We start from the raw sequence: 144,179 nt of genomic DNA, 5'->3' as shown, positions 1-144,179 counted from the left end.
CATCGTTACTTCGAACATCGCGATATGCTTACAAAATCCCGTTGTGAAAATGAAGACAAAGAATTTGGTGGTCATATGTATGAAATACCTGGTTCTTTGAGATGCCCAGTTGCTTCATTGCTCAAGTATCTATCTTCCATGAACCCCAAGACAACCACCTTTTGGCAGCGAACCTAAATCTTCAACTCCATCGGAAGGACCTTGGTATGACAATGTGCCATTGGGAATGAATACTTTGGGAAATAAGATGAGGAAGATCTGTGAGACTGCTGGATGTGTCAATTAACCACTACACTAATCACAGCTTGAGAGCAATGACAGTAACGACGCTAGATTGTGCAGGCTTCGCTAGTAGCGATATAATGGCAGTGGCAGGGAACAAATCCGAATCATCTCTAAAAAGCTATGCGAGAACTAGTGATGAGAAAAAGAAGAAGATGAGAGCCAATATCTCAAGGAAACTACAAGGGACAAAGTCAACTCAAAACGTTGCTTTAAACCATGGAATAAATCTACTCAATGGTTTTCCTCCATAGATACATATTATAGATCTATCTAATTGACATATCACAGACAGCTTGCACCCCATTACATAACAGTGCAATTAGCATGATTCATTCCAAAAGTGGCAAATTTCCTCTCACATGATCAGAAACAAAAATCAATTCAGGTACATTAATTTTGTTTATCTATTCAGCACCGGTAGTGCAATACGCAAATACACTATTCCCTTCTTGTATGAAGTGGTACGTGTGCGTTATGCTACAACAACACAGTCAAGATCTACTTTAGATTAGCCATTTAAAATCTGTCGAAACTTATGTTTTTTCATTATCATTCTTTTTGGAGTTTTAGTGGTTGTTTTTGAGTCATGGACATGGAAGCAGCTATGGCTAATGTCTTGTGCATGATAAAGGGCAAGGCATTATTCCCCCCGAAATATACATTTACACTAGAAAAATGTATATTTTTCCCAAATGTTAAAGGGATGAAGTCCTGAGGGTTTTTACTGTACTGATAATCAAGAAGAGTAGATAACAAAATCTTTCAATAATTTTTATGCAAGGAAATTCACCGTCTCCATCTGTAAGTTTTGACAAATAATTAATGCAAGTGATTGTGCAAGAGCATGCAATAAGCTACTACATAGGTGATGCACAACTTGTGGGTTGAAGGTAGCGCTTTAGAAAACCAATTTAAGTATTTCAAAATGGTCACTTATGATTCATCATAAAATGCAACAATATGTAGTTTAATCATTTTAAAATTAGTTGTTTTAAGCTTTTTTGTATGTGGTAAATATAAAAAATGTTTTAAAAATTAATATGATTTTTTAAAAGCTAAAAAGTACGCATTTGACATCAAATCGCCATGGTCTTTTACAAGCTACCACCTGCGTTGCATTCTACTTTGCATACAAACCACAAATGCATATTACTAAGATAGCTGATCAATTTTACTTTTTATTTTTTTTTTTTTTGGTGGGGGGGGGTAATATTTTGGCATTCAACTGTTCAATTTGTTCAGCTGAGGAGACTCCAGTTCATTGAAAAAAAGTTGTTGTATTGTGTGTTATTCACTCCTCAATATTTTCAAGTACATTTTTAACGACGAGTACAAGTATGACTTCTGCAGGGCTGGGCAGAAATGGGGGTCTGCAGAGATATGACTTTGATTCACTTCGCCTTGCAGGTCCAGTTGGCACTGGCAGTGGTACTGACGTCAAACCCCGCCTCCAGCCCCAGGGCCAAGAGCAAGCTGGCCAGCGGACTCGGGAGGAGAGGCAGGATCAACTTACCCAGCCGATAGGACAGTGGTGTAGCTGCACCTGTTGCAGCATTATGCCAGTGTCAAGGGAATGTAAATGTTGCAACGAGTGCCAGTCAGCAAATATGAGAGACATCGTTTGGGATTTAGTGTATCACGGAACTACAAGACTTTGAGAACATTTGCCTATCCCCCAGTATACTTGAAGTCATGATAATTATGCAGCAGCATATTCAGGGTTTCCAAGGCTCGGGAGATCTCGCAAACAAGTAGGCCTAAACACAATATTGAGAATGTTGGTAAGTTTTTATGTTCAGCTTTGTTGCATCGAGATTTCTCGACCATACAGCACTCCTTCAAAATCCTTTTTTGGGTATCGGATAGAAAAAAAAAGTCCTTGGCAATTTTCCCTACAACTTGTGCAGAATACTGCCTGTGCAGAATACTGCTTGACACAGTGGCATGTTGAAAGATTGGAAAGGTGAAAGCTAACCAGGGCCGTGTAATTGTATAAAATGTACAATGGTATCTCTACTTTTTATACTGACATACAAATATACAATGTACACACTTGTGTACAGACAGCATGAAAACAATGTCAAGTTTCCATCACTCTTTTAACGTATCCTGGGTAACTGGTGAGCGTACCGTAATGAGCAGAACACAGTTGTGCATTAGTGACATCGGAGCTTCCGCCAACACACATTGCCTCTTCAATTTACTCTAAGTCATCTCCTGTCAAGTCCTAGTCGGCTTTGCTTGCAGCTAGTGCACCAGCCACAGTAAGAAGGAATTTAGGTTTTTAGTTCCATCACTTTTACAAAATTTTATTCTATCTACAGTGTATTGACATGATATTCCAGTCTAACATCAACTGAAACATTGACTTCAATCTGTTTGTTTTTTTGTCTTTCTTCTCAGCAATTGGGTAGGAAAGAAGTGTGTTCCTGAATGCACTTGGTGCAGAACTCATACCTGCCTCACATACTGGTGTGCAAGCCAATGAGTGACCTATATTGGCAATGCCAGCAAAACAAGAATCTCCTGCACATGAGTGCCAATCTGGCAGAGGCTGAGAAACAGAGATGTGTCAGCTGTAGCAGCTTATCCATCGGAGAAAATCAAATGCAAAGAGACAGAGAGAGGTCCTGCAGAAAAGGGCATCAAGATGTAAGAGAGCCTTGCATGATGAAAAAACTGGGGGTCAAAACAGCCCGCTCTAGGGACACCACTATTCACCAGTTTTGATCACGCTCAACAAATCCACTATTGTACATACCCGCAGCAGCCTGGACCAATCTATTTCCTCACACCCTAAAAGTGTGGTATCTTTGGAGTCAACTGTAAAGGGTCATCACAACCGGTAATTCTTGCCACTATTTTCACTTACACTTTTGTCCTTCAACATGAATTCGCAGCATAATCAAAAGCAAATTGTTTGCTTGTTTTGTTTTGTTTTTATCTGGAGATGTGCTTTTACCTGCAGCCACTGAAAAAAAAGGTTAAGCTTAAATCAGTCTTAATCATTTTTTTTTTCTTCAGAAAATACTTTATACTTTGCATTGTTTACGCTTACACTATTACAGTTTTGTCTTATGTGTACTCATAATGAAGCCACAGGCATGCAGTTCATTTCTGCTTTCATTAAGGTCAAGAACAATTTACCTTCTGTCTAGGACAGAGCACATATCAACCAAAGTACATAATGATTAGTATCATCACCAACTATATATTTTACATAGCTACCCTTGCCTTATGTATACTAAAAGGAGAAATCATGAAAAATCTTTAGTTTCAAGATTGCAGCTACAGTAAGTCTCACAGGCATTCTTCTGTTTTTTATTCATTTATTTATTTACTTTTGCAAGAAAGCATTGACAAAACTACAAATCAAAGAGAGGAAGATTTATTTCAACACATTTTTCAAATGCTGCTAGACTGTGTTTTTCTTTCATAAGCCTTACAGAAATAATTCACACCTACCAAAAAACGGACGAATATTCAAACTTTGATATTTAATTTCGGTTTTCATGTCATATTTCATACAGGTCAACTTCCTGGTAAATGAAGGAATGTGAGTCTCACAAGGATCTACCTCCATCATCTCTTTTCTACATTACTTTTTTTTTTTTTTGCTCGTATTGTTTGGGGGAGGAGAATGCACAACTCCACTGCGTAAACTGCCGAGGTCAAAACAATGAATTGCTATCTGCCATGGCAGCTTTGGATGGAAGACCACAGAGGGGCTACCATCACATCACAAGCCTCGACTTCCTCCTTGCCAGTCATACAAAGCTTTCTCCCGACTTCTGCTTCAGCTTGTTGCAGAGGTAAATCAAGAAGCCATCAATCTCAACACTTGCCTAATCCCTGCAAACTACATGAACATTGCTTTTACACAGTGATACATAGTGTGTTCCAACCTACAAATGGCAGCTTTTCTTTTCCGCATTCTTCTTGACCTCTTTCAAACAACAAATACCATCACTTCTTGTATGCATATTACAATAGTCATCATGGATGACTCAACCCATACAAAGTTGAGAATTCTCTCTAAACAATTATAAGACTGTCATTTTAAAAAGCATCATCTGTATGTTTATTGTGCCAATTTACTTTATGCGATTTTATCTTTGCTTTCAAAATGAGTAGCGAGAGGAATGACATCAATGACCAGTTTAACTTTTAGGGAGATTAAAGACAAGAAAGGTATGTGAAACTTCAATCTGTGCAGTCGTCATGACAGTAACCATCAAATGCTAGTACTGACATCTTCCACTGTCAAGCACTTCTGAACTCTTCAATACACACTAACAGAAGAGATAGGTTGTGTCTTCTGATTTCACATTGTCTTGTTCTATCTAACATCAAAACAATTTCTGTCAGCAATTCCGTCAGAGAAAAAAATGCAATGACAGAGGAGGCATACATCATGACAGAGTTTCTTTATGCTGCTGAAAGAGAATTAGCAAATCAAAAGTTTGAATTTGGAGAAGACTGAAGATAATGGCTGAGGACTTATTACGTGGTTCAAATTTGATGACAGAAATGTAACGTGCCCATGTATACAATGCCCAAGGTACAAGATAGTACTAGGAATTTGAAAACCTTAACTTTATGAATAAGAATGATAGATGCATAATAAGTTAATATGTGAAATGAAAAAAACAAAGAAGTTCAGAAATTTCTGAACTACAAATGTCAAACCGCATCAGTGAAGGTACTATTAACTTCATAGAATATTTCACCCCAACAAAAAGCCCCAATAGCTGCTTACAGAAAGAAACTGAACAGTTCAAAGAAAACTTTTCAAAGACTGCATAAGGACAAGGAACATGATAGATTAAACAAGTTGCTGAACTATCAGAGTGTAATTTCATATACCCTGCAAAAGCTTCTCCCACTGCTCCTATACCACCACCTACAACACCCAGAATACCACCAGGAATACCTGCAGCCCCACCAGACAAGGTCCAGAGCATCACCTAAAACATGGTCCCCTCCCCTTCTTGAAACAAAAGAATCCCTTTTTAAAAGACGAATTACAAACCAATAACACTAAACTGAAAAGGAACAGATCACATCTTCCTTATTTTCAATGGAAATCATCTATGTTGTACGCTTCGCAGAGGCTCATGGAATGCAGAAAGGCAAAGAGAGATATAGAAAGATAAAGTGACAAAGGCAAGGGAAAAAGTGTCTGAAATGGACAGTGAAAAGAAAGATCTGATCCCAGAGATCATAGGACAGTAGTGGTCACTTTTCCCCAGAATTTTGATAAGGAATGTGTATTTGCACTTCTGAATCTCCATGTGTCATTTGGCCAAGTTAGTGGCCCAGTAATTACTTCAGTGCTAAAGTTAGCTAGATTAAAACCAGATGGAATGCCAAGTAAGAGTACTCTGCATGACTGAAATCTGATGATTGAGGCTTGGAGAATAGCACAACAACAGAAGAGCTACCGTACCTGGGGAGAAGAACCGTGGTCTTCGGTGTGTTGAAACTTTTAAGCATGAACGACAGTATGAGGGATATCACATCGGTGATGGTAAAGGATGAATGAGGGTCCTTGTAGAGTTAGGGGCATTGCCTCCATGGCAGGACATGATGTACTGAATACACTGAAGGACACTGAAAACATGCAAGAAGTTTCTCAGGGTGCAGATGACACAGCTCTGAAAGTACTGCTAAATATTTCATCCACCATACTAGACCAGGCAATAAGTACCCAGATGAATTCAATGAGCTGCTTGAAGAAAACTTGGGAGAAATATCTACCACAGACTGTTAAGCATTATCGAGCAATTTACGATGTAAAAACTTTGCTTCTTAGATTGCTCTTTTCCATTGTTTCAATTTTTCTTTCATTTCTATTGCAAAGTGTGCATTGTTTTCCTGATGTATAACTACCTGTATGAAATTGCTTCATATCTCATGATCTGTATCTTTTTTTTTTTCGAGTTGCTCAATAACATGAACCGACAAATGCATACTTTTCTGATTTACTTTTGTTGATGATGGAAATAAACTGAATTGAATTGAACTGAATAAAATCATGACTTACTTTTCAAAATAAGAATAAGAAGGAAAGTTGTGAAATTGTGTGACTTCCTGCTTCTACATTTGGCTGACCCATCAGCAGTATCGTTTCTTGAACTCAGAAAGATTTTTTTTTTTCAAAGCCCTATAAAAGCATTCTTTGATAAGTCTCTCAGGAAGTCAAACTACAGAAACAAGATCAATGAGGTTGGTCAATATGGAATTTAAAGGTAATGGATCGGGGAGGTGGTGAGAAGCAGGATGCCATATAGCAGATTCTTACAGGATTTCAGAAACTTTTCTCTCTTCAGCAGTTTTGTGAAAACAGTTTAACTTTTTTTCAGCAATGCTGCTGGAGTATGCTTTCTGTGGGAGAACTGATCTCTTTCCTTGAGGAGAGAGCAGATGAAAAGTAGCTCAAAGCATGACTTCAAAGTGGAAGAGTGTGTACTTATAATGTAAGCAGTATGTAAGGCACTGTGGGCTGGTATCATACCTACATTATTGTCACTCAACCACTACACATGTATGGAGCACCAATGATTATAGACAGCAGGTGGCACAAGGGACAGTTACAACCGTTTACATTTTTACCACCTACAAGGAAATGCATCAGTCCAACTAGAGCCGTCATCAAAAAATGAGATGGAATGTGGAATATATTTGATTGTTTCTGCTCCCAAACATAACAGTTATGTTGTTCATAAGGTTGTTACATATCTAACTAATATCTCACTGTACAAAAGTATCTGGATAATAGATTGAAATGATATTTGGCTAAAAAGCTTGAAATTACAGGAATTCATACTGTTGCTGATGGCAGACAGTGAAGGTAAATGACTCAAATTTTCGTTGGTAGTCTCATCACGTGATAGTTCTGCTGTATAGATTGTACATGTTACCTATGGCAGCAATTGTGACTGGGTAGTCTAACTTTACAGCAAAAGTGTGTCAGGACTGCTCAACCAATGAACAAGATTCTTATATCACAAAAATAGGCAGAATCTCTACTTTCTGAAACCGTCCACCCCTAGTTCGTGCCACCTTCTGTTCCCGAGATATCCCATGTGGAAGAATTGCAAGACAGCAAAATATGCTAAAATTCGCAAAATTTGGACTGTTCGCCATAGACAAATCTACTCATAAGGTACTTTTCTGATCAAAAGTGCATCACTGCTACAAATGTTACAACAATCATGTACACATAAACAATTCCTGAAGTGTACACTTTCAGGATCCGAGCACCACAAGTTTGCCACTTTAATAGTTCAAAAGTTATGGCAGATTTTGTGGAAAGATGCTTTGATTTTTACCCGTTTTACGCGTTGCAGCGTTCGTGCGGAAGCGCGGCTTTTGCAGATGACGGAAAGTTTTCAATATGTCCCAATTGCTGAACAACACTCACTTGACAATGACGGAATCTTTACAGCACTAATTATAGTGACAGTGTTTGATGATTTAGACTGAAGTTGTGTGCTTTCTATTAGGCTCTACTTATGCCTCAACATTTGAAGAGAAATTTCTCAGATCACCTTGAAAGTGGAAGATGGCATGATTCCAGCCCAGAGGAACAAAAACTGCCCAAGCAAAACAACTCTCTGTGCTCCAGTATCTCAGCAGACTACTCAGGGAAAATCCCAACATATTGACAATTGCAATAGAAGCCTACATAATGTCCTCCAACAGCAAGACATGCCTGTAATTACAGGGAGAAACTGACACTGAAAAGGCTCAATTCTTCTTGGTCACATAGAGCGGTTGGGAAGCCTCACAAAGCTTTCAAGGAAAGACAACAGCTGACAGTGTGCATGGGAACATTCAGAAGAAATTGAACAGCATGGCAACAATCGGAGACCTTGAAGACTATGTGAAGGCAATCTCAGAATCCAGGAACTCCATGACCTGTGTGCCCTTGGACCACACATCGATGAAAAAATTTGGCCAGGAACACAGGAAAGTGCCCTTTGTCTTGAGAGACATCAAGCTTCCAAGGTTGCACAGTTTAGGTCAAATATTTAGATATGATCTACGATGTTAGAACAGAATCAAATAGGGACATGCAATGACAGGGGTGTACGACTTTGACTCGTGCGATACAAACCTGTCAATGGCACCTCTCAACCCAGCTCAGCAACTCTCAGTCTGAAATTCATGATATCTTGCACAACTTGTATTAGGGATGGCCTAATTTAATATTACGACTGTTTGCGCCTGCCTTAATAGCTGGAACATTACAATTTATCTGTAAGGTCCATCGCGCATTAAGTAGGCCTAGATCTATTGTTAGATTTAATAACGCAGTGTTGATCAGACATAAGAACATAGAAGAAAGCGAAAAGGTTGCTCATAGAAATCTAACATAGTCATACCATGTCATCATGATACATTATACTTGTGCTAACTAGTAACAGTATAAACTGCACATCTACTAAACAGCAAACATCCTTGTAAGGATCTTTGATAGTTCATGTGCAGTGGAAAGTTGCAGATAGCGCCAAAAGAACCAAAACTATCGCACATTGCAGTTTAGGATCTTTCATTGCAGTATTCCCAAGGGCCTGCAATGAGTGTACGTATCTATAACTAAGCGCAAGCCGTGATGGTGATCTGACTGTTCATAGCACGAAGGAGGTTTAAGAGATGGAGTTCCAACTGCTTATACTTATTAAAACAGTTGTCACTTTTCTATTGATGTATACAGGGCCTATACAAAAGAATTCTAAAGGACTGGTGCATCTGTGCCTTTGATGACGGGGTTTGATGCCACCATCTTGCTGGGCAATCTGAAGATTTATTTTCAATGTTAACTTAATGTTGGCTATATTTTGCTTCCTTATTGAAACAAAATCTGACTTAATGACAAAGCACATTAAAAAAATGTCAATCCCTTCCAGAAATATGTGCAAAACTAGTGTACATCAGAGCTGTATCATGTGAGAGTGTTTAAAACTGTTCTGTATGCTCCTGGAAAGCCAGTTTTATCATTTTCCCACTTAATTCAGACAAATAAAACTGATAATTGGAATAATCTTCAAGTATAATTATTCATAAATAGATATATCAGAATAGTGTGTCCAGGCATGGCCAGTGGCAGTGACTGTGTAGAGTAATTTTCACTTTCATTTCATAATTTTTTGCGCAATTTCTCTTTGCGCATCCCCATGTCTCCACCATTAGACCTCTATAATTCTATCACCTACAACACATGAGGGAGAAGCGGGCAGACGTGCCTTCAACATTGCAAGCACTTATCTTGACTTTGCCAGATGAAATTGTGATGCAGATTTGATTACCTTCTTTTGTGACAATTGTATGTCTCAAAACAAATGCTGGCTTCTGTTCTGTGCAATGACAAGAATCATGAACGACCCACAGATTTCCACCCAGTGCATCACATTTTGCTACTTTGAGCCAGGTCATTCGTTCATGTCGGCTGATAGAGAAGGTGAGAGCTGCCGAGGAAGCAAAGCCAAAACTTGTCAAAAAATTGAAACAACAACAGAACTGTCCACTGGGGCCTATATGGCAATCAGAACAATGTGCAGATGATACTAAAGTGTGCTCAAGACTAAAGTAAACAAGATGAAAGCCTTGAAGGCTAAATTGAACTTCTGACAAGAGGTACTGCAACAGAAACCATTGGCTAGTGCACTCGTAAACATATACACATTTGCCCCCAAAAGATGTAAGGCAACAATGGCACTGGTTCGACGGTCCCAGACTAGTAAAAATTACTTTAAGGAATTGGCAAATTTACCGGTCCAACATGACAAAAAGAAGAGAAATTCCATCACAACATATTTCTCAAAGTGTAAGTATTGCATGCAATCTAAATTAGCTAGTGATGGCAAGGTATGTGAAGGCAGCTTTGACATTCTTTCGGCAAATTATCATAAATTCATGCAACAGTCAATATTTTCTTAACCCGTTGAAGACGGGCTGATTTTGCTACAACACACATTTCCCATAGACACTTGCCCGTGTATACTCGGGACTCGTCCTTGACGGGTTAAATACCATTTTATTGAGGTTGTGAAACTGGAATATTTGACTAGCATATGTAATATGGGATTAATAGCTACTTAAGTAACGTACAGTAATACAAAAGCTGGGTAAACGTGTTTTGCAGTATGCATAGTGATGTATAAATGGCCTCTGAGATCGAGTCAAATTAGGAAATGAATCATTGAATAAGAACAATACATTCATATCTACTAAAGATGCCAACAGAAAAATGTCATCCACAACATTGTCGGTTTTTTTTCTTCTGTGGATTTCTTTTTTTTTTATTGCACAACTTCATTTGGATCCTACTTTTACTTGGGAGTCGGGAACATTAATTTCTTTTTTTTTTTCTTGGTAGAAGAAAAGATGGATGACATTCACATTGCCATATATCGGATTTCATCTCAGCTGTAGACAGTGAGCTATAAATTCTGGAAGGAAAAAAATTATATGGGTCATTCTATTAACAGGGGTGCACTGTAATTGGTTGTGGATTAATCAAGTTTTACAATGACGATCAGCATACAAGCTGTTTAAAAGAATTGTGTACATGTTCCTAAAAAAAGGTAACCAAAGTTCAAACATCAGCCATTTGCAAACTTTGAAATTTTCATGCCAGTTAAGTCAACTCATAGCAGAGAGTAACTCGAGGCTTTTGACACCTTGCGTGCATCATCACTACCATGTATCACTGCATTAGATGTTATTGAGGGTGATAGGTACAATATCCATTTTTCCAAGTTTTTGGAAAATCAGACATTGGGATAGTCAAAGTAAAAACAAAAAAAAAATTGCTTACTTCCTGTTTAAGATGTGGAGGATTAGGGATATCATCCTGCTCATACCTTTTTATGTATGTACGTACAACTTTGAAGTGTCCACCTTGCCTGTCACCATGGTCACTGGTTATGTTACATCACATTAACTTACAAAAAGTCATGAGAGAGGATAGCATTTGAGATGATGTGTGTGTTTAATCAAGCCATGGCTAATTTTCAGTTCCATGCATAAAGTACATGTAAAGTTCCCTAGATAATCAGCACCCAATACTAAATTGAATGCAAAAATAATGTCTCTAAGTACAATGTTAAGATACTCTATCAAGTATGCACCAGATCACACATCTTCACATCCCGAAACAAAAAATCTCCATGGTCTCAGAGGGTGGACACCCCCCCCCCCCCCTCCCAGATCCTCCCCCACTCACTCACAAGGGCTCGTTCACTTCGCTCCCTCACAGGTTACATTTAGTGTCAAAACACCCCCCCCCCCCCCCCCCCCGATACAAGCTGGTGACGGCCCTGAAATAGCATTTTGTAAGGCATTCTGGCGATCTCCAGTTTATTTTTTAGCTGCTTTATAATCTCAACTCTACCCTAAAAATTGTTGAGTTCATCTATTCATGTATGTTTGTTCATTTTTTCCTTTTGGTATAATGAGCATCACAGCTGAAAGCTCAGTTTTAATGCTACATTCATCACATGTTCTGTGCTACTCTACTGAGATGTTTTTGCCTATCTTGTTCTTCTTTTTTCAATCAATATGTTACATTTCGTTCTATCAATCAGATGTTCTTTGCAATAATCAACATATTCAAATTATCTCTTACTTTAAACTTCACTGGATTAACCAGCAACTGTCCGGTGCTGTTGTGTTCAGTTTTGTTTTATTTCTGTGCTTTTTTTTTATTTACCAGCACCAGTTCTGTGTTATAGTGTTCAGATTTTTTATTCCCCATTTTTTTTTCCTACATAGAGAGATTCTGCCTTGTGATGGATCAAACAGAGCTGCCATCTGGTCTACCTGAGATCAAACCTGTTCCAAGACTCAAAGAGCGCCAAGAGTAGCTTTTTGACAAGTCTGGGAGATAATTCTATGGACGTGACGCTCAAAAGTTCACACGTAACAATCTTTGCTGAATCATGGACTTTCATTTTCAACCATTGCCTGCTGACTGAAACCTCATCAGTTGGTTGAATTAATGACATTTATCTTAGATGGCTGCTGTCAGATATGACTACGGATTTAAATTCCTCAATTGATGTGTAGCATGTTCTCATTTTGGCATTATGTTTCTTAGCCACAGTCGATGTATTTTTAATGTATTAATTATGCATTATACTAATGTTCCTGTATACAACGTATACATATGCGTATTCTATTGTTCTGTAATAATGCGGTAGGAGCACTGCGCTATTTGAGGCGCGCCTCTTGTTTAGTGCAGGTGCATTTTCTGAGCGCGTCGCGCTCATTTTTGCAGTATTGTTGTCTTGTTGCTAAGGCATGGTATTCTGCTAACGCATTGGTTTGGAGACATTTTTAGTGATATGCTTACTTACGTTTAGAGAGGAGATAACCATTGCCCAATCAACTTGCACGAAGAGAACTGTGGGAATATATTCAACTGTTTGCCGAACCTTTTGCTAAATGCACGCTGTATCAAAACAAGGTTCTTCTGGAGTCTACTTAGACTCCTTTTTCCCCGTCATCGTTCAGTGACTCGGTTTTTCTTCAGAGACCATTTTTACACCTCCTCAGTTTCATCACTACCAGAACTTCATCATCTCCACGAACTCTCTCGACTGTTCATCGCTACCAGAACTTCAACATCCTCGGTTTCCGGCTACCAGGACATCCCTTTCTACCTCCTCATCAAAGACTTCACAGATAATCGCAACATCTCCCTGAACTCTCCTGACTGTTCGTATATATATTTAATAATCATCTCAATTGTTACGGCAACATGTAACTCTAATTCAATTGCCTTATTTTGGTTATAATACATACAGTTCAAAGTAATCTAACTTGATGAGTGTATATTGAAGTTGTTTATAATCAAAGAGAGTGTATTAGAATAATTTCTGATCCCAATATAATTATCAAATGCTCATTTTCTTGTCATTGATTTCAAACAAATATAATATCAAGTTCCCGATAAAAAATTCACTGAAGAGTTTAATATTTCATTCTTTTCAAATAACATAAAAAAACATAACTGATTATTTAATTAATTCCTTTTGTTTACATTTGTCTTTGTGTTGTCTCAACCGATCTCTTATATAAAGTGAGTTTTTGGAGGTAATACACACAAGAATATATTATATTAATATATTGGTAGTTAAAATCCTCCACAGATGCACTGTTTATCAGCAGTACACCATATGATTTCAACCATGCAAAGTAGCACTGAAGACTTGAGTTATGCTTCAAGACTATGCAACCTCTTTGATTAATGTGCTAGATATCAACATCTTTTGTACTTTTTGGTCTTTCGCAACTTGATGTTCATATGATGTGTATTTATAATTGCCTTTGCTTTGATGGCCATGTGATGAATTTTTCACCGAAATCTGCTATTCTACAATACCAAACTATTTTGAGTTTCAAATAGCTTACGCTAAGATGTACAACTGAAATGGTGTTATGTGCTCAAAAAAAAAAAAAATGTAGATTGCTTCTGATCACGATTCCATGAAGGTTTCCTTGTTTCAAAAATTGCATGAAGTGTTTTGACCCAGAAACAGGAAAATATGTTTGTTCTAACAAATAATTCTGACAGGATAGGTCAACAATATAAAAGATATCCGGTTCCTGCCTGACAAGCTGATTTGAATGTTATCCTACAGTTTGAATTCAACATTTGAAAGTTCTTAGAAATCATATTAAGAGGAATATGATTTTGTCAGTCTATCATGGTAAATCTTGCAGGATCATTCAGAAATATCCTCTTTTTGCTCAAATAATTTGAAAGTTTGTTTTTCATGCAGATAATTTACAAAGACTATTATGACTGACTCGTCATTTTGAGTCCTTTTCAATGCAAAGACATTATGTGCATTACATGTAACGGAACTTTTTTCTAAAAGCAGTTCATTCCTGCTGCGTGAAATGATTCTTGGTAAATCGCCTCAAATGAGGTAAAGACTGCATTTGAGAGTTGGAATATGTATATGCTAGAAATATCCATTGAAAAAAAAACCAAACAAACAAACACAAAAAAAAACCCTTAGGATGAGAGACAGGGAACAAAACAGAGAAATGGCCTTGACATGCAATACTTTGTAGCAGAAGTTACCAACCAATACTTTACAAAAAGAATACATGACTAGAAGAGTATAGATCACACAATTGTGTGGTAGTAAGCAATCTACAGAGAATCATATGTGATGAATAATATGATATAAAGATGAAAAGGCAGGTACTGGGATGGAATGTAGACAATTAAAACGTATTTGTTGAATGATAATGCAAGAGAAATGTAACGGTAAACATCTTTTTACTAACATGCCTAGATGCATGCTGTTTGAGAGGTCATTCTGCCTCTTCTGTTCTTGGGCTAAATTCTTATTTAATCATATCCAACATTTATGATAATGCAACACTTCCCCCCTCCCCCCCCCCAAAAAAAAAAAAAAAAAATGCAAGGGCACAAAGCCTACAATGGCAAGGCCTACAAGGCCAGGAGATGAGAAGTCTAGTGCTTGCAAAGAATGAAACTGTCATATCATGACCCGTAACTTTTGCTGCGAGATTTGCTTTCTCATTTCTGGCTCCCTTTATTTGGTGCCAAATTCTGTAGACATTTTACTTAATGCTTCAGGAATTTATGACATCAACTACTACAACTGTCCTAAGTATCTGTTATATCAATCAGTTGATATACTTAGGACAGTTATAGCAGTGATTTTTTAATGCCTTTGATGCAAACTTCTAATAATTCTATTTTAATTTTTTCACTTCATTGAATGTTAAGAAATTTATCAGAGAGAAACACATCTTGCTCTCTCTACACCATGCAAATTTCATCTTTATGCTCTTATTTTGCATCATGTACTGCCAGGCATGAGTATATACTGCTACAAAGCCTTAAAATAGCTTCATAAAATAACTTTGCATGAAACAGTATATGTTTCTTTTTTGCATTCAGTTGTCCTGTAGTTAATGGTGTCATATTTTATGGACATTGTATCTTTTTACCTCTGAGGATTCTGTGCAGTAATGAGCTCATCTATTGCATACAACAAATCAGTGGAGAACTGTCCAAATTACACAGGTATGCTTTATTGTCGTTTGTTTTGTTAGGTCTTTTGGCTATGCGACCTTTGGGCTCTGAGAATGATATTTAAGAAATTACAATCTGGAGAAAAAATCAAATTCAGTTAGAGTAAATCAAACTAGATTTGTATTTTGTCCTTAAACTGCCATGCAGGTTTAAAGCTATTCTTTTACTGAATTTGTATGATGCATGATAGCATTGTGGGGGTAAGAGTAGCTATGTACAGACTTTGCATCATTGGTAGGTACTAAGGTGCATATTGGAAGCTAAAACTTGATTGACTGATTGATTGATTGATTGATTGATTGATTGATTGATTGATTGATTTGCACATTGTCTGAATGATTTAATGTGTTGTTCTCAAACTATTAGTGATGTATGTCAATCTACTGTGAATAGTGAAAGTATTGTGCATGGGTTGAAAAAAAAAATCATAACAATGTAGTGTTCTTTGTGCAGAGGTAAAATTTTTCCTACATCACTGCCTCATTGAACATGATTTTCCATGTCTGCCTTCTTTGTGTTTTCTTATAAAATATTGAGTAACATCTCGGAAGAATGCTACTGAAGATCCACTGTAAGTTGTATTCAGTTTCCCTTATGGTTGAATGGCAGTTAAGATTTTCATTTTTGTTTCGTGCAGCCTACGTGCATTGTTAAGAAACAAGTGTAATGAAACGTTGATAGGTGGGACAGACTCACACCATGAGAAGCATAATACAGCATGCTCTCAATTTCAGCATATTTGCTGGATGAACTTGTGTAAATTCACCTGTATAATTCTCTCAGGATTATTAGGTATGTTTTTATGCTGGCAATGTGTACCCTTCCACCTGCACACTTAACTCCATCTTTTATTTACTTATAAACATTATAACGCCAGTGCTAATTTAGAAACCTACAAAAAGATATTTCTGACTTAGATCAAAATATTTTGCATACATCTGCTGTCTGACCAGACTTCTGTCAGACTAGCCTCTGACCACACCTGATAAGGTATCACATGCATCAGAGTGCATGTGACTGCCAATTGTCCAAGGGGTACATCGCCATACATGCCACAGGTGGATCTGGTCGGAATCCAGAACAGAGCACGAATCCCAGAAGTTAGCTCTTTACCTGTTCACACTTTACAAACTTGGAAAAAACACAAGCCCTCAACAGAATTTATATGTCAATGCTATGCATCATCCTGAAACAAAGACTCAGGAAGGGGTACACATTGAAAAATTTGCTTTTCAGAGTTTTGACTCATTTTGACAGAGCGCATCATAAATGCTATCACTAATCAGAACCATTTCTTCAATCCATTTTAACATGTCAGTGGGCGATTGTTCACTTCATACTTTTGCTCTTAGAACTGAGTTGTGGAATTATCAAATCTTCAGGTTTAGTCATTAATGCAAATATACTTCACAGATTTAGGCACTCATAAAGACACTATCTGTTTCAGTAACTGCAACTATGTTTCCTGCTTGTTTGTTTGATTGTCTGTTGTTTTTGGTGCATGATTACTGTCCTGGTATTCTGGTGTTCAATTTATGTACTTTACATACAAGATATGTCAGAAAGCAAATTGTAAGTGATGAACAATGAAAATATCTTGTATGTGCAAGTCTTCCACCATGCTGGCATTATATAATGTGTAAAAAGGTGCATCTTGCTCTCATTTTCAAGGAGCTTTCACACCTCTGCAGTGTATGTTGATTAGACAGTAAGACAAATTACAAAGTGACTCAAGCATGATTCAAGCACCACATGAACAAACACATCACACAAATGGAAATGACTTGACCTTTTCTTGCTTGGTTTAGCAGACTCTTCCTCCTGGTTGTCATCCAAGGTTTCCAGCAAATCTTCGGCATCACACCCAAGGGACAAGGCATCATCATTATCATCTTCTTCCTGGCACTGGGCCTCCTCGGTTTCTTTGCCATCCTTTTCTCCAGAAGACGCATCAGCAATGCCCACATCCTCCTCAGTCTCCATCTCTTCTTGAGAGGCTGTGCGAGGATTATCCTCTACATCATCAGATACACTGGCATTGCCAGGTGTGTCAGCTGCAGGCTGTTTTGCTACTGGCACTTTAGCACTGCCACTCTCTGGAAGTGAACCAGGCAACTTCCCTTGGGTCTCCTTTAGTTGCTCTGGTGCTTTTTGGACAGTACCCTCATCATCTCTTTGAACTGTTTCTGGCTGGTCTCTATCAGTGGTAGCAGCGTCCATGGGTGCTCCTGGTTCTTCAAGAAGAACCTTCCTTGCCAACGGACTCCCAATACTTCCAGCACTCTGCAAAGTAGACTTTGGTACTTTGGGTGACATCATCTCATCAGACAGACTAGAAGTTGATGGCATGCAGCCTTCCACCATAACATTCTGAGAATCCTTCCTGGCTGTGGAGAGCAGAGGGAGAGGCAGCTGAACATCTTGTTGACTTGTCAGGACTTCAGCTGACATTGAAGAACTGTCCTTTTTCCTGCATGCAGCAAGGTCAGAAGATCTAAGGGTGGTACTACTATCTTCCAGCTCCATAGTGGTTCCTGGTTCTGAAGAATTAGTGGCATCACTATGGTTCTCCATCTTGCCACTGTGGAAGGATTTTTTAGCTTCATTACCAAACACTGGCAGGCCAAGCTTTCTCTTTGAACCTAAGACTGCCAAGCCAGAAGAACCTTGGGGGGTACCTGTCTCTTTCTTTCCTTCTTTGTCCATACCTTTGGGGAATCCTCTTTGGTCCTCAGGCACTTGATGGCTTCTCGTCTTTTGAAACCTTGATATCAGTGATGGGTCAGAAGGAGGACCATCTGAGAGCTTGTTGTTCGACTGCTGGTTGCGACCCTGAGACACTCCAACAGAATCTTCAGTTGTGATGGGCACCAATAGCCATGGTCTTGGAGCTGTTAGAAAGCAAAGTATAACTTCAAAGATAATTGACTGCTGTACAAACTTATCAGATGCGTGAACTCTGGACCTGGAGTTTGATGGTGGGGTTCTGCTACATGGAATGAATTTCATAATTCATGAAGAGTTTCCTTGTGTGTCAACGGGAAAAAGCTCCCCAAATCATCCAAAATTAGGGTAATGAAGTACTGCATGCAAATGCTTGCAACTAAAAACAGATTCTTTTGTTGTATTGCATCACATACCACCTTGATATGCTTGATGCATTTCAAGCTTTGTTGTAGCTAAAGACATGCTTCATCAACCAGTTCACCTCTGCAGTCAAATTTATGCATACTTTTCTCTCTGAGAACTTAGTATCATACCAGACCATTCAGCTGTACATACTCACGCAGACATCTTAGAATCCAGTTGGCATTCATGGGGGGTGGGGGGGGGGGGGAGCTCTCTGGTAACTAACAGAGACCCAACAATCTTGTAACTGCATACACATTCATGTAGTTGATACATTTCCACTGGCAGCAAAAAACACTGTAACATGCAAACAAAAATTGGTGTGATAGACCCAAGGGAAATACATAGAAGGGGATAGGCAGGTGATGAAACTGATTCTCACCTGTTTGTGCTTTAATGCAGTCCTGTTGAACAGATCCTGGCTCCTTATTTGCTGACTTGTTTGCTGGACACTTTGAGGTAGAACTACCTGCAACAGCAGTCTTAATAGGACTACTTCTGAGAGCACTGCTTTGCTTGGTTGACTTCTGCTGGTCATGAACCTCCTGGTATACCCTCTCTGGATCAATTCCAGGTTTCTGTTGGATTTGGTGACCACGCTTGACCTCTTCCTCTTGTTGCATTTGCTGATTAACACTCAGCTTTGTCTCTCCTTGGCCTGATGACTGTTTCGGAAGCGCTTGGACTCTACAAGAATTCAATGTCTGTCCACTCTTAGAGTCTTTCAGGGTTGACTTCAACTTTTCAACAGAGACAGGGTTCATCTGCAGAGTGCTGTCACTCTTCTCACCCTCGGAGCATCTGATTTTGTTGCCAGAAAGAGAGTGCTCACTTCTCACTGGCTCTTTGGCAGTGATCCCTGGCAACTGCGACTGGAGATCTGCTTTGTTTCTCTGAATGACCTCCTGCTTGCTGGAGATGAACGTGGCCTTCTCAACTCCGCTCTGTGCCAATGGATGTGGCTCTCTACTTTGTTTCTTGGGCAGTATGGGTAAAGAGTTGCCAGTTGTTGCCTTCTGAAGATTACTCTTGCCAGGAACACTGGCAGTCTGGTCACTGCCTACACAAGTGAAACAATACATCCAAAAAAGAAATTATTGTTAAAGGTATTGAATGTTATGTGTGCATGCAAATGAGTTCTGAAAACCAAAGCAGGGTGGTGGAAAACCACATAAAACATAGAAATTAAATGCAAGCCTAAGCTACACAAGATCTAATGTAAGACCTTCAGGGCTCTTTCAGACACCATGAAAAGTGAAATAGTCTTGAAATTTACGTGTTGAAATATAACTTTTGACCAATGACTTAAGATTTTAAGGTAATAAAAGTGGCTCCAAATATCATACAAATTTGACAAAGTTTAAAACCTAAAGGAATTACTGAAAAAGAAGTCCATCACAATTCTGTCAAGCACAGCACAAAGTGGTTCAAGAGTGGTAAGACTTGCACAATATATCCAACCCAGATTTTGTTGGTGTTGTTGATTTTGACATTCAAAATACTGTATAGAGTAAGCATACCTGTGTATAATGTAGCACATGTTTGTTGTAACCATGACAGCAACGGAACTTGCCACAAAGAATCTTTTAATGTCGACTATGATGCAAACAAACCTAATCAATCTTTGAATGGATATTTGATGTAAATCATATGTGAAACAAAAGGCTAATGACCATTACACACACACACAAAAAAAAAAAACCTTTCTTGTCAGCAAACTGCCAAGCATGGTGTCCTGTGACTATGAGAATCTCCAACTTATCATCTAAGTCAAATGATTTTTGGTAAAAACAAATACTGAAAATAATAAAATTTAATAATAAAGTACCAGGTAAAGAAAAAAAAAGTCAGGGAAGTCCCTGATCTCAACTTTTAGGGAAAGCCAAAGGCAGTTGTATGATGTAATGCTTAAATAACTCTATTCAAGTCTAGATAGTGACTCCACACACACAATGTTCTGACAAAAGTACATCATTTACAAGTGTACATCACCTTAAGACAGATGATTTGAAAGAAGTCTCTCTACTATAACGTATTAAGCAATTAGCCAAATTTTAGAGTGCAGGGGGTATCATACTATATACTGCCATTGAAACCCTTATACTGTGGAAGCAAAGTAACACCGAATCTCCAAAACTGGTGGAATATCAAACATATTTCTCTGTTGCACAGTATTTGTACACACATACATGGTCAAATATTAAAGTAAAAACAAACTTCAAATCTACATTGAAAGGCATGATTACTATCTTATTCTCAGTGTATACTAGTCAGAACTTAGTAAAATTGTTGTCTCAATAATCAATATCAATACCCACATTCAAAATGTCCTGTTAGTTGACAAACATTCAAAGTCACATTTCTATTGATCTTTTGCTTGTATGAGTTGTTGCATTCCTTGAACACTGTATCAACATTCTACTGTCAGGCAAATTTTACATCTCATTTAGTTCAAGCATTTACTTGAAATACCACTTCAAATTTTAAGCCAGTTTTGGGTTCCACTTTGCACATGACCAAATGAATGTCATTTGTACCAAGAGGGCAAGTCAGTTTTTAAAAGGACTATTAAAGATAAGCATCTGCGATGTAATGATTACTTAGGTAATCCTTATAAATGGTGCTTGTCAGCATATCCAGTTGACAGCAAGAGGTATTTGGCAATACCAATAGAAAAAGATCATTATTAATAGGGTTAACACGATAGTAAGCCATTGTTTGCACTGGTCAACTTTTACAAGCAATCATCATCATCATCATCATCATCAATCATATCAACATCATGGAAGCATGAAACAAAGTGATTTAAGACCTACTAGTACTACTCAAGACTATGAAAAGAATGAAAATGCCCCTACAATTTTTGTTTTCTAATTTATGAGTTCTAATTCTACACCTTTGAAATCAATAGATCTACGGTTAGTGGACAATACAATTGAAGAAAAAAAAAATGAAGGATTCCGCCAGACCAGCTGAGTGTTAAAACTCAACAAGAGGCTAAAATAAGATCACACTTTAATCATCATGATTATGATAAATTTCCTCAAATCCATCTTCTCATCATTATCATTATATTATCAACATTGACAAAAATCTCTCCAATCACAGAGAAATTCATCATCACCCGGCATGCCGTCCGCTGCACTGAGGAGTTAGGAGTGTCGAAGAAGAAAACCTTGAGACCTCCGAATGATTTTAGATTTTTACATTTGAACTATAAATTATTTAAACTGAGGACAGAGTTTTAGAATCTATGATAATTGGGATGAAAAATAAGAATATTTTTGAAATTTATAACAAATTGCAAGGAACAAGGATGACATGGCAGGGTCACCATAAGAATGCACGAGTTGGGGCTCAAGGAAGCAGAACAAAAGAAGTCATCATGCATAGTACTTATTTATACACAGGTGAACTCGCAAGCAAGCGGTATTGTAATGGAAACGTCAGTCTTCGAGACTTTACACTGCTAATGTTTCATTTCTAAATAAAAATAATGTGAGCTTACAATGTCATCATCCTTGTTCAGTGTAATTTGTTTAAGGTTTTTTAAAGTCTTGTTCCTTTGCTCAAGAACCGCAATAAATTCCACAATATAGATAGGAGCTGTTGATTTAAATTAGGGCCAGATGTGAAATTATGAAAATCGTCTGGAATGCCCCTTTAACTAGACTTGTTAGAATATAGACGCTATTGAGACCCATTTCTCAAAAATATCAAACAAACAAACAAACAAACAAACAAAACAAACATGTCTGTATCAGATTCTGATGCAACTAGATTCAACATTAATGAGTAAGGGTAAACCCATGTGGTACCTGTCACAGGTCCTGGACCCAAGTCGGTATCCGGACAGACACTGTCCACACTGTCATCGTCCTCATATGACGAACTATCAGTATCACTCGCATCTCCATACGTCACCTGCAGCTGAGCGAGTGCCGATGTCATAGCCCCAGCGGGTCTGGGAGCTGACATCAGGCGTGGCGCCGTGTTTTCAGACATGCTGTCCACTCCTGCTAGGTCTCTTGCTAGCTCTATCTTATTGGGACACGAATATGTCGGGTCTCTAACACTAACAGTCAGAGCTCATAGATGGTTGTTCTTCGAGTCTGCAGCCTCACCCTTACACCTTGTGATGTCGTTGACAAATTTAATAAAGTGTCGATAAAAACTTCGATGAAGTTTTTCTCACTTACAAGTCCACTGTCTTCACAGACAGGTTTAGCAAGCTGCACTGTGATCCACGTCCACAGTAAATACCACACGTGTGTATGTACTGACTTGTACGTACAATATGTGTGTGGAAATTGTACTTGTGTGTGATCGAATCCCGTATCGTATCATCGCATGCAATGCATACAATCGTCGTAATCATCATGTGGCATCACGGTACTTCTCATCACATCGGCGGTGGCGGCGGAGCAAACACGTGCACCCCACGCACGCGCGAGCGCCACGACAACCCCAAAAGATGCGTGCTGCCTCTCCGTAAAGTGGGAGTTGTGCGTAGTCATGGTAGTGTACAGCACTCATCTGCAGAGCAAGGGGGGCATCATTTTCATGAAGGAACTTGTCGGATAAAATGTCCGACAAGTCAATTATATCCGACAAGATCAGAGAAATCAGCCAATTAGACTCAAGAATTTCTCAAAACTTGTCGGATAAAATTGACTTGTCAGATATTTTATCCTACAAGTTCCTTCATGAAATGCCCCCCCCCCCCCGGGGACCGTTTCATGAAACTTTTTGTCAGTGATTTACACTGACAACTGTTAAAAGCTACTGAAATCCTTGCGTCTGATTGGCTGATAGCAAATTCGTCGGTGAAAACCTCCGACGAACTCGTTGATGAAACGCCCCCCTGACAAGTCAATTATATCCGACAAGTTTTAAGAAATTCTTGAGTCTGATTGGCTGATTTCTCTGAACTTGTCGGATATAGTTGACTTGTCGGACATTTTATCCGACAAGTTCCTTCATGAAATGCCCCAAGGCCTAACGTGTTACTAGTATACTGTATGCACGTGAAGCAACTTCCTTTTTAACTTTTTTTTTTAGAATTATAATTAATTTTTAAAGTAGCATTATAAGCCTTATAGTTCCAATATTTCAGTCAAAGTGTGCACCAGCTCGTTGAATTTCAATTCTGAAATATTGTAACATCATGCACTCTTGTTTGGGATGGGGAGACCTCCTCCCACACCCTCCCCCTCTGTGCCCCTTTCACTATGCGTTATTAGCACACTTTTCAGCTTGACCAAAAAAACAACAAAAAAATCTGAATAATTCTGAATGCACAAGACTTATTGTTCCAATAACTGAAAAGTTCCCTCATGTATAAAAGGGTAATATTCCCTTTTAATCAAACCTTTCGTCGCCCAGTTTCCCCGTATCAGATTATTTGTCAATATTTCCCAAATATTTCATCACATATGCGTATACACGAGATATCTCAATTTCAATTTCAAGATAAGCTCCCTATAATATAAGCCAGTTCGGAGATAGCTAATGTGCACATGGGTACAAATGACCTTTCATTTTTCTCAGTTGGTAGGCACTTCACTCAATTCAAAGCGACGTAATGCAGCGGCTTGCCCAACATAGCAATCTATAGAACTCGTATTTTAACAAAGAATGAACTTAGATGAAGTGACCAGAATGGTTCGTCAATAAACGCTTTGGGAAGCATTTTTTTTTTTCATTGTGCTGTTTTGAATACATTAACAAACTTTTTCTGTTAATGGGCATTGCCAAATACCAGGCTTGCTGTCAGGTGGATGTACTGGCAAGCACCGTTTATAAGGATTCCATGAATAATCATAGCATTACAGATGCTTATCTCAGTGAAATTAAAAACCAACCTGTCTCTCGGTACAATAACCTTTTTCTGCTCGTTCTCAAACTGGAACCCCGAACTGGCTTATAGCATGGAAAGGGTGGGAATAACACTCTCCCACGCCTTCTACCTGCCCCCCCCCCCCCCATGCATATTAAAGTAGACTATAGGGCTATACACTCTGAACATAGAAAGTTTTCCAAATAATGTTTGTCACAATGTGTGCGCCAGATCGTTTAACTCCAATCATACAAATATCAAATCACGCTCTTGTAGGAGGGGGGATATAAATAGGGCTATCCCCTCCCACATCCTCCTGCTTTGTCTCATTCCAAAGACTTTTATCTGATTGACAAATTTCCAGATATTCCACCAGAAGTGTGCGCCAGATCGTTGAATTTCAGTTCTAAAATGAAAAAGCTCCCTCGAATATGGGAGGGGTAACTTCCCAACCGAGTCCCATCGCGTGGTCCCCTCTATAGACTAAGTATACACTTGGGAATGACAATTTCCGAATTTTCCAAAAAAAAGTGTGTTTCAGATCGCTTTATTTCAATTCTGAAAATCAAAAGCTCCGTAAGTGGGAGAGGGTATCTTACTCCCACACTCTCCCCCTCTACCTCATGAGACTTTGCACAAAGTGATGATGCACACGAGGAATACAGAGCTGAGATTCGTGATTTAGACTCCCCTGAAATAAAAAAGCCCTGTTTCCTTTGTTTATTATTATTATTATTATTATTATTATTATTATTATTATTATTATTATCATTAGTATTATTATCATTATTATTATTATCATTATTATTATTATCATTATTATTATTATTATCATTATTATAATTATTATCATCATCATTATTGTTATCATTATTGTTGTTGCTGTTGTTGTTGTTGTCATTGTCTCTATCTTCACAAGATATCTCTTGGAGATCAATATCACGTCAAGTTCCATTCAAGAACCTTAGACTTCTAGTACTTTTCTCAGGATTCGCGCCGTCCCCAGCAATTCCCAGTGCTGCTTTTTGGAGCGTTTGCACTCGATCGGGCACACCCACACCGTCCAAATGCCGTCGCAGCTGCTTTGGCGTTGTTCCGAGTGCTCCAGCGACAACAGGGATCACCTTCGTTTTCATATTCCACAGGCGGCGAAGTTCTCTGGCAAGGTCCTGATACTTTTTTATCTTTTCCTTCTCCTTCTCGGCTACTCTGCTGTCTCCCGGTATACCGCGAGATCGACGATCGTGCACAACTGTCGAGCCCTAGACGATGATATCCGGACGCCTATGCTGGATGATATTGTCAGTTTGAACATCGAAATCCCACAGGATTTTGACTTTGGTTATTTTCAGAAACTTTCTGTGGTTCGTGCATATTGCTCTCACATGGTATCTTATGTTTTCTGCAAAGCTCCCAGTGAACGACTTGTGCCAGTTTGTCATGTCGTCTTTTGTACTCTTTTTGCTCCAGTATACTACAGCCACATACGATATCATGTTGCACTGTCTCGTCTCTTTCTCGACATAATCATGCATGCGCGGCATCCATGCATCTCTCTTCTGTATACCTTAGTTTTTAGAGCATTCGTTTACAGCGCCTGCTCTTGGGCAGCGATTATTATTACTATTATCATTATTATTATCATTATTATTAGTAGTAGTAGTAGTAGTATCATTATTATTATTATTATTAAGCCTATCATTATTACCATTGTTATTATTATCATTATTATTATCATTATTATTATTATTATTATTATTATTATTATTATTATAATCATTACTATTACTATTAGTTGTAGTAGGCCCTAGTCGTAGTAGTCGTAGTATACATACAGTAATAGCGTTAGTAGTAGCATTTTTGCTGGGAAAATTGTAAATATGTCACCAATAGTTTGCACCAGATCGCTGAATTTCATGTCTGAAAATGCAAAATCACCCTCGTGTCGGAGGAGAAATACCCCTCTCCTACACCCTCGTTCTCATGCTCTTTCTGACATGCATCCAGTGTAAAAATTGATACAAGAAATGTATTTAAATGATAACACTTGTGTAGGCAAATTGTCCGATAGTAATCTACATAAAAATACTGCTACCTTGTAAACAAGTGAGGCTGTTTCAAATAGATAAAATACGCAAAAACATGCATCAAATTGCACCAATTACAACATCAAAATGCAAAAAGCTCTTACTGCGGGAAGGGGACCCCCCCCCCAAAAAAAAGATCAAATCCTGGCTATAATATCAAAACTATACCTTCCGCTGCCACTCAAACGATGAGTTAAAATACACGCACAAAAACCAGGGAGGTGTTAGAAAAGGAGAGACAACTCCTGCTCTCCTTTGAAGTCATGCGCGGCACCGCCGAGAAGTTATGCGCTTAACTACAGGTGGAAATCAGGTACTTTGACAAAAGAGAGCATCAATAATCGGGACTAGTGCTCTCACATCTAGAAATACTTGCCCCTACTGCATTTCGCTCGCTCTCTCTTTCAATGTGATGGCAACAATGAATTTGTGTACCTTGAATTGGAGCAGCGAATCAAAATGCAGTGTAAAACTGACAATTTTAAGAGCAAATAGTTTAAGAAAGCACGCTGGCGCATGCTTTAGCGGAGTACTTTATTTGAAAGATCAAAATATCCCAGATTAAAGGATAGAAAACTAACACGCGGAGATGTGCGCATTATAGAAAAATATTAGGTTTTTAAGATGGCCTAATTTTCATTTCATTTCAATTTGCGCATTACGAAGAAACTAGAAATTAATACATGTTTATAATATTGAATTCTTTCCTAAACTACTCTTAATCAATTCGAGTATTTCATTTAAAATTTTACGGGGAAATAAAGCTTGTAATTCAACGAAAGGTGAAATGCGTTCTTCGTTTCCGAACTTCGCGGTTCAACCTCAAAGCGCGAAAAGCGCGAAAATAAAACCACCGCGAAAGAAATCACTTTTACAGTAATCTGTTTTGCACTTCATCAATCAGTTGCTAATTTCACATCTACTGCTGACACACAGACACACACAGAGTGGATTGTTGCATACAAAGTGTAAAGGGAGTACCCTGCATTAATTTGTGTATGAGAATGCACTACATGCATGTGTGTGTGTATGTGTGTGTGTGTGTGTGTGTGTGTCCAGTGCAAACACCCACACACACACTCTGCCTCTGAAACCACTGGTCCGTTACAGATCATGTCTATACCCTACCATCAATACCAGTTTCTCGCATTCTACAGCATATCCAGGGAGGTGCTAGAGAAATTTCTCTTATTAACTTGGAGGAGATACAGGATGAGGTCGGGAGAGTATCTTTCACAAAATTAAGAGAAACGCAAACAAAAGTTGTAGGTTAACCAGTCTCTGCCAAATCAGCGGCGAGAAAAAAATAAGAATATAATAATATGTGACTTTGAAGTAATTGACAACATAATTTTATTATCAATGATAGTATTTTAGATAATGTTGCTAAATTATTTATTTTTATATCTTCTAAAACTATAATTCAAATCACTTTAAATGAATGACGAGTTGCCAAAACTCTTCATTTAGGTTTTTTTTTTTCCTGTAACTATCGTTATATACTATGTAAAGATAACACCTGAAATTCCATCGGAATTTCTGCGCTAAACTAACGCTCGAATTCACAGTGTATTTCTGCGCTCAACTATATAGGTTTTTCACGTGAACCTATTTTTGATATCAAGAATTCGAATTTCTGATATCACAAATTCATTCAGTGATATCACAAATTGAATTTTGGATATCACGAATTCGAATTTGTGATATCAAGAATGGATTTTGTGATATCACAAATTCGATTTTTTTTTTTTATATCACAAATTAAGTTTATGTGCTACACCTACGGGAATTTGTGATATCACAAATTTAATTCTTGATGTCACAAATCGAATTCTTGATATCAGAAATTTGATTTTTTTGATATCACAAAATGGAATTCGTGATATCAGAAATTAACTTTAAATGTAAGAAAGGCTTGCCATACGTACGGAGACGTTTAGCCGATTAACAAGCAGCTTCTTCTGGCGTCCTTCCCGTGGAAGAATGGCCCTTACTTCCACTGGACCTATAATTAGGGATAAGGTTTGTGTATACTTTTCAACTCGTGAAACGTATTTTTGATATATTACATTATATCGTGAATAAATGACATTGAACTGATTTATACTGAACTATAGTATAATGGGGGATTTGTAAGGTAATGAGATCGTCATTTTTCATACAATTACAGATTGTCTTGGTCAATATCACAGCCTTATCTCGAGGTACTCGTTACCTAATACAGTAGTTATTGGTGCGACGGAACATCCGGACACAATCATGTGTCATGTACATGCGGAATGTATCAGAGATAATCGAGAAAACTATATTAATATCGGATATTTAAAGTTACTTTGCCAAGAGATGATCGAGCAAACGAGAAAAATTAGACAAGGAATATACGCACCAATATTCTCTTTCCAGCAGTATAATATGCACACTGTTGCGGCTTGAAGATGATAGCACATCTCGTGAAAGTTATTATTATCATCTTTTTAGTCACAGCGAAATGCCGAAATAATCATGTAGAAATACGCAAAACCTCACTGGTCGTTTGAGTGAAGGTTATGAAAGCGCGTTTTGATCACTTGGGCGTCTATCATTATTGATACAATTCCTCTTTTCGAAGAAGAGTTGAATTGAGCTCCATAATTATAATAAAAAGCTCGTTACAAGTTTTATCATCTTTTCCCCGCCACGACTGCACTTTTTTGAACGGTTAATGCGAACATAGTGAAGACATATCCGCTTCGCTGTTGTGTGTGTGTGTGTGTGTGTGTGTGTGTGTGTGTGTGTGTGTTTGTGTGTGTGTGTGTGTGTGTGTGTGTGTGTGTGTGTGTGTGTGTGTGTGTGTGTGTTTAAGGCTGGGTTCACATAGGAGCATACCAGGGAGCTCCCTGAGTATACAATTCGGGTATACGGTGCACGTTTTCGAGGGCACGCGAATAGCTTGAATCGAACGATAGGATTTCCTAATACCGGGTCACATTAAGGGCACTATTCGAAAATGCCGTATAGCTGCGTATAGTACAGTATAGTGGGAATCGTGCTTGTTCGATTTTTGTGCAGCGTATACCATCTCTCGTTTATGAAATGATGAAAATTTTGGTCTGGATTTGCCCTTTAGCAAATATAAGCATGCATGTAGACTGATATTCTGATGCAGTGTTGTGTATCAATGTTATTAAACAAATTAGAAATAATCAGTTTTAACTGATTTACCGGTATCCAAAATGACCCCAGTGGAGTTAGGTCAGTTTTTTTTATTCATATACTCAATATTTATAGCTTTCTTGTAACAAAAATACGTTCCAATGAAATCTCAGTTTAGAAACTGTTAACTTAGATTGCTGGGATGGTTGTGTAGGAGGAAGAAATCCTCACTGCATGGGATAGGGAGTGGATGGTGCGGGTGATGGTGTACTGGGTCGACTTGACGGCGCCACAAGAATATTAAAGTAGGACAGGCGTGCTTACCTTAGTGACCCGCCATGCCCGAATAGCGTATAGCGAATAGCGAATAACGAATAGCGAATACCGTATTCCGAATACCGTATACTTCTATGTGAACCCAGCCTTAAACATTTTTTCCTTGTTAGAGTCTGTGGATCTCGAACCGCAAAGATGATGGCGTAGTCTGATGCAGCTGGCATTGCGAAACCCATATAGGTGAGTCACACTCGTGTATGTAACTGGTCCAGGTAAGCCCGACTGCCATTTCACAATTATTACTGTAGAGTCTTCTTATAGCGCCAACAGCGGCAACTGTGGAACAGAAATGCAACAAGTTGCGACTTTGTCATCTTTGTTATAAAAAAAAAAAACAAACAAACAAACACTCGAGTTGCGCTCTCTTTTGACGAGGACCTGCACTGTTAAAATTCTTGTATTTCTTGGACTTTACTGATGTTCCCGTGTATTCGGCTACTAATAAATACTAACAGCCTATGGCCAAAGGGAGAAGATGAAGAAAAAACAGAGCGAAAATCGTGCAAGCAACAATAAAACGCAAGAGGTATGATGCCATACGTGATGCGACAAAAAGCAATAATGTCCAAGTGGCACGACTGTTGTACCCCTAAAGAAATTATTCTGATTTTGGAAGAAAATGAAGCGGAGTCAGAGCGATAAATGCAGTCCGCTGCCATAATGACATATTATATAGTAAAATGCCATGGGGAAAGTGAGTGATGAAAAACTTATTTTTTTTAGGAGGGGGGGGGGGGGGTGGGGGCGGCGTTGGGACATATCCACAAAGACATCATGAGACATAAACACTCGAAAGAGTTTGTGGCAGTGATACTGAAGTTTCATCTTCATTAAGAGTGGATTTCCTTTCACCTTAGTGGTTGTCTTACCTGGCATAATCCTATGGTGAATGAAACGAGGCTACGAAGGTACATGCAGTTTAGCCATAATAACACGCAGGCCGATGGGATAGTGGCACAAAGGTTGTTAGAGTTATATGCCAGAGCAGATAAAAAACAAAAAGAAACAATCTCGTTAAAGATGCTTGATACGTGTATCATCATTCGTTTCCATTTGCAGCGCTTGGGCTGGTGATGAAACCAGACTATGTCTAAATATAATGTGCAAATATATACGCGTATTACACTGCTCTAATTGGCTCTCATTGCCATGTTTTGCACAGGTAGTATACACAACCTGTACAGGTGTCTTTTTTACAGTGAATTTTCACCTATGACCTATTTCATCAAAGTTTTGACATACGGTATTATTGTAACGAACTATAAATGTGAGCATACACGCATGCTTTTATGCAACTAGGTCCCTCTTTATGATTCGAATTTGTTTGACTGTTTTCCACTGAAGATTTAAAATGCCAAACGGTTGGCATGTCGAGTTGCACCCATGTCTGTAATTTATAACATATCCATATCTCTAGAGATTTTGATGTAAAAACGTATTGTGAAATATAATCATTTGTAGTTAATGTAATGATGGTCGAGGCCCATACAGTTTTTGTTTGTTTGTTTATTGTGGAAAATTATTGTATTGTGCTGTTTATTGTGCATTAGGACAGATATAGCACGTGATTCAGCCTTAGGGCTGCTATGTATCATTTTTGTTTTAATGAAATAAACCAATGTCTGTCTATCTATCTATCTATTCATTTGTCTATCTATCTATCTATCTGTCTATCTATCTATCTATCTATCTATCTATCTATCAACCTATATACCAATCTATCTATCTATCTATCTATCTATCTATCTATCTATCTATCTATCTATCTATCTATCTATCTATCTATCTATCTACTGGAGTATCTATATATCTGCATCTGTCTGTAGTTGCACCTGCCCATTGGATGCCACATATTACAGTCATGTACTATACTCAGTACACACAATCGACCAGAGCAAAATGAAATGCATGATATGCCGTGTGGAGAAGCGCCATCAACGACCACTACGGAGCACTGTCCACTGATACATTTCCCTGTCGTGCAATCAACGTCGACACCGACGCCGATATTATTGCCTCGAATATCGTCTAAAAACAACCTTCCACCATGGCCGATGCCACGGCCAGATCCTTGCAGTATGAGTACAAAGCTGTAAGTTATCATCTGTTGTATTAATGTGCCATTATTTTAGACGTAGGTACATGCAGGTGTAGTCTAGTGCAGTGATCAAACTTTTAAGAAGCACGCGTTGTGTAAGCAGGGTGAATGTGGCCCCACATGTGCAAAATGGCGTCCTGTTTTGAGTTGCGATTGTCGATGTTCTATTCGTGAAATTTGAAACACAACGAGTATAAAAGCGTTTATTAATTTGTATCCTGCGACATGCTGAAAAGACAAATGTTGTTGGTGTGTGTTTTTCGAGAAAAAAGAGGTAATCATATAGAAATGCATGTCTAACTAGAGTAAAAGCCCCAATTTTCGGACACTTAAGCTTTTTTGCAATATTTATTGAACTCAAATAATTTTCCACAAAACGAAATCTATAATAATGTTTGTTACATATATCAAACTAATTTTTCTTAATATTGATTTTCTCAAACCGATCATAAAATTTCACAAAATCCTCAAATATTATCACCTTGTCAATTCCCCAAAATTCGGACAGCGTCTCCAAAATCCGGACACGCGTGCAATGTCAGTACGCATACAAGGCCGCTGAAAAATCCGCGCGCGCCATATACCTTCTTGACACAAGGTTGCATTGGGGATGTTGCGGCACCCGTTCGTGTCCGAATTTTGGGGACTCTGCACTTGCATTCAGCCCCTGTACATTTATTCACTGCATCGGCACGTACTGAGATTTTGTTTTTCTTTTGTGTTTTCGAGGATACCATCACACTCTGAGCTTGCGATAAGCGAAAAATCTCGCAACAGAACGGCGTAATTTTTCAATTTTTAGCGCTTTTTCGGCGACCCCGATTCTTTACACAGGCCCTAATTTGCGCGTGCTTTGGAAAAGTCGCGGCGATTCCGCGATTTTGAAGGCAAAATTTGGGATTTTTGATGGATTTTTTGAGGTGACTCAGGCATTTTCGCGTAGTGAACGAGTGTGCTAGTGTGTGAAACGATGTGATATGCTTGTGCTGTGACAATCGACTTTGCTGCCTTGTGATAAGTGGTAAGTGTCCGGATATTGGAGGCCGGCTGAAAATTGGGGTTCTTACTCTAGTACTACCATTCCTTTCTGATGTTTGTCAATAAAAATGTTATCACAATGACAATGTCAATGACAATGTTTAGACGCTGTCTGTCTAACCGTTAGGTATTAAAGTTAGGTAGTATCTGTGAGGATGAGTGTGAATGAGTCGAGTGTGCACTGTGATGGTTTCATGAAACTTCAAAATGTATACACTGGCATCTTCATTTTGTGAATGCAGAACTCTAATCTTGTGCTGCAAGTTGACCGCTCTCTGGTTGAGCGGAGAGGCAGAGATGAGGCCACCGGGGAGGTGATGAGTCTGGTGGGCAAGCTGGGCAGCAGTAAGATGGGAGACAGGGCCCAGCGCACAAGACCGCCCCAGCAGAAAGAGAAAGAAGCCAAGTGAGTGCTGGAACTTGTGGTTAATAATGATGATAATGATACCTACTTGTGATAATGGTGGTGGCTGCTTCTATGTTCTAATGCACACAAGTTGCCTTTCGACGCCACGGTGCTTTGTTATTGACAAGTAGCCACATGTTTATATGGTATGATACTGCAGGGACAGAGAAGCAATTAACAATTACAAATCCAAATCAGGTTTTGATGATTAAAAGTTAAATAAGTACATTTTAAGTGTGGATTGAAATTTATCTGCTGTGGAAATTTGGCATAGAATCTTGGGAATGTTGTTTCAAAGTTTTGGACCTACATAAAAAAAAAGAAATGCATTGACTTTTGGTAAATGAAATTTAAGTGCAGTTTGTGGAACATGGATTTTGGATGCGTTTTACAATGTGATAAATGTATTCGTTTGTGATCTGTGAACGATTAGGAAAAGGTATTGTGCAAAATGGATTGTCTAAGCCCTTGACCTCTGTTAAGCAGCATAACGTGCATATGATGAGTGTAGTATTTTTGGGTTTATGATGATGTACAGGTTGTATCCGATGGCTGTGCTACAACTTTGTTCTTTTGTTTTGTATTGAGACAGTAACCTGTTCTCGTCAATTCATTTTCACAAAGGCGGCGGAAGCGTGACGATGCGCGGTACGACATGAACAAGTTCAAAGGTCAGACTCTGCTGTCTGAAGGTATTGAGGATCTGGTGGGGATTTACTACAGGCCCAAGACCCAGGAGACAAGGACCACATATGAAGCCCTGCTTAGCTTTATTCAAGCTGCCATTGGGGACCAAGTGAGTATTTATTGACAGTACCATGTTTGAATGATTGTAAATGGGCTATTCCTCCCCTCATATGTGACCTTAACTTTTTCATTGCTAATGAGGAACAATTTGCATACAGAATCAGTGACATAATGAGGTGGAAATCTTCACAGGGTATTAGACTTTAAATGGTTAATGCTCTAAGGAAGTAGACAGAAGCCATAATCCCTGAAGGTGTTTTTTTTTTTGTTCAGTGAAAATAAGCATTCTGTATTCAGGCAAATTCTTAGGTTAATCCTTTGTCCAGTTAAAAGTGGTGAAAACATTTACAGTAGTAAAGTACAGGATAAATTGGATGGTTGGTTATGAAAGATCAAGTGGAGCTTAAATGATTGTAATGTGTATTAATATAATTAGTCAGTGTAATTTCCATTATGTAGTCATGATTTGAATCCAGATTTTTTTTTTCTCTCTTTTTTTTTTTTTTTTAAAGCTAACACTGTAGTGTAAGTGAGCTCTTTGTGGCCAATACATCCTTGTTTTCAATGCCCATATTTGATTAAAAGATCTGGTTTCTCTTTCCACTTCATCCAATCCATGCATCATTGCCATATCAAATTAAAGACTTGTTTTGTCCAAGCTCCTACAATATGTTCAGAGTCTGAGAGAAAATCCAAAGTTTGTACAATTTTTATTAAACCTGTATTACCCTTAGAATGCGAACAGACTTGTGTACTATTTTCACTAAGAGTTTAACTTAGCATGAGACTGAAGAGATCTTATCAGAATTGTTTGGTGTTGTAGCCCAGGGACATCCTCTGTGGTGCTGCGGATGAGGTGCTTGCAACCTTGAAGAGCGAGCACACCAAGAACAAGGACAAGAAGAAGGAACTGGAGGCCCTGTTAGGAACTCTGGCTGAGGAGCGCTTTGCTCTACTAGTCAACCTGGGCAAGAAGATTACAGACTATGGTGTGGAGAAAGAAAAGAAGAATATTGGTGAGATAGTTCTTTCAGTGGAATAGTCAACAACTCTTCTCAACTCCCCCCCCCCCCCCCCCCCAAAGGAAAAAAAAATTATGCATGGAAGCTCTGTGTGCATTTTCTGAAAGCACCTTGCATTGTTAAGGGCACTTAATCTGTGGAAGGATATCTGCATATGACATTCTTCTGGGACTCGATATCCAGCATTTATTTATCTTTTTTCTTGAAAAAAAAAAATTTAATGGCTTGATTATTGCCGAGCATGAGTGATTGTTGCACCAGTGTATATCATAAGATAACAATTAGTAGTTTGTATTCTACTCAAAAGCAAAAATATTGTGTATGCTTTCAAATTCAGTGGTAGGATATGCATTTAATAGCTCTACATAGAAGAAATGCTACTAGCAATATGGAGCCCAGCTTACAGTAGCTGTGAGGCTGCGTGAAGTGGTGTCATTGGCATCGGTAAAAACATCTGCCCAAGGTTGTCACATTTGTCTCCAATGAAAACATGGACTTCCTATCTGGTTTCATAGATGATGACATCGATGAGACGCTGGGTGTCAACGTTCAGTTCGAGGAGTCAGACGAGGAAGTGGGCGACGATGAGGATGTTGGTGAGATCAAGGACGAGGAATCGGACGAGGAAGAAGGAATGGAGGATGCCGATGTGAAGTCCACCCTCAAGACCAGTGTGAGTTGTCTCGGTTATTCATGGATGTCCAGAAATTGATTCACACAAGAGATCAGAACTGATCTTCCAACTTTAGTGATAACTTTGTGTTCTGTAGCATTACATGTATCTTTCAAAATATACTCAGGGTTCGTGTTAAATTTTCCTTTACAAGAGCAGATATTTTAAGATAATAAGGATGAGAGCAAATATGAAATAGAATTAAGACAGATGTTGTATGTTAAAGTCTCTAGTGTTGGTGTTGTGATATCTTATTACAAGATGAATCATGAAGTAAAAAAAGAAAATAAATTGAAAGATATGAAACATATAAAAATCACTCTTTGGAACAAGTAGCAAATACAGTTCATTTCAAACTGATTGATCTATAAGGGGTTCAAGGTATGCCATATATTTTTTCATGGATGTGAGTGTGGTCTTGAAAAGGACCTATTTACTGTCAGAACATGCTTTCCCAAAATGTCAAGATTGAGTGGGTCCTTTTTAGGACCACAGCCACGTCCAAGAAAGAATATGTACGAAACCATCCACCACTGAAACGTTCTACCCCATGGAAACCTTCAAATAATGTATGACTGATCTGTGGTTATGCATCAAAGGAAGACCAAGGAACACATGAACATTAATGCATGAAATTGCAAGCACTGGGTGCATAATGGACACAGTAAGTAAACAGTATTAATGACAGAACTTCAATAGATCAATAGCCAATTTTGCTTTATTTTGTGTGAAAACACAGCTTGGTGGTGGTGACGATGTCCTGATGGCCAGGAAGAAGGGCCTACATCCCAGGGACATTGATGCCTTCTGGCTCCAGAGGCAACTGAGCAAGTTCTACGACGACCCCAACGTCTCCCAGGCTAGATCCACAGAGGTGCTGGAGATCCTCAAGGTGGGCCAGGACTTTGCTTGTCTCTCATTTCTTTGCATACAGTGGAAGAGCTACCCATCAGTTCAACATGAACTTATATCATGTCTGTGCATCAGCAGATCTCTTCATTTAAAACAAAAAATAAAAATAAAGAATTAAAAAATCAGGCCTTTGGCAGCTCTGACTACAAATGTTTGTGATGATGATTACATAGGTCTGAATTTTGCCTGACATCCAGTAATCATTAGATGGGCAAATTTTATTCGTACCTTATCATTTGTAGATGTCATATAGTCAGTCACACCTGTAACAAAAAAGGGGAGATAATTCTAAAAGTCTTGTATTTAAGGTATATATCCTATGAGAGATGTGAGAAAACCGGATTTTACCAAAAGAGTTCTTCATACATTACTATCTTTGAGAAGTTCCCAAGTCAATCAGGCAGTTTGGCTTGGCAGTGATGTTATGTACCCACATGATCCTGTTAGCATTGATACCTCATATTCTACCACTTCCCAATATATTCTGTGGTGTTTGTGTCATACCAATTTATTCAAACAGAATGCATCGGATGATGGGCAGTGTGAGAACCAGCTGGTTATGCTGCTTGGGACCAACCAGTTTGAGTTCATCAAGACCTTGAGACAGAACAGAATGATGAGTGAGTCAAGCTACTTCTAACCACTTCTTCGTAAGCAGCAAAAATCTTTCAAGGAGACTGGATACATAGAAAGCCTCTATATCAGACTACGCTGCAGTATTTCCAGGAAAATGAGATGTGTTGTTGATCAACAGCAATCTTAAGAAGATACCTTTTGGAATGGGATAAGATTGTGTTTAACATAATGATTATGAGTCAAATCTTATAGGAGAGATATGTGTGCACTATACAGGCTGAGCATCAACAGTTAAGAAGAAAAGAAAAGAAGAGTCTGTCCAAATAGACCTCCAATTTTGTAAGGCCAAGGGCAAGAACAATTGCACTTTGTACGTCAAATGGAAAATTTAAATGATTGTAAGCTGAACTGGATTGAATTAAAAGTTGCCAGAATTATATTGCATATGTTATTAATAAGTGATTTTTTGAATTTTTATCCTTTGAAGATGTGACCCGCTCTTATGTCATTTTGACATGAACAATACCAGTTGATGGATCATAAAAAATTGTACGGTCTCGGGTTGATAAAGCTTTAATGCAACATGGTATTCTGTTATATCTTAAGCAGTGCCTATATAAGAGTTGAGCCTTTGTTATAAAAATGATTTTTGTGCTCAGGTAGCCTGTTCGTGATGTTTGTAAACAAACTTCCCTTATGCTATCATTTCTTCTCCTCCTTCCCCAGTCCTCTGCTGCACCCTCCTGGCCAAGTCACAGACGGTTGCCGAGCGACAGCAGCTGGAGGACCAGATGAAGTCTGACCCGGAGCTGGCATCCATCCTCCTGGCCCTGACGGAGACCGACAAGGAGGATCTGATCAAGGAAGAGCGGGATAGAAAGGCCGCCGCCCGCCAGAACCGAGTTGATGCTGACCTTGATGCCATGGAAACGGATGAACTTGAGAATGTGAATATTTTTTGGTTTTTTGCTAACATGTGTGACTTTTAACCAGTGTTTTTTTTCTTTAATTCTTTTTTGTTATATGTCATAAACTTTTTTTCGAGTAAATTCAGTGTAATATGAATCATTGATTTTATCCATCAAAATTTTGTGTGATTTGTTGTTTTCTTGTACAGAAAATGCATTTATGACAGAGCAAAGGGCCTGTTGAGTGTTGATGAAATGTGACAAAAACAAAATGAAGGGAGTTGCTGGAGTCTATTTGGAATTATTGTGAGACGGCAATACAGAATGGATTGATGCATAAGGTTATTTTGTTACTTTTTTATTTTTTAACTTCAAACAAAACTTGCATTTAGCAATGAAGAATGACCAAATTCTTGTGTTAGAGTCTATTTTGTTTTCACACGACTTCTAAAATGCTTGGTGCATTTGTCATCCTTTTCAGACCATGCTTCCGGAGAAGTTCGTTGACCTGGAAGACTTGGCCTTTGTCCAGGGCAGTCACCTGATGGCTAACAAGCGTTGCCAGCTGCCTGATGGATCCTACCGTAAGCAGAGGAAGGGTTATGAGGAAGTCCACGTACCTGCCCTCAAGCCAAAGCCCTATGAGGATGACGAGGTAGGCATTAAAGGGATGGTACAGTATTGGTGGAGGCGAGGATTAGGCTTTTAACTTTTTGTGAGATACCAAGAAACCACTTATGAAATAGTACAGAGCATATCATTATAAGACAAATTCAAAGTTTATTTGATGAAAATCAGTTTTGGAATGGCTGAGACATCCAAAAACAAAGTAAAATAAAGTAATCATAATAAAAGGTGGGTCCCACATTTTATTAGGATTGCTCTATTTTGCGTATCTCGGCCATTTCAAAACCAATTTTCATCAAATAAACGTTGAGTTCCACTTGGAATTACAGGCTCTTTCATATTTCATACGAGGTTTCTCATTATCTCGCCCAAAAATGTTAGAAACCTGAAGTTAGGTCTCAACCAAAAATATACAATCCCTTTAAGAACCCTTTTGTGTGCCTTAAGTGCCAAATGGCACCAAAACCCCATAGCGTCACACATACTGTCCAAAGTCCCTTGCACAGAAGGGGTTAGGAAGTGTTAAATAAAAAGTGCTGAATGGGTTCATTAAGTAAATAGCATTTATAGATAGCAGCTGACATGTTTATTAGAGGTTTAACTGACATAATTTCACAGTTGTGGTGGTGATGAAATGAGCAGACTTTGAAATGTTATATTGTGTAAAGTACATCTTTGCTAGGATCGCACATCTCTATAGAAAGTAAGTTTGCATTCTGTAAATGCCAAGATGTGGTTGTGAAAGAAAAATATAATGTGTCTTCAGTGTACCAAACATGAATGTATACAGAGATATTGCAAGACACATTTTGCAGAATTGATACTCATTTGCAGCTGAGAATTTGTTGAACACTCAGTATGTCAACATGATGTTGAATGATGACATAGAAAACACCATGCACAAGAAAAAGTTTATAAAATCCAATAAGAGTCTGAGGTTGTGAGCGCATACATGTTCAAAATTTGTGCTCTACAGGTACTTTGATTATTTCATGTGAATCTTTGAAGGTATTTCAAATAAGATTTGATTATTGATCTTCCTATATTTACCTCAACTCACTGAACAGTCACTGGTGCCTATTGACCGCCTGCCCAAGTATGCCCAGCCAGCGTTTGAGGGATTCAAGAGCCTGAATCGAATCCAGAGCAGACTTTACAAGGCAGCACTGGAGTCAGATGAGAACCTCCTCCTGTGTGCCCCGACAGTAAGTTCCACCACCACTACCACTGTGTCTATACAAGGCTGGTAGAGTCTTGATTTGACTTTACACCAAAGAACACATGTGGGACCGGCAAACTGAGCATTATCATGTGACTTCCCAGAAGCCAGAACTAAGAGCACCTTCTTTCTGAACTACAGATTATTAAATGATTGGTCAAAGCCCTTTGTATTATTTTCTGCCATGCATTTTAGGAAAAAGTCTGAGCAGCCTAGCATCCAGCTTCTGTAATAGATTTTGAAGCCTCTCTTGTCTCCTTTGTTAAATGCAACGACTTTGGACGGATGTTAAACCGAAAAGAATGAGAAAGAAAATAGGCATACTAATGCTAGAAAAGCACTCAGATACAGGGGACTTCCACCTGGCAGCTCATTTCCACCCTATATTACACTCAGCCCTACATTGATTATAAACTGCATTGTCAGATTCCTTGATCATCAAAACAGACCCTCACTGCCGACCAGCCGTTGCTGCTTCCGTCATACTTTCTAGCCAACAACGTGATGGCTCGAAGCGTCGTAAAAGCAAGCATGTCATTTTGCATTCATGATGGACCCTAAAAATAATAAAGAATCCTTCCAAATATTAAAAAAAAATCCTGGATCCAGACGTTGATCTGAATCACTACCAAAATTGGTCATCTGTTCCTTTTGTCATTATCAACTTTTTATGAAAAAAAAAAAATCATCCAAATTGTTCAGAACATTTTGAGTTATTTTGCAAACAGACACAGACAGGCAAACAGACAAACAAACTTACGCTAGCAAAAAAACATAACCTCCTTGGTGGAGATAGATATCAATTGAGACTATAGTCCTTATCTATTTGTTTATTCCTTGCTAGGGTGCTGGTAAGACCAATGTGGCCCTCTTGACTATCCTGAGAGAGATTGGTAAGAATATCAACCTAGATGGTACCATCAACACGGAGGCCTTCAAGATTATCTACATTGCCCCCATGCGCTCTCTTGTACAGGAAATGGTCGGCAACTTCAGGAAGGTGAGTAGAGATTTCTGACTGACCAAACTGATCTGTAATTTCCTTTGAGAAACATCATTTGGAAATTTCTCACACCTGTATATGTGATTGCAGGAGTAATTTTGTTTTTGTTTTTGTTTTTATTGTTGATTTGGATTTGTGGATATAACTTTCAAACTACTTTGTTTTATAGTTTTCCTGGCTTTTCTGTAATTGTTTGGGCAATTTTATTCTGAGTTCAAACCATGTCAATATTTTTGATGCAGTGTTCATCTCCATCAATTACTAGATGTCTGTTAAAAAGGATATTCATAGAGTACCAGTATACTTACAACAAGTCATATTTGTAGCATCTGCTGAACTTTTCTGTAAATTTTTGATGATGGAAAATGTTGAGATAAACTTATGACTTTTAGAACTAGTGATATTCTATGAGAGTTTTGAGAATTAGGTTCAGACTATTATGTATATATGTAGCATGTACATAACATGTTATTTAGGGATGAAAACTTTTTTCTGCAACCATTGCTCTATGAGCAAATTTCTTGTTTCAGTTGTACTTGCTATCACATTTTTAAATTTCATTTTACATGTTTTGGGTGGAGAAAATCATGAGTTTAGCAGCATTTGGTTTTGATGATTTCTCTAATATTCATTTGGGGTATATGAGCAATGCTCAATGATTGATACATGATTTTCACATTAGCATCTTTCATACTCGTGTGATCAAGCCAGGAATGATCTGTGTTGTACATGTTGTTATTGTCTACGTCTTCATTGTATTTGAATGATGTTGAAATCCACATCGCACAGAGGCTGGACTCGTATGGCATCACAGTGTCCGAGCTGACCGGCGACCACCAGCTGACCAAGGACCAGATCACGGCCACCCAGATCATTGTGTGCACCCCAGAGAAGTGGGACATCATCACCAGGAAGGGAGGGGAGAAGACTTACACACAGCTGGTCAGGCTCATCATCATTGTGAGTCCACCCAGCTCTTTTTTGTTCTTATCTCCTCTTTTTGAAGACAGCAAAGTCAGTAACTATCCAAATCATTGGATGAATATTTAGTTGTTCCTTGAGGTTAAATGCTCAGGATGATTTATTCTGATGGAATTTGGAGAATTTGCATCTTCATCCTAAAGAGCCTGCTCATCTCTAGACAATTATCGCATGATGGGGACACATAGACAAGTGAACAGAAAGGGAGTGAGTGAATGTATACTCACTTTGAAGCTAATTCGCACATGTTGTTTTGTAGAGAGTAGGGTAGGTAGTACCTTTCTGTAGCATGTCCTGAAACCAAAATAGATATACATTGTATATCTGGTATAATTACGATGGTGATAGTATCGTGATAATGTAAAAATGAGGCTTAGGATTTCATCAGAAAGGTTCCAAACCTCACAGTCACATTGATTGCATCTTCATCTCCTAGAATAGTGAGGTATTGGATCACAAAACTGTAGAATTGTCTCAAAACTCCTCTGTGAGATTTGGCAACAGATAATGAAGAGCCCTTTGTTTCATCCATTTCCAATAGAAATACAGTCATAACAAAGTGATATTAAGTTTGGTTATATTTCCTTGCATGATGTATACATTCTACTCAGATACTTGCTGTGACAAACATTTGAAATATTTGAATCTAGTGTATAAAGAGTAAGTGACATCAATTTAGAAGTAGAAGGTCACAGACACTTCACAAAAGTTTTTGAATTAAGGCCCTTTTAGAAGTAATGGAAAGATGTTTGAGAGACAGCAGAATGGCAAAGTCCAATATTATGTCTTAATGAGAATTTTCTTCTCTCTTTAATTACCTAGGATGAGATTCACTTGCTTCATGATGACCGTGGACCTGTGCTGGAAGCTGTGATTGCAAGGTAAAAAAAAAGAAATGATAGAAAATAAGACTACTCTTTTCTATTTGGCTACTGTCAGCAGCAATCTAGGTTATCCTCAACTTGCAGCTACATTCAAAAGTTGTGTGAGGCCATGATAAGTTTTTGGAGTAGCGTGGCATTGTGGATTTTTGGCTAGTGCATCCGTGCTGGAGCAAAAGCATTAATTGTGTTCTGTTAGACACTGTCATTTTCAGGTCTTTTCTGTTTTTAATTTGTATGTGAATAAATTCATTTTCTTGTAATTTCATTGAAAAAGTAGGTGTTTTGTCTCGGAACATTCAGTAAGCAGTATATCTATTGTTGCCAGTGTCATACAACCAGTGGATGAAGTCTTAAATCTCAATAATAGCACTTTGTCAATCAGGAGTGACAAGCTCATTGTGTTTGCCATGGTGGATGACTTCAGCTTTGTCTTTTCCATTGCCATTGCCATTGCAAAGTCATGTTTGAATATGACGATTCCTCCCCACAGGACCATTCGCAACATCGAGACCTCGCAGGAAGATGTGCGGCTGGTTGGCCTCAGTGCCACGCTGCCCAACTACCAGGACGTAGCTGGCTTCATGCGCGTCAAGCCCAAGGAAGGCCTCTTCTTCTTTGACAACAGCTTCCGCCCTGTGCCGCTGGAGCAGCAGTATATCGGTATCACGGAGAAGAAGGCGCTGAAGCGTTTCCAGCTGATGAACGAGATTGTGTACGAGAAGGTCATGGACAATGCCGGCAAGAACCAGGTCAGAACCTCACAAATGTTCATTGGTGATGTTGATTTTTACCTTCTAAGCCAGGTTGTGGAAATCAATCATCATCTTTCTGTTTGAAAGAAAGTTTTCCAGAGTGCATATTAGATGCTTGGTTTTTATTGATAATACCCCCATTATTTGCATTTAATGTAATGCAGTGTAGTCAAAACATCAGTCAAAATCATTATAATCCGCATGGCAAATGGATTTGTTGATGAAGGGTTCTTCTGATGCATAAAGAATGGTTAGTGGTGATATCCTACGGGAGCTATTCTTTTAGTTGCCAAATGTCTTTCCATCTGATCTCTAGCATGATACTTTTCCTCTCAAGCAGGGCATTAACCCATGGATGTCAATCAACTTCTTGGAATAGCAGCAGAAAATTCAGGGACATTATTAACAAAATACACATTTGTGTAGTGACATTTTGAAAGTATTTAACCCATGGATACACAATATTTCTTGAATGTGTTTATGATAGTAGTGTTTACTGTGACAGCAGCCAGGCTAGGCAAAAACCAGTCGGCTGTGCAGAGTGAAGTTGTTGCCATTGTAAGCTGCAATAATCATGATTACAATCGTCTCTTTGACTTGCCCCCCAACATGTATCTTCCTAGATTGATCTGACCTTTGACTTTTCACCTCTTGCAGGTCCTGGTCTTTGTGCACTCCAGGAAAGAGACGGGCAAGACAGCCAGGGCCATCCGAGACCTGTGCCTGGAACAGGACACCCTGAGTCAGTTCCTCAGGGAAGGGTCTGCCTCCACAGAGATCTTGAGGTCTGAAGCTGAGCATGCAGAGGTAGGCCAAATGGTGGACCCAAATGATAGACCATCATTTTTTATGCTTTGCAGCATTGCACACACTCCATATGGGTATCATGCCAAATAGGCTACTGGAGTTCAACCTACAAGATTTCTCAACATTGTCTATAATGTGCACGAGGATTTGCTACATGCATGCAAGCTTGTGTGTTGGATAAAGTTGAAATACAGAGATTAACAATGAAAGAATTCCAAATAATTGTCCATACCCCACCCCAAACTCCCTCCAGAAAACCAACAATATTAACAACAAACAAATATGCTTATGTGATGATATACTTACAAAAATACAGAAATAGATAGATGTATGGAGGTGATGTCATTTTGTATACTAATCCAGTAAAAAAAAAGAGAAGAAATCATTGCTAGTGATATTGCCCAATATCATGAACAAAAGAAGAAAAAAAGGTCCACAACCAAGCATAGTTAAAATGAAAATGAATGTTCCAGCATGAATTATTCAGAGCAATGCCTCAAAGTGGACTGCGAGACCCCAAGTACCAGATACAAACAAGCACCAGGGCGTTTTTATAGTATTATTTGAAAGAGCAGTGTCTAAAGACATTGACCAGACCCCATTTATCATATCACGGCATAGAAAACATAGAATTATGTGGTAAAATGTTTCATTCTCTTTCCAAACGTTTAGAACCTTGAGCTGAAGGACCTGCTACCTTATGGCTTTGCCATCCATCATGCTGGAATGACCAGACTGGACAGGACCCTGGTGGAAGATCTCTTCGCTGACCGCCACATCCAGGTCCTGGTCTCCACGGCAACCCTGGCCTGGGGAGTCAATCTCCCCGCCCATACTGTCATCATCAAAGGCACCCAGGTAGGGGAGAAAGATTTTCAAGTCAAAGCCCATATAAAGACATGGAGAAGTTCATTGCATGATTATGTAGATGAAAGAAAAGCATAAAATGAAGAGAGAGCTTTTCAAGTCAAAGCCTCTATAAAGACGTTCATTGAATTACTATGCAGATGATAGGAAAGCATAGAATGTGTTATACTGTAGGGATTGGATGCAATGGATCTCACTTCATTTCTTAAGCCTTTTACTCAAGGTGATAGCAAATATATCTTTACTGATTAAGTGTTCATGTGTATGCATCTGGGAATGTGCATTGTGATTTTTGTCACTGGTATGGAGGGAGTCATTTTTCTGTTTTGTACTTCACTCTGTGGGATAGAAGTGAAGAGTAAAGTCTATATAATGACATGTACCTACATGTATTTGTGGAAAAGTGAGCAAAGAAAATTGGATTCTATCAGGGTTCCCATTTTCTTTGCTCACTTTTACACTAATAAATCATATTTAATTCTGGTCAGTTTCCTTCTGTTTGCATTTTTTTGCATGTATTTGTGTTATATTTAACCAAAAACTAATATATTTCTGAAGCAAGGACTTAAAGGGATAGTATAGTTTTGGTTGAGACCTAATTTCAGGTTTCTAACATGTTTTGGTGAGATAATGAGAAACTTCTTCTGAAATATGAAAGAGCATATAATTTTATGAGGAATTCAACTTTTATTTGATGAAAATTGGTTTTAAAATGGCTGAGATATCCAAAAAAGAGTGATTCTAAAAAAGTGTGGGACCCACACTTTATTACGATTGCTTTGTTTTACCTTGTTTTTGGATGTTTCAGTCATTCCAAACCCGATTTTCATCAAATAAACTTTGAATTCCTCTTTAATGGTATGCTCTGTACTATATCATAAGTGTTTCTTGGTATCTCGCAAAAAGTTAAAAGCCAAATTCTCATCTCCACCAATACTGTACCATCCCTTTAATCAGTTTGTCAGAAAAGATGTTTTGTTTCTTATTAATCATTACAGAAGAGTGAAATTTTGGTGGTATTGCCATCTATAATGAAACAGCATGATGAAAATGCACTGATATAGGCACAAATATTCTGCATCTTTGCACTCTGTCATGTGTGGAGGACATTGTGAGAAAAACAAAGTGCAGGAAGAGGCTTGAATCATTGGATACTGGCAAGCTTTCAAGGAAAGGAGTATACCACATTTTGCTTCTCTGTTTGTACTCGCCCCGTCAACTTCTAGATTTACAACCCTGAGAAAGGTCGGTGGGTGGAGCTGGGACCTCTCGATGTGCTGCAGATGCTTGGCCGTGCAGGGCGCCCTCAGTATGACACAAAGGGAGAGGGTATTCTCATCACCAGTCACGGCGAGCTGCAGTATTACCTGTCTCTACAGAACCAGCAGGTAAGTCACCCTCTGGGACGTACAGAATTTTATATCCATGCTTAGTGATTATTCGACTGAACAGGTATTATGTTGTTTTGAATGTGAAAATGAAATCCTCTTTTTATTCCCAATATTTTTCTAGAGAGGTAGCCCTTTCAGATGTACATACAAGTGGTGTGAAAGATTACTGCCCTTTCCCCTGATTTTATCAGTGATAAGTTTCAGATCTCCATTGTTAGAATTTTGAATTTCTTTACTTGAAATCATCTGGAAGATCATTACATACCATTTTGTGAAATCTAATTTCACTGCTCTTAAAAGTAATTTCTATCGCCATCTGAAATTCTTTGAAATTTTTGAATTTCTGCGAATTGCTGTACCAGTAATTATGAGTGCTGTTTTTACGATAGGAAATCGTAGCTTTTTGTGATACCAATCTGAAGTTGACATCATTGTTTGTATATTCTAGCTAGTCATATGGAATTGAAATGAATACGAACCAGTCTCTCTGCTCTTCATCCCTTGACAGTTGCCCGTAGAGAGCCAGTTTGTCAGTAAACTTTCAGACAACCTCAACGCTGAGATCGTCCTGGGCAACATCCAGACGGTGAAGGATGCGGTGACGTGGCTGGGTTACACCTACCTCTACATCCGCATGATGCGCAACCCGACGCTGTACGGCATCCCGGCCGACGCCAAGGACACCGACCGGGACCTGGAGCAGTTCCGCATTGACCTCATCCACGCTGCCCTCGTCCTGCTCGACAAGAACAACCTGGCCAAGTACGACCGCAAGACGGGCAACATTCAGGTGAGTGTTGCAGGTGGAATCCCGGTGAAAGCTCGTGGTTGTCATTGTTGAATTCTTGTCAAATGCGTACAAAAAACTTCCGAAACTGACTCCTGCAATTGGCAAGTACAGTGATATGTGCCAAAACCTTAGTCTCAAGCAAGCATGCTGTTGTGCCACCATCTAATTCTTACTTCAGTTTCAGTAGCTTTTCATGTATGAAATAAGGCAGGATGAGCAGAAATGGTTTGATAGTGACCAGTCAGTCTGGTTTTAGTCTCCAAAAATGTGGAACTCTAGCTGAAACAAAAATGAATGTTCAGACTAGATGGTCAGTCCATATGCAGTCAATTTTAAAATTGTATTCTTTATGCAAGTGTTCTGAAAGCTGAGACAAAAGTGCATCATATGAACATAAAATGATCACCTGAAACACCATCCTTCCAGAATGTAATGGGAGCAGATCTGTGTTCAGTGTCCCAATTCTGTTTCAAAGGTGCCATGGAATGTTGCACAGAGGAATCCATGACGTCGTGTTTCAGGATGCACTGCTGAGTGCGGATGTGATGTGGGTGTGACTTTAAACAACGCTGCACACTGGCAGTGGTCCGATGGTCCCTGACCAGTAAAAATCACTGTCGGACCAGTTACTTTTCAGGAATGGATCAGTAAAAAATGGAAAAAAAAATTGTGTACCTACTGGTCCAACAGACAGGTTGGACCAGTAAAAAAAATTGCTTAGTGTGCAGCCCTGCTTTAAGATATGTTTGATTTATCTGAAGGTCAGTGAACTGGGTCGCATCGCCAGCCACTACTACTGCACCAATGAGTCGATGTCCACCTACAACAGTCTCCTGAAGCCTATGCTGAGTGAGATTGACCTCTTCCGTGTCTTCTCGCTGTCCTCAGAGTTCAGGAACATGGTTGTCAGAGAGGTGAGAAACTCCTATGATATCTCTAGTATTGCCTTGTACAGTATAGTTTAATTTGTGACTGTTGTCCAGCGTTGGAGTTCAACAAGCCAGGCCCACATGATCTTGCGTGGATGATCAATTAATGGATGGATTAGAAGAGATGGTGTGATATTTCCTAGTCACATGCAATGCATCAGCACTATTCATTCATTTCCTGAGTACCTTGTTTCCACTTTCTGTGAATAGTAGTTTTCCATAGGAAAGATGAAAACTCATCCTAAATTCATGCTGTACTAGCAATGTAGTTGCAAATTGGCCAGTATCAGCTGCAAGACTATTTACTTGTAACTGTAAAAGTAAGCACAGGAAAAGACAAACACAGGACTTTGCATTTCAAGGAGATGTACAAAGCCCCTAACAACCTATCAAAGAGAGGCATTACTGTAAACCAGAAATTTTCATGTGCATAAAACTTTCGCAAGGAGCCAGGATTTGCAATAGTAAAAGTGCACGCAAAAAGTTTTGTGTACACAATGCATGAAATTCCACAGGCATTTTGGAAAGTTTTGTGCCCCAAAATTGACCTTTGGCTCCAATTCACAAAAGTTTCATATCACAAATGTTTCTGGTATTAAAGTATTCTTTTTCACTAGTAATATGACCCATGTGGAGTCATGATCTTATTGGAGATTTGTCAATCAGGCAGTCAGATGCCTAAGTTATATCCCTGAGTTATAAAAATGAAGGGTTTTTTTTTTTGTCTTCTTTTTTTCGAAAGGAATGTAGGTAATATCAAGATAGAGCTATACGATACAAGCAATACAAAAAGTCCATTTCCAGAGCATTTTTGTGATCCCTTTGAATTTAATGTTTCACTGTCTCTTTGTGGAGAGAGTGTAGAAGTACTTTTGACCCTTTCACCTGTCTGTTTGATGCACAGGAAGAGAAGATTGAACTGATGAAGCTGCTGGACAGGGTGCCCATTCCCATCAAGGAGAGCATTGAGGAACCCAGTGCCAAGGTGAGCTAGCATCCCACTGGAATGTTGTTGGCATGGTAACACCCGGGAAAGGGTCTCAAATACGCAGGCTATATAGATGTTGTGATGCCTGCCAAGATAATATTCAGGGAGCAGTTACTTCTTGACTGAAAGTCATTTTGAAGGAATGCCTCAGAAACAGGAGTTACAATCTCTGAGAATGTTTGAAACATATGATTGGACAAAAATTCATAAATAAAAGAAGAAAACTCTTTTGAGGTGCTTCAAAACTTCTGCAATGATTTATGAACTGAGTTTGAAAGAGGTAATCAGGTCACTGAAAAAAATTTTTTTTTTTTGGGGGGGGTTATTTGTGTTAATGCTGCCATATTAAAATAACTAGCTAGTCTTTTCCTGCACTGCCCCAAAGTATTTGTACACTTGATAATTGAACATATTTCATCACTATCGCTTTCTGTTGATACATTACATACTCATTGACATGATGTTTCGTAGCAGATCGTGAGCAGTGCCAGAAATATTTCATAGCTGAGAAGGAAACCTAGCATTTATGTTATTGCTTATTTAAGAAAGTGAGATCTTTGACATCAGCAATACATCAGATATTATTTCATCCATCATCTTTTTCTAAAAGGTGATGCTTGCAATTTGCTGGTTTTCTAGTCAACATCAGTTTGTGATTTTACTATTTTTTTTCATTTCTCTCCAGGTGAATGTGTTGTTGCAAGCCTTCATCTCCCAGCTAAAGCTTGAGGGTTTTGCTCTAGTGGCTGACATGGTTTACATCACACAGGTAAACACTTACCCACCTCCCTCAAATACTTTGTTCGACTTTCATGTGCTTCAATCTAGTTTACTGCCTTTCTTTTTTATTTATTGAAGTCTTCAGCTGCCTAACATGGGTGCATATGCTTGTACCTGTTTTGTATTTGTATTTGTATTTATTTATTTATTTATTTATTTATTTATTTATTTATTTATCTATTTATTTACTTGTTTATTTATTTTATTTATTTATTTTTTTATTTTTAATTTTTTTTATTTATTTTTTAATTTTTTTATTTATTTATTTATTTTTTTATTTGTTTATTTTTTATTTATTTATTTATTTATTTTTTTTTTTTGGGGGGGGGGGGGGGGTCAAAATTGGTATCCCAAAGTTTTTTCTGTCTGTATACATTCTCCATCCTTTATTCACAGAAAACTCATGTCTGTCTTTATTCTGGAATCCTAGTGTTCCTTCTAACTTTGTCTATGTAAACAACACCTATATATGTGTATGTAATAGCAATGATGATACTTGTGGCAACTTTTATAGCACAAAGGTCTGTCTTTTGACACTAATGATGCTTTCATACAATCATCAGGCATGATATTCTGTAGATTTAAATCTGATTTCAGATTTTTTTTTTTCTCAAAACTATACATATTTTGCTTTTTCCATGTATCAAATCACCTGAAAATTTTGATTTCAAACTTTTTCAACGAACCTCAATATCATCCCTGAATCAACTATATGTAATGATATAAATTTTTTCAGTCATACTGTGTATTTCTGGTCAGTTTCCCTTTTTGTGTACATTTATTGTATATAATTATCAAATAAACTTTAAATGTAAATCTTGGCAATAAGAAAAAGGCATCAACAGATTCATATAATATTGGATGAGATCTGAGAATGAAGAGCAAGCTATCGTGTAGTTTGCTAACCATGTTACCAATGTTTGTATGTTCATTGGTGTGTTCTTTTCCTCACCAGTCTGCTGGGCGTCTGATCAGGGCCATCTTTGAGATCGTGCTCCATCACGGCTGGGCCCAGCTGGCCGACAAGACACTTTCACTGGCCAAGATGATTGACAAGAGAATGTGAGTCAAGCAGCTCAAGCAAAAAAGAAACACAAACAAACACAAACAAACAAACAAACAAAAACAGTATGTGAACACTCAAGATTCAAGATTATTGTCTGATGCAATAGATTGTCAGAGTTCAACACAGATAAGGATAGGTACCATCTGATTTATACCTTGTCTCTTCTGCAACAACCTTCCAGAAAGTAGATTTGGAAAGCTCCATGGTGTTTTCCAAATATGAATATAGACAAAATCAGTCTTGATTTTTAGATTCAATCATTATACATGTACATTACTTTGAACTTTCGAGAATGAAATATTAGTTGAAGTAATTCTATAAAGTAGCATGAATAAAAGTATGACAAAAAATTGACCTGATTTGGAATGCATGATGTTTTCCAAGAAAAATACAGAAAATCAGTCGTCAGCTAAATTCAGTCATGACAGAACTGTGAGCTTTCGCAAAAAAAAAAAAAAAAATGTTTTTTTTATGATAAAACTGGAATGTAACATAAATAATGGTATGATATGAAACTGTCATATAGTTTTATGATCAGTCAATCTTATATGCTTTTGAAATAAATGTGAAATCTGCAAAATGACTCTTAAGAGAAATGCAAATTCTCTACAGTTGAAACTGTTATGTGAAGGAGAATGTTGTCATATTATGTGCACTCTAATCTGTATGATGAAAGGTTCTTTGAATTAAAATCTTCAAATTAAGTATTCAAGGGCTGTGATATGGAATGTATCAAATTGAAGATATCGGTAAAAGTTAAAGAAATTGACGAAAATGATTTAATTTGTGCATCATTGGACTTGTGTGGCAGGTGGCAATCCATGAGCCCACTCCGCCAGTTCCGCAAGATCCCTGAGGAGGTGGTGCGGAAGATCGAGAAGAAGAACTTCCCCTGGGAGAGGTTCTATGACCTGGGTCCTAACGAGCTGGGAGAGTTCATCCGCATGCCCAAGATGGGCAAGACCATCCATAGGTGAGGCCACAAACCATCCTGGCATTCTTGTATTTGGTCAACTCACTGTGTAGGTCAGATGATGAGTTGTGTAGATCTACAAAGTCTCCCCAGGGAGAGGCTAGAGAAGGAGAGACAACTACTGCAGGAGAGACAACTACAGGCGTTACCCACGTGCTTTGACAAAAGAGAGCATCAATAATCGGGACTTAAGCGAAAGACTTCCTCCTACTGCAGTTCGCATTCTCTTTCAATGTGATGGCAACATTGAATTTGTGTGCCTTGAATTGGAGCAGCGAATCAGCATGCAGTGTAAAACTGACAATTTTAACAGCAAAAAGTTTAACCCGTTGAGGACGAGTCCCAAGTATACTCGTGCAAGCTTCTATAGGAAATACGTGTTGTAGCAAAATCAAACCATCCTCGACAGGTGAAAAGCATGCTGGAACACCCTTTAGTGGAGTACTTTGTTTGAAAGACCAAAATACCCCAGATTAAAAGATAGGAAACTGACATGCGCAAATGTGCACATCATAGAAAAATAGTAGGCTTTTAAGAGGACCTAAATTTCATTTCATTTTCAATTATGTGTGAGGAAGGATTATAAAGCAGTGGCGGATCCAGAGGGGGCACAACCGGCACACGCATCCATTTATTTTTCGTTAAAAACAAAAGAAATAAAAAGAAAAAAAATGAAATGAAACCCAGAAGTAGCACCAGAAATATTAGTTGCCCCCCCCCCCCCTTTACAGAATTCCTGAATCCGCCCCTGTAAAGTTCAATCAAAAGTGAAGCAACAAGGCACATATTAGCCTTTTGTGTGCTTTGAGGGCCAACTGGCACAAAAAAAATAACCCTTAGCTTTGTACACACTGTCCAAAGTCCCAGGCACAAAAAGGGTTTTCGATGATCTAAAAACAAACAAACCATCTAACAAAGATTTGTCATTCAAGACCAAAATGGATTCTTTGCTGAAACATCCTACCTTGTTTGAAAATGTCCATACTGTGTATAATTTGCATAGATACATTCATCACTTTCCACGACTGGAGCTGGCCACCCACATCCAGCCCATCACAAGGAGCACGCTCCGTGTGGAGCTCACCATCACACCAGACTTCCAGTGGGACGAAAAAATCCATGGAAACTCAGAGGTCAGTCGCCCCAGTTTGACCTTGAAGTAGACACTTACTATGATAGTAATAATGACAGTAATGATGAAGATGATGATAATAATAACAATAATGATAATGATAATAATGATGATAATGATGATAATGATTATAGTAATAACAATAATGATAAAATAGTAATAATTATTGATACTTTTAGAGCACCTTTTCCACTGGATACAAAGTGCTATGAGATGTCATCCCAGGTCGCCACAGGAGATAAAATAAATACAAATTACCAGGTAGTGACAGTACAAGTCCAGTGCATATATAGGGATATCAAAATAAGGAGGTCTTCAAATTTTGTTTGAAGTGATCCAGTGTTGGCGATGATTTCAGAACAAGATGGAGCTTATTCCACAGCCTTGGAGCAGTAAAGGAGAAAGCTGCATCGCCAGCTAGTTTGTTGCTATTGTGTACTACTTTAAACGTCTTTATTTTCGCACGAATTAGTTTCACGCTGAGCATCTCAAAATGTATTTGTGGGTTCATAAATTCACGTCACGTAAATTGCTTACTTGTATGTTTTCATACAGTTCACACAAAAGATAAAATTTGACTAGACATTTCCATGCCTAAAATCAATGCACTGCTTTACTGTGCAAATGCCTACCAATTTACTTTATTGTACATCATGCCTCACTCTGGACATTATGACCTGCACAGAAAGCTACCAGTGTAAGCCCACATGATTAAATGAATATGCCCTACTAGGACACATACAGTGTACATACATACTTCTTTAGTTGTCGTATTTATCTGCATACGAAGTGCATGATTCAAAGCGATAAAGATTGATATTTGCGGAGCATTTTTGTCAGATTTAAAGTTCATGTATGTCAGCTTAGGCGCACCTGGTAAAGTAGGGACTGCGAGCGACGGAGAGCGACACTCAGCGACGGGGACATATTGCGAGAACAATGAAGTGCGTCGCAGTATGTTTTTACTCCGTCGCTAAGCGTCGGTCAAAGCACTACGCGCCATCATTTTGATGATACCGCGACGCTTGCCGACGCTTGCTGACACTTGCCGACACCCTCAAAAGAAGCTGTTGATTATTTCTATGTTGCGTGACCTCCGCTCACGCAAGCGTTCGTTTTGATAGTGCCGACGTTTCGGGACATGGCGCTTGAGATATAGCGAGATTTCTGAATGGTCACGGCCAGTGCTTAAATTGAATAGCGAGCGACGTGTCCAGACGCACCTCTCCTGATTACAAATGATGCTTGTGATAGCCCGACGATGAACGACGTGTCCCGACGCTTTCCTTTGTCTCAACATTGGTTATGAGTTGATTTGCGTTTCGTTTGGCTATAAGATGGTGAAAAGAAAACGTAATTATGGGGTGTGATCTCACTGAACGGGGAACACTTTGAAAGTAGCGATCGAAGAGGGTTTATGAAAACACATGTAGGTCTACACTCATACGCGAATGTATGCCTTAATTAGGCAGCTCCATACATGTAAAATTTTGAATGCATGAGGTTAGATCTTTTTTTATCTGTCAAGTGACTCAAGAACTAAATACAGTGTATTACGAAGTCGTCCTATTTCTCCCGTAGGAAAAAGTCAGATGTTTGTCGTTACTTTTGGAAATGAACAGCGGCAACAATTGGCTCCGCAAGATGCTAAAATTAATGTCAGATGTTTCATTTTAATTTTGGAAATGAATAATGGTAATATTCGTATGATACTAAAACGTCGGATGTTTGTTTATATTTTTGGAAATGAATAACGGTAAGATTCAGCTCCATACGGTGCTAAAATTGATGTCAGATATTTGATTTTGCGATCGGAAATGCATAAGGATAACATTTGGCTCCGGAAGATGCTGAAATAAATGTCGAATGTTTGCTTTGACTTTCGGAAATGATTAACAATAATATTCAACTCCGTACGATGATAAAATAAACGCCGCATGTTTGCTTTTACTTTCGAAAGTAAATAGCAACATTCGGCTCCAGAAGATGCTAAAATAACTATCACATGATTGCTTTTACGTTCGGAAGCGAATAGCAGTAATATTCTGCTCCATACGATGCTAGAATATTGTCGGATGTCTGCTTTTTAAATTTCGAAATGAATAACAGTAACATTGATTCATTAAAATTGATGTTTGATGTTTGCTTTGACGTTCGGAAATGAATAACAATCATATTCAACTCCGTATACGATGATAAAATAACTGTCTGATGTTTGCTTTTATGTTTGAAAGTAAATAGCAATAACATTCAGCTCCGGAAGATGCTATAAATGCCGGATGTTTACTTTAACGTTCGAAAGTAAATTAGCGATAACATTTAGCTCTGTAAGATGCTAAAGTAAATGTTGAATGATCCCTTTGACGTTTGGAAATGAATACCAATAATATTCATCTCCGTGTGATGGTGAAATAAATGCCGGATGTTTGCTTTAATGTTCGAAAGTAAATATCAATAACATTCAGCTCCGGAAGATGCTAAAATAAATGTCGAATGATCCCTTTGACGTTCGGAAATGAATAACAATAATATTCAATTCCGTACTATGATCAAATGAATGTCGGATGTTTGCTTTTACTTTCGAAAGTAAATATTAATGACATTCGGCTCCGGAAGATGCTGATATAAATGTCAGATGATTGATTTTACGTTCGGAAGTGAATAGAAGTAACATTCTGCTCCATACGATGCTAAAATAAATGTTGGATATTTGCTTTTACATTTCGAAATGAATAACAGTAACATTCAGCTGCGTTTGATGGGAAAGTAAATGTCTGATATCTGCATTGACGTTGAAAATTAACAACAGTAGGCCCTACTATTCGGCTCCGTACGATGCTAAAATAATATTGTCAGATGATTCATTTCACTTTCGGAAGTGGACAGCAGCATTCGGCTCCGTATGATAATGAAATAAATGTCGGGTGTTTGCTTTTAAATTTGGAAATGAATACCAGTAATATTCTGCTCCGTACGATGCTAAAATAATAAGAGATTGTAGCTTTTACATTTGGAAATGATTAACGGTATCAATCGGCTCAGTAAGATGCTAAAATAGATAGCGGATGTTTGCTTTCACGTTCGGAAATGAATAAGGATAACATTCAGCTCCCTAAGATGCTAAAATGAATGTCGGTAGTTTGCTTTTACATTTGAAAATGATTAACGGTAACATTCGTCTCCGTAAGGTGCTAAAATACTAGTAAATGTTGCATGATTGCTCTTACAATCGAAAATGAATAACGGTAACTTTCGGCTCTTTATAGTGCTAAAACGTTAATGTCGGATGTTTTAAATGTCTGCAAATGCTCCCATGCACTTTCTCATTTCAAACGTAAGTTGTGACCACCTGAATAGGCATCAACTTTTAACTAACTAACAGTGTGTGGGATTATTCCGAAGGTGCCTTAGTCTGAAAACTCTTAATCCGGCACGAAAATGTATTTATTTATTTATTTATCTATATCTATCTATCTACCTATTTGTTTATTTATTCATTTATCTTTTGAGTTTAACAACGTTGAGAATATCGACCCCCGTTTCGTTTTCGAGTCGACGATTCTTCAAAAAACGAAACTTGTTTTTCCCCCTTCGTCAATTTGGGATTTACGAGCCTTCGGAATGACTGTAACTTATGTTTTTGTTTTTTTTTTTCTGTCGATTAGGGGATGGGGGGGGGGGGGGGTAATTCAGAAAATGAATATAGAAGGGAGTGAAATTCTTGAGGCAAGAAATACAAGAAAGTGAAATTCTCAGTTTGATATCGTTAATTTTTTTTGCGTGATGTTTGTATTCTGGATAGAGTCATGTACTTATTCCATTGGTTCGTTCCTCCGAATCTTAGCCTTCGTAACGAACTTTAAGTAACGAACTGTAACTTTATGTTTTGTTTTGTTTGTTTGTTTTTCAGTCGAGCAGTGGAGGGGGAAGGGTAATTCAGAAAAGAAATATATAGACGGCATCAGGGAAAATTTTGAGGCATGAAATCAGTTTCTCAGTTTGACATTGTTAATTTCTTTGCGTGGTGGTTATTATTCCAAAAAGAGTCAGGTATGATGATACTAGGTGTACTTATATTCCGATGGTTCGTTCTTCAGTATCCGAAAAACGCAAATTCCATGTTTGTTACTATAGTAATCTGAAAGTGTACTAGGGTTTGTTAATCCGAACATTTTGTGACATTCCGAAGGTTCGTTAATCTGAAAATGGGAAATACGGTTCGTTAATCTGAAAACGAATAACGTGGTCAAAAATTTGTTTTGTTTTCGGATTAGCAGCATTTAGAAAACCAAACCTTCCTTCGTTTTTGAATTGACGAATCTTCAAAACAGCAACACAATTTTGTTGTTGCTTTTATTTTTTTTTTCGAATAACGAGACTTCGGAAATTGCAAACTTTCAAAGTAACGAACAGTTACGATCTTTTGTTAATCATTAAAGCGAGCAGTGGAGGATAATTCAGAAAAGAAATATAGACGGGAGGAATACTACAGTAATCTTTGATTGATGATGATGTTGGTCATGTTTCTGAATGTTTATAGAAAAAGGCTGAGTGATCTGAGTGATGGTGATGATAAGTTATTACTAATGCGAGTGTAAAAGACAGCTTGCTGAACATACTTCTTTCCCTTCCGGCCCATGAATGATGAAAAAAAATACATACACCTCACAACAAAAAGAACCACGTGCTAGCAACCTTCGTAAAGTTAAATCTAGACGTTCATTACCAGCAAAGGGAAAAAAACACAACAGTAACTGAAGCAAAGAGATTGTGTATGCACTCTCTGGCATTACGAGAAACTTGACACCCCACCCCTCTCCCCTCTTGTGGAAAATTTCCACAAAACCAGGTGCCAGACCCAAGGTGCCAGACGAAAGAATGCGCGCACTGGGGAATAAACCGCGTGTAAATAGCCTGGAAATATCGATCGAAGAACTATATCTCATGAGTTGTCATCGCAAAGAACATGATTCTAATTATAGCCTTTCTTTTGACCATTAGTAGAAATATCGAACAGTTTATTATCGTGTACTTACTTGAGTATTTCAAATGTTTACTGAACTAAAAAATTGTATAGGAAGGGATTGATTACTCACAGAAATATTCACAAATATTCACAAATTCACTACGAGTATGTGATGCAGCCACTAACCGGTTAGACAGCAAAATCCTGGCAATTTCACGCTCACAACTACGTATTACTTTGGAAAGTTTGAAGGAACTTCACCTACGAACTGTGAAGTTATTTGGCTGTCAACATTCGTTCGTTTTTGTTTTTTTGTCTTGTTTTTGTTTGTTTTTTCCTCGTTTAAAAGACATGATTTCTTCGTATGAAACGTAAACTGTTTAGCGAACATCGTTATGGCAGACTTTCAGATATCAGTCAGGGGAAAAGAAACTCGAATAGTTAAGATGTTTAGAATCCAATAAATAACATTAAAAAGCCTGAAAAATAACACATGACTATGTTTTATAGTAAACAATAACTGAATATACCAAAAAAAAAGTTTGCATTGAAAGAAAGATATTATTCAGAGGGTGAAGGTTCAGATGCGAGTTTCTTCACTTTGTCTCCCTCACAAATTAAATTTGTTAAGATCGCAACTGCTGATCTGTAAATCCGCAAACATGTATACATCGCGTACAGTAGCTCAGTACATAAACACGTAGTACTCGAGAATCTTTATAATCGTGCTGCTGGTACACAAGCTGGACGATACTATTACTAAGGCATACTAATATGTCGTAATGTTTGTTTAGTCATTTTTTTTTTTGCGGACTAGCCAAAATTGAATCAGGGTAGTGATTTGACAACAGTAAGTGAATAAAGACAATCTGAACTTACTCGCTGCCTTATTGTGATGTGGAGCGAGATTTACCTTGCATTTTAAAAGGCGAGTTTTCTTTCTGTTAGAAATCATGCAACTGATCTCTGCAATATTAATGTACGAGTAGGCCCTTTAGCTTCTTACTTAGTCTAAACACGATTTCAGTCGATTTTGCTATCAACAGTTCAAGTTTTTGCGTTTGTAAACGGCATTCACTGGTGCTTGCTTGTTTGCTTGCTTGGTACATTTCTGTCATGCGGCTGGCAGTTCGTGACTTATAATCTCCTCTCTTTTACGGTCAGCAACGATTTGATTAAACAAATTCATAGGGTTCATCAACAAGATGGTGCACATCGTGATACAATGCGTATTCAGCACATTGGCGTGGTGGCATAGAAAATTAATGAACAAGCACTAAGCTTCTTTTTTTTTTTCACGCATCGCACTGTGTCTTGCAAGGAAGGTGTCTCAATGACCCCTACACCACAGACTTTCAAGTACATTGTACAGAGTAACTTTGATCAAAGACAATTAAGGCTTGTCGATTTCAAAACAGAATGTCCACGCCACGCCTCGTGCGAACAAAAGACGGATTAGGAGGCAACTCATTCACTAACTACCCAGCCCTGTCGCTGCAAAGAATATTGCACTGCGTCTGGTCGGGCTTACTAGCAATTCCCTCAGAAGAAGGTGACGGGCACTCTCCACAGAACTCTAAAGAAGTTCTATGGCACTCTCCCGTTTCGGGACAATTTTCACAACAATTTAAGATAATTTGTGACTGAAAAAACAAAAACAACAATTTTGAGAATGAACTGGATGATGACACATTTGCTCCTGCGATAATTGTTCTTGCATGTATTTTGTGCATGTGAACAAGCGTTCGAACTTTGATTCCAGTGTACCGTGGAAACTCGATGTAGGCATTGGAGATCCTGATGTAACAAAATAATACCCGATATAACAAACTAATTTCTCCGGTCCCAACGAATTCATTTTCTGTTTTGTATTGTTTATTGCCTACTGATAAAGATTACAAAGAACAAAATATGTCTGTCTCAAAGATCTCGTCATAGCGAGTTGCCACGTGTTGACTTTGTATAATTTTCGCGTGGTGTTCGGTGCTGCAAACTTCGGCGAGGGCCTTTACTCATTGTTTTATTTCCGCTGTTTCTCATACCTCGTTTGGTACGATTTCTTTCGTTTAATGTCACTTTATTCGTTCCCTTTGTTTCGAAGTACCGGTATGTAAAAATTCTTTCAGGTGTCTCTCTGGTTACTGCACATGCATTTTCGTAACGGCGATTTCTCCAATTTGCTGTAGTGTAGTATTTCGAAGGAAGTTCGCTCCCAGCCTCTTCGGTGTGCTGTGTGATATTTTGTATAGTGTTTGTGTTGTTGTCTGAGAGGTTGTTGTTACTTTGTGATTAGTTTGCTTATGTGTTATCTCGAGTGATGATGGTGGTCGTGTTCCTTAATTTTGATACGAAAAGGGCCAAATGATCTGAGTGATGGTAATGATAATTACTGATGCTGGTGTAAAAGACAGCTTGTTGAGCTACGTGTCCTCCGTCTGATTTCATTTCTCCCTCTTTCACTCTTCTTCTCTTCCCATGAATGATGGAAAAAATACATACACCTCACCTTCGTTAAGTTAAAACTAAATGTTCATTACCAGCAAAGGGGAAAAAATAAGGGGAAAAACACGAACGGATTGTATGCGGTCGACACCACCCCCCCCCCCCCCCCCGGCCCCCGTTGTGGGAAATTTCCAAAGAAGCATGCACCAGACCCCAGGTGCTGGCCACACGAAAGAATGCGCGCACTTGAATTCTGGTTGTAAACAACGTGTAAATAGCCTGGAAGTTAAATCGATGGAAGAACTAGCTCGTGATCTCATGATTCTACGCTACACACCATGGTTCTATAGCCTTTCTTTTTGGTCCATAACAGAAATATCGAACAGTTGTCTGTATAGCGTATTAAATCAGGCATTTCAAATCTTCACTGAAATATAAAAAGGGATTTGCTAATCACTGGATTCAAAAATATTTCTTCGTATCGAACGTAAACTGTTTACCGTTATTAAGCACAGCTACTACGGCGCATTCGATCCATGGATCCGAACTTGCAGTATACAAACCTCAAAGAAGCCAGAAGCACATAGAGCCTTCCTTTGAACTTGAAAGTAAAACCATGTGTTTCGCACACTGGCACGTCCAAACACAGCGTGGCATTTAGCGATAATTATTGTTATCGCAGACTTTCTGATTTCAGTCATGACAGAGGAAAAGAAAATGGATTCACGTACTTCGGAAAATGATGTTTAAAATCCAATAAATTGAAAAATGAAAAAGCCTGAAAACAACACATGTCTATGTTTTCTAGTAAACAATAATTGAAAACATCCTTAGAAAGTTTTGCATTCTCTCACACAAAGAGGTCTCTTGAGAAGATGAAAGCATTCCCCGTCCCCCGTAAGGCAGGGTTACAGTTCATTATTCCGAAGGTTCGTCATTCCGAAGGATCTTTAAATAGTCCGAAGGTTCGTTATTCCAAAAATGAAAAAAGGCTCGTTATTCCGAAGGTTCGTTAATCCGAAAATAAAATAAGGCTCGTTATTCCAAAGGTTCGTTCTGGACCCTCTTTCATTTCGGATGAACGAACCTCCGGAATAACGAACCGTATTTAATTTCGGATTAACGATCCTTCCGAATAACGAACCCTACTTCATTTTCGGATAAAGGAGCCTTTGGAATAGCGAACCCTATTTAATTTTCGAATTAACGAACCTTCGAAATAACGAACCTTTGGAATAACGCCACAAAATGTTCGGATTAACAGACCCTTTTTCATTTTCGGATTAACGAACCTCTAGGCATAGGGAATTTGTGTGTTTCGGCATGTTATACGACACCGAGATAACAGTCCATGTGAGCACCTCTCCAAGTTTATACCGTCAAGGGACTTTGAAAGCTGTCGTGCGTGTCTGTGGGTGTTCAGGTAAGTTATAATCGACGCTGAAAATCATCGAAGAGTCCGTCGACGTTCAATCGACGAGGGAATTGCAAACTCAACGGCTGCTTATAAGGTACCACCAAGATAGGAAAGAATGAATTTTATGAAAACAAAAACAAATGAATGAACACGAGTGTGAGCAGGTACCAAGGTATGTTGTGATACACATCGATAATAACATTTTATTGGTGATGCAGTTATGTTCCCTATCTATATACATTACCTTTTTGTCTTAATACTAGATGAATGATGATACTGTTGATTCGTGAATGGACAGAGAAAAATAAATCGTGATGAATGAACAGTCACTGATGCCAACATGTGAATGTCCAGACCCCCTTCTTTGATGAACACCACTTTTTAAAATCTTTTCGTATTTAATCAGTGGGTATATAAAGACGAAATTTAGACGAAAAGTTTAATGACATAGGTTTATACAGAATTTAAAACTGCTGTCATGAATGTGACAGCTATGTAGAGCAGATCTATATCAGCAAGATAATGTTCTCTCTTTGAAAACAATGTGGTTTTACCAAGAATTACAAACAACGCACCAACGCGCGCTGGAAGATTAAATACTACGTTAGTATGCTTCATGATGATGACTACAATCGGCCTCGTATCTATACTTGCCACTAAATACAACTGTTCTTAGTGGGTGCAGTTCGTTATTCATTATAAAGTAAAGAATGGCATTATAAAGTAAAGAAATTCGGCAGTTTATATCCTTAACTTTTCCACAGCTGCGTGCAGTCACCAGCTGTCCGAAATACTTCCACAATCCCCTTTTCCGTGTCTCTGTCCAGCGTGTATAGGCACTCTCTTTATCTCTTTCTTTTCCTTCTTCTCTTAAATTTGTTTTTTTTTTGCCATATTCCTTTCAATCGTATCCCCCTCAGTTTAGTCATGTCATGTTGTTGTGTCTCTGTTCTTTGTTTCATTTTGTCTTTTTTTTCTGTATTATGTATTATGTACATGTATATACTTGTAATTATAATAAGTATTTTTGAAGATTTTTTAGAGTGGTCCACAATCTACAAGCAATGCTTTTTAGTGGACCCCCCAGTTCTCATTTATTTAATCCTTCAAACATAACTTTGTAATTCCAGTATGTGTGCATATCTTTGTAAGTTTGTTGATTACCATTGATCGTTATATTTTGCAATGTGTATATGCTTATGATTGAATTTGAGATTTACCTTGTGTTATGTTTTGTGGAATGAAAGAAAAAAATGAAAATGAAAATGAGAATGAAATAAATCAAATCAAATCAATTCAAAATTCAGAAGGTTCGCTATTCTGAAGGTTCGTTATTCCGAAGGTTCGTTGATCCGAAACACGCAAATTCCCTATACCTTATAGAGGTTCGTTAATCCGAACATTTTGTGGCGTTATTCCGGAGATTCGTTAGTCCGAAAATGAAATTCGGGAATAACGAACCTTCGGAATAACGAGCTATAACCTACCTAGTAGCACGTAAGGGACTATCACAATTTGCTGAAGGTCTCAAAGAACGCATTTAAGAGAAGAAAACGAATCACGTTTTACTTCCAAATCCGTAGTATTTAGAGTAACTTTACACTTCATTAAGACATTATAAGATAATGATTAATCTTCTCTTCTTTGTTTGCCAGTACAGTTTAGCGTTTTCTATTCATTAAAAAACAGCAGTCGCCATTCAGAGAGGGACGCCTCGGGACGCATGATGACGCACATTCTGCAGAAAGCAAAATAAAATGTGATGAATTGTAGGCCTATATGCTGTGGCGACGGACATCCAGTCGCTGGTAATCCAGAATGCGTCCGGCATGCAGGCATTCTCTACTTCATTCCCGGTCCACGCATTCTGCCTGCACTGAGAATGCCCTATTGTTACTCCCCTCAGCCTTCTGAATAGAGGCATTCCGTCGTATTCCGAGAATGGGGATTATAAAATCCTCTATTCAAGGCGTCCGGAATGCGTCCGAGAATGCAGACGCATTACTGAAACCATTCATTCACGAAGAATGATAGCGGCCTCGTGCACCTCTACGATTGTCTTTGACCTTCAAAAGAACGACACGCCGCCCTGTTGCGTTGTGAGAAAGAAAAGTCGCGCCATATTATACACGTTGTATTTCAGTTTCAGTGTGAAATAAAAAAAAAAAAAAGATGAGTAAAAGTGTCTCTGGAAACGGATTTCTAACACAGAGATTTTGTTTTTGTTCGATTTTTCTGTATGTTGGTTAGTTTGTTTTTTACGACATAATACTCGTCGCCTAAAGTTGCGTTTCGTACCGCAGTTCGATACATTCGTATTTTTTCTTGCCAGATTGAGACGCCAACCCCGTTGCTAAGAGGTACCTACCAGGTATACCGTCAGGTCTCGACACTAGCGGTGGCCCGGGGCCATCAAAAAACGCACGTCGGGCACCAAAATTTCATATATTTTTATGAAGATTTTGGTGGACCGATCGGGCCACCAAGAAAAGTCGGATGTTTGCCTTTATACTTTTGGAAATGAACAGCGCTAACAATCGACTCCGTATGCTAAAATAAATGTCGGATATTTGTTTTTATTTTCGAGAAATGAATAACGGTATAATATCCGGCTTTGTATGATACTAAAATTAATGTCGGGTGTTTGCTTATACTTTTGGAAATGAATACAGTAAGATTTAGCTTCGTAAGGTGCTAAAATTTATGTCAGATATTTGATTTTGCGTTCGGAAATGAATGAAGATAACATTCGGCTAAAGTAGATGCCGGATGTTTGCTGTTATGTTCGAAAGTAAATAGCAATAACATTCGGCCCCGGCAGATGCTAAAATAAATGTCGAATGTTTCCTTTAACGTTCGGAAATGAATAACGGTAATATTCGACTTTGTATGATACTAAAATAAATGTCAGATGTTTTCTTATACTTTAGGAAAAGAAGAACGGTAAGATTCAGCTCCGTACGGTGCTAAAATTAATGTCGAGTATTTGATTTTGCATTGGGAAATGAATAAGGATATCATTCGGCTGTGTAAGATGCTAAAATAAATATCGCACGTTTGCTTTGACGTTGGGAAATGAATAATAATGATATTCAACTCCTTACGATGGTAAAATAAATGCCGGATGTTTGCTTTTATGTTCGAAAGTAAATAGCAATAACATTCGGCCCCGGAAGATGCTAAAATAAATGTGGAATGTTTCCTTTAACTTTCGGAAATTAATAACGATAATATTCAACTCCGTACGATGATATTAAGATGTTTGATGTTTGCTTTTATGTTCGAAAGTAAATAGCAATAACATTCGGCTCCGGAAGATGCTAAAACAAATGTCGAATGTTTGCTTTAACGTTCAGAAATGAATAACGATAATATTCAACTCCGTACGATGATAAAATAAATGTCACATGTTTGCTTTTACGTTCGAAAGTAAATAGCAATAACATGCAGCTCCGGAACATGCTAGAATACATGTCGAATAATTTTCCTATCTGTAATTTGCCCGTGTGCTTCATGGTTGTGAGGGTAGCTCTTAGCCACGCTGGTCTGTAATTTCATACACAGCCCTGTCGCTTTAAAAACGCTTTGTAATACATTATAGGTCCTGCAGTATAAGATCAGTAACTTGTAATCATTCGTAGTGACGTAGAATGCGTTTGTATTGTAGCAACAGCACTGATTTTCATATTATTATTCATATCAGTTCAATTCTATTTGATCAAAATCCGGTTAATTTCGCATGATCGGCGTTTGATGACAATAATAATGGAACTGTGCAAAAGTATAGGAGACAACATGCTTAGCGGACGATTCCTCCTTTTGATTCCCCTCTCCCTGTCTCATTCCCTCTCAGCTCACTTTGATCTTTCCTCTCCCCAGCCCACCCGACAAAGAAGAAGTTCGGTACAATACAAAAACAAAAACAAAACTAAACTAAAACTAAAACAAAACAAGGAACATGTGCTGGCAGAATAAATGGGAATGATACCTATGCCCCAGCCAGGCCAAGCTTGTGGAAATTTCCATGAAAGCAGAGTGGATCAATCAATAAGTTAGTGTTGCCTGCCAGCAAAGGAATGCGCGTATGCATTCCTTCACACCCCACCCGTGTTGTAAACCACGTGTAGATATCAATTAGACAGTCTGGCCTGGGAGTGGGAGTGAGCCAGGGACATGCCTCTAGCACTAGTCTTGAGTAAAAGCCCCTTTTGAGTTCCTGTAAACGTCATATGATACTGTTTTGTCTTTCTTTTCGCCTAAAAAAAAGCATATAGCGAACAGACCTCACCTCCCTGATATCACAAATGGTCATGTAGCCATGCAAAAGGATTGATTTATCCCTTCTAGGCGAAAACTGAATTAAATGTCCTTTGATAGAAAATTCGAAATCTAGCATGCCTGGATAAAGACTACCTTGGTACCTTCGCAATATGTACCAGGCCAGCCAGAGCCACATGTTCGATCGTTGAGAGCTCGCGAAGGAAGCAAAATGGTGAGCTAGTAGCGGCATGTTGTACGTATACAAAATGCACCTCATTGGTGAAAGCGTGGGGCTGATCGAATGCATTCTAGAAGACAAAGGCTGTGAACCCTGGCAAATTAATCCTGTTGGTAGTGTTACCGTTAGGTTTTAACAGACAATAGAGAGATTAGACAAAGTCACCCTCATTGTTGATGCATTCTCAGTTTCATTCCGGAATGCCCGGCTTACTATGTATTTCTAGGCCCTGTTAAGCTGAGCATTCCCAGGCGACGGCCGGAATGGGTATAGAATGCGCGCATTCTCGAGTGCATGCCACTGAGATAAAAGGTACTAAGTATTCCGAACGCATTCTGGAATAGATACCAACGAGTGGATGTCCGTCGTGCCTAAAAAGTTGTTAGGACTGACAGGGCTCGCTGGCCCTGTGAGAGATTTGACTTGCAACTGCAAATAAAGTAATACAGTTTTGCCTGAAACTTTGCGTTGAATTAGAAACAAACGCAAATTGGCATTGGATTAGTCAAGGTTGCCTTCGATATTTTCCCTACGAAATCGTGCGTCCGCTTATAAATAGCAATGAACTTGCTTGCAATAAAATGCAAATTTGCGTACGGCTCGCTCTCGGGCGGGAACTTGCATTTGTTGATGCTTTACCTCTCGCAACTACTGAAATTTCCCAAGCTCGGTGCTTAGATTATGTGCACTATACCACACGCTATAACACATAATACTTTATGCGTATCGGGGATTTTCGGATCGATATCGGGAGTTGTAGCGAACGAGTAGCGCGAAATGGTAAATTCGCGATTTTTGTAAGCATCGGGCAGCAATTCTACCTTCATACTTAATGCCGAATTTGGTTCGAAACTGCACTGCTGAGGAGCTGAATCATGTCAGAATTCATTTCTGTAACCTAGAAAATCAGTTAAGTGTAATTTTCAGGTCAAAACAGTGCTTGGCCCCAAACCCTCCTATTGCCGATGGCTTCGCTTTGTCTGCTAGTAATATGTAGCACTTTCTATTCCATTTGATTAGTGAAGGTTGCGTTCGATATTTGCCTACGGAATCACGCTTCCTTTTAGCAATGAACTTCCTTGCGTTTAAATGAAAATTTACGTACGGTGCGGGGACTTGCATTTGATGTTTTAGCTCTCACAAGTCACAGCTATGCTTCATAAAATTTCATCTCAAGCCCAGGGCGCAGATTGTGTGCCCAAGTATATACTCGGACGCTGCACTACGTACACGCACGCGTATCGGGGATTCGGATCATTGATGAGTAGCGAGCGCGCGAGTAGCGCGAATTAAACGGTAAACTCGCGATTTTTTTTAAGCATCAAGCAATAGTATATTTATGGCATTTCTTCCTTAATACTAATTGCCGAATTTGGTTCGCAGTTGCATTGCTGAGGAGTTGAATCATGTCACAATTCATTTCTGTAACCTAAAATACATTTGCACATGTATCAGTAAGTGTAATTTTCATGTCAAAATAGTGCGTGGCCCTAAATCCTGGATTACCGATGGCTTCTCCGCTTAGCACTAGTAGTATAAGCTTTCTATTCATTACGAAACAAAAGTCGCCATTCAACGAGGGACGCCTCGAGACGCATCGGGACGCATCGGGAGGGTAGAGGGAAGGAGCTTATTTTGCGGACGCAGCGAGACGGCCACCAGGTAAGCTCCTTTTCGTACATGCAACGGTCCATTTGTGAGGGCTCGTCTTTTACAAGTATACTTGGGAGTTAGCCGACGCTTTGCGACGCTCGGCGGCGCCCGCCGACACGCAGTCTAAACTACTGGTTGTATGCCGTCGCTAACCGTCGCTGGGTGTCCTTTGACGTCGGAAATTGAAAGAAATTTGCAGAAGCGTCGCACCGCGTCGCTCGCCGTCCCTAGTTTACCACGTGCGCCTTATTGATGCGTGAATTTAGGTAGTCTTAAAGGGGACCTCCGGATGATTTTTCAGACTTTTACATTTGAACAACTATAAATTAGTTAAACTGAGTACAGAGTTTCAGAATTTTTAGGGATTGGGATGAGGAATAAGAATGTTTTCAAAATCTATAACAAATTGCAATGAACACGGATGATGACATAGCAGCCTCACCATAAGAATGCAGGAGTTGGGGCTCAAGGAAGCAAAACAAAAGAAGAAGGAATGCATAGATTTTTCACAGGTGAACTTGTAGAGCAAGCGGTATTGTAATGGAATTACACTGCTACATTTCTGAAATATATGAGGCTCTGATGTCATCAGCACTGTTCAGTGTAATTGGTTTAAGATTTTCAATTTATTGGTTTCTCTGCTCAAGGACCACAATAAATTCCATAAATCTATACATGGAGCTGTCGATTTATGTACTACATGATGTGAAATTATGAAAATCGTCCGGAATGCCCCTTTAAGCAATCATTGATACTAGTGCAGTTATTGTAAAGGGTCATTTTTTTTTTTTTACTTCTCTTCATTGCTTCAGGCTTTCTGGATTCTTGTGGAAGATGTCGACAGCGAGATCATTCTACATCATGAGTACTTCTTGCTGAAAAGGTATTGTCTTAAATTGTATATTTTTTTCATGTGTTTGTTCACTTCCAACTTAAAGTCAACTGAAATGTTATAAAAGGGAATTCTGATTGATTTGTCAATATGGAACTAATGATAAGAAAAATTCATCTCTATGTTAGTAACAATGACTCAAAATGTGGAATATGAGCTGGTATTCTACAAAATATGAGATATAGATTTAAAGAGTGATGAAGATATTAGTACTAATTAGAGGGAGGAAACTATGGCATAGAAATGAAATTGAAAGTAAATTGCTATGATGATGTACACTTCACTTGATGCTGATGGTGATACCATGCAGAGTCAACTTGAAGATCATTGTAATTGTATTTCCATTTTTTCCTGTTTTTCACTTTCGTGATTTGCAGCAAATTTGCTCAGGATGAGCACATCGTCAAGTTCTCTGTGCCCGTGTTTGAGCCCCTCCCTCCCCAGTACTTCATCCGGGTGGTATCTGACAGGTGGATAGGTAAGTGTTTACTCATGAGGAGGAAATCTTCCGTGTGAAAATAATGTGGTAGATGAGGCAAGTGATTGAGTAATGTTAAATATGAAGGAGATCTTTAATAGTTAACAAATCAGTTTCTATAACCCCTTTATTCCCAGTTCCCTTACAGACCCTTTTAACCCGCTGAGGACGAGTGCCAAGTATACTCGGGCAGGGGTCTATGGGAAATGCGTGTTGTAGCAAAATCAGTCCGTCCTCAATGGATTAATTTGGCAGGACCCTTTTGTTACCCCTTTCATTCTCGAGACCTTTGTACATCAGCTTAGCGGAACAGTTTCTATAACCCTTTCATTTTCAGCTCAGTAGACCCTTTCATTTTGCAGGACCCTTTTGTTACCCCTTTCACTCTCAGTAGCTCTTTACTCCTGCTTAGTACACAGAGCAGTTTCTTTAAGCCTTTTATTCCCAGTTCCCTATAGAGCCTTTCATCTGTAGACATTTTCATTTGGCAGGACCCTTTCGATACCCCTTTCATTCTCAATACCTCTATACATGTGCTAAGTTTAGAGAACAGTTTCTATAATTTCTACAGTTTCTTTAATTTTCAGCTCTGTAGTTCCTTCTTTTGAAGGACTGCTTTGATAACCATTTTGTTCTCTTTAGATCAAATTTTCCTGAATTTTATTTGAATTTTATTTGCCCCCCCCCCCCCCCCCCCCCCGATTACCTTGGCCTGTACCTAATCTCTGAGAATGAATCATTAATTTTATTCAAAAGATGGTCGTTTTCTCTTAGTTATGCAGGTTATGCTTATTTGTATACTTCTTTGTGCATCAGATTTTAAGCTCTAAATCCCTAAATAAAGCTCCAGATAGGCTATTTTTTGTGTGTCTAAATATTCTTTGTAGTATCATAAACAAATTTATGTGAAAAAAATTTGTGAAAGAAAAAATTCATCTAACACTCCTTGTTAATAACCAATACATTGTACACACAATAGTAATTGGAAACTGCCATATCCGGTGACATTTGTCATATGTGAGCTGATTGCTATGTTATGTGTGAGAAAAAATTGAAGTAGAGGCATCTAAATTAAATAATTATCCTCCTTTCTTGGCATCTCCAAACTCTCCTGCCATGTTTGTGAGATGAATGCAACCCAGGAGGAAGATCAAAGTGATGAAACCTTCGGTGCCAGAATTCTCTCTCTATTCTGGGCCCATCCTCTAGCATCATGACATAATTTTGGACTACCAATATCTGCTCTGATGATATGACAAATTATATATGTGTAAACCTGTGAGCCAAGATGCTTTAGTGTGTAGATGCTCAGATTAGCCATGATACGTCCAAGCATACTATGTGAAGATGCTACCACTAGGATAGTGACCAATCCAGGGTGACTTTGTCATCAGCAAACTGGGTTTCTCATTCAGACAGCAAGCCGTCATTCAGATTATCTCAAGTTTCACATCTAAAGGTAGCTGTTACGAAGTAGGCCTTAAAGGGGAAGGCTAGTAACTGATCAGTGGGAATCAGTGGAAATGCTGGGAGATGATTGTTCCAATTCTTATGGGATTCATTCAAGAGTTCATTGTATATCTATTGTTGTGTGAAAATGATTTGCTTCAGAATGGTCTCATATTCAAGTAATGTGCAGTTTAATGCTTCCAGATTAGCGTCCCTGGTCAGTGACGGAGCATTAATCTGCACATTACTTGAATATGAGACCGTTCTGAAGCAAATCATTTTTACACAACAATAGATATACAATGAACTCTAGAATGAATCCCATAAGGATTGGAACAATCATCTCCCAGCATTTCCACTGATTCCCACTGATCAGTTACTAGCCTTCCCCTTTAAACTCAGGTGATATTTTTCTGTCTTTCTTGTGTGTTTTCATTTGTGTGTTTTCGTGAGAGCAAATCTGCAAAATCAAGCAAAACACTTTCTCTTGTGATCATAGATTTTGGGCATTCGTCTTTCGTTCATGCTCACTGTCCATAGATTAATTTATGAAATTCAAGCATATGAAATGGTCTAAATCAATGTCCTTGGTGGTATTCTGCTTATTAAGTGACACTTTCTATTTTTTTTTGTGTGTTTTTTTTTTTTCCATGGTGCAATGAGAATTTGACTACATTAACTGTTGACTGTATCAGAAAAAAGATGTGAACTCTAAATGAAATTGATAACATGTAAGTTAATTTGTTCAACTGGACATGTGAAAATCATGGAGAGGACAGTTTTGTGAACGGTCTGAGTCACTTCTTCAAGTCTGACTGGATGGCGAGCATTCAACCATGATGCACAAATGGGTGATTGTACCGCCATTATTGTTCAGATGTTGAGGAATTTTCCAGATCATTGATTTGTCTAAATCTATCAAAATGAAATCATAAATCTTTGCATGCTCCACCTCAGCCTCAGAGACCCAGCTCCCTGTCTCCTTCCGTCACCTCATCCTGCCGGAGAAGAACCTTCCACCCACAGAGCTCCTGGACCTCCAGGCTCTGCCGGTGTCGGCCCTGAGGAACCCTGCCTTTGAGTCTCTCTACAGCAGCAAGTTCTCTGTATTCAATCCCATCCAGACCCAGGGTATGGCAACATGACGGTTTTTGACAAATATATACATATGCGATTGTTTTTGTGTTTGCTTGATTTGTGTGTATATGTGTATGTTGAGTAGAGGGGACAGTACGAATATGATGTGCATTTATTATTACGGCTCATGTGCAAGTCCATTTGATATTAGCAAATTGGATGATATATGAGACAAAAATGAACGACATATGCAACACTTCTCTGAAGATTTTTCCCCTTCAAGTCAAGTGAAGGGCTCCATTGAAACTGACTCTGCACTATTTTCTTTTCTCTTTAATTATTTTTACTCATCTGCTTGTCACTTTTCTTAAGTGCATTGGGATCTTGCTAAAGATAATGTATACTATGTAGAAATGGCTCTGATGATAATGGTGACATGAATGATGATGAAGCTGGAATGATAATTGTGTTGTATGTATTGTTTTGTTCCTAGCATCTGTTCAAAATGAGAACGTACCAGAAATGCTCCTTAGAAAATATAGAAAGTTTTCTACAGATTCTCTCTCTATTAAAAAGTAATGTCGATGGTAGTTGTAACTGGCTGCAGCCCTAAAATGTGATAAGACTCTTTTCCCCTTCTTTGTCTTGATTCCAATCCCGATTACAGTGTTCAATGCCGTCTACAACGGCGATGACAACATCTTTGTCGGCGCCCCCACTGGCAGCGGGAAGACAATCATCTCCGAGCTGGCCATTATGAGGATGCTGCAGCAGAGTCCAGAGAGTAGGTGTGTCTATGTCACACCCCTGGAGGCTCTCGCAGAACAGGTGGGTGGTTGTCTTCTATTTACCTTTCAGTTTTGAGAGGCTGAGATTATCAGTGTGTGAAATTTCTTCCTCACTGATGCATTCTTCTTAGGTGTGTTGAAACAGTCCCTGGTTTAGCACAATGCTGGAAGTGCAGACTGAACTGTGTTTTCTACATTTGTATAGCATTTTACTTGTTTCACCTAGTCAATGCAGTGATAGTGTTGATGAGATGATGATGATGAGGATGATGATGATGATGATGATGACAGTGATCATTGTTGTGACAATGATGTTGATGGGATTGTAGTAGTGAAGATAACTGATGATGATAATTGATGATGATGATGATGATGATGATGATGATGATGAAGATGATGATGATGGTGATGATGATGATGATGATGATGTTGATGATGATGATGATGATGATGATGATGATGATGTTGTTGGTGGTGATGATGGATAATGAGGACAATGTAGTGATTAGGATGATGGTTAGAAAGGGGAGAGGTAGTGCAAGGGGAGAGGTAGTTCAAGGGGGGGGGGGGGAGGGATCTTGGGTTAGTGATATTACCATGTAGAACTCACTCCCCTGTTCATCTATTATGATTTTGATCATGCCAGCCAACGAGAAGTGAAAGTGTCAGCTAGCAAGTTCAATGGAGAAAGAACTGTTAGTTGTTACTCTGTACCACTTTCATTAAAAGAAGGTTGTGTATACATGTAAAGTGTATACATGTCATGATGTGAACAAATGCAACCAAGTCAACATCTATGCTAGTTACTTACCAAAACCAGATCGTTTTGTATGTATATTCCCTGCTAGTACTTGAGGAATGTGACAATGTTGACAATAGCAGCAAAAATAGTTGCAAGAATGGTAGTCTTGCTGCAAATGGTGGCTTTTTCAGAAATATTCAATTGAGTGATAGAAATGTAAATTATAATGCATAATAAGGATGATGAAGGCATTGACAGTAATGATATATGCAAGGCTTCGATAAGCAACGTATGATATATCCTCCTTTCTTGGCGTCTCCAAACTCTCCTGCCATGTTTGTGAGATGAATGCAACCCAGGAGGAAGATCAAAGTGATGAAACCTTCGGTGCCAGAATTCTCTCTCTATTCTGGGTCCATCCTCTAGCATCATGACAACATGTGACATTACTGTACTTCCCATGGTAGACTCCCTCTTGTGTGATAAGTGATGGATTACAAAGTAGAGATATTAAACTATATTGGGAGAATGAAACACTTCCCCAACCTGGTGAGATGTGCAGGTTAGTTTATTAGTCTGTGCAACAAGAACATAGCTGCCAAGATGCTCCATCATGCCTTGACAAGAGAAAAGAAAACCTCCCCAACTTACAAATAATTTTCACATATTGAGTTTCATGTAATGTATGATAAGTATTGTGACTATTTGCAGCACAATGAGAACACAAAAATTCTATATGCATTATACATTTCATTGAGTTTTCATTTTCTTGAATTTCATGGGTGGAGTGCTGATTGCAAATTAATTTAACAACATATGAAAATATAAACTATGATCTTGACATGAATGTGAATTGCGCGCGTAGATTCTCCATTCATCACTGTACTCCACGATTGTAAATTCAATCACTCACAAAATTATCAGGAAGTGTTGATTCAAGAAAAATTAAACTTACTATATGTGTGATGTGTAAAGTGTGCCAGGAATGAATTGTAACAGCATGGACAAAGAAAGTGATTGTTATCTCTAATCTTACTGTATAATGTCCTGGTGTAGATCTACAACGAGTGGCACATGAAGTTCCAGATGCAGCTGGGCAGGAAAGTGGTGCTGCTGACTGGCGAGACGAGCACCGACCTAAAGCTCCTGGCCAAGGGCAACGTCATCATCAGCACTCCAGACCGGTGGGATGTGCTCTCACGGCGCTGGAAGCAGCGCAAGAATGTCCAGAACGTCAACCTCTTCATCATCGACGAGCTTCACCTCATCGGCGGGGACAATGGGGTGAGTGGGAGGCATCGGGAGAATGGTTGAGGGAGGGGGATGGGGAAAGATGGGTGAGGGTAAGTTTTGTGGGTCACAGGTTATGATATTGATAATGATGGTGATGATGATGTATGATGAGTAACTTGATTACTACGCATGGCTCCTACCAACTTGGGACTAGATTGAGCATCCCATAGCAAATATGAAATTAGTAGTATTCAAATGAGTTATGAAAATGCCTTTTTAAATCATCATATATGCTACTCTTTGAAAGCTACACTTGTGCTGGTAGACGGAATGATTACTGCAATGGTGTCCATAGCTATGAGTTTAAGTCGGTGTACAATTTTGCACATTGTATGTTTCAAAAGGTTATGGTTATATTGAAGATTTTCTGTGTGAACAAACTTGGCCTGGTGGCCGAAGAAATGAAGAAAAAATATTATTAAAAAATGCCAAAATATTGAAATGTTGATAAATATTGACCAATATTTTATTTGATTATTTCCTCTTTCCCCACACTTGTTCATCCTGAGTAGCCAGTGCTGGAGGTCATCTGTTCCAGGATGCGTTACATCTCCTCACAAATTGAGCGCAACATCCGCCTGGTAGCCCTTAGCTCCTCCCTGGCCAATGCCAAGGACATTGCCCAGTGGCTGGGTGCCAGCCCCACCAACACCTTCAACTTTCACCCCAATGTCCGGCCAGTGCCTCTGGAACTCCACATTCAGGTACTGCAAAAGCAGAATTTTTGCGTGATTTTGATAAATTTTTTGCACTTGACAGGGTAAGAGGAATTTCTCATGTTTTTGATTTCTCAGATGGTCATGGTCATGGCAATTTAAGCAAGTAAGTCAAAATAGCTCACTGCTGCCACATCAATTAGAGCTTGTGGCTCCAAATGTTACAGTAAAAAGTAACTTATCTGCTTTATGACAGCAAATTCACTTACATGTATGCTGCGGGACTAGTGAACATGAAGTACGCTACGAATAACAGAAAAGCGAAATGCGAGCAAAAGGGCGTGTGCTTTTATTTTCACACTAGTTTCATGTTGCATGAATTGCAAAAAAAAAGATTTGCACTTTTCCATTAGTGCAGGCAGAGTTGGTACATTCCGTCAAGTGCATCTTAAATTTTTGCAAGAGGTCATTGTAAGTCGTTTGCAGCTTGTGATGTGGTGTATCAACTGAATAAACAAACTGTGACCTGTTGCTGATGTAAGGCACTTGAGACACAATACTCGAAGACCTGGTAGCATGGGGTTACCATCGAGTGCAAAAGCTGGCCCAGTTCATATATATTTGAGAATCTCCATAACGAATTGAGTACAGCTTTATCACTGATCTTTGTATACATGTAAGTACACACACAGCCAAAGAATCTCAAGTGAGCTCTACTGTACACGTCGATGCACATATTCGCTGCTGGGTGCTATTTGTGGATTTTGAATGTACAGTGCACTCCCTTTAGGCCTATAACGAACACGGTTAGAACAAAATTCTAATTACAATGAAGTTAAAATTCTGGTCGCAACATTGTCCACTCTATGTAATTCTATTGTTTATTTGTTCGGTTGTAACGAAACTTCAATATAACGAAAGAAAAATGCAGGTCCCAAGGACTTTGTTATAACGGGAGTCCACTGTACTCCACTGGGATCAAATGGAGATTGATTCATTCGGGCCACCCATGAATCCCCGTGCCAGCGGGTTTGTAATTAACCTATGATGGCAATAAGAGGGATATTTCAATACTTATATAAAAGAGTATGCTACAATAGTAGTCAGACTTGTCAAAGTTGGACATGTCGAGGTTGTTGGTCTGCTACAATTTGATGCCCCGTAGGGCTCCAACAGACTGTCTTTTACATGGTCTGGCAAGCTGAGTAGATGATAACCTGGTACTCTTTTGGTACGCAGTCAACTTTAGATGAAATACTCACTTTTTCTAGCCTGTACAAATGTGATATTTCATGTTATATCTGTAAATTTGAGAATGTTGTAAAAGTTGATAAATCTTGAAGCGTGTAAAATCCTCCTTTCTTGGCATCTCCAAACTCTCCTGCCATGTTTGTGAGATGAATGCAACCCAGGAGGAAGATCAAAGTGATGAAACCTTCGGTGCCAGAATTCTCTCTCTATTCTGGGTCCATCCTCTAGCATCACGACATCATCATCACCTACCCAGTTGTAATCCACAACCCAATGACTGCAGGAGTTTAAATTACTTATTTCATTAGCAAAATGCTGTCTTTAAACCAAGATATTTAGACCAGTTGACAAGCTGTAACAAAACATGGAATGAATTTGTGCAAAGAAAATGGAATTCCATTTGAATTGGGTAGAATCCTGTTTCCTTTGCTCATTTTCATTCATATTATATATTTCTGGTAAGTTTCTTTATCAATATTTGTTTGAATTTGAAACTAATATTGGTCACATTCTATTCCATGTTGTCTGATTCGTTAGATTAGAAGCAAGTATGTGTTTGTAATAAGTGTGTGCTTGATTAGAATAGTGTAGTATATCAATTGTGTAATACAATTCACTCCTGTTACATGGACTGTATCTTAATATTTGCCCCCTTTCACCATCTCTCTGCGCACTCTGCACGATCCTTTCATCTGCAGGGTTTCAACATCACTCACACGGGATCGCGCCTCATCGCCATGGTGAAGCCGACGTACAACGCCATCCTGAAGCACTCCCCCACCAAGCCGGTGGTGGTCTTTGTGCCTTCCCGCAAGCAGACCAAGCTGACGGCCATCGACCTGCTGACCTACACGGCTGCGGAGGAAGGGTCGGAGAACCGCTTCCTCCATGTGGAGAAGGCAGACCTTGAGGCACACCTCAGCAAGGTCTCCGATGAGGTGAGAATAATGCCAGCCTGACCAGCATTGACACTTCAGCCATGATTATACCCCCGCCAAACGAAGTTTGAAGGGGGTATATAGGAATCAGCGGACGGTCGGGCGGGCCGTCGGTCGGGCGGTCGGTCGGGCGGTCGGTCGGGCGGTCGGTCCGTTGCAAATCTTGCGTCGCGAACTACTTCCTCAGTTTTCAACCGATTCCCATAAAACTTGGCACAGATGTGTGCCTTGGGTTGTAGATGTGCAAGACATATTTTTTGACAGTACCCAAAAGTATGTTGCCATGGTAACGGCATATTATGGGCAAAAATGGGTACAAATCTTGCGTCGCGAACTCCTCCCACAGTTTTTGATCAATTTTTATGAAATTAGGTACAGATGTTCATCTGAATATGTTAATGTGCAAGACACATATTTCCGCAGTGGCAAAAAGTGCGTTGCCATGGTAACGGCATGTTATTGGTAAAATATAGGGCAAAATGCTTCATGGCAAAACTGCTTCATCAGTGTTCTTCCAATTCTCATGGAATTCATATTGAATGTTTGTCTTAGGATATAGGTCAGCATGACACATTTCTTGACAGTGACAAAAAGTATGTTGCCATGGTAACAGCTCACATATTATGAGCCAAAATGATGGAAAATTTTGTGTTGCAAACTACTTCCTCAGTTTTTGCCCAATTTCCATGAAATTTGGTACAGATGTGTGCCTTTGGTTGTAGATGTGCAAGACGCATTTTTCGACAGTACCCGAAAGTACGTTGCCATGGTAATGGCATATTAATGGCAGAAGATCAAGGAAAGATCTTGCGGATTTAACTACTTCCTCAGTTTTTTGACCAAAGCTTATGAAATGTTGTTTGGCGGGGGTATAACCAGTCGCTGTAGCGACATTTCTAGTGTTATTTTGATTTATTGATTGGACATCACTTTCCCATAAGGATGCAGTAAAATAATGATGTTTTGTAGTGCTGAAGAATCCATTTGTCCACAAATTTTTCCCTGCGTAATCAAAGATTATCATTTGGTTCCTTTGAATGCCTAAACATGATTTCAAGTATTTTGAAGTATTCACGGAGGAAAAAGAAGATTCAGATCTGTCTATAGCATCCACCTGCTGTATGAGAGTTGAAAAGCCATGTTCTGTCTATTAATGCCACTTTTTCGTCTCTCTCAGATGGCCGCTACAGACAGGTTTGACTATATTGGAAGTATGTAGAGAACAAAATGGAATTACCAAATGAAAACCTTGAGGACCATAGACTGTCTCTATGTCCTATTATTTGTCAAGCACTCTTGCTGTACACAAATAGAGAAAGAAAGAATGCGATGACTTAATGTACAAATATGATCAAATGCTTCAAGAAAAAGTTGATAGTGGACTCCCAGCTCAAAAAAGAAAAAAAAAATGAAAGGTAGAGTTGCCCTTTTGTCCCATTCATTGAGATTTGCATTTATAAGCACCACATGTACATCCAAATAAATTCTGATTGTTACGTCCTACTCAGCCACATAAATCACTCACAAAATATTCAGGCATTGGTAGCTGTCAATTAATGAAATCCTTAGGTTTTTGATGTCAAAGAAATAATAAAATAATGAAAGCACTACCAGTGATTCAAGGCTTTCCTTTTTTTTTCTTTTTTCTTTTTTTTTTGTAACATACGTATATATTCTCTTTCTGTAACTTATGTAAATTGATGCATACAGTTATATTGTGTGATCAATGCATCTCTTTTATTATTATTTTGAATGTAATTTGTCAAATATGCTCTTGTGATAATATTGTAAAATGGTAGGAATTATTGTAGAGCACATAGGGAACATTGATATGTTGTATGTGCTATAGCAGCTTAACTATTATTATTATTTTTTCCCTGCTTCGTCCATTTTATGACACCCAGACTCTGAAGGAAATGCTAAGCAATGGCATAGCCTACCTCCACGAGGGGCTGAGTGAGATTGAGCAGAAGGTGGTGGAGCAGCTCTACATGTCTGGAGCCGTGCAGGTGGTGGTCGCTTCCCGCATGATGTGCTGGGGCATGACGCTCAATGCCCACCTTGTGGTCGTCATGGATACGCAGTACTACAATGGCAAGATCCATGCGTGAGTGTTGGGGGGAGGTGGCAAACACAGCATCAACAACAATATTCATCACATCGAGCATGCCTAGTAGAGATGTTAGCAATATCACAGTACTGAGTCACAAGCCAGAAAGCTTTCACTGAAATGTGGCATTAGATATTCTCAAGGCCTACATATTGTCTTGGTCATCCATGCGTATATTTTTTTTCCACATCAAAATATATTGATTGGGAATGGAGGAAATAAGGGAGGGGCTGACTCAAACAAAACCTGTTGAAATCCAACAAGATATCAATATTGGGCACACATGGTATGGCAGCAGCAAATCTCAAACTGCATAATGTTTGATCATTATATGTTTATGGGCAGCCTTATAACACAGTTTAGAAGTGCCTTGACTGACTGACCTAAGGAAAGAGAATGTAGAGAGGGTTAGAGAGGCTATTTTCAAAGGCTTTGGTTAAAATCTATCAGTACTGGTTCTTCATTTTCTTTCGAATTGCATTATTCTTCTTCTTTCTCATAAGGAATTTTATGCTTGTTCAGTTTTCATACTTGTATATGTTTGAGACATGTTATATGAAGCATATTTCCAATCTCTTGGATAAGGAGACATTTGGATGATTTCTTTCTTTTTTTTTCTTTTTTTTTTGTAGATATGTGGATTACCCCATCACTGATGTACTCCAGATGGTTGGCAAAGCAAACAGGCCTGAGATTGAGCATGAAGGTGAGATTCCTACGACTGCTTGGTCAGAAAGGAATGACAAATTAAATGTCAATGATCTATTTGAGAAAGTCCTTCTTTTATCATTATTTTTTTTTTTTTGGTGCAAGCTAACCCTTTTTTCTCTGAGATATATCAGAATAAAGTGAGGATTTTTTTTATAGATTTGTTTGAGCTTGTGCTTTTTAGTGGATTTGGCAGCTATACAAAACAAATCCAAAATAAATAGATAAATAAGCTACCATTTAAAAAAACAAAACAAAACAAAACTCTCCTGTTTGTGTTAAGCTTCAGGCATCTGCCAGTTCCCGTGCAGCAGTATACAAATGACGCACAGGTCTGAGTGTCAGTCGGAATTGTGTGCATAAGGTAACAATGGAATGCTTAACCCACGAGGCGAAGCCGAGTGGGTTTAGGCTAAATTCCATAGTTACCGCATGCACACTATATTCCGACTGACACACGAAGAGACATGTGCATCATCTGTTTTATAGAATTGGTAGTTTTCTTGCCAAAAACCCATTTTTCTATTGTGTTACCCGATGACAAATTTACTGGATGCATTTCCTTTTGACTTGCAATAGACGAGAGCCCGAAAATCATGCATCAGTTTTTACTGGACGCATGGTTTCTTTTCAGAACCACGCATCGGTACCATGCATCAGTAAAAACTGATGCATGGTTGTTTTAGCCAATAGGTGTCTCGTACTGAGTGCGCGAACGCTTGCTTAGTGCGCGAACCTTTGTTACAAGTACTTGTACTCGTGCTACAAGTTTACCACAGTGACTCAGCGTGCGGCCAATAAAAATCAACACATACATGTAGCTCTTGACCAATGAGATCGCACGATTCTCGCTACCCATTCTATAACAAATTTTAATCCATCCAATTATTATTTAATGCCATGAAGTCGACGTAATATGCGTTTACCTTGTGTGCTGTCATTCGATGTTGCAATTAGATCACTTTTCATGTTTCTAAATCACTTATTATTATTTTGTTTTCTCTGCAGTGAGTAAGTGTGTGGTGCTATGCCAGGGATCCAAGAAAGATTTCTACAAGAAGTTCCTTTATGAGCCTCTACCAGTTGAGGTAAGAAAATGACACAATGTAGCACATGTGCACTTGTAAACTGCTGTCATCTTACAGGGTAAAGGAAACTTTAATGAGACATATTTAGATGTCAGGGGATCATTTCGATGATCATGAATGGATATGAAAACATAGATTACTCCTTATTGGGCATCGCAAACTTACCAGTGTTCATGGAATGAATGCAATGATGAGGACATTAAAGTGAAGACTGCTGTAGAGTCTTTCTTTTTTTAATGTTCTTGATCTGTCCTCTCATGTCAGGATAGGTTGTGTTAGGAGGAATTTAGTTAGTAGTGGCCTTGATGAATTAGGTTCCATTGTTCAACATGCTGAAGCAGTATGACATACATGTATGTGATAGGACACTCAGTGGCAGTGATGGTAAGAGTGAAGACAAAAGAGATGCATATTTTCATGAGGCTGGTATCATCATAAACCTAGTATCTTGGCAAAATGACTTCATATATGGTTTTGAAAATGGAAGTAGTGATACCTACAGGAAAGGACAGTCATGAAACACACATTACAGATGCATGTTCCAATTACTAACAAACTATACCACTATCAGTACACAAATTTTTGTTTCGCCGTGTTATCGGCTGGTTCTGAAACACGTTGCATAATACTTTGTATGCTTGTTTCTAATATCGTTGCATTTAAAAGTGATGGCATAGATTATCATGCAAATTCTTTCTCTTTGAGGATTTCACTTCAGTGTGATTTATGTGGTTTTGTTTTTACTTTTTCCCTGTTTCGGCAGTCCCACCTTGACCACTGCCTGCATGATCACTTCAATGCCGAGGTGGTCACCAAGACGATAGAGAACAAGCAGGACGCCGTGGACTACTTGACCTGGACATTCATCTACCGACGTATGACCCAGAACCCAAACTACTACAACCTGCAAGGTTAGTGGACTAAGAGTTAGGTGTCTGTTTCATGTTCTTTTGTTTTCTTTTTTCTTTGTCCTTTCTTTGTTCCCGTGATTGAGTTGGTATCGCTGTGTTTTGCATTGTGTGCTTTGTTTTCCTTAATGTTGCTTGAAGCAGTTCATAGATGTATAGTGTTGATTTCTTTTGTGGTTTGTGTTTGGTGTTTGGTCTTTGAATGGGGTTACAGAGGGTTGGATCTTCAGATATCTATTTGGCTGCCTGGATTCTTATGAAGTTAGTGCCCATATATTGTAAAAGTGGAACTCTTCATGATATGGAAATAAAAGCATGCAAATATTATTGTTTGTAATATGTGATGACATTTTATATCTTTGAATTTGTGGAATTACATTGTAAAACCACATAAAATTCACTTTACCTGACTGAGTGTGAAAATTTACTCATGTAAAAATTTTCATTTTTACAGTATGTGTATCAGGCATGAGATTTCTCCGCGGATTTCCGCGGATTTTGAAATTCTGGTTAGAAAATACACAGTCGGGAAAATTTCCGTGATTTTCCTCTTTTTTTTTTGCAGCCACCATATCTCGCCGTGTGTGAATGGTGATGAGTGCATTTTGTCAGCGGGCAGCTGTGCGATGTTGCATGTTTCATGCGTGAAATGGATGTGAAACGTGCGTGTCGATCAACTTGTAGCTACTATACTAGTGTAGCTTGCAGTGTGGTGTGATATGATGCACGGGCACACGTGAGGCTGTAACTGCGTATTACGTGTATCATTACTATCAAGGAGCTTCGGCATGCATGCTGCCGCAGCATTCAGCGCGATGCGTTGACCGAAAGATCGGTCTGTATCTGTCCGTCGGGCGGGGAATGTTCCGCGGAGACTGCGTCTGGCTTCACGGATCTCCGTATACGGAGGACAGCGTTATGGCAAAATATAAAAGAGTCCTCCGGACAGACGGATCTTTCTCTCTACGCGATGCGTAGACCTCCGTAGGGATCCGTGAAGCCAGACGCAGTCTCCGCGGAACATTCCCCGACGGACAGATACAGACCGATCTTTCGGTCAACGCGATGCGCTGCTTTTGTATCCCGCTGATTACGTTGGCGTGACCTAACGTTACATTTGTCATCGTGATTTTGTGGACCGGTGAGAATATTTCTTTCTTCAACGAGAAAATGTTTATGGACTTAACCGGGTCTACAAATTTTTGTACCTCCTGTAAGGTATTATAGGCAGTCTAAGTTAGCTGTTGCATGGACGTAGAGACGGTCAACAGTGCTGAGCTGCATGTATGATTTATTTTCAGCTCTCTTACATACCATGGTACATGATTCTCTACTAGACTACATGGACCAAGTACAAGATCAGCAATACTTTGCCTGGTCTGCGCACTGTAAACTGTTAATGGACTGAGGTAAAGACAGCCAACAATGGCAATGCTAAGCTGTGATTTTTTTTTTGTACCCGTATGAACTGAATCCAGCAAGATGTCACCTGGGTGTACATTACTGTGATTTATTATGGCCTCACATTTGAGTAGGTCCTAGGTATTCAACAGTTAAGCATACTATTCCTTCCTTTAGATTTTGCAAGTGTCATTTATGAGTTCAATTATCACAATGTTTCTCTGTAAAATGTACCTCATAACAATAGTAAATTTCAGTTGTAAAATGCATTAAAATGAGTTTTTTCGTACCTTGAATTTCAAAAAGTCCTCACCGCGGGAGGGGGGACACCCCCCTCCCACACCCTCCCCCCGCTCGGTCGCTACGCTCCCTCGCAAACTCTTCTCCTCTTTTTTCAACTTTTCTCTGTCTCATGCCTGGTGTATGGATGCAGAGATATATCCACTGTACATTGTGCATAGATTTTAACCTCTCATTCTGTGAGAGAGAAAGAGATGACATCTTTCTCTGCTTCATTTCAGGTGTGACCCATCGCCATTTGTCTGACCACCTGTCAGAGCTGGTAGAGAACACTCTCCAGGTAAGAACGAGGCTGCCTTCATCCTTTAAACCAAGTCTCTAATTCATCCCTGTAGATATGTCAGAAGGTGAAACGTCATGACTGTATATTTTATGCCTTTTTTGAAGGGCAAATTTGGTGATAGTGACAACTTCCAGATTTTTTTTCCTCCATAGATCTTTTTGTGTAGGTTTGGTTTGTAAGTTGTGATTTAGATTGCATTTTGCCCTGATATCTTGTCAACAAATTTTGTCACACAACAAAGTACAAAGGCAAACAAAATACCGTCTCTCTTTTTCTTTTAACTAATTTTGATTTATTTATGTCTTTCTATCTATCTATCTCTATCTATCTATCTATCTATCTATCTATCTATCTATCTATCTATTTATCTATCTATCTATCTATCTATCTATCTATTTATCTATCTATCTATCTATCTATTTATCTATATATCTATCTATCTATTTATCTATCTATCTATCTATCTATTTATCTATCTATCTATCTATCTAGTTATCTATCTATCTATCTATCTATCTATCTATCTATCTATCTATTTATCTATCCATCTATTTATCTATCTATCCTATCTATCTATCTATCTGTCTATTTATCTATCTATCTATCCATCTATCTATCTATTTATCTATCTATTTATCTATCTATCTATCTATCTATCCTATCTATCTATCTATCTATCTATTTATCTATCTATCTATCTATCTATCTATCTATCTATCTATTTTTCTATCTATCTATCTATCTATCTATCTATTTTATTTCGTGAGTTTACGCAAGAACTCACAGTGAGAGCCCGCTCAACGCGCGCGCAGTCATATCGCTTCTTCGCACGTTTTGCACGAGGGGCTAAGTTCCCTCATCGCAGTCTAAATCCAGTTTTATTCGTCCTTTTAACTGTGCATCGTCGCAATATCTTATCATATTGTGGATTGTTATTATTTATAGCTCAGTTAGAGCTGACTTTGCTTCGGAAGTGGATTTTTATTCACGAGATATCGCGGGATGGAAATTCCGCTTTCCGCTCCCCCACAGCATACAGCTAAGCCTGTCGTGGGTGGCGCCACTAGTACGAGCGCCCTGCATACAGCTAAGTCTGTCGTGGCGATGGTGACTACAGCCGTGCATCATGAACCCAAGTGTTCGCCGGCTAGTATTAAGGCTCCAACAAAGAAAGAAGGGAATGGGAAAACCCTTAAAAAACCCACCAAACCAGGCCTAAGTAAGAAGGCAGCTCCCCCTAAAGAGAAGACGGACGCGGAGGTGCTTTCCCGCCTTTCTAAACTCGAATCCATGTTTGAAAAGGTCATGGAAATACTGCCGTCTCAGCCTACTCGTATCCAACAACAGCAACTACGTGCCGGCCATGTTGGCACGGCTTGTACCGCAGAAAACCACGGTGGTGTGCCGTTTGGGGGCATGGATGTGTGTGCTACAGACGATAGCACGCAAGCACGTGGTACGCTGCACGACGACCACGGCGGCAGCAGCTACAGTGGGGATGAATGCGATTTCCCTGCGGCGGCAGCGGGTTACGCACCCGCAGAGCTCACGGGGCGGCCAGTACAAGTGCCATTCTTTGCTGCAAAATTTGTGGTCTCTGCCTGTGTGGGCGACCCTATCAATGACGAATTGGCAAATTTTACAAATTATCTCATCTCCCATTGTCTGGAGGAAAAATCTATGGAAGAGTCAGCGGCAAACTACCCAGCACCGAGCAATTGCCCCAACTTACTAGTCCCTAAAGTCAATCCAGTGATTTGGGATAATGTGACACAGACTACGCGCAGCAGAGACGTTAAGCTGCAGAGAGTACAGAAATCTCTTACCCGCGGGCTGTGTGCGTTCCTACAAACTCTTCCTACTGACTTGAACGAGGCGCAACAGGACGCACTCGCTTTACTCTGTAATGCCAATTACGAGATGAATTGCCTGAGAAAGGAGCTGATCAAGCCCGATATGAACGCTGCTTACGCACATCTGTGCAAGCCTACTACGCCCGTGACCGCGTTTCTATTCGGTGATGACTTGGGACAACGTGTAAAAGATCTCAAGGAGGAGAATAGGGCTGCCTTTAGTGTGGTTAAAGGCCAGGCTAAGAGATCTACTCATCAGCCGTACCACCCATACAAGCGCACGGCCAGCGGTGGATTCAGCCGGAAGCAATATCGGAACGCAGGCTGGCTCGCAGCTGGCGATACATCCAGGCCTTTTTTAGGCCAGCAGCAGCGGGGATACAGACATTCAGCCCCGCACACGCAGACTCGCCCACCTCCAGCTCATGCGCACAACCGGGGGCAGAGCTACTCGACAGCAACCCCAGCCAAGCCAAACACTGTGTCACGGAGAAAGTAACTGCACTACCCAAGGAGGTAAGTTGCAGGCCTAGCTCTTGTTGTGGAAATACACAATCTACTCACACTGTACAGTCAGTTTTAGACATTGAACATGTAGATGTTCCATTAGACCTGCCCGTTGGGGGTCGATTGAGGCATTTTAGCAAACAGTGGAATCATATTACCACTGATCCTTTCATACTTGATGCAATTAGCGGTTACAAACTTGAATTTCAAGAGGCGTATAGCCCACCTCATAGAGGTAAACCGCCTTACCACTACAGAGTGGGTAATGCTGAGGAGAGCAAGATTGACATTGAAATTTGAAAACTGGCCGAGAAAGGCGTAATCGAAGAATGCCAGCATGTGGCTGGAGAATTTGTGTCCAATATCTTTACACGCCCAAAGAAAAATGGGGACATATGCCTAATTTTAGATTTATCGGACCTCAATGACAGTCTGAATGTACAGCATTTCAAAATGGATAACATCCATACGGCTACAACCCTAATTTCCCCTGGTTGTTACCTTGCCTCAATCGACCTTCGAGATGCCTACTACTCTGTCCCTGTTCACCCCTCATATCGTAAGTATTTGAGATTTGTCTGACACGAGAAATGTTGGCAATTTAAGGTACTCCCCAATGGCCTTAGTACAGCGCCTAGGCTCTTCACAAAGCTTATGAAGCCGGTGTTCGCAATGCTGCGACAGGCAGGCCACCTGGTTGTGGGGTATTTAGATGACACTCTCATAATCGGTGAAACTGAATCACAAGCACTAGAAGCGGTGCAAGCAACCACAAAACTGCTCTCTGACCTTGGTTTTGTCATTCATTCAGAGAAATCTATCCTAGAGCCTCAGCAACGGCTCCAATTTTTGGGGTTTATCTTGGATTCGGAAAGCATGACTATAACGCTCCCGCATGAGAAATGTCAAAATATCAGGGCAGTATGTGCGGAATTGCTAGGGAAACAAAACCCTACTATCAGGCAGGTGGCGCAGGTCATTGGGAAACTGATTGCTACTTTCCCTGCTATTCAATATGGCCCCCTCTTCTATCGTAACCTAGAAAGAGACAAAATTCTTGCACTAAAATCAAGCAAAGGGCATTTTGATAGACCTATGAATTTGTCTGAAGCTTCTAAACAGGAGTTAATGTGGTGGTTCAATAACATTCACTGCCAGTCGGCACCAATTAGTCGAGATCGGCCAGCTTTAGAGCTACGTACTGACGCCAGTGGGCAAGGCTGGGGTGCCACTGATTTAAGCAGTGAAACTGGCGGTAGATGGGATGATCAGGAGATAGTGCATGCCCAAAACAATGAAATCAACTATCTTGAAATCTTAGCTGCAGGGCTTGGTTTGAAGTCATTTTGCGGCCACCTGCATGATACACATGTGCTCATTAGAACTGACAACACAACAGCTGTAGCCTACCTGAACAATATGGGAGGCATTAAATCTCGAGCCTGCGACAGGGCAGCACGAGACATTTGGGTTTGGTGTAAGGAAAGGAATATCTGGATCACAGCAGCCTATTTACCAGGTCGTGACAATACAGAAGCAGACAGGAGATCTCGTCATTTTAATGACAGAACAGAATGGATGCTGAATAAGAAAGTTTTTACTGATATCACTAAGAAATGTGGTACTCCCCAAATTGATCTTTTCGCGTCCAGACTCAATAAGCAGCTGCCTGCGTACGTTACGTGGCTGCCTGACCCAGCTGCGGTTTCTGTGGATGCATTCACTCTGAATTGGGGTGATCTGTATTTCTACGCATTCCCTCCTTTCTGCCTCATCCCCAAATGTCTCCAAAAAATAGAAAACGACAAGGCACATGGTCTCTTGATTGTCCCAAACTGGGCTACGCAAGCGTGGTTTCCTCGCATGAGGAGAATGCTTAAAGATGAACCACTCTTAATTCCTAGACACAGGAATTTGATTACGCAACCAGTATCTGGGGAACCGCACCCTTTACACGCTTGCCTTGATCTGTTATGTTGCAGGTTTTGAAGCTGCCGTTCGAGAACTCTGGCATGAGCAGCAGAACGGTGGACATCTTGGCAGCATCTTGGAGGGCATCAACCCAAAGACAATATTGTACATATATAAGGAAATGGAGAAAGTTTTGTACACTTAAGAAGGAAAGTCACCTTCATGCCAAGATTAATTTTGTTTTGGAGTTTTTTACACACATGTTTTATGAAGAGAACTTGAGCTATTCAGCTATTAACTCAGCACGGAGTGCACTTGCTACCTTTCTAGTGTTAGAGGATGAACAATTTACTGTCAGCACTCATCCGCTTCTCTCTCGTTTTATGAGAGGTGTGTTCCAGCTCAGGCCCCCAAGGCCGCGGTATTCGGAAATTTGGGACGTGAATATTGTTTTTAGATATTTGAGAAGTCTAGCTCCCGCTAACTCGCTTAGCTTGAAGCAATTAACGATGAAGCTGTGCATGTTACTGGCCTTGATATCCACCCAGAGGGTACAGACTTTGCATTGCCTGAATCTAGACAGCATGATTCTCAAACAATCTATGGTGTCATTCAAAGTTAATGAACATCTTAAGCAGTCTAGACCTGGGAATTTTGGATTGGACGTACTTTTGAAAGCGTACCCCCCAGACAGACGTTTGTGTGTAGTTACATACATTAAGACCTACCTTCGGAGAACCAAAGAGATCCGAGGAGAGGAAAGTCATCTCTTCATTAGTTTTCGCAAGCCTTTCAAGAGAGTAACGGCACAGACAATTTCTCGATGGATCAAAGAAATCATGACTGGCGCTGGCATTGACACCACAATGTTCAGTGCACATTCAACCCGAGCAGCATCTAGCTCAGCAGCAAACAGGGCGGATGCACCTATTCCTCTGATCCTCGCAAAAGCAGGCTGGTCAAAAGAACGAACATTCCGTAAATTCTACGACAAACCTCTACAAGAAGAGGGACAGTGCCTGTCACAGCTCATTGTGAGGGAATAATGGCCTCAGACCAAGGTAATTTGAGCTTACATTTTGCTTGCCATTGTGCATGCTTGAGTTTGTTCAGTTGGAACAAATGTGACTTCTGTGCTACAAAATCTCACTGTGAGTTCTTGCGTAAACTCACGAAATAAAATAGAAAGATTAAACGAGAACTTACCTGTTTGAAGTTTGATCTTTATTTTATGAGGGAGTTGGAGAAAGAATTCATAGTCCCTCCTCTCCCTTCCCATGGCATGAATACTATTACAAAATGTATAGATCAACTTCAAGTAAGTTCTCAATCTTTCCACTCTGACAGAAGTCACATCTTGTTGCTACGAAGTATGACTGCGCGCGCGTTGAGCGGGCTCTCACTGTGAATTCTTTCTCCAACTCCCTCATAAAATAAAGATCAAACTTCAAACAGGTAAGTTCTCGTTTAATCTTTCTATTTATCTATCTATCTATCTATTTATCTATCTATCTATCTATCCTATCTATCTATCTATTTATCTATCTATCTATCTATCTATCCTATCTATCTATCTATCTATCTATCTATCTATTTATCTATCTATCTATCTATCCAGCTATTTATCTATCTATCTATCTATTTATCTATCTATCTATCTATCCTATCTATCTATCTATCTATCTATTTATCTATCTATCTATCTATTTATCTATCTATCTATTTATCTATCTATCTATCTATTTATCTATCTATCTATCTATCTATCCTATCTATCTATTTATCTATCCATCTATCTATTTATCTATCTATCTATCTATCTATCTATCTATCTATCTATCCTATCTATCTATTTATCTATCTATCTATCTATCTATTTATCTATCTATCTATCTATCTATCTATTTATCTATCTATCTATCTATCTATCTATCTATTTATCTATCTATCTATCTATCTATCTATCTATCTATTTATCTATCTATCTATCTATCCTATCTATCTATCTATCTTTCTATTTATCTATCTATCTATCTAGCTATCTATCTATTTATCTATCTATCTATCTATCTATCTATCCTATCTATCTATTTATCTATCTATCTATCTATCTATTTATCTATCTATCTATCTATCTATCTATCCTATCTATCTATTTATCTATCTATCTATCTATCTATCTATCTATCTATTTATCTATCTATCTATATATCTATCTATCTATCTATCTATTCATCTATCTATCTATCTATATATCTATTTATCTATCTATCTATCTATCTATTTATCTATCCATCTATTTATCTATTTATCTATCTATCTATCCTATCTATCTATCTATCTATCTATCTATCTATTTATCTATCTATCTATCTATCTATCTATCTATCTTAGTGCATATATATACCTACTGCTTTGGCTTGAGTGAAGAAGTTGAAGTAGAGGAATACCAACTGATATTCTCTGAAAGTGTCCATAGTGGAAGGCTTGTGATGGATGATCTGTGAGATTCGTGATGATCACAAATTACCTATTACCTACCTGTGTGATTGATGGTGTGATTTGTGGTGATCACAAATTACTTGTTAGCCAAGAAAAACCAAACTATACTGATATTTTCTTTCCAGGACCTGGAGCACTCCAAGTGCATCAGTATTGAGGATGAGATGGACATCAGCCCGCTGAACTTGGGCATGATCGCCGCCTACTACTACATCAACTACACCACCATAGAGCTCTTCAGCATGTCGCTCAACAGCAAGACCAAGATCAAGGGCCTCATCGAGATCATCTCGTCCGCTGCCGAGTACGAGAACATCCCCATCCGGCACCACGAGGACTCCATGCTCAAGCAGGTGTGTAGGGGGGGGGGGGGGTTGAAGAAGGGTTGGAGTGGGCATGGTGGAGTGGAAGGGGGATGGAAGGTCAAACTGAAAGGAGAAAAAGAATAGACAATTTCTCATTATTTTCTTTTTTTGGGAGGTGCAAATGCCATGCAACATCCTAAGTTATGATCCTTGTTTATTGTTGTTTCTTCATCGTCACACCAAAAGAGCAGCAAGCTCACTCGGTTGATAGTATGCCTGGGGTGCAATGAAATGACTCAAGTTCAAGTCCCAATGAAACCAGCTGACCATGTTGCGTGTTAACATGCTGACCCCTCTCATGAGAGGCAAAATACTCTGTCCCTTGGATAGGACATAAAAGGAAAGTAACTCCTCAAAAAGATCAAGGAGCTAACCCAGTGAAATGGTCCACCCCTTATTTTCAAGAAAACTGGCCAGAGATGCTGACCTTCACCGCTACATCGCCAGCAAGCAGTCAGTAAATGATATCCACCAAGCATGTAGTGCTGTATGAGGAAAAGGAAGGGACACCAATAGTTTCATGAAATGATTACCGCGTTTATGAGATGATTCTTGAATCACTTCCTGTCTCCCAAAGACTTACAAATTCTAAGTATGTGATCATGACCAAGGCACAAAATCAGGAATCCAGTTATAAGTATGAAGTTAGCCATTATCGAAATCAAATAGAATTTATCACCATAATCTCAAGGAAGTTTACAAGCAGCATCATTACATTAGTGTTCCCGTATGTATTTTCCCTTTCCTCAGTTGGCGAGCAGGACGCCAAACAAGGTGAGCAACCCGAGGTACAACGACCCCCACCTCAAGACCAACCTTCTGATCCAGGCCCACCTCAGTCGGATGCAGCTGTCAGCCGAACTCCAGTCCGACACCGAGGACATCCTCAACAAGGTGAGATAGATTGCTCCTGTCTCTCAAGGCCCTGTCTAGTCTGCAATATACTCGTGCTTGTGTGCTGATTTGCTGTGGCTTCTGTGGCCTGCTGTAGAATTATGGATTACTGTAAAACCAGAAATTTTCTCGTACAATGGAACCTTTCATGAATTTTGCTAGTAGCCCAGCTTCGCAAAAGTTCTTGTCTACACAATGCATTTAATGCCAGTGACAACTGACGAAAGTTTCAAGCTGCGAAAAAGGTCGTCCGCTCCAATTTGTGAAAGTTTCATTGAAAAAAAGAAGCTGTTTGCTCCAATTCACACAAGTTTCATGCCGTAATTGTTTCTGGTTTTACAGTAGTGGATTTGTGGGAAGATGTAACCAAGCAAATTTGTTACATTTATGTTAAAAATCAAACCTACAATAAAGGAATTGCAATACTCTAGGAAATATCTCTCCGATGCACCTTGGTGCATATGTAGACGTACAGTGAATATATTCCTCCAGTTTAATCAGTTTGGTAATCACAGTAATCACAGATTTAATAATATGAACATTCTCATAGTAGAATTTAGGTGGGATTTTTTTTTCCCTTTACTTTGATTACAGATAGAAATTACATTTCATCCATTTAATGTTAATCACTCCAAAGAATTTAACTTATATGCAAATCGTATGATTTCACAAAAGCATTAGTCAAATCAGTCTTGGAGTATACATCAAACAAGGTCTTGTTTTCAAAAGACTACCATTTACCTTATAAAGGGAACGGTTATTTCCCAGGCAGAATAGCCTGTAAATCATTCAAACTTTGTTTGATCATAGTGTCATGTGTAGCTTTATGTGTTAGTTGATTGGCTTAGTTTTTCATGCCTTATCTTGCCATTGTTTCTCACAGGCCCTGCGTCTGATCCAGGCCTGTGTAGATGTGCTGAGCAGCAACGGCTGGCTGTCCCCGGCCCTGGCAGCCATGGAGTTGGCCCAGATGGTCACCCAGGCCATGTGGAGCAAAGACTCCTACCTCAAGCAGCTGCCCCACTTTGGGCCCGACCTCATCAAGAGGTGTACTGAGAAGGTGAGTGTGAACCATCTCTGCCCAAAGGAGAAGTCTCCACTGATTTACATATGGATTGAGTGAATGCAATGAATTCATGACTTTTGAATGGATTGTTTATTTTTCCTTAAACTTAACTGATACGTTTTACTAAATTTTATTGCATTCACTCAGTCCACATGTATATGTGGGAAACTTCCCCTTTACATTGGACCTCTGTCATTACAGATGCTTGCAGACGAACCAATAAGTTATCTTTGTTGAAGACCTGATATTTTGTAACTGATGTGCCTTGTAGTGTGAAAGATCTCCCTCTCTAAACCCTGAGATATGCTGGGGCATTTTCTTTCTTTTTTTTTTTATCTTGGGAGGGGGGATAAGGGCTTCCTAGGGACCATCATAGATCTCGCAAATGATTGGCTCTATGCACAGGACAATTGGCAAGTGTATAAACTGTTGTATGAGGAATAAGGTTATGAATTATTTTGTGCCATATTACATTTTGTTTATTTATTAAGAATGATAAATAGCAGAACATACAATGATTTTTTTATACATATTTTGCAATATATCAGAATGTGTCTATTTTAGTCATCTAAAACATTTCCTTCTGTCAACTGAAATTTCTTGTTTAATTCTTTGATTTCCTTGGAGTCATTTTGTAGTTGATATCAAATGTTCATTTTCTCTTTTTGGCTACCCTAGACAATTGAGAGTATCTTTGATATCATGGAAATGGAAGACGATGAGAGGCGTGACCTGCTGCAGCTGAGCGACGCCCAGATGGCCGATGTGGCCAGGTTCTGCAACAGATACCCCAACATTGAACTCACCTATGAGATCCAGGAGAAGGAAGACCTGGAAAGGTAAGAAGGCCATGGTGGTATGAGAGAATCCAATCCAATCCAATCCAATCCAATCCAATCCAATCCAATCCAATCCAATCCAATCCAATCCAATCCAATCCAATCCAATCCAATCCAATCCAATCCAATCCAATCCAATCCAATCCAATCCAATCCAATCCAATCCAATCCAATCCAATCCAATCCAATCCAATCCAATCCAATCCAATCCAATCCAATCCAATCCAATCCAATCCAATCCAATCCAATCCAACATTACTGTGGTACGGCAAAAGTAAACAGTAGTGCCACTGGTAAACCAAATAATTTTGGAAACAACATTATGGTGAAATTGATGAAAGCTGCATATATAGGATAGTAATACATCAATGTTTGTCTCTGTCTCTGTTGGCTACACATTGTGCTTTTTATTTCTCCCTGAAATTACCCTTGATGTAAAGAAGTGAGTGGTAACATTTCTTCTCACAGAATTTTTACAAGCGTACAATTCTGTCATGATTCAGTTTAGTAATTGCTATGATGTTGCTGTAGGTAAGTTCCAAGCTCAGTCACTGATACCTGTACCTGTATTTGGCTTCACTTGAATCAGTCTTCAATATGGATAAGGATATGTGTAGGAAATTACTGACTGATTTCATTAAGATTCCTCCAAAAGCATTGTAATGTCAGAAAAAAAAAACTCCTCTTGAATTGATACCCAAACATTTTCAGTCATGGGTTAGATGACTAGCTTTCGTTTCATTTGATGAAAAACTTGACAAGTAATATGACATCTGGTGGACAGACAAAAAATGACGTCACCCTGAATGGCTTACAGTCATGACTGACTAGATAACTTGTATCCTTCTCCTTCTGATCACGCTCTCTTGCAGTGGCTCCCCTGTGGTTGTCATGGTAACCTTGGAGCGAGAAGACGAGGTGACCGGACCGGTGATTGCACCCCTCTTCCCTCAGGTATGTGATGCCTCAATAATAAAATACATTTTGATGTCTGTACACTGTACCATATTTTGGAGAGGACAGATAGTGTTGTTCAGTGGACCCATAATTGCATCCTTTTTAGCAAATGGGACAATGCATACATGCCAACTGTCCCTATTTTTACCCCAGGAAAAGAGAGAAAAGTGAGCAATTTTATCGTGTGTCCTTATTTTTGTGAAAAGACTAGGTGTAGTGATGTATTGGAAATTTAGGAATGTCCTTATTTTCAAAGATACTCCCTTCATTTGTCCCTGGGCTATTTCTTAATAATCAGGGTTGGCAGGTATGACAATGTGCTGCTTGATACTATTTCCTATCTATTGTTAATCGTTTGGAGCAAATCACAAGGGGTTGGCATTATTTACCTGTATTTGGTGTGTCAAGGGGCGTGGCTTCAAAACGGTATGTTCGGGAGTGACAAATTTGGTCTAAAAAAATGCGCGATACTTGAAAGAAAAAAGTCATAAAATGTCGCGGCGAGAGCATCATGTGTTGCGGAATAATCACGCGAAACGTCGGGGGGGGGGGGGGGGGGCAAAATGCCCCCTCTGATGGGAATAGGGCTAAAGGCATATTTTACCATTTGCAGACGAAACAAAAACCCAGCTTTAGTGCTTCAAAATAGTTCTAAAATGTGAGTTAGGAATAGAAACAACCAATATAAAAATTTGAACAATTATAATTGATGTTAAGTATTGTTAAATATACAAAATGTGAACAATTGTTATACTAAAAATGTTTCCAGACTAAACCATCTACAGTTATGCTTTAATGAGAAAAATGGTGATATCTCCTTATATTTTTGGCTTTATTGCAAAAATTTTATATGGTGGACTTGTCTGTGATACAATTGACCTACACATATGCATCAAAAGTGGTATCTTGAACATTTTTTGAATCACTGCTCCCAAAGGTAAACAGAACCTTTAAGATTTACACTAATTTGTATTATAAAATGGGTTCAAGAATGTAGCCAATTGGAAGCGCTGAAATGAGTCACGTGTGCGTGCATTATTTTCTTCAGGTAAGCACTAAGAAGAGTCTCTCTTCCACCTCCCTGGCCTGACGTACGTCACAATGTTTTACACTAGCAGTGCGCACTCAATCAGTTGTTACAAGTGCGTCACGCGCTACTATACGCGCTGTCAATCCTGTAAACAACTTCTAGTTCGGGCCGCGGGCTGCCACAACAGCCGGCGGCCTTTCTTGTGCATAACAGTACGTGGCGTACGTACGTACAGTACTTAGTGTGCGGGATTTCCGAGTGCGACGTGCGTAAATGTTTGGGACGAACATCTTCAGACATCTTGACTTTTGAGCGAGTGCTACATGTAGCTGACTGGTATTGACCTACAAAGGTACGTGAATAATGCTGTTAGTTTTCGACCCATTTTATAAAACTAATGATGCACAGGATTATTTCGTGGCGTTAGTGAAGGTGCGGCTCACTCTCGAGTATTGACAACGGTTGCAAACATGCACTCGGCTGCGCCTCGTGCATGTCGCACCATTGTCAATACTCTCGAGCGCGCCGCACCTTCACTAACACACTCTATCCTGTGCATCATTAGTATACTAGTCTGCAGTCAAATAGATGTGTTTTATTGCCAAGTGAAGTAAAGTCAAACTTGCTCTCAGCAAATAGTCATTTTCATGTCAAATTTGATAACCTTTGACATATTTCTATGTCCACTCGTAGAAACGAGAAGAAGGTTGGTGGGTAGTCATCGGAGACACCAAAACCAACAGCCTGATCTCCATCAAGCGTCTGACCCTGCAGCACAAGGCCAAGGTCAAGCTGGACTTTGTGGCCCCCTCACCCGGCGTCCACCACTACACCATCTACTACATGAGCGATGCCTACATGGGCTGCGACCAGGAGTACCAGTTCGACATCGACGTCAAGGAGCCGGGTAGCGACGTCAGCGGCGACAGCGACGAGAGCTCAGATGAGGAGTAAGATGGAGAAGAGAGGAGGTTTTGTGAATAACGTCACTTCACCTTTGGAATATGGCACTTGGATTGGACACTGAAATGATGCATCTGGCCATCAGCAGGCAAATCAACCGTTGGCTTGCAAAGTAATCGGTCAGTTTGTAGCCGCGCATATTTTGATCAAGCTCATTCATAGCCTGGTTCTTGTTTGCATGGGATGAATCTGTGTAAATACCTGTCTAGGAGATGAAAAAGAGGGCGCTGTTTAAAAAACACTGTCTGTTATGTGTGTATATAAATGCTTGCACTAAGTATTGGTTATGAGACTGATATCTGGTAACTTGTCTGTACAAAAGCAATGTTTCCACGAGCCAATCTCTCTTTCTGTGTGTGCTAAGGTGTTAGTTTACAATGCATGTCACATAGTTTTCTTCTGCAGTCTTTTTTTTTTTCTCCACAACCATGAAACCATAATCTGCAGAGTATGATGCACAAGACAGAAATATCATCAATATCATTCTCTGTACAATAAGAGAAACATTCTTTCCATTTCTTCTTTAATGCAAAATGGAAAACTGTAGCAAAGTTGTATGAGAAACAAATTGAACTCCTTCATCCCTTCAGGCCAAATAGTAGAATAACATGTAGGAGAGCTTTACCAGCACATTTGGTAAGAGTGTATATTATAATTTAGTTTGAATGCACTGGCTGTGAAAAACACATGTATGTTCAGTGCTGTATCAACTAGTTTTAATTGCATGGTCAAGCTCAGTGAGTGTGTCTACATATGGATCTGACTTTCTTCGTCACAAAATAAAATCACTGCAGCTGTGAGTTAAATAATGAAGCTATTCATTCATGCACAAACCAGCTACATCCTGTATTTGAATCCTTTTTTTTAAACTCCATAATGGTACATGTTTGATTCTGACTTCAGGTTGGGGCGCAGCTCATTTTGAGGCCTTTTAAAATATCAATGAATTGTAATCATGTCATGATACCTATATGCCGTCGTATGTGAAATGCAATATTGTTAGCACAGTTTCATAATAGCATGCCTGCATACACCACAGGCTGATGAGTTACATCTTACCGCAGTCTCAATAATTTTCAGATGTCATGTATTGTGCCCAGCACATCCTACTTTTAATTTTTTGGTGCATGGTGACAAACTTTCAAATAAGAATTTTTGGAATATTCCGTTTTGTCTTTAATTAGAACTTTACTGGTTACTTCATCAGTTGTTTAAGGAGGACATCTATAGAGAGGGATGGTTGGCAACAGGGAGCACTGTGGTACTGTTAGTAAGTCACCGATTGGTTTACGGTTTTAATGTGGTCCAGTGTTCTCATCCATGGACAAAATATTGTGCCCACTGTGTCCCTGTGATTCATATGTATAGATGGGTACCTGACAATGCCATGGTAATAATAATGACAAGACCTTGTTTTATGCAGTATGAACACAAAAGAGATTGCTCGTGTGAAAGAAAGCCGTATGTTGTATTACATGTACAGTGGAACCTCATCATAACAAGGTCAGGGCCCTGTTTTGTGAAGAGTTATAATTGATTATATAGTTGATTTCTATGATAACTCTATGGCAGCCTGTGTGGTAAGGAAATTTAAAATCGACTATATCTTTTGATAAAACGGGGGCCCGGATGCCTGATATAACAAGGTAATTTGCAAGCCCCATGTTTGCCCTTGAAATAATGAAATGCACCATCTAACAAGGTAATTTAAGTGGTTGCAAGGAACTTGTTGTGGCGAGGCTTCCCTGTAGTACATATTTGTAATGGTGGTTGTAAAATATTCATACAACTATTTTGGATTGTGAGAGTGGTAAAGATTGTGAGGCAAAAGATGTGTGTATAGACTGTGTGAAATTTTCGAGCAGAAATGTGAATAAAGATCATTCCTTTTGAGTAAAGTACATGTACTGCTTGTACTGTATTGTCTTTTTGTGTCACAGTGTTGCCTTTGTGGAATGTTTGGGTCTTGTGACTGGCATTCCTGAAAGAGATTTTGCCTATTGCAAATTGTCAGTATTGACTGGGGATTTTTTATTTTATTATTTTTTTTTTTTTGATTGATTTGATTCATTCATTCACTCTTGTTTACTAAGAGTGCCGTCACGGAAGCCAAGAGGCTGGATTGCTGAGTAGCAATACAAATTTACATAAATACAAATGGAGATAATCAAAATCATTGAAACAAAAATAAATTGATACAAAGAATTCTTTGACTGCTATTATTATTTAATCTGAATACCCACAAGACACAAATTGAATAAAACAAAACAGAAATTATTTGCTGTTGTTTGGGGTAAAAAAAAAATTATGCCAAAACTAAAGCAAGTAATGAGTCCATTCGACTAAATCAAAGACATATATAAAAAATGTAGACAATATATACAGTATATATTATATATATATTTTTTTTCTTTTTTGTACAGCTGCATATTCATTTATGTAAATAAGAACTACAAATATCAAAGCTGAATGAACAAATTAATTTGTTTTAAAAAAAGGTAAATAACAGTAGGCTGTGGGAAATGTGGAAATAGAAGTATGCCAAGTCTGCAAACAGGGTTGCAGAATCCTGTGTAAAAGTAATGAATTAAAGTCAAATGTCTTGGCTAATTAATGACAGATAATCAATAATTATAATCAATGGATGATAATTATTGTTATCAAATGGTAAAATATGAAATCAACAAGTGAATAAATTCTATATAAAATGTCAAAAAGATGAGGAGCAAAACAGTTGCTAAATACTGGTAACGTGTTAAGTGTATTCACTCAATTTATCATGCTCATACACTTCCCAACTTTCCATTAAGTTGTTTTTGTTTTTTCTCAGCATCTGTCTCGTTATACAATTATTATGTCACGAGGAGAGAAGAGTGAATTAATGCTAAAGCCTGCTTTGTTAGTTCTTGTATGTGTAGGAACAGATCTTAGTATGCATGTATATGTAATGCCTTCCAGATAACTCTGAACACTGCCAGAAGTGTGTGTAAAGTGCATGTAAACCAGGACCTTTAATCGACAGCGTCTTCATCTAGGTCGTCCTCATTATGTTTGTGTATTTTTGTCCTTGGTGTTCTGCTAATCACCTCCCTGATGTGGTCAGCAGCTATCTAATGGTTAATTGTGCTTCCAACTGATGGAAAAGAAAAAAAAAACCAAAAAAAAACCAAAAAAAAAAACAAACCCGAAGTCCATTCGTAATGAAACGTCTTAATCGATGAAAAAAAAAAACCAAACAAACAATGCCAACACAAAAATAAACACGGCACAATGGTCGGGCACGTTGAAACTGCATGTTAAAGGAAATAGCCTGTAATTCTTTAAAGTTGTCTTGATTAAAACAACAAGAGCAAAAAAGCAACGACACCAGAGTTTCACCGCTGTAAGACCTGCGATAAGGATATAATTAAATTCAAAGTGTTAATCATGTTCTATTAAAACTTACATCGACCACGAGCAATTGAAACTGAAAATACATAAGGCGGTGATATCATGACCTCACAATTTTCCAATGTATAGGCCTACACACTATGCTCACAAAGCATAATACAATGTACGTCCTAGTAATTCACTCAGTAACTGGAGAAATGTCTTTCGGGCACATTAATGTTGCCGAGACAAGTAACAAATGTAAGTGAACTTAATTATGAAGGCAATTGTAGTTTAACCTGTTGTTTTAAGTTAACATTGTTCCCTTATAAGAACGTATTTAATGGAATTTCGGTTAACAATGCACCACAGTAATCATTGATAACATTTGGAATCACCTCGTTAATATGTGCACGTTGTCACAATTGAGCAAATTTTAACAAAACCTAATCAACCTAATCAGCAATTAAATGCGATATTCTGTAATGTTTGAAACTGAACGTATCTAGCTTTGGGCTGTATCGTTCCTCGTCAGTTGGTGTGTGCATCTCAAATACTTGGATTACAGGCAGGGAAGCCTCCTTTTGGGAGAAAAATATGGTTTCCTTGCACTAATTCGTATCATTACGTATTTTTCAATGGATTTTTGTCTGATACCACAATAGTTTTCTGCCCCAAATACTTGCTGTAAGTCGTATTCGCCGAGTGAATGGTACAGTGTCAAATAACAGCACAATTCAGACTTTGATCTTTATGAATTAATGGTTTTCATTTAATATCAATTAATCGTCATTATTTCATACAGTAATAAATCATAATGATCAACCCTAATCTACCTTTTGAGACAACTCTCTGAGAAAAAAACTCATGCAAAATGGAAACAAACAAACAAACGAACAGTCAAAGGAAAATAGAAACAGTCATCGATCCGTCCATCCATCTGTCGACGTGAGGAAAAATCCCTCTCAACTTTCATACCAGTGCGCATGCGTTCATCGGTTGTTGCCGGATTTACCACAGCTCGTTTTATTGCCCTCGTGTATGAGAAAAAGGCACTCTCCCTAATGAGCGCTGCTGAATTTGGCAATGACTGTGCTGTGTCGTTTATATTATCTTTGTGTGGGTGTATATATGTATACGACTGTGAAATGTGCTTAGTTTGCCTGTATATCAGTTGTTTCATTATGTACAAATGAGATTAAGTCGTTTGGAATTGCAAGTCCATTCATTCATTTATTTCATTTATTTCATTTATTTCATTCCCACACGGTCACTGTCTTGTTTCAGCCACAGGCTGTTCTTCAACAAGTCCGTGCATCTTAATAAAGACAGTTACATCACATAATACAAAAAACATCATAATACACAAAATCATACTGAAGAAGAGGAAGAAGAAGAAAAAGAAGAGAAAACACTTGAGTTTGCAGGCTACATATCACATTCTCTATCCCCCCCCCCCCCCGCTGACACGCAGAATCTATACATGTTTGGACTTTTATATAAAGATAAACAAGCAAATATACACAAAACACATGATTACAAGTATGTGCAACTCACTGATGCAACTCACTAATGGACCCTGTGAAAACAAGACAAATGAATTAAATGAATGAATAGATACATAGATGAACGACTTAATTGATATTTCTTAGTTTGATATTTTGATTGAAGCATGCATGTATGATTACGTATGTTACCTAATGGAAATGTAAAGGTTATGCAATTCAGTCATCTGTCTGCAAATTAATTTTCAATAACCCATTACCATAACAATATTTATTGATATATTTGTCATAGTTGTTTCCTCACCGACAGAATGCTGTGAAATGCATTGCACAGAATCTTCTATAGGGGGAGACTGGAACATAAAAAGTCAAACAGATGGCGCTTTTGGTGTACGAAAGCACACAATCAAAATGCAGAGTGCAGAGAATGGGGCGAATGATTCTCCTTAGAAACCATGTGGATCCAGCATCATGCCAAAAGATTGTTTTTGCCTTAAAGTTCAATCGATCAATTTTTCTCATTTAGATGTAGAGGCATAATCTTGTTCCTTCTAATCTGAAGCCACTACCGTATTAATGTGTCAAGTATTTTTGATGTGTTCAACTGTGTTTTTGTTATTTGCTATGTACCACATTTCATAATCTTCATGTAATTTGATAGTTTATCATAAAGGCTTATATTGAGAGATCAAATGATTGAAATATCTCGCGTGGACATATCCACCACATACGAAGAAGAAATAGCTAGCATGTACAGCGTACTGTACGGATATAATCTCCCTCTCTCTCCCTCTCTCTCTCTCTCTCTCTCTCTCTATTATGTATATACATGTATAATATATTGGCAACCACGGCTCTGTGCAATTTTTGCTGCCAATATATTTAACTGTCCTTGCACCGCCCTGCCATGTTCTGGAAAAATCCATTGTTGTCACTATCAATTAATATATATATATATATATATATATATATATATATATATATATACGAAGAATAAACCGGTAATGCAATATTTCGCCAATATAGAGTTTATTGAGCAACTCAAATTTTCGGTGGCTTCCATCCACCTTCTTCAGGAGTCTCGACGCGAAAATTTGAGTTGCTCAATAAACTCTATATTGGCGAAATATTGCATTACCGGTTTATTCTTCGTTAAATTGGAGCCAATACGTGTATTCGCAATATATATATATATATATATATATATATATATATATATATATTTATATATTATATATATTACTATATTGACCTATTGTTGTGAATCTATACTTTCTTTGGACTCCCAGCAGAAACTAATTGCTGTTTTATATATATATATATATATATATATATATATATATATATATTATATATATATATAGATAGATAGATACATGTAGATAGAATGATGTGTGTGTGTGAGAGAGAGATAGAGTGTTTGTGTGTGTGTGCGTAAAGATGATTAACAAATCAAGACAGCTACAATGCCAACTCGACACAAATTGCTGTGAAGATGCTGTGAATGATATTATGAAGTGTAAAGAAGCATCTAATTAGCTAATTTTACGACAGCGGATGACACGTTTCCGCTGATGGAGACGAAGGACGCGACACAGTTATTTGAATCCGTCCGCACACGCTACTAGAGTCAATGCCACTGCCGACATGGCCGTCTAAATGGACCATCGCTTGAGAGTAATCATTGTCCAGTGCCGTCAAGTTCACCAAGGATACTTACGCCTATGTATGTTTCTCTCTCTCTCTCTCTCTCTATGCCTCACGCGGATGGTATTAATAAAAAAAAGGGGGGCGGGAGGCATGGGGACTGTGATTGGTGACACGAATCGAATTCAGGAATGACATACTGTATCTGACTTTGACACCGACTTCTTCATTATCCTTCCTTTTTTTTTTTCAATTCCCAATACACTTCACAGATATTACGCTGCTGCCAGGTATCATTCCCGTATTCCTCTCACATTATACTGTACATTAGGCCTGCGTCATGTTTAGAATGTGGGTGACACCTTTCTCCCGTCTGTCTGGCGTGGGAATTGATTTGATGAATTGCTATCAAAAAAAAAAAGGGGGGGGGGAGAGATGCTCCTTGCATGTTTATCAAGGGTAAATGGACACGTTCTTGAACGTCTGCGTATGGCAAGCCGTTTGTGTAAAAAGTCGATAAACTCTGTTTTTCACTGATAAACTCTGTTTATCAATGAAAAACAATGTTTATCAACTGATAAACAGAGTTTTCCTTTGATAAACTGAGTTTATCAACTGATAAACACAGTTTTTCTGATAAACTCAGTTTATCAGATTGATAAACACAGTTTATCAGCGATAAACTCTGTTTATCAATTGATAAACAGACTTCATCAACTGATAAACTGAGTTTATCAGAAAAACAGTGTTTATCAGTTGATAAACTTTGTTTTTCACTGATAAACAGAGTTTATTAGTGAAAAACAGAGTTTATCAGTGAAAAACAGAGTTTATCAGTGAAAAACAGAGTTTATCAGTTGATAAACACAGTTTTTCTGATAAACTCAGTCTATCAGTTGATAAACAGAGTTTTTCACTTTTGATAAGCAGAGTTATTTATCTCTCCACAAGAGAGGGCGTTTTCATTGTTTGATATGTTCTGCTCGTTGATAATAATCGTGCTTGTATTGTCCCATATCCTATGACTATTAAAGCCATGTCCATGGCATTGGCCAAAGGAGGTACAATTTTAATAAGATTCCATTATTTTATTGTTCATTGTACTACGAAAAACATTGTCAGGAGTCAGAAAATGTGAGAGTAGTAGCTTGATTAGCCATATCAGCTATGTTAGATCATTTCTGAATGCATAGAATGAAAAATAATTGAAAAAAAAAATCAGTTGCACTTTTCGTTGAATAGATTCTAGGCCATCACGCATCACACTCGCGTCATATACCTGACCAATTCCCGACAGATGCTCGCTTCCCGGCTGGCCCCGCGTACATATACAGTGCCGTGTATATATAGCCGTGTATCACTAGCTGTAGATCTACGTACATGTACGTATTAAATGCTGCTAGCGCCCACTACCGAGAAGGTTTGAATAACTCTGCTTTTCTCTGATAAACTGAGTTTATCAAGTGATAAACAGAGTTTATCAGAAAAATTGTGTTTATCAGTTGAAAAAATTAGTTTATCATTGATAAACAGAGTTTATCGGAAAAACTGTGTTTATCAGTTGATAAACAGAGTTTTTCTGATAAACTCTGTTTTTCTCTGATAAACAGAGTTTTTCTTGAAAAACAATGTTTATCAGTTGATAAACGCAGTTTTTCTGATAAACTCAGTTTATCAAGTGATAAACAGAGTTTATCAGTGAAAAACATAGTTTATCAGTGAAAAACATAGTTTATCGACTTTTTACACAAACGGCTTGCCATATCTGCGGGTTCGGAAATGCATCGCAAAAGTTCTGTGGGCAGACGAATGCTTTGGCTTACTATAAACTTTATGAAGCATTACATTAAGAAACAGTAGCGGAAACTCGGCGCCAGAGAAAATACTAGCATGTGTCAATAGCTTGTACATGTAACAGATACAACTTGGACAATTTGGTTCCATAGAATCAGTGGATGTATAATGCATTTAATCAGGTAATGCAAACGCCTGTCCTCCATAACAAACACACGAACACACTTGTAAGCGCAGATGCATTCATAAACGGCGTACGTCTTCAAGGCGAAGATTCGTGTTGATTATGAATGCAGCAAAGTAGAACACATTAGTGAAGTTTGAGGAAAATCGCACAATCCGTTCAAAAGTGAAGAATATTCACATTCCGTGACATCTCAGTTTGTGGCTTCAGTGCAGAACATACGTAAATAAAAATTTCACAAAATTTCATTTTTTTTTTCTATGAAAAGGACACACCTTTGACTTGTTAGTGACATTATGTTAAGGGTAATAACATTGCCCCTGCTTCCTGAAAGAGGTAAATCAATATTGCTCTTTGTTGTACTAGGGAAAATGAAAATGTGTTGACTTCCCCTGATAATTTATTTATAATTGTTTTGCAGTGATGTTCGAAATGCTACAGTCTTCTCATCCACAGCTGGCGACCCAATACTTAAAAAAAAAAGTTGTAAAAATTTTGAACGGATTGTCCGATTTTTCTTAAAGGCAAAATATGTATTTTGCTGATGTTGCTGCATTCAGTAAATCAACATGATGGATAAGTTTCCTTTTAAACGCTAACAGTGTCCTAATACATATATTACGATATAGCTAGATATGAAGAGTTTGTTCGCAAAAACCGATAAGTCCATATTTGACAAATGGAGATATTTACGATTAAAGGTCAAGAAAAATAAAGAGAATGATAAGAAAATTTTTGCTTCTTTTGACCATTACTTCAAAAATGTACCTTTATATGTAGTGACCAATATATCATTTAAAATGTATTAGTTTGTACTTTATGACAGAGACCATACTTCAAAATCTTCAAAAATGGACTTATCGGTTTTTTCGAACAAACTCTTCATATAGACCCACATCAGTTACGATGTGACTAAAGTTTGTACATTACTTTTGTTTCACTCCTATGAAAATAAAGAGATAAAAAAGAATGCACTCTATAAGCTCAGATTCAAAGATAATTTCAGATTATTCAATTTTGACAGACAAGGGCGACTAAACGTGTTTTTTTTCTGCATGGGCAAGAAATCTCTTCTTTAAACAATCTAAAATGCAATCACTTCTACAATGACAAAAAACAAAGATTTGAAACGTTCGTGCTTCTTTCTCCTCAATTAGGTTCTCAATAAATCATAACCACCACAGATAAGTTTTGATTATGCAATTCACCTCTTGAAGTGATATTCAAATCGTCTGTAAATAAAAAAGTCCAACAGTATTCAATGCTTCCTATATGACAGCTGTACGTGAATATTTTAATGAGGACTTTTGAGGTCATCAATGTGAATTCTTCCTTTCAAACATTGCTTTTCTCATTCATTGCCTCGGGTTCATTTGCGTAGAACCTACCGAATGGTTGAAAGTCAAACGTAAGCTTCCAAAATGCTCATTTCCGATTGGCTGATTCTCAAATGGGTCCCTCCTTTGGCATCCTGTTCTCACTACCAAGATCATACGCCTTTTAAATAAATAAATTACACGTACAATGTACCAGCACCGAATGTGTATGAACACCGCACGAGGCCAGTGCATTTCACTTGCATGTCACTGGCTGATCATGAATTCACATACACAATTATCTTTCGGTTGTAATCCATAGTATACATCACTGTTTGATTTCCATACCATTTCTTGATAATCGACGATACATGATTGTGAGACTGGTCTCGCTTAAAATCAGCATTGTGATTCCAAATAATCAAATATAAATTGACAATAATCAGTGTGCTCTATATACCTACAGAGCATACGCGCATAGCAGTAGGCTGTTATGCAGCAAATTTCCGGTGCTAAATATCAGCAATTATGAATTAACGCACACAAAAAAATAATAGAAATTTACGTTCAGTTACTCTTCACTTTATTGAACCCTAATTCACTCACTCATTTGCAAATGCGTGGATTATTGGAAGGACTGTTTGATGCATCTGGTTCTTTTGAATATTTAATTGAGCCCTCTTTCCATTCGCATCAAGTCTTATACAAATAAGTTCATACTGTATATCATAGAAAATCGACCAGCGACTTTCCGTACAATCAGATCTTGAGCAAAAATATCTACACTGTACTTAATACAAGATACTTGCTGTTTTATTAAAAAAAAAAGCAGAGCGCAATTCAAATCTGAAATCAATTATTACTGCAGAAGGATTGATTAGGGTATACATCGTCTCAATTTCTTTCTCTCAATTTGTAACTAAAATCACCACTTTAGTTATTTGCTATTTATTATGTACATGCATCATTTTATGTATACGCGAATATCTATGTGTATATAACAGGGCTGCACACTGGCGCCGGTCCGACGGTCCCAGACCGGTAAAAGTAACTGTCGGGCCAGTAACTTTTCAGGAATTGCCAAAGTTACTGGTCCGACATGACCGGTAAAAAATAGCATTGGCGGGGTCAGTTGAAAGAAAAAGAGCATCCCCGATCAGAGAGAAATAGAATGCTATCGCATCGTTCAACTAGTTTTACGCAAGTTTTCGTTTATGTGTTCCGGTGCAGCACAGCAGTCGACGAGATCTGTTGCTATGCTCACTTCATCATTCATAACCCCATGCGCATTGGCACTGCTCAGTCACTGCCATGCAATGCATGCAAAGTATGTGCATTGTAACTGCTGATGAGATGCATGTAATAATAAAATATTACATCGACATAATTAATAGAATCATCGCAATCCTGCTGATATTTGAGGAAGAAATAGGGACAAAAAGGATCATGAATTCAGCCGCATAACTATACGAAATGTGAAGGGATTATCGGGAGAAAAAATAAGAAAGCATTTTCAACCCCTTCTGGCGCGTGTGTCATAAAAGATTACATCGAAATGATTCATTGGTATCCCAATTCCGTTGATATTTGAGGAAGGAATCGGCACAAAAAGGATCATAAATTTGGCCGTCTCGTAGGTTAAACCTTAAAAAAAAAAACGCATAATACGTACGAAATGTGAATAGATTATCGCGAAAAAACAACAACACATTTTCAACCTTTTGGCGCGTGCACCACAACGCGGAATCGAAATAATTCATGAAATCATCGCAATATCGCTGGTATTTGAGGAAGAAATAGGCGAAAAGAGGATCACGAATTCAGCCATGTTGTAGGCTCTTCCTTTCAAAAACGCATGTACGAAATGTGAAGAGATTATTGGGAAAAAAAAATCATTTTCAACTTTTTGGCGTGTGCACCACAAGTTAGTGATTACACCGAAATAATGAAATCATCGCAATCACGCTGATATTTGGGATAGAAATTGACGTAAAAAGGATCACGAATTCGGCCCTGCCGTGTACCTTTCAAGAACGCATGTACAAAATGCGAAGAGATTATCGGGAGGAAAAAACCCCCGCATTTTTAACCCCTTCTGGCGCGTGCATCATTACATCGATATGATTAATAGAATCATCGCAATCCTGCTGATATTTGAGGTACAAATAGGCACAAAGTTGATCATGAATTCGGCCGTCTGGTAGGCTATGCCGTTCAAAAACGCATAACTATACGAAATGTGAAGAGATTATCGGGAGAAAAAAAAAAATCAACTTTTTGGCGCGTGCATCACAAATTAAGCCGAAATGATTCATGAAATCATCGCAATCACGCGGATAGTTGGGGAAGAAATTGACGCAAAAAGGATCACAAATTCGGTCTTGCCGTGTACCTTTCAAGGACGCATACACAAAATAATGCGAAGGAATATTGGGAGAAAAATAAAGAACGCATTTTCAAACCCTTCTAGGGCGTGCATCATAATTTTTTTTTTTTACATAAATCATTCATGGAATCATCCCAATTCCGCTGATATTTGAGGAAGAAATAGGGACAAAAATGATCAGAATTCGGCCGTGTATAGTGTATTACATGCTCAAGAACGCATGTACAAAATGCGAAGAGATTATCGGGAGAAAAATAAAGAACACATTTTTAACCCCTTTTGCATGGCGCGTGCATTATAAAATACCGTGTATTACACCGACGTAATTAATGAAATCATTGCGATCCCGCTGATATTTGAAGTAGAAATCGGCGCAAAAAGATCATGAATTTGGAAGTGTCGTGACGTACCTTTCAAGGACGCATGCACAAAATAATGCGAAGAGATTATCGAGAGAAAAATAAAGAACGCATTTTCAACCCCTTCTAATGCTATAGGGCGTGCATCATAAAAAATTACACCGAAATCATTCATGAAATCATCGCAATTTCGCTGATATTTGAGAAAGAAATGGGCGCAAAAAGGATCATGAATTCGGCCATGTCGTACGCTTTCAATTCCAAGAACGCATGTACGAATTGAAAGATTATCGGTGGAAAAATAAAGAACACATTTTCAACCCCTTCTGCTGCGTGTATCATAAAGGATTACACCGAAATGATTCATGAAATCATCTAATTCCGTTGCACTGGCGTAGCCAGAGGGGGGGGGGGGGGATGGGGGCGGTCGCCCCCCCCCCCCCCCCCCCCCCCCCCTCCCCCTAAGATTTGGACCGGGGATTTGGGAGGCGGGGAAAAAATGCGTGTATACTGTATGCATGCACATGAAGCGGGGTCTCCTTTGCAACCTCTCATCAAATAAGATATTTTTTTGAATATTTTACTCAAAGTGTGCACCAGATCGTTGAATTTCAATTCAAAACATGCAAAATCTCTCGTGCTTGGGAGGGGGGTATCCCCTTCCCAAACCCTCCCCCTCTGTGCCTCTTTCCCTAGCTTAGTACACTTTTTAGATTTACAAAAAATCATGAATAATTCTGAGTGCACAAGACTTATCACTTATAATCCGAAAACTCAAGGTTCCCTCATGTATAAGGGGAATTTCCCCTTTTAATCGACCCTTTCCTCCCTTAGTCCCCCCCCCCCCATCATTTTTTTTTTTTTGGTTATTTCCCAAATGTTGATTCCATCAAATATGCGTATACGAGATATCTCAATTTCAACCTTAAAAAGACAAAAGCTCCATCGGAAGGGAAGGGACTCGCCCACGCCTTCTCCCTGCTCGCCCCCCCCCCCCCCGCCATGCATAGAAGTAGACTGTGGCTATACCCAGATCGCTTTATTTCAATTCTAAAAACGCAAAAGCTCCGCGAGCGGGAGGGGGAATCCCCCTTCCCCTATCGAAGCTCTACCTCACTAGACTTTATACATACACACAGATGGTGCACATTCGGAATAAGAGCTAAATTCAGTGATTTTAACACTTCGATGAAAAAGTATTGCACTAAAAATTTGCGCCAGATCGTGAATTTCAGGTCTGAGAACGCAAAATCACCTTCGTGTGGGAGCTCGGGGATCTGATACTGTATGCCCCTATCTACACCCTCGTGTGCATGCTTTTTCTGTTTGATTGCTGAACAGACAGCGTTCATGATATTCAGTGTAAGAATTAATACAAGAAGATTATTTAATATGATACCAGTTTATAGGCAAATTGTTAAATAATAATCTACACTAGAATATACTGCAACCTTAAACAAGAGGGACTGTTTCAACTCGTTAAAACACGCAAAAACATGCATCAAATTGCACCATTTGCAACATCAAAATGCAAAAAGTTCTCACCGTGGAGGGGGGGGGGGGGGGGGACACCCCCCCCCCCCACCCTCCCCTGCCCCTTCGCTCGCTTCGCTCGCTCGGTTTCAGTCGCGTTCATGATATTCAGTGAAAAGAATTAATACAAGAAGCGTATTTGAATAATACCATCTTATAGGCAAATTGTTCAATAATAATCTACATCAAAATATACTGCTACCTTAAACAAGTGGGGCTGTTTCAACTCGTTAAAACACGCAAAAACAACCATCAAATTGCTCCATTTGCAACATCAAAATGCAAAAAGTTCTCACCGTAGGAGGGGGGACACCCCCTCCCACACCCTCCCCTCCCCCTCCCACACCCTCCCCTCCCCCTTCGCTCGCTCCGCTAGCTCGGGTTCAGTCGCGTTCATGATATTCAGTGAAAAGAATGAATACAAGAAGCGTATCTAAATAATACCATTTTATAGGCAAATTGTTCAATAATAATCTACATCAAAATATACTGCTACCTTAAACAAGTGGGACTGTTTCACGTCGATAAAACGCGCAAAAACATGCATCAAATTGCACCATTTGCAACATCAAAATGCAGAAAGTTCTCACCGTGGGAGGGGGGACACCCCCCTCCCACACACTCCCCTCCCCCCTCGCTCGCTCCGCTCGCTTGGGTTCAGTCGCGTTCATGATATTCAGTGAAAAGAATTAATACAAGAAGTGTATCTAAATTACACCATATTATAGGCAAATTGTTCAATGATGATCTACATCAAAATATACTGCAACCTTAAACAAGTGGGGCTGTTTCAACTCGTTAAAACACGCAAAAACATGCATCAAATTGCACCATTTGCAACATCAAAATGCAAAAAGTTCTCACCATGGGAGGGGGGACACCCCCCTCCTACACCCTCCCCTCCCCCTCGCTCGCTCCGCTCGCTCGGGTTCAGTCGCGTTCATGATATTCAGTGAAAAAATTAATACATGTAACAAGAAGTGTATTTAAATCATACCGTTTTATAGGCAAATTGTTCAATAATAATCTACATCAAAATAAACTGCTACCTTAAACAAGTGGGACTGTTTCACGTCGATAAAACGCGCAAAAACATGCATCAAATTGCACCATTTGCAACATCAAAATGCAAAAAGTTCTTACGTGGGAGGGGGGACACCCCCCTCCCACCCCCCCTCGCTCGCTCCGCTCGCTCGGGCTCGGTCGCTTCGCTCCCTCGCAGACTAACCGCCCCCGAAGATGAAATCCTGGCTACGCCGTTGTTCCGTTGATATTTGAGGAAGAAATAGGAACAAAAAGGATCATGAAATCGGCCGCATAACTATACGAAATGTGGAGAGATTGTCGGGAGGAAAAATAAGAACGCATTTTTAACCCCTTCTGGCGCATGCATAATTAAATTAAACCGGAAAAAAAAAAGATAAAATCATCGCAATCCTGCTGATACTTGAGGAAGAAATAGGGACAAAAAGGATCATGAATTCGGCCGCATAATTATACGAAATGTGAAGAGATTATCGGGAGAAAAAAAATAAGAACACATTTTCGACCCATTCTGGCGCGTGCATCATAAAAGATTACACCGAAATGATTCATGAAATCATCCAATTCCGTTGATATTTGAGGAAGAAATGGGCGCAAAAAGGATCATGAATTCGGCAGCATGATATACGAAATGTGAAAAGATTATCGGGAGAAAAAAATAAGAACGGATTTTTAACCCCTTCTGGCGCATGCATCATGAAATTACACCGAAGAAAAAAATGATGAAATCATCCCAAACCTGCTGATATTTGAGTTGGAAATCGGCGCAAAAAGGATCATGAATTCGGCCGCATAATTATACGAAATGTGAAGAGATTATCGGGAGAAAAAAAAAGAATGCGTTTTCAATCCTTTCAACTCTGTGCATTACAAAAGGTTACAGCCGAAATAATTCATGAAATCATCACAATCCCGCTGATGTTTGAGGTAGAAATCGGCGCAAAGTTGATCATGAATTTGGCCGTGTCGTGACGTATACCTTTCAAGAACACGTGTTCAAAACGCGAAGAGATTATCGGGAGAAAAATAATAAAGGTATTTTCAATCCTTTCGGGTATCGTAAAAGATTACAGCCGAAATAATTCATCAAATCATCGCAATCCCACGGAGCACCAAGAGCGCGAAATACGCAGCAAGGTATACCGCCTGTATATACAGGTATCATCAGTGGTATTACCGGACACCATGGTATTACCGGACACGCACATTTTTGCTTACTAATGACATTCTGTACGCGCGAGACTTCGTAGATTAGCCTCACAGAACTGTGTGTGGACCGAAATCGCAAAATAACGCGGCATAAAAATGTAAAAACACGAAGAAATTCACATATTACCTCAAATTTATAGTTGAGTGACCCGCATCTCGTCATGGTAAATATTTATGCATGTTTGAATCACACTTCGTGACTGAAATTCTATGAAATCCCACTCACATACAGGAAAAATGCTGAAGATTCCAACAGAACCAAAAGTTCACTGATCGATATCGGAAATTTGTAGCTATCGTCCTCAAACGCAAACGATGCGGAATAGTTGTGCGCTAAAGGGTCCCGCAACTCGTCACCCGCGCATGCAGCTCCCATAGACAAAGCACGTAAAATAGAAGTTGTCGATTTCTCACAACAACTTGGTTTTACTGCTTGAACTGTTCGAAATGTTCAAGATATACATCTTACCGTAAAATGCGAAATTTGAGCCTCATTTGCCAATTTTTTCTTTGTCATCCGCTCGGTGAGAATGTGTACGGAGATTTGGGGGATGAATTGTGATTCTGGTGCAATGACGATTATAGGTGCGAAAGACCTCGATTATTTGATTACGAAAATCGTGTCCGGTAATACAATGCGATTTTGCACCGCGCAAAAAGACAACTTTTTTTTTTAGAGGGTTTGTTTAAAGCATATTTTCTAAAAACTGGAGCGAACAATTGACATAAGTTGGCTGAATTCGTAATTTCAAGGAGTCTGTGAATAAGTGGTGTTATTTTCAGCCGAAATTTCATCCTCTGAGTACGGAATTCAAAGCCACGGAAAAATAAAGCGTCCGGTGATACGATCTACTCTCCTTCTCTACTTGCGCCAATGCTTAGAAAAAGTAACAAACGCATTTGCTACAATCTGATTTTGTTCATTATTATTTTCACACTGTAATTCACAAACAAAATATTCAATTCTCTTAGAATGATTCTATGCACGAAGAAGAGACAGGTGTACAAAGTTTCACAAATTCGACCCTATACGTACAGCGTACTTTTAAGAACGCATACAAATTATGCGAAGAGAAATTTCTCGGAAGAAAATTAAATACCGCATTTCAACCTCTTCATTTTTTCTTCTCCCTTTTCGGATCAATTCACAAATGATTGCTTTTTATTCTTTCTCTATGTAATGATCCATAAAGGTTTTCTTGTGTAATAAACAATTCTTGTGTAATAAACAAAATAGTAATCTGTAAAATGTGCAGGGGGTTAACAGTACTCGACAAAAAACATGAAAATAAGTTTGCAAGCCATTTGATGGTTTTGTTGTTGTTGTTGACCAGTAAATATTTTGTTCGGACCAGCAAAAAAATCGTCTTTTTGGTCCGACAGAGACAGGTCGGATCGGGAGGAAAAATGGGTTAGTGTGCAGCCATATATATATATATATATATATCTCGGTAAGAAAACATTTTCATTCTATCATATCGACATATCATTCTTATCTAAAATACAGTAAATCCCTGTCACATATAGGTCACAGGGGAAAATGATTAGAAAATGAAGTAGACATGTCAAAGGCACTTCAAATCACTGTTGTTAGAATTACAATAAACACTTACTTACGTAGAATATAGCACTTTGGATTGAAGACATTACCTCATAGAACAAAGTTCTTTTTTAAGTTAAATGGATACTGACAGGTAATGAAAAGATCGGTAAAAATAGGTAAGTGTTTGACAAAAAAGTTACAAATACTTGAGAGTCGGCTATTCGTAAAAAAAGCGGCGTCTTATATCTAATCGCAAAAAGTCGTTGTACACCTGCAACAATGACATAGTACGGAATACTCCATTCTATAAAAATAAAAAGGAAGAGGATAAAGAGCGTCTTGCAATGTCATTGTAACGTCACTGAATAGTTTTGAAGTGCACAAGCAACCATGGCGTACCTTGAGGTTAAAATATTTTTGATACAATGTCTACATTATGAGCAAACAGTAGATGAGATTCCGTAAAGTAAACATAAACGATAATACGCCCTCAACGTGCACAAGAATCCATGTTCAACAAAATTGATTAGGTCCTTACAAGACCATCAAAGTTTGGTTTATCCTTCAATCAATGGGGAGTCTGTTGGCCTTCTTGTTTTCCTTGTCGAAGAGGATAAAGACTCACCAATCACTGGATGACTACCTCATAAAGCTCTGGTCATTTTGCGCATGTTTAAAAGACTGGAAAGAGGCATCGCGATCTATGTCTCAACGACCACTACGTTGACTCTGGCAAAAGCGACGGGCAGCATGTGCAATAGAATTCCAGATCTTGAGTAGGATGTCGAGGGCCCATGTCACAGCCTTGTCAAGTCGTTCTGTAGAAGCTACGATGTTGACGACGGCCGACAGGGATGCCATACCGATGATGACTACAACGACGTCGATGAATACGAGTAATTGACGTGTATGTCCCTTCGGAGGTTTCAGGTACAAGTCTCCGAATCCAATCGTCGAAAAGGTAATGAATTCGTAGTAGCAAAGATCAATAAACGACCAGTCGTCATTAGCGGAATCGGAAAAGTGCAGGAGCAGAATGAAGGCAGTCATGTAGGTTGTTATGAACAGCGATACGTACCACAGAGGAGCAACGGGTTTGTCGGGGAGCTCCTCTACGCGCTGAATCTCACCTGCTTCATTTCCTTTCGAGACCGGCCTGGGATCGTCGTCCGGCATGGTGGCAGCCTTTTCTGCCGTCTGCTCGGGTCTACTGGTGCTAGGCACGGACCAGTCGCTATAGGCAACCGTGAATATTGCTCTCGGAGTTGCCAGTTTGTTACATTGTGTTCCAGTCTTTTCAGAATTTTGTTCGCTGCTGACCCTCTTGCTTATAGGGTTCCAGTGTGAGACTACCTTTGACTTTCCGTCGGAGTTGGGCTTGATTCTGTGATTCATTGCCATCGTTGATTCTTTGCAGGCTTTCGCGCAGCCGAAGAGGAGAAGCCAACGCCGATAGCTGCAGTCGATCAGGTGAGCGAGCACCCGCCCGACTCCCGCCAGAAACACGATGTTCAGAGGAATCCCGATGGAAGCGTATACGATGCAGGCCAATCGACCTTTCTGTGTTCTTGGAACAATGAGGCCGTACCCTGTGGTTGACCAAAACATAGCAATACGGCAAGACAACGGGAATATAAAGTAACATTGCGCAAATTTTACAACAAGTAGCATTTGTTCAGTCAATTAAATTTTCTGCTAGTGGTACCAGAATGAAGTGGAAATCTTCAACCTTGAAGTGTGAGCGCGGTAAGGCATTTTTTTTTTGCCTGTCAGCCGAAGAAACCCGGAAGTGGCACCAGAAGTTGCGCTGAAGGCTTTTTTTTTTTGCTTGCTTGCCTCTTAGCTCATGAAACCTGGAAGTGACCCCCCCCCCCCCACACACACACACACACTTTTGAAAACGTGGCGTCGGCGGTGTGTCCATTATCATCTTTACTAAAAAAATTTAACTTGCAATGCAGGTAAAATAGAAGGAAACCAATACAACAAGGATGAGAATTTTTGAGCAAAGAGACAAGTGTTGACGACCATTATCATTTAAAGCCTTCAAAAATTGTGCGTCAAATAATACTTTTTACACACAAAAAAATGTCAGCGCAGCGAGTCTTACTAGGGTTGGGGCTCTTCTGTTAGGTTACTTTGCTTTCTTTATTTCATATGTTACTCTGCATGCACACATATTGTAATTCCAGCAATCACAGAAATAGTGAAAATATGCACCTTGATTTGTGTATGAAAAAGATAAAGGAACCAATGAATCATAATCAAAACAAATCAATCAAAAACATGTTCGCTATAATAGAATCATGCCGTCTCGATGGAATTGAACACATTTCTTGACTATATAAACAGGCACTTATTAGGCTTTCCTGTACACCCTCTAAGCAGATTTGGCTTCTATTCCAGTATGGCTGATAGGCGCTCGATGGAGCATCCATTTCCATGTTCTCTTTAAAGAGGTATTCCAGACAATTTTCATAATTTCACATCATGTTGTACATAAATCGACAGCTCCATGTATAGATCTGTGGAATTTATTGTAGTCCTTGAGCAGAGAAACAATACTGAGAAAAATCTTTAGTAAATTACACTGAGGAGTAATCATGACACAGGAGCCTCACATATTTCAGAAAAAAAAAACATTTGCTTAAAAGTTCACGCATGCAATCTTCTTTTGTTCTGCTTCCTTGAGCCCCAACCAAAGCATTCTTATGGTGAGTCTGCCACGTCATCATCCTTGCTCATTGCAATCTGTTAAAAAAAACTTATTTCTCAACCCAATCAATATAAATTCTGAAACTCTGTACTCTGTAAAACTAATTCATAGTTGTTCAAATGTAAAAGTCTGAAAATCATCCAAGGGTCTCCTTTAAAAATCGTCCATTCTTTATTGCCCTACCTATCGTCGATAGAACCGTCAAGCAGAAGTGAATTCCACCAGTCATGTCCCATCTGTAGTCAGATTTCATGGGATGGAACCGATGCATGATCTTGTCCGTCAAGTTTTGCACTTTTATGCGAAGTTCAGAGCTGGCATTCACTGCGCCTATCATAAGGTCCTTTTTTGATCCTGATATGCATTCGTCCGGAAATGGCAGATTCTTGTACAAATCTTCTGTTTCATCTATGGCCTGTCGTGTGGAATCAATCATATGAAGAACAGGATAAAAACATTGATATATATATATGTATATATATATATATATATATATATATATACATCATATATATGAAAAAAAAATGAAAAAAAGAGTCTCAAAACAGATTGACTCATCAATAAAATGAAAAGAGTGTACAATACAAAGTAGAACCTTACGATAATCATACATTGTCATTAAACTGAAGTGATCAGAGGGAAGTATACAGTATAATCGGTATATGTCTTTTTTTTTGTCAAATGCAGTATAATCATTTTGGGAAAGTTTTTCGCAAACGCTATATAAATTTTGTGAAAAGTGCAGAAATGATATGAAATAAAATCAGATCTTCAAAACATTAATATGAAAAAAAAAGATACAGAGAGGCTTGTAGATGATCTGAAATTGAATTTCAGCTTTGGCAAGCAAAGGAAGTTCGTACACTGAGATGCAACTTTACTTTGTATTCCAAAATGCTGTATATATATATATATATATATATACATTGTCGCAGAAGAGAACAATAACTTGTCCTGTTTCACCGTATACCTGTATTAGACGCAACCAATCCAGACGCTGCTCTTTCAATGTAAGATGGATATTGTTTGTGAAACAAAATTAATAAGAGTGAGACTTAAATCATGTCTACATCGTATAGGCGAGAGAAGAAGAAAGCCGACAAAGATCGCAAAATAGGAGTGATGTGTATTCGTTATCACGCCCAACCCTTATATGATAATTATACATGTAGGGTTGAAGATGAAGATATTATCTTCATGTTTTCTTCCTTGATGCACACAGCTCACAATTCATCCTACCTCACGGAGAACTTCTTCCAGCCATTTGCCCTCGTCTTTGAAATACGATGTCTCCTTGTCCCCTTCGATTGCACTGAACATGTAGGCACCGAGGCCGAGGTACAAGAACCACACGATAGATGGAATGATGACTTTCTTTGAGCACACTCTCATCAGCATGGCCATGCATTTTGCCGCCATCTTTTTAACACACTCAACTTTCTTCGGTGGAAAATGCTGGCTTGAGGAGTGTGAAGTGTCAGTGGAAAGTGGTGGAGAGGTTTCTCTACCCCGAGGGATGTTGTGGTGCAAGACTCGACTCCGCCACATTCATGCCCTACAATCTCCTTGCTTTGGGAACTGTAATTCCTGCTCCTGTCAATGCAGTTGTATGATGGGGCGAACGGTTTGGAATGAAGCGAGCTATGTCCAAATGTTCAAATGTGGTCACGTTCTTCCTTTATTCAACAGAAAAATGGGGTATCATCAGGCTCTTGACAGAATTCAGCTATAATGGACGAACCGTGAACATTGATAGGAAGAAGGAGGCGACTGCTTCCGAAAAACTGAATCGAGGTTGCACGCAAAGTATCCATTGTATGTCCGATGATCCTGCATCAACTTTCTAGTCCTGTTTAACTCTTCTATCCACGAAGTGTTAAAGGATTTGTGGATGAGGACAGAAACTGTCAAAGACATTTCTACAAGAAAAATACATGTTCCATAGTGTAGTTCCTTTGTTATGTGGACATTTATAGTCACGTTTAAAAGCGCTTGCCACGAACTAGACTTTGCTGCGAACTGGAGCTTCAGAACATCTATTCAGGTATACAAATTTGGAAACACGCAGTAAATTATATAGGCTCGTGTAATATTCAAGTTATGCCGTTCGTCTGTTTGCAGCGGGCACCAAATGGCTATCATGCTCATCAACGTATAGTGTTGATGAGATTAAGTTAATATTGCATTAGCTCGTAGCTAACTGTATACGATACGAGAGTAGGAGATTCATCAAGCCGAAAATCCATTGCCATGACAAGCTGTGAAAGTCAGTTCAAGCGAGGCTTGGTCCCGCGGGGCCCCATCCAGTGCACAGGAAAGAAGCTAGAAAACAAATAAATAAATAAACAAACAAACAAACAAACAAACAAACAAACAAACAAACAAACAAACAAATAAACAAATATGTTGTCATTTAACAGACGTCCGAGGTAAAGTTTCCATAATTAATAATAAAATTCAAATCAGACTTGCACAAACGGATAATGGAAAGGCTTAATCAAATTATCCAGAATAGAAGTGATGTAGCTAATATGGTGTAGACTAAGTAAATTTATCATGTTTATGACGTATTTTTCAAGTATATTATAGCTTATGAGGGGATGTCAAAGGGGGTGGGGCAAGGGTCCCATGCACCCCCTGGACTCGCTGCCCATCGGAACAATGCGGGATTTTGCTACCCTGGGAATGCTACTTACAACGTTTATTTAAAATTTGTCATGGATTTTGCAAGAAGATGCTGAAAATGGGGAAGGCATTGGATCCGCCACCTCCCCCTCTCCCCTTAATTGGGTATCCCCTCACCCGCCAATAACTTTTGGTTCTGGGGATTTTTATTGAACAAATCTCTTTTATTTTTTATTTTTTGCTTTTGCCCCACAATCGCCCCCGACTTACTGCCCCCTTAATGAAACAACATTTTTTGAAAATACATCTATAAATGTATTTTCCGATATAAATCTATTAGCTGTATAACTTTTGGTTCTGTTGATTCTTTTATTTAAACAATCTCTTATATTCTATTCCTTTGTCCTCCCTTCATCACTACCACCCCCCCCCCCCGTGCCCCTTCTATTCTATTAACCTGCATGTTGACCTGCCACCTGCCACGTTTGGTGGAAATTTGTTCTTTATTTTTCGAGAAGATACTGAAAATGCGGAAAATCCGCCTCCGCACATCACAATCTAAAAGGAGACTGCGTCATGTTTTGGTACACTGATTTAATCTCAACATTTCTTAAAGAATATCAGTGCAAGTAGGCAATTATGAAACGGATAGATCTGTTCCATGCACGTTACTATCATGCGTCTATATACTCAATCAAAATGAAATGATAGAATTTTCATCCTAAGATTGCCGCACGATATGATGGGCAACTATTCCATTTAGGGAAGTGGTAGAGTCAATGTAATAGTTATGATCACGGAATCAAAGGAACGATGAAATGTAACAAATGCATGTTGTGTTGCATCGGTTCATAATACAAGGTACTCTGATCATTTAATTAAATCAAATTTAATTCAATTCAATTCAATTCATTTATTTTCATTTTTTTCAACAAAACATATCTCAGTAAATCAGGAATTACGTCATAAGCATACATTCAGCTGTGGAAAGGGTAATGATAATTAACAAATACAGATATACATGCATAACGGCAAAATACAGAATCATGTGTAGAGGGGAAAAAAGGATTGAGAGGTCGACTAAAAGGCATGCATGTATACTGTGAACTACTCAAAGGATTCTTATGAAACATACTACATATACTTAACATAAGGATAGTTTAAAACAACACAAAACAAGACAGGAGAAACACAACAACAACAACATCACGTATAAACGTCAGTGCTATGTGGCAAAAAAAAAATAAATGTGTGTCGTACATTCAATAATAAAATGTCTACTATTTTTCGTCAATTTGTATAGGCCTATATATAATTTATAGATACTGGTAGAATCTTGGTTTGGAAGTTTGTATTTTTAAGGTGTATCCAAGTAAGAAAACTAGTACAAAAATACTGTAGGACATATGGCACGTATTTAAATATTCATTAACCAACATATAACAGTTGAGAGTATCACAAATCAGCAAAAGTCAATATGCATTTCATTTTATTGTTCCTTAACTCAGAGGGCAAGTGAATTGGTTTTAATGAAAATTACTCGGAGACACAACAATGAATTGGACCAGTGGACGTCTGTAGAAATATAATTGCAGTTTCAAACTGTTACGACTGCATTTTAAACGTCAATGAGTTTCCTTCCCAACATGAAGGCCTGTACTCGACGACTGCACTGAAAATAATTATCAGCGTTGTGCAAATTGCGTTGTGAAAAGACTGAAGGGTTGTCTTGAAGTCAAACGTTTAGATCAACGCTCTCAGCCTCAGACGATATTCATAGCTATACTCAGTGGCGTATCTGGGGAAAACGGTGCCCGGGGCAAGCGCGAAAATTGCGCCCCTAATTTCTTAAAAAGTGTTCAACCCCAACCCCATCCCGGTAGGGACTTTAAACAAAGTGCACATGATATGCTTTTTCAAGCACTTAAAAGGAGTCTTTTGAGGGTGATTTAGATGTAATGAATATTGATAAATTTTGGCGAGCGAGCGCAGCGAGCGAGCCGAAAATTTTTTTATTTCAGCTTACAAAACATGGAATTCTTGTTATTTTTTGATTATTAAATCTTACAATTCTAATCAACATATAGTATCAATATGATATAATATCAATTATATAGATAACGATTTATACCAACAAACTGAGGACTTGAAAAATACTCTAAATTAGTACGAGCGAATGAGCCGAATTTTCGAAATGTGTATATTTCTGCGTCATCATTACGTTTTGTTCTTATTTTTTTTGCGCCCCCCCCCCCTCCCCGTATGTTCGAAACCGTTGGCATGGTTGGCGTCCTCTTTTAATCCAATCGGCGATCGCTTCAGAACGAATGAAATTGCAGCCGCTGCCCCGTGTAACTTTTTTCCTGCTAAATATAAAATGACATATGTGAACACATAGACATTGTCATTTTGTCCGCGTCATCGTCACGTTTTGTTCTTATCTTCTTTTCTTTTTTTATAAATTTTGGTGAGCGAACGCAGCGAGCGAACAGAAAATTTTTGTATATATTTTAGCTTACAACTCTTGTCATTTTTTGCGTAATAAATCTTACAATTCTAATCAAGATATAGTGACGGCCTTACAGATAACGATTTATACCAACAAACTGAGGACTTGAAAAAAAGTACTCTGAATTAGTACGAGCGAATGAGCCGAATTTTCGAAACTTGTATATTTCTGCGTCATCATTACGTTTTGTTCTTATCTTGTTTGATTTGGGTTTTTTTTTCTGCCCCCCCCCCCCCCGTATATGTTCGAAACCGTTGGCGCCTTCTTTTGATCCAATTGGCGATCGTTTCAGAACGAAAGAAATTGCAGCCGCTGCTCCGTGAAACATTTTGCCTGCTAAATATAAAATGACATGTGTGAACACAATAGACATTGTCATTTTTGTCCGCCTCATTTTGTAATGACTACTGACAAATGTTATTCTTTGCTATCTATTTATCATTCCTTCAAACGCATGTCGAATTTATACATTTTGTACATTCTGTTGAAAGAAGTGAAAATAGAACCTTTGAATTGAATTGAATTGAATCATCACGTTTTGTTCTTACCTTCTTTGTTATATAAATTTTGGTGAGCCGAAAATTTTTGTATTTCAGCTTACAGAACATGGAATTCTTGTGTGAACACAATAAACATTGTCATTTTGTCCGCGTCATCATCATGTTTTGTTTTTATCTTGTTTGATTTAGTTTTCTGCCCCCCCCCCCCAACCATTCTCCCTCCCTCCTCCCCCCCCCCTTTACCGGGCGAGGGTTTTTTTTTCTTCTTCTTCTTCTTTTCTTTTTTCCTTCTTCTTCGTTTTGTTTTCTTTGTTTTCTTCCTGTTCTTGGTTTTTTTCTTCGTTTTTTGCGCCCCCAAGGAGTGGCGCCAGAGGCACGTGCCCCCCCCCCCCCCCCAGATACGCCACCGGCTATACTCCTTGTTTTTACTTCATTATTTTCAGTGGAGTCACTGGAGTGTTTTCTAAAAGTGATAGCATAAGCGATTTTGCACAGCAGAAGCACAAAGGCATATACTAAGGTCGCGCAGTCACAATTTTAATGTCGTTACAGATGACTTAATTCATATTCCTATATTAGGAATAAAAACGATTTACTATCTAAATCCTACCTAAATATGCTCCACTTCCAATTCTTTTTATACCATGTTGACCAAAGTCAAATCTTCACGTAAAGTATTCGCCTTTTAAGTAAATGTAGGTAACAATGTTTAAATAGTTCAAAGCCACCAACAGAAAACTATTTACTTAATCGCTGTTTATACTGTTATCTTCCAAAAAAGTGAAATACAAAACATTTGCAAAGTAGTTTTTATTCATTTTTCCCGATGAAATGCAATTGTGAATTTTAACTATACTATCGTTTTCATGACTGAAGTTGAAATTGAAGTTTCGAATCTTGAATGTCCATATCACAATAGTGGATCACCCTTTTTGGTCTAAATAAGAGTAGAATACATCATTTAAAACTTTACTCAAACCAATTTGCTTAAAGACGAATTTTAAAGTGACATGATGTCATATTGATTCCAATATTGGCAGCATTGGTTTTAAGCCCATATTAGATCTTTGATAAGTTTAATCATCCGTAAAGTTAGGACTCTACAGCGTATGTATTTTGTCTGTACAAAATATCATGAGAATTATCTTTCGGGCAAAACATAAAACTACAAGCACTTTAGCCCTCAAAGGTCGAAATGGCCAGGGCATCGAGACTGTAATATTACTTCATGTGACAAACACAAATTAAACTATGACTTCGTGGCAAAGATGAAATATAAAATTGAGCCGAAATTTGTTTAGAGGTTAAAGTAAGACTGGTGATGTGATTATATCATCACACCATTAATTCATATGCGCATGTAGTTGCTCCAAAAAATCGTTGTTCCTGAGAACATTTGGAATTTGGATATTTCATAACTTTCAAATGTCCTGTCTTATTGTATTGTGGAACCTTGTTCATCCTTTTCCTGTGCTTTTATCTCATCTGTAAAACTGACTTGAATACAATGAAATCGCACTTATTAAAAGCGGATGTATAAGGTCATATTATTCTTAGATATTGATTTGCCCCCACAGTGTTACGTCGACAGCTGGTGGTTGGAAGGGGAAGAGATCAAATGAAATTACTTTACACCATCGAAGGTTCGAAAGTTCATGTACATCAAGCAGATGCGTTGCAGCAAATAGAGTTCCAAACAGGAGCCAAAAAAAAAAAAATAAGTCACAATAGTATTTATAATGTGAGTATTGGTCGTGAGTTGAGAATAAGAAAATTGCCCTTATACGAAGCCTCTCATGAAAAATGCCTGATGTGCATCAATAAATGACCACTTAAAAATAATTGTATTGCTTCTGGCTTCATGGATGATGTACTCGTTGGCAGCTGGTAACAGAATTCACATCTCAGGTCCTCTGTGATCCCATTACTGTTGCTTTCTAAAGAATTCATACATTCATCATGGACATAGATCTGGCGCTCGCACAAAGGGCCCAAATGCCAGCATCACTTAATAATAATGTTTAATAGCAGCGTTCCTTCAGCATAGGGGTGATAATGAGCCATTCGTTGATAAATCTATCTTTGTCTGTCTCGAATGACGAATTCTTGCATTATGTATTTCATTAGAACGAGTGATGGTGGTTGATCATCTTGGTACGCTGTAATATCGTTGAACAGAGCAGAACATAAAGCACCGGATTTTAGCCCATGGAAAAAAAATCAGGTTAAATTTACAAATCTTATAACTGTTTAACATAATCTGTTATCAGGCAGGGAATTAGAAAAGTTAATCTACTGGAAATACAGTGATCACCAGAGGATAGGTATTTGATAGACATTTCTGTAACTTTCTTATTAAATTTATCAAATTTACAACAGGTTTCTCCATTAATTTTTCACGAAGACAGAGGTATGGCAGAGGATTTTGTGCCGTGTAAATGCTATTTGTATATACTGCACTTATAACTTATATTGATTTATGTGTCACTTTTACATTGTCGTGGGTAGATGTTGTAAACACAAAACTGTATGATTTGAGTGGAAACTTAATAAATGAAATGAAAATGAAATAACGGCATGAGATGAAAGGCCAAAGGTAAAAGGGCAAATTGTCAGAGATAATGGTTGCGTGATGGGAGGTAAAACATCTGATGTAAAACGTCACAGAAATTTGAACTTGAATATCACTTTCAATATTGTGTCCATCCCTGAACTTTTGCGCTGATAATTAAAAAACATACAATTAATTTCCTGTAAACTCGCGACGTGAACCTCAACGACATGTACTCAACCACAGGGCAGAGTACGCGAAGGACGTGTTACCGCGCGTAATACACAGTTGGATAGATGAGTCTAATCAGGCTAATGAAGCGAATGCGGTACTTTAGTATATATGCTCATTTTTCAATGAGAAAATGGCAACTGAAAAGCAACCTACAACTGATAGCAAGCTTTTTACCGTGGTTAAATAAATAAACTTGTCTCTTGTGATACAAGCCATTTCCTGACAGCGCCTCCTGCATGGCGTTAAACTTTGTAAAATTTAATTCTTGACGGTTTCACATTCATGTTTAAGTAGATTCTGCCAAGCCTCGCCAACATCTTGACATTTCAACTAAAGGAATTCAAATCACGCACGCACACACACACACACACACACACACACACACACACACACACACACTTTTTAATGATCTTTATTCATTTACCATTAATACACTTTCTTTGTAGGGAGCCTATAGATTATGGAATTACCTCTCCCCCGAAATAACAAGCTGCTCGTTTCTACAGTGCATATCAAAAAAAAAAAAGGTAATCCAACTTTGGAGGTCTATAATTTTATAATCGTCAGCTATGGAGAGCACAATGTTGGTTGTAAGGAAAGGGAAACTCTTCTTCTTTCCATTGATACCTAATTATATTGACAAATATTATGCCGATGACTGAGTACATGAACTTTAAAGACAACAATGACAAATTGCACTTTTTCCAAATTTGCGTGTTATTGTAAAGGAACAATGCATGTCTCACTGCATGGATGAGATCTGTCAATGAAAGTGGCCAAATCATCAGGCCAGCCTGCATGACTGCAGATTCGTGTTTAGGGTTTCTTCTAACCTTTTATGGTTCATAACCTTCAACATGGCCACGTTGTTGATAACTTGGTCCTTCCCATAAAGGGTAAACCATTATCCATTTTTCACTCTTCATATTCAAGACATGGTTTATCACTGTAAGCTGCATGTATGTTGAATATGAACAGAGAAAATGGACTGTGTGGGTTGGCCTCTGTGAGAGTGACCAAGCTATCGGACCGGTGGCCATATTAAAGGTTATGGACCATGAAATGTTAGGAGAAACCCTAAACACAAACCTTTAACACAAACCTGCATTCATATTCAGACTGGCCTCTTTGGCCACTTTCATTGACAGATCTCATCCATGCAGAGTCATGCATTGTTCCTTTACAATAACACGCAAACTTGGAAAAAGTGTAATTTGTCATTGTTGTCTTTAAAGTTCATGTGCTCAGTCATGCATGACATTTGTCACCATAATTAGGTATCACTGGAAAGAAGAAGAGTTCCTCTTTCCTCACAACCAAATTGCTTTCTCCACAGCTGACGATTATAGAATTGTAGCCCTCCAAAGTTGGATAACTTTGTTTTTTGATACGCACTGTATTATTCTTTCAAACGCAAACTAAAAGTTTTTTTTTTTTTTTTTTTGGTTAAATGCATATTATACAGACACTGAATAGATATGCAATTTTTTATGTAATATATTGTTGTATATTGTTATATATCATTTGGCATGATTGAATGAGTTGTCCGAAACGTCAAAGCTGTTTTTAGTGAACTCCTCATTTCTTTTATTTTTTTTTTAGCATGGATAAAATAACATGTTACAAGGTCGATTTGTAACCATATGCTCTTTAATTTGTGATTACCTCTAATTTTCATGGTACAGTCAAGTCTTATATACTCAGATAATTTGTGATTTTTTCGGTATATTACATTATGTTTTGTGGAAGAAGAAAATGAAATAAATTGAATTGAATTGAAGTGAATTGAATTGAAATAAGCTGAATTGAATTGAATTGAATTGAATCGAACGGAAATTAATAAGAACGAAGAATTTGTGAACTGACTCACCAGTTTAGGACAGCGTAGAAAGTATCTTTCGTGTCATTAGTGCTTCTTGGGGTTTGGTCGTCTGAAACCAGTAATAGAGCTTGGCGTCATCGAGGCGATTACCGTAACACGTAGCGTTTGTCTGATTTCTTCTTTATTTGCTGGTCAGCACTATATACCACGTACAGCCAACACTTTGCACTGCATGGTAACGAGCAACATTGTACCTTATACGCTACTGAAGTACCACGATGTATACGGACACAGAAGATGAAATACCTTCGTGGCAATTAAGCCAATTTCAACAAAGTTCGGTCATTTTCAGCTGTAGGTTAGGCGTATATCTTTAAAAAAATACCATCAAAGTTGGCCACCGACTGCGGGTTGTCACTAGTAAATTTCGTTTCTTTTTGTTCTACGCGTTAAGCTCTCTGATCCATTCCATTAAATGGATCCGCGATAACTTGTGCTGCGTCGAAAGAGCATACAGGTCATCCAAGAAAATAGCTTTCTGCGACACGACAGGAATCATGCTGTCTAAAAAAATAATCGGCATCACAGCTTATCAGAAACGCTTACTGCCGCATCCAGTATTTGTAACGAGCGACGGCCTCTCCGTATAACCTTGATCGGAGCAGTGTACATACACAAAATTCGTTGCTGTGGCAACGCGTCTAATTCTCTCATTCAACAGCTTCGGCTGTCCCTATACAATCTATTCTCTTCATTACTTTGCGAAATTAGCCACATAAATGAAATATAGAAAACATCACATTTTTCTCCATGCATATCAGATGGTCATGATTATTATATGGGGTCAGACAAAGCCCAATATAGCTATATCACGTCTTGTACACTATTTGAGATGTGCTCTAATTTGTTGCAATAAAGTAAGGAATATATCCAGTGTTTTCTGTGTTTTAAGCAGGTAACAGTAATCACGAGTAAACCATTACGATGACCGAATCAGAATATAACTTGACAAGTTAGCAATGATGATCCCTCAACATTATCCTATTTTAATAATTCGCAACGAAGAGAGTCCCCAGAATTTCTTTGAAATGCATGGAAGTACAATTCCTAATTTAATCATTTCTCTGCGTTGATTTCGGTAATGGATTCAGATAACATATAAGCCACATGTATTGGGGAAGGTGATATCATGCATTCCCTACAGCACCATAACTATTCCACGTCACCAGTGGGGCATGAAATGCATGAATTATGGCGTCCCCCTGTGTCCATGCTTCTGTCATTTTATTGACAAGATCGACTTTTATCTCTTAACATTATGGTTACCATAATCGTCCAAGTATGTATATAGTTAACAAAAATTACAAAACAGATGGTATTGTTCAAGCTCAGTGAGATGCAAACAAAAGACAGAATAAGGTAATACCTGTTTGTGGAATCTGATGGACAATAATGCAGGGGATCAAATACGTACCTTGCTTGAATATCATTGTCAAATGGAATACAACAATAGTAGAAGCATATAATTATCTCGTTTGTATACGAAGTAGATACAGTAGAGTACAGTGTGTAAGAACTATGTGCGCACAGACGAGTCATAAAGCACTAGCCTACTCAGTACCACGAGATCGTGACTTTTCATGACTTTTCGTGCGTAAGAGTGCATCACTGATGATAGAGAACTTGCTATCTAAAGCTAGTTACTTAGGTAGACGAAATGATAAATAAGCATTTCAATGATTACATGAATAAGATAAAAATCCGGTGAACATATTGACTGACAAACACTTAAGAAAATAATACTGAAATCATATAGGTCTATGAATAATATTTGTAGTACCGGTGAGACGCTATTTTGTTAACATGAAGAGATGCATCTCTCCCTCCCCATACATGCGTCCTCCCTCTCCTTCTCTCTCTCTCTCTCTCTCTCTCTCTCTCTCCCTCCATTTTCTCTCTCTCTTCCCCTCCCCTTCTCTCTCTCTGAAATGACACTGATATGTGATCAAATCTAAGGATGGTGCGTAGTAACCGTTACCTAAATAGGCGTGAGAACGGCGGTTATGATGGTGTTGAAGATAATGGAAATCGATTTTTCACAAGCACTTGCACGTTCATATACACAATATAATACAGACTGCATAGACAAGCATTATGACCTCAAGTCACGAAGCATATTATAGGAAGCTAATCATTTCTAAATTCTTAGAAATAGCACTGGATATTGGAAAGTATTATGTAGAAAGTTTCATGTGCGACTATCAAAGCAAGGCCTGACTCATTTGAAGAATAAAATCAAAAGGCTTTAAGAATGCATGAACGATTCGGGTTTCTCATATACAATTAAACCACCCTTGTGTCTCTTGAATCCCAAAATTTGCAAGGGGGAGAGGAAGTTTTGCTCTAAGTCACTGACATTACTTTCAGAAAGGTTGCTTGAAGGATTTATCATATTCTTGTATTTCTGCATGTAAAAGTTCATACAAAATTGCACTGGTTTATGAGACAATAATGTTACGTCGATGATAAGCCGATCGTTTTCCTCGAGACAAAAGATTAGTTATTAACAACATAATCATCAACGTTATCCTATATCCTTTTGTTGAGAGCGAAGACTACAGCCCTAAAACTTAATCTAGAGCTGAAATATTGAGCGTGCTTTGGCCCTGAAATCTCCAATAATGTTATCAATAGATGTCTGTATTATTTATGTCACACGAAGCGACATGGTCAATCAGATATGACTCTGAAATTTGTTCTACGGGGAAAGGATGGCGCTGATAATGCATGTGGTTGGAAAAAAATTAGGTCATTTCACATCATGCCAGCTATATTATTATATAGGATAAAACTTGTCACAGCGAAGAACAGAAGAAAACTCGTGCATGATTTATTTGTCATGACCTTCACAGCACTCTGGGTAGGGATTATAAATGCATTATTATTATGACAAAAAAAGACCAATCTAGTTTGTCTCCATAGCTATCATGAAAATTGATCCATATCTTTCCCACTTATTTGAACTTTCCTTTCTTAACAGAAGAATCGTTCGTTTTAAGTATATCTTTTTGAGTTCAGTTTTGTTTACTGTAAGATTAAGTAGCAAGAATAATATCTCGTCAGTTCTTCTATATATCTATATACGCAGAAGGGGAATGAAAGGATGGATGTTGTACAGTCAAATTTATCAAACAAACAAAACATTGAGCGAGGGATATTTTACCTTGTTTACTTTTTTAAACACTGTTTTATCTGATATTGCAGAGATTGATCGTCAAAAGTAAAACAAAATCAAAATCATCTTTCATCCTCTGTTCATGTGAGACATAATCTTAACGATCAGAAATTCAATCTGTTTCAGCCAACTACCAGATAATGTTGCTAACTCTCCGGTTGTACCGTTAAGTCAATCTATGTTACTCAATAAATCATAGACCTATTACACAAATGGACTAGAAACGAAGGTCTCTCTTTCATCCTATCATCTTAATGAGTATATACATTCAAGTGCTTGGATAATGATGATTGTGCAATCGTGCATCGTCACTGACAAAAGAACATAGAGCTGCATGACAGCTCTATGCAAAAGAACCATTTCCTCATTGCGGTCTTAGTTTGCTGAGGTGCCTTTTCAGACTCAACTGCCTTTGAATAAACACCAGTGAAAGGAAGCAGCAAACCCGAAAACATGACAGTTTTCCTGTCACAAAATTGAAAATTACTGAAGTGGAGACATGTGGACAAGCATATAACATGGCTTAATGATAGGATATACATGTCATATATATGAATACTGTCCATGTTTACTCCGGAATAATGTGCGAAAAATGAGAAAAATTAGATTACAAATCACAACCAACCTGCTAAAGTAATTGCTTTCTCTTGTGAAGTAAGCGCATTTCGCAAATGAAATTACTTGAGCGATAATTTCCCAATGTACACTACACCTTCACATGCATTTTTCTATGATTTATGAGAATTACTATCTTCTGCGCATGTAGTTTTTAGATTTCTCAAAGCGTCGTCATGTTTTTATCCAGGCTGGCTGTCGACGGTAATGATAAGATCAATGCAGGAAAGCATGTTCAAAATGCTTTTGCGCTACTTTTGACAGAAGCAGGTGCATATTAATCAACAAGCGATGAACGTCAATGAGTAGTAGGTCCATGCTCAAATACTATGTTGTAGGCCCTATGTCCCTTCATTACGTATAAGCCAATGCTAACTGCAGGGCGCCTTTGGATAGCAATTTTGTATAAGGGCATGAAAGGCAAACCGAGCAGGATAATATAAAGAAAACGAATAGATACATTATTTTTATAGATGAATTAACGAGAAATAAATTAATGAACCAATCAAGCCAAATGCTTTTAAAAATCATGAATAAATGATGAGCTGCGGTGAGAGAATGGATAGAGAGGGAGGGATGACGGAGAGAGAGAGGCAAGGACGGGGAGAAGGAGAGAGAGAGTTTATAGAAAGGGAATATACAGGTATGCAATATAGACGTGTAGGATGCACGTCACGAGCTCGACATTCACGAGTCACACAGCCCACGAGCCATTCAACCCACGAGTCACACTGTCCACGAATCGTACAACCCACGAGTTATACAGTTCATGAGTCATGCAGCCTACAATAAACACAAAGTGAACAAAGACCAGGAGTTCTACATCAAGAAATAGACCCACGAGCTATATACGGTCCAAGAGACACTTAATAGCCAGGTTCATGAGCTATAAGGCCCATGAGCTCGACACCAGGCATGAAAAAGCCCCATCATGAGCTCGAGACATTGCACCAGGGAGCTTAATGTACACGTACATTATGATATATATTGTCAAGCTCGTGGACCCTTTTTGCCTAGTGTCATGCTCACGGGCCTTATTCGCCAAGTTTAGTGTCGAGTTCATAACAATGGGCTTTATTCGCATGATAGAGGTCATGGTTTTTGTTTCTTTTTTTTAACTATAGAAACTTCCAAGCTTGTGGGTCTGTTTTATTTGGAGTCCGTGCTGCAACTCGTGGGCTTTATATTCGTGCATGGGTTATAGCACATGGACATTATTTTCTCAATGTCTATAGCTCATTGTATAATGTACGTTTAGACTACTGGCTTACAATGTATATAGGTGGATTGACAGTCAGTCAGCTAGGGGTTATCATTGCCCTTTTGTTATCTTGGCGCACCCATCTATCTCGAAGAGATGAAGCAATAAAATCATCGCATTGTTTACCAGCAGATGCAAGGAACGTATCCCACAAAATAATAAATAAATAAATTCAAACCCAATTAGTAGGCCTATTGATACGGGGTCTCCTACTCACAGTGCACCTTTAGCTGAGCAATTATCTTAAAATTTTTTTAAACTATTTTCAATAGGCCCTAATTCAACACTCACCCCTCCCTCCCCCCCCCGAAAAAAAGGGTTACAGCTCGTTATCCCGAAGGTTCGTTATTCCGAAGGTTCGTTATTCCGAAGGTTCGTTATTCCGAAGATTCGTTATTCCGAAGGTTCGTTAGTCCGAAAATGTGATGAGGTTTGTTATTCCGAAGGTTCATTAATCCGAAAATGAAATAAGGTTCGTTATTCCGAAGGTTCGTTAATCCGAAAATGAAACAAAGCTCGTTGTTCCGAAGGTTCGTTTGATGGACCCTATATCACTTCGGATCAACGAACCTTCGGAATAACGAACCCTATTTCATTTTCGGATTAAGGAACCTTCGAATAACGAACCCTATTTCATTTTCGGATAAACGAGCCTTCGGAATAGCGAACCCTATTTCATTTTCGAATTAACGAACCATTGGAATAACGAACCATCGGAATAACGCCACAAATGTTCGGATTAACGAACCCTTTTTTCATTTTCGGATTAACGAACCTCTAGGTATCGGGAATTTGTGTGTTTCGGATTAACGAACCTTCGGAATAACGAACCTTAGGAATAACGAACCTTAGGAATAACGAACAGCACGCAAAAAGAGAAATGAATCTAACGAGGAAAACTGCGATAATGAAAAAAAAAAAGGAGGGGGAGGGAAGATGAATGACCGCCCCCCCCCCCCAGAATATAAACACAAACAACAAAAGGAAGAAATTTCTTTAAACAGAAAATGCACGACAACCATCAACGCTGACTCAGCAACAGCTTTTATAGCAAGTTTTCTAAAGTAATTGCACTAGGCCTGCATGGCGCCACTATAGGCCTAGGCCTACCCTAAATGATAATTTGCTATTAGCACCAATCGTTTGCAAATGCGCTATAAATCATGGTGTTTGTAAGGCATACTACTTCTTACGTACACACGAGGTGGAAAATAACAGAATAAAACTTTCCTGAAATGCAGCGAGGAATTCATTTCTTCGAATTATTTCTTTGAATTTACCGAGGCCCCTTGACTATGGCAAGCTATTCTATGAAATATAGGACCCACTTAATTGCGATATAGAAAGGGGGAAAAATGAATGTAACGAACAATTCAACAAACAACCCCCCTCAAAAAAAAGACCCCAAAACAAATCAAAACAAAACAAATCAAAACAAAACAAAACAAAACAAAACAAAACAAAACAAAACAAAACAAAACAAAACAAAACCCAACAACAACAAAGAAACAAAGAAACAAACACACACACAACACAACTTTGTAAAAGAAAAACGTTAACAACGTTCGCTGCTTTCTGTAGACCCTAATCACTCTCTCTTTTTCAAACGTCTGAGTAGAACCTCCACTCCCCTCCCTTCCTCTCCCTCCTCTCGATCCTAGCTAGACCCCCTCCTCTCCTCCTCTTTATAGGCTACCCTCCCCTCCTCGAAATCTCCTCCCCCTTCCCTCCCCTGGCCCTCGATCCCCTCTTCCTCCTCCCTGGGCCCTCCCCTCCCCTCCCCTCCCCTCCCCTCCCCTCCCCTCCCCTCCCCTCCCCTCCCCTCCCCTCCCCTCCCCTCCCCTCCCCTCCCCTCCCCTCCCCTCCCCTCCCCTCCCCTCCCCTCCCCTCCCCTCCCCTCCCCTCCCCTCCCCTCCCCTCCCCTCCCCTCCCCTCCCCTCCCCTCCCCTCCCCTTCCCTCCCCCCCCCCCCCAGCGCCCTCGCAGCGCAGCTAGTGCGATAACAGAAATTGCGCAAGTACAGTGGAAACGTGGCTAGGTTGGATGCGAGGGCCGCAATCATCCTAGTCTGGTTTCCAGACCCTTTGCCAACTGGACTCCGCGGCGACGAAGTCGCCGCCCCGCGACGAAGTCGCCGCCTTTGCCGAAGGCGAGAAAATCAACTTAAACTATACTAGTTTTCGACGTTGAGGGCGTCAATATCATGGATAGCGAAATAGTATGGGCAGAGGGTCTGGAAGCCAGACTACAATCATCCCCAACTTCGGATACGACGTGTGGAGATTGCCCTAATTTCGCTTTTCTGAGACCAACGCGTCAAGCGCTGTCTGGGAGTACCGGAATCAGAGACACACGTCTAATGCACGACGGAAGTAAGTGCTTAGATCGTCAATTAAGATGGCATTTCACAAATTACTAGAATATTGAGGGATTTGACCGATGACAATTTTAAGTAACTTGATGAGCTATGGATAATACTCGCAGATGTTACGTGAAACGTAATATCTGGGACTGTAAAGGCATCGGCTCAAGTGCTTTACAGGATCAGGACGCGATAAATGTGGCGAATGTTATCAAATATCAGCAGTCTTGTTAGAATGGACGTTATTGTCTGCAATCTGCTCATAGATCTTGTAGTTGTAGGTCATTATATGAGAGTGAAGTGATAGTAATGAGCCTATTGCATTAATCAGATACGAGGAGAGATCTAAATAGACTATCGCCAGTATCGGTATTATTATTTGTGCTGACTAGACTAGTGAATTGGCCAATTCTTATGATATGAATGACCCACGGACGACGACGGCCACGGACCTTATCACAAAATTGTGCGCAACCAATTCAACACAGCATACTGTATAAAACCTGACCAGTTCCACTGGTCCTTGCAGACACAGAACATGCCAGATTTGATAGAAGGAGCCGGATCTTTGGCATGTTCGACATATGGAATCAATGAGGTTGAGATACTAGTAGATCGCCCACATAAACTCTACAGTGGTGAGTGCTATGGAGTAGATCAGGAGATTTATGGTAGCACACACATGGCAAGGATATACCCAGGATGTAGTTCGAATCATTTAGAGCAGAGATGGTGCCTGCCATGGTGATTGGTAAAAGCTCCCGCTCCATGGATTGGAGGGTAGCATTAGTCAGTTAGTGTGTGCCAAGGTCAGAGGATGGTACTGAGTACACCGTCTGGTGTCTGGATGGATTTTAGTGTACACAACCAATTCTGCCAATTGTCTATTACAGAAAGCTAGTCCCACTTTTATTTGCCTTTAAGATGGATTGCAATGATCACTTTGATTTGGTAAATGCATCAAAGGTGCTCAAGAATAGAGAAAGAAAATATGTGTACTCATAGCATATAACCTCTTACCATCAGAAGTATTTAGATCTCTGCCCTACAAGAGTTTCTCAATTGTTAAAAAACTGGCTGCATATTTTTGAAATAAAGAAGAAGAAAATTATGACATACCAGGTAATAGTGCAATTTTTTGTATTCCTTTCATTGTTAATCAATATCATAATAAATGTCTTGATAAATATGGAATAGAAGATGGGAAAGGGAGATTTAATGTCTTGTATACATCAGTATGAATAGAGCTAGTACATGATACTTTGAAGATTGTTAATATGGTATGTATTTAATTTTTCACAGATTTCATATCCTTCCATCATACTATCTTGTCTATCCTTACTCTTTCCTACCTTCCTTCTGTCTTCACACGGTCAGACCCATCCAGCCCACATTGATGTCACCACGCTCATCTCATCACAATGCTGTCTTGCAGGTGTACGGTCAACACACAAGCCGTCAACATGTTTGCCGAGGTGTTCTTGAGGCTGTCGCTGTTTGCTGCCTTCTTGTTAGTAGCAACCTTGTCATTTTGTACTCTTGATCACTTGTCTTGAAATGAAGTGGGTATTTCTCAGTGTGTGTGTGTGTGTGTGTGTGTGAGTGGGAGAGAGAGAGAGGGAGAGAGTTAAAGTGTGTGTGTGTGTGTGTGTGTGTGTGTGCATGTAGTATATTGTGTGCTGGGAGAAATCAGTGTATGTGATGTCACTGTTTTCAAGTTATCAAATTGTATGTCTCTCCCAGACCTCACAGCATAAGATGTACACCCAAGGGCCTGAGAGTATTTGTGTGATTTATGTATGGCAGGTACGTGTACGCTGTGTATAGCCTTGAGTTGATAAGATTGAATTGCACAGTGATAATGCGTTAGCAAAGTGACAGATAATTTTTTTATCAGGTTTTTTTTTCTCATTGTATTCAAATTTGATGTAATTTATCATCATGACAAATTATCACAGTAGTCCTTAAGCTTGTCTTAGGTTGATCTGCCTTTTTTTTTCAATATTTTTCCTTCTTTTCTCTTTCTTTAGTTGCACAGTAAGACAACAATAGCCATCTACCTTTCACTTGTGCCCAGAAACTTTCCTTGGATCGGGTATTGGAGTGCTTGTTTTGTTGGCGTGCAGTTGTTCCAAAGAACACACCAAACTACTCAAAATATGCATGCTGTGCATGATATTGAAAACTCTGTTATAAAAAAAAAAACACTCTGTCAGTGAAAAGACAAACAACAAAATAATAATAATAGTAACCCAATGTGAAATTATATTTAAGAACATAGATGGCAAAAGTGGTGATTGCAAATTTGTTGTGTGGATAGTTCTAGTGAAGGTATTTCAAAAGCATATTAAGCTTTATACTTTCTGTTCATGATCGATAGGATATCTGAAGATTTGGACCCCTTTCAGCGAGTCATTCAGCCAGAAGAAATGTGGCTGTACAAGAACCCCCATGTGGAACATAGCACAGTGTCAACCAGGATGCTCTTTGTAAGTTGACATCATGGGATAAGGTCTATTGGACATTTTTGGTGGGGGATGTTAACTATATAGGTACATGTATCATTACTGCTTATGCACTCTCGAGTAGGAATGATCCTTTGGCATATATGTGATTCAGAGAATTCAGAAGAATCCTGGTTGCTGAAAATTTGGGCCAAACTGCACTGTGATTATCGTGACCATTGTGAGATTGAGCAAAAGACATGGATGACAATGCATTCTTTCTTATGTATGAATCATACTTGAAATTTCATTCATAATTTTACTCTGGGTATTGGCACTGGATATCTTATCAATTATATATCAATAAAAGTGTCATATCATGGGCTGTGGGTGGAAAGCAGTTTAATTTTTTAGACCCTACGTTAAATTACTTGCATTGTCTTATGCAGAATTACCTGGCTGTGTATTCGTGGATTAATTTCAAAATGAAAGGCGACCTTCGAAATGCTGTCGGACCCAAAGTGTGGATTATGAAAATACATCGTATCTTGGAGTAAGAGGTATACATCATACAGCCAGTGCAGTGCTTTCAGGAATGACTACAAATTTTTATACGAGCAAGTATTGGATAATCACAAAATTTGTTCATAGATGGGGATTTTGACAATGTTTTGTCAAAGATATTAGTCATACAGAGACGTCTAAATGCCTCATGATCATGTGCATGTGTGTGTGGTTTTTTTTTTAAATTCTGAATAAACACAGCACTCTACCACAGTGACTTTGATTGAATTGATTTTGGGTGTATACTCTGTACCAATCCTTGATCTGTATCACATAGCCTGTGACATTTAATGTTAATGAACACTAACTCGTCTGCTATATTTCTGTTCATTGAACTATAATAAGGACTTCTTCCATGTCTGTTACTCTTCATCAGATTTTGGCTATTCTGGTGCCGCTGTGTACGATACTAGTTTTCTCCATCTTTCGGAAAGATCATATAGACTTCGTTCAAGCTGTGCTAGGTACAGTATGTCATTCTGTATGAGTGAGAGTATGCAATGTTGCCAGTTATGTATATCAAGAGTAAATGTAGTAATCAAATTTCACCCCCTTTTTTTTAAGGAGAAACATAGAAGATAGTTCATGACAGACCTAGTTTGCAAGATGCAAGTTATGTCAGGATTATTGTATACATGACAGCAAGTTTGAGAAAATGGGGAAAATAAAAAAGAGGAAAGAATTTGTATTTTTATTCATGGTATTTAAAAGCTTTTAGGTCCAGAATTATATTATAATTCCTCAGATGAAATTGTACAGAATTCTTCCACTTGTGCTTCCTCTTTGTCATGAATATAAAACTATGCTGAATGCAGTTCTGACTTAGAATCATTAAAGCTTATCAGGTATTTATAACTGAAATGATTGAGCAGATTAGAGTTCACTTCATATTACAAGTCATTTACCGTATGGTATCATTCTGTTATTGACTCCTAGAAAGCATTTGTTGATGATATTGTATGTGGTAAAATTTTAAAACAAAAATTGAGTTTGGACATAAAGTCAGTGATGCTTTGCCGAGTGATTGTGACATTATTCATTTTAATGGATCCTCAATATACTTGAAATATTAGTCTGAGGATGTTTTTCTTTGTCTACATTTACTATCTCATTTTCCTGGTTTTTACCAACAAAATGTTCTTTGGTCAAGATGCTTTAAAGACAGACTTGCAAAAAGACTGTTTGTAAGGGAAAAGGTCTTATTGTACTGACACTGAATAGTCTGCTTTACAGTTGTATGTAGAATTTAAAAAGAAATGCCAGGTAGGGAATTCCTTAATGATGCATAGTCCTCAAAAATAAAGTATCATGGAAGTAATAGTAGGTGGTCAGGTAAATCATGTATGAGCCAAGCAAATTACTGTATGTCACCTTTATGCACAAGAAATTGGGTGTGTCTGCAGGGATGAATTGTGTGGAAATAGTGCAATGCACTGTGAGATTGTTTAGTCCTACGTACATCAAATGCGAAGAGTTGATATGTACAGCATTTTCCAATGTCTTTTACATTGCAGCATGTTCGTTAGCAGAGCTCCTAAATTCAGTCCTGACAAACAGCATCAAACTTGTAATAGGAAGGTAAGTTGGCTGCCAAGACTTGCTTTATCAGTCCAAGGTTTGAAATGCCAAACACACTATCTTTATTCAGAACGCAAATCATCGCAAGACTATAGACCAGTTCAATTTTGGTGCTCTTTTGTATGTTGACTATTTCGGCCATAACGGCAGGGCTTCAGCATGCCTAACAATAGTTGATTTTTGCGTTGACTTAATGCACCTGACTCACTGCACAACCCAATGAATAACATTTTCTCCCGATTTTGGAAGCCCCCCCCCCCCCCCATTATGTCTGACGTACACAGTGTTTTAAAACTGAATAGGACTGTAAGAAAGAAAGCAAAATTGAGCAAAGATGGTAGGGTTGTAAGCATAAGATCAATGTGTGCTGTTTATTCAAATTATTGTGTTTTATCATCCCTGAGACTTACAAATGATTTTCTAGATTTTTTTTTTTTCAAACTTTCTATTTAGGCAAGTAAAATTCATGTTGAGGCAAGTGTTCTGCAACAATTTGAAAATCTACTTGCCCCACTGGGCAAGTGGTAAAAAAAAATTATGAAGCACCCTGTGAATAAAAGCAAATTTGGGCAGAAATAAGAATGTTGAGGAAGAGATGTCTGATGTAAAATCAAACAATAAGGGGCAGTCTTGGACTCTCCTTTCACGTATCATTGCCAATATGCACATAGAATGCTTTGAAACCCACACGCCAGACTCGTTACAACACAAACCCTCACTCTAGCTCTGGTATGTCGATAATATCTTCATCAAAGTAAAACAGCTCAACGGCTTCTTCGCACAGCTCAACAAGGGACACCGACATCCACTTTCACTATGGAAACTAAAAAGAAACTAAAAGCAGTCTTCACACCTTCCAAATGATGAACTGTAACTGCAAATCTCTCTTCCTCATTTACGTCACCATGCCAACTTACAAACAACGCTTGATAAGAATGATGTGTGATTTGAAAGTTAAGTACTTTCTCGAGACAGTGATACTGATTGCTACCTCATATCCACAGATGAAATAATGTTACTAGTGACATAATTGAAGCGGATGAAACTTTTGTTATGTTTTGTGTGGTTGTCCTCTCCTATGCAGCTGTAGTCAACTTAACTGTCAATTGGCATTTGATTGACTTCATTCTGTCACCCTGCTATCATTCATTCCCTTGTAAGAGTCCTTGAATGTGAGCTGTGCAAAAATGCTGGCTGTTTGTGGTGCTTAGTCCTATGTTTATTCTTTGGCAGTCAGCACAATCGGAAAATTCCGATGCTGTCATACATAGTTTAACATTTTGTGTGGGTACACTTGACTGCAATGTGAATTGATATTTAAATGTGGTTAATCCCTGTCAAATAATGCTTGTTCTTTTTGGTAGTGAAGCCAGATATTTTATACTTCGATTCCATTTGGTTTGTACTGTCAGGGAAATGATTGCACCATACCACTGGGTTAAGTGTATATTTTTCATCTGTCTGACTCAAAAGTCAGAAGGGTTTGAAATCAAGTTACAAGGCACAGCAACTTACAGTCGTGTGCTAGAGATATCATCATTGCATTTCATTCATCTTTTTACTTAAAAAAAAATGAAGACCACGTCCAGATTTCTTCACACGCTGTTTTCCTGACGGAGTGATGACAGCAAATCTTGTGTGTACCGGGGACCCAGCAACTGTCAAAGAAGGAAGGAAAAGTTTCCCTAGTGGACATTCCTCACGTAAGTTAAAAACTGTGTTTTTGCATGCTGTAGGAATCCTTTGATTCTGAATTTTGAGACTTTTGTCTCAGCCTACCTTTTAGTATTCAGTATCAGCAAGTGTGCGTACGATGGGGGAGAATTAAATTTACATTTAAAAGAATGACAGTTATTCAAAGTGACTGGTAGGTATGAAAGGTCAGTGGTCAAGGTCAAAGATACTTGAACTTTGGCTAAAACTATCATGATCAAGCCGTGACATCAGCAACATTTACTGATGGCAATGTGATTTGGTAGGTAAGAAAGAGTTTCGATTACTCTAAAAATGGGTAGTTTGATGGAGCAATGTGAGGATCACTACCAAATGCCAGAGAATATTGCCCAGTTTCCAGCTGTGACTGCAACTAGTGATGTGCAACAGCAGTTTAGTTTTATAAGAATGATGATGTTCAAATAATCAGAAAAATATACTATTAATCTAGATAAGTGAGCTTCATTTCAGTGTAAAAAAAAAATTACCATGCTCGCTGCTAGAAAAAAAGAATGATGCATGGGACCTTGGAAGCTTTGCAATCAACTGCACTGAAAACTCAAATTTCTCAATGTTGTTTTCATTCGTACGTTAAATTACATTTTACTGATTTATGACATGAACTTCATCTCACCAAGGCGCTGTTACAAAGTTTAGTATAATTCTTATTGGGCATAATGCATTTTTGTTGACACACCTGTGGGTACTTGTCAGAATTTATTGTGCAAACTAATCAAATGCTGTTTATATCTTTTGCATTATGTCAAAAAGTCAACTGTGTGCTTAAGGTGAGTGATAAAATGCCATCTCAGTCATTAATTTGATGGATGTTTAACGACGACATGGTAGTGCATTTAATGATTGTGTTTATTCTGTCAACAGTGGCATTCTGTGCCTTTGGGTTCGTAGCCTTCTATCTTGCCGGGAAGCTGCACACTGTTGAGCGCCAAGGTCGAGGTGTTGGTTGGAAGATCGTTGCGACCTTGCTGCCTTTGTACATTGCCCTCATGGTGGCGCTCTCCAGAACGGCTGACTACCGCCATCATTATCAAGGTAGTGTAGAGATGGCTGTGTTTAGATGTGAAGGGAAAGTGTAAAAGAGTACATTACAATCTGTGCCGAGGCTGTCTAAATTAATTGACCAAAATTTCCAGTTAATGGTAGTTATGCAAATAAAGTAGCTTGTCCAATGAAGAAGCTTGTCCAAGTTTGCAGTGTTATCATATTGGTTTGAAGAGATATAGAAATGAATGCGTAATGCCATGAATATTTAGTTTGGTGAAGCTGATACTGAGCAACATGAGCTAGTGAGTGTGTACTGCATGATGTGAAATTAAAACTAAATCCATTATGCCCATGAAACATTTACAATGTATTAATCTTCGAGGGCAAGAGAATATTTTGTGTTTGAAAGAGTGAGGAATCATTGTTTGAATAATGTAAAAGCTGTTATTTTTGCAAGGGTTTGATTTGTGCAAATGTTGCAAATCACTATTTGGCCACAAGTAAAGGACACATGAAAATATTGCCACCAGATCTTGGTTGCATAAAGTGGCAGATTGAATGGACAGGCATTAGGGGCACTTGAAATACCCTTGGTGTCAAATTGCAAAAACAACATCTTGTGAAAATGTCTGACCTCCTTTGCAAAAAATATTTATATTTGAAAATGATGGCTTTTACAGTAATCTATGTTACAGCCAGACTCAATGGTTCGACCGCCACTGTGACCCTGCAAGTAGTAATTGGTTTCTTTGCATGATGTGATTTCCCACTCTCTTAACTCGGTGCAGATGTAGCAGTTGGTTCCTTGCTTGGCCTGGTCGTGGCGTATGGCATCTATCGACAGTACTACCCGCCGCTGACGTTTCC

General features: G+C 38.8%; 5 protein-coding genes, 3 non-coding genes and 1 pseudogene across 8 annotated transcripts in view; 8 read left to right on the top strand and 1 right to left on the bottom strand.

Moving 5' to 3' along the window:
• The window catches only part of LOC139727747 (uncharacterized), a 2,384-nt pseudogene extending 575 nt beyond the window's left edge, over positions 1-1,809 (top strand).
• A 30,056-nt stretch (positions 1,810-31,865) lies between these two features.
• Positions 31,866-97,743, top strand: LOC139727762 (U5 small nuclear ribonucleoprotein 200 kDa helicase-like). The gene is made up of 42 exons (XM_071638740.1): positions 31,866-31,988; positions 33,275-33,438; positions 34,063-34,234; positions 35,009-35,201; positions 35,723-35,880; positions 36,620-36,772; positions 37,313-37,412; positions 38,095-38,315; positions 38,758-38,931; positions 39,971-40,108; positions 40,967-41,122; positions 41,915-42,085; positions 42,929-42,987; positions 43,481-43,739; positions 44,400-44,549; positions 45,222-45,407; positions 46,643-46,804; positions 47,316-47,597; positions 48,359-48,511; positions 49,431-49,511; positions 50,200-50,283; positions 51,250-51,356; positions 52,172-52,333; positions 53,337-53,466; positions 69,254-69,324; positions 69,711-69,811; positions 72,218-72,391; positions 73,005-73,165; positions 74,924-75,151; positions 75,673-75,864; positions 77,766-78,005; positions 79,910-80,112; positions 80,748-80,821; positions 81,832-81,911; positions 82,675-82,822; positions 84,742-84,800; positions 91,702-91,929; positions 92,692-92,835; positions 93,719-93,895; positions 94,580-94,740; positions 95,613-95,694; positions 97,421-97,743. Exons 1-42 carry the CDS (start codon positions 31,944-31,946, stop codon positions 97,679-97,681), a joined length of 6,444 nt encoding a protein of 2,147 aa, XP_071494841.1. The 5' UTR covers positions 31,866-31,943; the 3' UTR covers positions 97,682-97,743.
• LOC139727783 (small nucleolar RNA SNORA57) lies at positions 70,895-71,033 on the top strand. The gene has a single exon (XR_011710766.1). It is a non-coding gene; the product is annotated as a small nucleolar RNA SNORA57 (small nucleolar RNA).
• Positions 74,168-74,306, top strand: LOC139727782 (small nucleolar RNA SNORA57). Its single transcript, XR_011710765.1, has one exon. It is a non-coding gene; the product is annotated as a small nucleolar RNA SNORA57 (small nucleolar RNA).
• LOC139727781 (small nucleolar RNA SNORA57) lies at positions 77,170-77,308 on the top strand. Its single transcript, XR_011710764.1, has one exon. It is a non-coding gene; the product is annotated as a small nucleolar RNA SNORA57 (small nucleolar RNA).
• LOC139727742 (uncharacterized) lies at positions 85,806-89,270 on the top strand. The gene is made up of 2 exons (XM_071638722.1): positions 85,806-87,172; positions 89,146-89,270. Exon 1 carries the CDS (start codon positions 85,806-85,808, stop codon positions 87,153-87,155), a length of 1,350 nt encoding a protein of 449 aa, XP_071494823.1. The 3' UTR covers positions 87,156-87,172; positions 89,146-89,270.
• Positions 88,412-90,524, top strand: LOC139727776 (uncharacterized). Its single transcript, XM_071638752.1, has one exon. It carries the CDS (start codon positions 89,137-89,139, stop codon positions 90,118-90,120), a length of 984 nt encoding a protein of 327 aa, XP_071494853.1. The 5' UTR covers positions 88,412-89,136; the 3' UTR covers positions 90,121-90,524.
• Positions 97,744-116,287: 18,544 nt separating the features above from the next.
• On the bottom strand, positions 116,288-119,714 carry LOC139727746 (potassium channel subfamily K member 18-like). Its single transcript, XM_071638725.1, has 3 exons — positions 119,535-119,714; positions 118,479-118,710; positions 116,288-117,168 (listed from the first exon to the last, which is right to left on the bottom strand). The coding sequence occupies exons 1-3, from the start codon at positions 119,712-119,714 to the stop codon at positions 116,288-116,290; spliced, it is 1,293 nt and encodes a 430-aa protein (XP_071494826.1).
• A 17,656-nt stretch (positions 119,715-137,370) lies between these two features.
• The window catches only part of LOC139727745 (phospholipid phosphatase 5-like), a 6,909-nt gene continuing 100 nt past the window's right edge, over positions 137,371-144,179 (top strand). The window contains exons 1-7 of the mRNA XM_071638724.1: positions 137,371-137,518; positions 138,389-138,497; positions 139,393-139,480; positions 140,531-140,594; positions 142,173-142,297; positions 143,190-143,360; positions 144,101-144,179. The exon at positions 144,101-144,179 is cut by the window's right edge and continues 100 nt beyond it. Coding sequence (XP_071494825.1) covers positions 137,430-137,518; positions 138,389-138,497; positions 139,393-139,480; positions 140,531-140,594; positions 142,173-142,297; positions 143,190-143,360; positions 144,101-144,179 — 725 coding nt within the window. The 5' untranslated portion in view covers positions 137,371-137,429. The remainder of the gene's footprint in view (positions 137,519-138,388; positions 138,498-139,392; positions 139,481-140,530; positions 140,595-142,172; positions 142,298-143,189; positions 143,361-144,100) is intronic.

The sequence above is a fragment of the Diadema antillarum genome, unplaced genomic scaffold (genome assembly GCF_040938485.1).
Source record: "Diadema antillarum isolate AM-2024a unplaced genomic scaffold, OU_Dant_1.0 seq00000150_RagTag, whole genome shotgun sequence".
Taxonomy (NCBI): Eukaryota; Metazoa; Echinodermata; class Echinoidea; order Diadematoida; family Diadematidae; genus Diadema; species Diadema antillarum.
The sequence above is the reverse complement of the archived record's forward strand: the minus strand, read 5'-3'. Positions and strand labels throughout refer to the sequence as shown.

Excerpts from the sequence above, each read along its gene's own strand:
- LOC139727762 (XM_071638740.1), top strand. The coding sequence starts at position 31,944 with ATGGCCGATGCCACGGCCAGATCCTTGCAGTATGAGTACAAAGCT. Across the intron at positions 41,123-41,914 it reads TGGTCGGCAACTTCAGGAAG|AGGCTGGACTCGTATGGCAT; the intron begins GTGAGTAGAGAT and ends CACATCGCACAG. Across the intron at positions 92,836-93,718 it reads CCGAGGACATCCTCAACAAG|GCCCTGCGTCTGATCCAGGC; the intron begins GTGAGATAGATT and ends TGTTTCTCACAG.
- LOC139727742 (XM_071638722.1), top strand. The coding sequence starts at position 85,806 with ATGGAAATTCCGCTTTCCGCTCCCCCACAGCATACAGCTAAGCCTGTC.
- LOC139727776 (XM_071638752.1), top strand. The coding sequence starts at position 89,137 with ATGTTGCAGGTTTTGAAGCTGCCGTTCGAGAACTCTGGCATGAGCAGC.
- LOC139727746 (XM_071638725.1), bottom strand. The coding sequence starts at position 119,714 with ATGGCGGCAAAATGCATGGCCATGCTGATGAGAGTGTGCTCAAAGAAA. Across the intron at positions 118,711-119,534 it reads TGGAAGAAGTTCTCCGTGAG|GCCATAGATGAAACAGAAGA; the intron begins GTAGGATGAATT and ends TCCACACGACAG. Across the intron at positions 117,169-118,478 it reads GACGGTTCTATCGACGATAG|GGTACGGCCTCATTGTTCCA; the intron begins GTAGGGCAATAA and ends GGTCAACCACAG.